Source organism: Dipodomys merriami, unplaced genomic scaffold, assembly GCF_024711535.1.
Source record: "Dipodomys merriami isolate MVZ:Mamm:240054 unplaced genomic scaffold, mDipMer1.0.p SCAF_97, whole genome shotgun sequence".
Classification (NCBI taxonomy): domain Eukaryota; kingdom Metazoa; phylum Chordata; class Mammalia; order Rodentia; family Heteromyidae; genus Dipodomys; species Dipodomys merriami.
In genome coordinates, this window is record NW_027206590.1 from 693,191 (window position 1) to 837,369 (window position 144,179).

The 144,179-nt window shown below is 41.0% G+C and overlaps 1 long non-coding RNA gene across 1 annotated transcript; it reads left to right on the plus strand.

Moving 5' to 3' along the window:
• Positions 1-2,406: 2,406 nt before the first annotated feature.
• On the plus strand, positions 2,407-89,568 carry LOC138821956 (uncharacterized). The gene is made up of 5 exons (XR_011370273.1): positions 2,407-2,500; positions 86,236-86,389; positions 87,817-87,900; positions 88,546-88,880; positions 89,444-89,568. It is a non-coding gene; the product is annotated as an uncharacterized lncRNA (long non-coding RNA).
• Positions 89,569-144,179: the final 54,611 nt, after the last annotated feature.

Sequence of the window (144,179 nt, forward strand, 5' to 3'; positions counted from 1 at the left end):
TTCACAAATGTACCTCAGGCCCAGATCATTTTTTTTGTGTGTGAATTGGATGCCAGTAAAGAGTCATTTCCAAGGGAAATTTATTCATGTGTATATGCATAAAATTGCATTTTAATTTAGGGGTGCATTACCTTTTCCCCTTATCCTAGTGAAGGCCCAGTGAAGACTCTTAGTCTTGTACTTTGTGTGCATTGTTTTACTATCATTCTTAAAGGCCAAAGGATTGTCTCATGTCTGCTCAAAGGGGATACAAGCAGATTTGATGTTTCTATTGGGGTTCTGATTAAAAGAAAAAAATAGCTGATCAACAATTTGAAGTTACTTGTAAAACTGAAATAAACTGGATCAGGCATAACTATTGTGGCCAAAACTCTATCATTAAGAATTTAAGGCTTGTACCCCATGCTCATTTGGCCATGTTCCTGGGTTCATGCATGCACCTGCATGCGCACATATGTGCATATGCGTGCATGGGCGTGCATGCGTGCACACACACACATGCACACAAGTACCTACCCCCTCTAAGTGCTAATTGGAGGCAGATCCCTAATTACCCTAAACACATAAGAAATTTAAAATGATTTTTTAAATGCAGTGGACAAAGGCAGGACAACTAAAACTGAAATAAGAATTTTGCAAGCCTGGAGACGTTTATTAGTCTGGGCAGAAAGTCAAAATCACTCCTTTTTCCTTTAGCTACATATCTGAGTCTCATTCTTGAAGTTTTGGGCTCTGGGGTCTGGTGGCCTGGAGTGGGTGAGAGAGAGTTGTTGATTTATTCTTACAGGATGGAGTTAAGTGCTTGCAATAGTTTTGGGGCTGTTGTTTTGGGGTTTTGTGTATTCAGCATGTTTTGGGGCTCTTCTTTCTTTGATGCCGGAAAATGTAGACACTGCCCTGCGCTTGCCCTCGGTCCACGCAAAAATGTGTGTGCAGGGATGGCTGACGAGGCCTGGCACCTGACAAATTATCCACTCAGACTGTCAAGCATCTTCTGTTTGCAAGGAAAGGAGACATGACACGTGTAAACACTGGGGAATAGGACCTGCTGCAGAGGAGGGATGCCATGTCAGTCCTGATAAAGGCTGACGGTGCATTCCTTTACCATTCGTCAGCCTGCTGCTCTCTTCCTCTCGGCCCCTTTCTCTGCTACGACCTTTTCTTTTACTCGGACGCCCCAGGCATGGTCTGGAACAAGGTTCTGATTAGTCTGAACTGACCATCTTGTGTTTTTATTCCCATTGATGTTCTAGTTTAGCACAGAGCCATAAGACACAGACTCAGAACACATTCCATGAGGCCTGCTTGTTTCTTAGGACATGTGGCAAAGAAGATTCCTTCTTGTCACTCCAAGCAGATGTTGAGATGGGCCATGCCTCTGATGATCAAGGTTCTGGTTTCATGAGATTTCCTGAGGCAGTGGTGGAGGTTTGCAGATCCAGGGAGTACTTAGATGAAAGGAATTACTAGCTCCTGGCAATCAAATTGGAGAATCAAACTGATGTCTTACTCCAGCCCTACCCCAAAGCCTTGCTGAATTAATTCCTAGTAAGCTTAAGGTTACACTAAAGCAACAAGTTGCCTGGCTGTGGACCATGCTCCTCAGGCTAGCGTTATGAGCTGGAAACCTGGAAGCAAGGATTGAAGAATAACCCTGCTAGCTGAGACTTCTCTGGCCTCATTAGAAGATCTCATTTTTCCTGCATTTTCACAGCCTCAGATAAGCCACAGTTTACAGCAACAGTGAGGTGTTGAAGACAGACAGGTTTGGGACCTAGCTCTCTCTTTCTACTCAACCATGGGTACATCTGGTCACCAGCAACAGAAAAGCTTACCAGTCACGGCTTAATCAAGGGATTATGTCTCTATCTCATACATCATGAATTCCAGAGGGAGGCAGGCCAGGGTAGGCATAGTGGTTAAGGATTCTATTGTGGATCAGCTCTTCCTAGCTTCCTGCCTTGAATCCTTAGAGGATTGGCGTGGGATAAAAATCTAATTCCAAAGATCTCAGCGGAATGTAGTTTATTTTCAGGAAAGTATACAGTCGATGGTGACATAAACAAGCCGAATCACTCAGTGTAGCTTAGAGTTCTGAGGAAACAGGCTGCTTGCAATTCCAGCTAGGAATGTCCCCAAGTTTCTACCACAGCTGAGGTTCAGTAGGTGCGAGATCTCTCTAGAGATCCTGTTCTCTCCTAGAATTTTGTCAACTAGGGAACACACAGGCACTATCATCAATGATGTCTCTTGCCTTTATGCTGTGATCATCTACTTAAGAGCATCTGATCTTTGAAGAGGCTCTCTAGATCATAATTTTTATTACTACACAGCCATGAACCTGAGCCAAAGTGGTGATGGATTGTGAGGTCAGCGGAGAGGCTGAGATTAGTTAAGGAAGTAAAGGAAGAACATGCATGCAGGTGCTAGTAGGACACTGAGACCATGAAGAAATAAAGCCTGAACTACATCTACTGGGAATGGAACATGGGAGACTCAGGTAGGACATACAGAATTGTTAGAGGGTAGAGATGCCCAGGCCTGGATCAAGAGGAAAGTCTGTAGAGCTAAAACACAGTGACTGCTCCATGACATTGAGGAGAGAAGACAGGTTTTCTTTGAAAATGTTTTTGCCTGAAATGATGTGGTACCTTCTCATTAGTTATGGGCATTCATCCTGTGACTGAATCCACAAGTTGAATAAAATGAAGCCTGCAATTATCCGGTGAATATGATCTTTGTGGTGAGTCTGTTGAAAAGGAAAACAGAAACCTCTGATTCTCCATAACTGCAGGGGAAGTGGAGAAGGTCGGTTATTTTTGAGTACACAGGAATGATCCCTTGGGTTATATAACTTGTCAAAGCTCTTTCACATCTCACCTCAACTGTTGTTGACTAAAACTCTGGGAAGAGAGCTTCCTTTTTGTGATGACAAATGAACCAACAGAGGGAGATGAGCCTATGAAGTGTCAGGCTTGATCAGATGACTGAGCTCACAATGGAGATGAGAGGAGGGCTCACGGCTCAGTGTTGTTTTTACTCTGATGGTTTGAGTGGCTTCAGGGCTTTTTAGCTCCTCCTTCACACTGCAGTACCACTTGCTCAAATATGACTACTTCAACATGAACCCTAATACCACCTCCACTCCTCATGGACTCCATAGGAATTAGACAAATGGTTCCTTTAGTAGGCATAGAAGGTACAGCCCTAACTTCCAGGGTTCTGCTGCAGGAAGTTAAGTTTGTGAGGAGCCAGGAACCTGCATTCCAAATGAGTTTGATAGGGATGATTCATCCAGTACACTAGAAGTATCACCAGAAGGAAATGGGATTGAGGGTGGGGAGGATTTCTAAGTCCCTTCGTTTCCTTTCCTGTTCCTTCCTCTTGCAAAAGAGGACTTCTTATCTGATCAACTAGATTCTGGGTTATGGACTAGGCCATATTGACTAATGGATATTGTCATTGTGTGTTTTAAAACATCAAATAGTTGCAAGACTATGTCTCCTTTTTCCTGTTTCTTGCTGTTGCTGCGAAGGGACATTGCTGTGATGTGACATGTGTCTTTCCCCTTTGTTCTTGTCATTTGTTTGCTTTCTCTGTTTTCCTAAAGGTGGTCATGTCAGCTGTGGTTCTCTTGATCATAGGAGTCAGCCAGAATCCATCTTGTGATGGGACTTGGGATGCTTAGTTGGGAGGGAAGAGTCCTGTGGACATAGATGAGGCTACCCTTAGCTTTGTCAGTGCTCCACCATGACTATACTGGGAAGTGGTCCTGATAGAAATGAAGTTGGACCTGATTTACAAATGATCTTGTTTCCTCTGTGTGTGTGTGTGTGTGTGTGTGTGTGTGTGTGTGTGTGTGTGTGTGTGTGTGTGTGTGTGTGTGTGTGTGTGTGTGTGTGTGTGTATGGGACCTTCAAAAACAGTGTCTAGCATTTCTTGAGTGCATGCTAGGCATCATTCAGTGTGTTTTTCATGAACTGACTTAATTATTACAACAACCCTATGAGAAAGAACTATGGCTACTACTTTTTTTAAATTTTTCTGATGATTAGTAAAATTCTTAGATGTTTTCTTACTATTGAGGGAATGATTAAAATGATTTAAAATTAGACTTTCGGACTCTAAAGCCCAACCTACTCCTACCCACAACATTTTAAGTCCTTTGGAACTCCATGTGGTAAGGGGACCATGGAATTGAGGAAGAATAGTGGCTTTTTTTCTTCCTTTCTTTTCTTTTTCTTTTTTTTGGTGCCAGTCCTGGGGCTTGAACTCTGGGCCTGGGTGCTGTCCCTGAGCTTCTCATGCTCAAGGCTAGTGCTTTGAGCCACAGAGTCACTTCTGGCCTTTTCTGAGTCATTTACTGGAGATAAGAATCTCACGGACTTGAGTAAGGCAATGAGTACATTTCTTGTCGAGCATTGTTACCCCTTCCCTTCTTGTTCTCCCACTATCCCTTCCTTCCCCATCTCCCTCACTCCTCCTCCCACCCCTGCCCGAAGTTGTAAAGTTCATTTCCAATATAGTGTCTTGTGGGTATCATCTTGTATCCTTGTTTCAGCTGGCTTTAAACTGTGATCCTTAGATCTCAGCCTCCTGAGTATCTAGGATCACAGATATGAGCCACTGGTGCCTGGCAATACTGGCATTTTCAAGTGCCTTGGACAGACACCATCTTAGCATCATCAAAACCTTGCCCAGACCCCCTCAAAGAGGCTAATTTTTAACAAAACAGACACAAAAGGGCAAAGCCATTGTTTTACTAATTAACTAGAACTGAAAATCTATTTTGAGTTATACTATGAGATAACTGATTTCATTAAGTTATCCTTACTTTCTCCTGAGAGAGAACTTAACTCATGCATCCCCGATGGCTTCTGCTACAATTCCTATAACCCCAGTGGTTCTGGAATCAACAGATATGAAAACATTTGAGTAATCCCAATTTCTCTGAGTCAGTTTGCAAGAATGGGCTATTATTCTCTACCTTAGAAAATAACTATTAATCAGACAGAAAGGTACCATAAATCACCATGAATTAGATATGACTGTCCCCAAACAGTTTTGCCTTGCCAAAAATGTTCTGAGCTTTATAACATTGGTCAATACTGGCCCCAACCCAGTGGTTTCCAGTTTTTCTTTATAGAGGTGAATAGACTAAACTCAGCACTTTCTCAGTCTCTCAAGAAAGTACAGTGACATCATTTAGAAGTTATAAGAATCCTCATATTAGGCCAAATTCCACTCTGGGTTTGACATCCGTTGCCCCTTCTCAAATCAACCCCCAGGAGTATGGTTAAGTGAAGGGAGAACTTGGCCGGAAGCTTGTTATTTTTTTGCAGTTTTAATTACACATACCTCATCCATTTGCCCAAATTAGGAGAAGAGGTTTGCTTGAGGAAAACTTCACTTGTTGGCTTGTTTCGATGTCTGGTTCTTCTAGTACTTGGGAATTTCAAGAAAATAATCAAGAATTGATATTCTTTGTTTTGGGGAATGGAAAGAACTAGGAACATAGACTATCTAGCTCCAACCCCATGATTTTATAGGTCAAGAAGCAGAAATACATTAAAAGACAAAAAAAAAAAAACCCTTCTATCCAGGTGCTTGTGGCCCATGCCTATAAATCTAGCTACTCAGGAGGCTGAGATCTGAAGTCAGCCCAGGCAAAAATGTCCATGAGACTTTTATCTCCAATTAATCACAGAAAAAGCCAGAAGTGACATTGTGGCTCAAAGTGGTAGAGTGCCAGCTTTGAGCAAAATCTTTTTTGCCTAGGGACAGAGACTAGGCCCAGAGTTCAAATCCCAGGACTGGCAAAACAAAACAGAACAAAACAACCTGGAGATTTTAAAAAGCAATGTGTTCAAGGTCAGATTGCAAGATGAACTCTGCAGCAGCAGCAACAACCAGGCCAGGAATCTGTCCCCTTGGTTCAGAATGTTTTCCAGCCCCAGCAAGAAGAGTGACTTATCATAGGGATTGGTTCCTGCTGTATTCCACTGCGGAAAGGACAGGAAGACCTAGGATCGAATCAGTTTGGCTATGACTTTCTTCTCTAAGGCTGAATCTCCCTACTGGCAAAGTGAGAAAGAATAATATATACCTTCTAGGAGTTTTGTGACAATTCAATGAGATGATCACAAGGCAAGAGGGGCATAGGTATTTGGTGAATCTTGGTCTTCTTCAGTTTAGGACTTTTGGGTCACCCAGTGAAAGAAATCTGAAGTGGTTTGTATATGCAATGAAATTCGTTAAGTCAGATAACATGATTTGGGGAGTAGATTTGGGTTCAAAAGAGTTTTGTTCCACAGGTCAAAGGCTATCATGAGAAATGATTTTTTTTCCCCTGCTATAACAGACATTCTGAGGGCAGTTTCCTTTTGGTGTGACAAGATGGCTGTCAGCAGCCATCAAGATTTCCCGCCTACAAGGTTCCCATCTAGAAAAATGTAAATTCTTCTTTTCCGGTATTTCTATTGAAGGTTTCACGATTGAGCCACTCTGGCTAGCTCTGAACAAGCACATGATAGGAAGAAAATAGAAAACCACGAAGCAACAATTCCAAACACAAAATGGGACAATTTAGGTACAAAGAAGATTATTGCCCATGGCTGAGACAAGATGAGAGGTCAGGTTAAGATTATTTCCTCTCTCCCAGAACTTGAAGGTGCTGATGAGAGAGGATGGAATGACTCCATATAAATTGAAGATAGGGACAGTTGGTTTTCTATGGGACAATCAGCATGTCCTGATGGGATACGGACATAAACAATTTCCATTTCCTTCTTCTTGACCTATATTTGTCAACACTTGGGATAATTTTATTCTCACAAATTAACTTTAGATTTAATCAGTACAAAGAGAAAAGAGATGGTGCCAAACTTATTGCCCCTTGGTCTAAGTAATTTGATTTTCCTGATTTAGGAGAAAGAAATGTTGAAAAGAACCATATTTCCCACTCAGCCATACTATATTTTCTTCTTGTAAAATAAAAACATCACACTGTGTAAAAACAGACCGAAAAATGCTTGCCAATAGGGCTACAGAAATGCCACCCATCATCAAACCTGGGTTGTCACACTCTGTAGCAGTATTTTTGGTTTATGAAGCTGTCATATTGCCTATTAAAATAAAAAATTATTAAATATTTGCTATGTGCACTTGAGTACAAAGAACATAAGGATGTTAAAATGTTTCAGACAGGAATCTATCTTGTGCATTCAGTAAATTCAAGAGTAGTTGTTGAGAAAGACCCATGTGTTTGCCATTTGCTATGGTTTGAACATGTCCTCCACAGCTCATGGGCTAGAAATTTGATTCCCAGAGCGACAATGTTGTGAGGTGGAGCCTATTAAGGGGTGCTTAGGTCACGGGGGTCCTAACCTCATGAATGGATTAATGTTGTTATCACAAGAGAGAGTTATTTATCTGGATAGAGGCTTCCTCTTTCTATCTTTTCCTGCCCACTTCCTTCCATGATGCCTTCTTCCATGGGGTAATGCAGCAAGAAGGCCCTTGCCAGAAGTAAGCCTCTTGGCTTTGTCAGCCATCAGAAGTAGAAGAAACAAACCTCTCTTTAAATTGTCCAGTCTCAAGTATTCTGTTTTAGTATCATAAAATGGGCTAACACACTATTCTTCTAAGAAGTATAGGAAGTAAAAAAAAACAAACAAGAACATAGTGATTAAGTGCATAAGGTTTTGAAGTGCAAAACTTGTCTTTCTCATGGATCCAGTTTGTGACCTTGAGAAACTTTCCTCAAACTCTGGTTCTTCATCTATTAAATAAGCATAAGAATTACACTTTTTTCAGGGTAATTGAAGCAATTAGGTGTCCTAATATATTTTAAGTTATTTGACACATGGTATATGTCATTAAGTAGGTTACAAAATGGTAGATGCTTGCTCTGGGAAATTTTACTTTTATTTCCTGCCAAAGATTCCCCAGGCCAAGAATTTACATGTACACATACTATACACACACACTCAGACTCACACACACACACACACACACACACACACACACACAGTACAACACAGCACAGCACATGCTTATGTAGAAGTCATAAGGAAGGTCTATTTTTAGCCTTCTGCAGAACCTCCATACTTGTTTCCATAGTGGATGGACTACTTTATATTCCCACCAACAGTGTATTAGGGTTCCATTTTCTCTACATCCTCACCAGCCATTTACTGTTGTTAGTTTTCTTGACAGATGCCATGGTGGCTAGGGTGAGATGGAATATTAGTGTGGTTTTGATTTGTATTTTCTTTATGGCTAAGAATGTCGAATGTTTCTTCATTTATCTATTATCCCTTTGTATTTCTTCTTCTGAGGACTATCTGTTCAGTTCACCTGTCCATTTGGTAACTGGATTACTTATTCTTTCGCTAAATGCCTTTTTTGGTTCCTTATATATTTTGGATATTAATTTTTTTATCGCTTGAATAAGTGGTGAATATTTTCTCCCATTTTGTGGATTTTCTCTTGGTTCTGTTGATTAGTTTATTATGGTTTTTTTTTGTTTGTTTGTTTGGTTTTGCTCTGAAGCAAGTCTTAAATTTAATATAGTCCTACTTTTCAATTCTTGTTCCCATCTCCTAAGCATCTGTAGTCCTATTCAGAAAAAATTTACCTGTGCCTGTATCTTCCAGAATTTATTTTGAACTTTTTATTCAACTACAGAATCTTCTCTATTGTTCAATTGGTATCCAGGTCTACTTCTGTGCCAGTACCATGTTGTTTTTGTCACTATGGCTCTGAGGAATAATTTGAAGTTTGGAATTGTGATGCCTGTAATGGTATTCATATTACTTACAATTACTTGTGCTGCTATTTGGGGTCTTCTGTGCTGCCATGTGAACTTTTGGATTGGTTTCTCAGATTTTTTTGGAAGAATATTGAGATTTTGATGGGCATTTCATTGCTTTTGGCGGTGTGGCCATTTTCATGATATTAATTCTGGCAAGCCATGAGCATGGTGGAGGATCTTTTCATTTTCTGATGTCTTTTTTCGTTTCTTTCTTGATGATTTTATAGTTTTCATTGCAAAGATTTTTTACCTCCTTGATTAAGTTTAGGTTATTTTATTATTTTTTACTTTTGGAATTTTCTATCTTTGTGTCCTTAGGGCCAGGGATTCATTCTTCCAGTCTTTCCATTCTACTAAGTTTATCAAAACCATGCCTCAGATTAAGTGGGGGGAAGGGGTAAGAATTCAGTCAAAAATTGATGATATATACCACAAAATTAAGAAAAAGTAAGAGAAGAGGTGGGTGGAAGAGGTGTGAGAATGTTGAAGGGTGTAACACTAATCACGATGCACTATGCATAAACTGCTTTGTTAAATAGCACCTCCTTTGTACAACTACTTAAAGATAATTAAAAATTAAAAACAAAATCCTCATTTCTGTTATACGTGATTGGGAGGTATAGTATATAGCATACTTTTGATTCGACCATTTCTTTTTGTTCATTTCTTCTATCTCTTGGTACTATTTATTCTTGTACAATAACTTTCTAAAAGGCTTTTAATAGCCTTTAGTATATGAATTGTGGTTGGATTTTTTTTTTGGTTGTTTAAATCCCAACCTTGTAGTTTCAACATTGCTGCCACACTTCCCTCTGGTTCTGATGTTAGTTCTCTCCTTTCCAGTTGTGTCTTGTGCCTTTTAATATCCCTTGCAATTGTTGTTGCAATGTGAACATGATGCACTGCATAAAGCATACACAGTAACAAGTCTTTGAGAATTCAATGGTAAGATGTAGGGAAGGTGAGGGTGTTTTTAGTGCCATGCGTGGGTCTCACTCTTTTGGTAGCTCTGTGCCCCTGGCCTGTCAGTTCTTATCTCCCATCTTCTTCTTTCATACTTGGGCAGAGCCAAGAAAGCTGGAGGAGGCTGAAGTTGGGGTTTTCTTTTTCCTCAGTTAGGTTAGACTCTGCTATAAACCCAGTGGGTTAAGAGCTCTCTGTTTCCAGAGAGGAAACATTATTAAAAACAGAATGCTCTGGTTTATTTCAAAGTGAAAAAAAAATGCCCTGAATAGTCATGTTGTGAGGACCTTGTACACTTTCTGAAGGTGAAAGTCACAGAAGTGGGATTATTTTCCTCTCTCTAGATTCCCTGAGATGTTTTTAAACTTTTAGACTTGTCCACACAGCACCTCCCACAATCCACTAATTACACATCAGTTTTTCTTACACCATTACTACCACAGTAAGTCATGATTCTCTGTAGGTACCTGTCTCTACAGTATTGTGGAGTGACCTCATTTCCCTGAATATCTAAGAAGAGTTGATTTTTCAGTTTATTCAGCTACTTACTTACTGCTCTGATGTAGTGATATCTACAACCCTTACTTGCTGGACTGGAAACTTAAGTTTGCCTGGATGTTTGTAATTTTATGTCATTATCAATATGTGTTCTGTCTGCTCCCCAGACATTGGCCACAAGCAGTCATACAGTTGCTCCATCACAAGCCGTTCATATGGCATCCTTCAGCCTTGCCCAGGAGCAGGGAAGAGAATATCACTGGCAAATGGCACTGACAGCTACCGTGGAAGTCAACATACATTTTCTTTTCTTTTCTTACAATTTTCAGAAAGATTGGAAGAGAGCCAATCAAAAAGGCCAAAAGGAACATGCCCAGTTTTTTTCTCCCAGTCTTACTATGGCCTCTTTTCTTGATGTAAAGTGAGAAAGGTAAGGGTGTATTCAGAGAACAGGGACATTTCTGTCTTGGGTGTCCTTTTGTGGAAATCAGGGGGCTTCTTAGGAATTTACACAAACTCTGCGTGGCAAGAAGGTCCATAAAATGTCCCATCTATAAAGTAGCAGGTGCCACCCAATGTTCACATTACCGAAAGGATCCACTACTGGACAAAATGCATTGAAGTTTCTAACTCTCTCAGAAGTAACCTTTAAGCAATACATTCTGGGTTCTTTGAAAGAGTAGACAGGGGATTAGAAGCAGTTTGGTTATATATACATACATACATATATACATACATACATACATACATACATACATATATACATACATACCATATATATATATATATATATAGAGAGAGAGAGAGAGAGAGAGAGAGAGAGAGAGAGAGGGAGATAGAGAGAGAGAGAGAGAGAGAGATCCTATGACAGCTCACATAGTACAAGTTCAATAGGGTGAAGGTGGAATTTCCTCAAACAATTGTTCCTTTACTTTTGTCCCATGGAGGCCTCCTTGCAGCTTGCCTTTCACTCATAATCATACAAACTGTGATGAAGAGTGAGGCTTCTAAGTAGGGACACTAAGTAAGTCATGGCTGGCTGGGTTAAAATTAGAGTTATTACCTGGTACAATTCTAAAGCTAGTTGGTGAAAAAATAATTTTTTGCTTTTCTTTTCTTTAAAAGCTAATTTTGTGTGTGTGTGTGTGTGTGTGTGTGTGTGTGTGTGTGTGTGTGTGTGTGTGTGTGTGTGAACAGCTTTTCAAACAGGAAAAGGAAACTAGATTCCAAGAAATGCAGGTCACTTGAGGAGAGACATGAAGAAAGCTCTGTGGGTGCCCAGGGCTACTTGTTCTGGTTATGGATGGCTTTAAATTCCTTGAATGTATCCAGGAGTTCAATAAACACTTCAGAATAAAGCCACAAGGAGCCTGCAGGCTTTTGAATCCCTAACATAGATGCTTTCTGGTGGGATATCCCATCATGCACAGGGCCAATACAGGTTTGTAATTCATGCCACCTGAGAAAAGTTTAAGTCTTTTTGAGGCAGGATAGACTAGGGAGAATGAGGCATGGAAACAACTGGCAGGAATTAAAAAACAAACAAAAAAATAAAAAAATTAAGCTTAAGGCAAATACAGGAGATATTTATTCATCTACTTCCCTTAAGATTGAGGGACCGAAGTCATTTAAGGGAAAATGAGGCAGGATAAATTGAGGACCATGAGGCCTCAGAAACATGGTATTTGGAAACACAGAAGCACTATCTTTATTCCAAAGAGAGACAACAAGATGAGTTCCTTCCTGAAACATGCATTCTTATCCCAAGAATTAACATTTGTCTGGCAAGATGTATACCTTACTGAGAAAAATGCTTCCGCCACACTTAAGCAACCTCCTACCCAAAAGGTAGACAACAGGATGCTTTCCTTATCTCAAGAATAAGCATCTATTTTATGGCAGGATACATTCTTACCTGGAAAGAATGCCCAAAATATCCAGGAACTCAGAAAGTATAACACCAGGACTGATTAGACTGAAGATAAAAACACGTATGTTTGCATGACTCTGAAGTCAGACCCCCTGCCTTTACCATATAAATACCCCTAACAGCCAAGTAGTTGTATGTCTCTCTATCTCTGTCTCTCTCCCTTTGAGAGCACCCACACTCTGTTAGAGTGTGCCCCTGCCTTTCTGTTTATTCAGTTTGTCTGCTTTTTGCTTGTCTGCTTGCCTTCTTGCTTACTTACTCAATAAAGCTCCATCAAGTTTTCTTACCATTATGACTTGTCCAGAAATTCTTATTCTGCGATAAAAGTCAAGGACCCTAAGTGAAGAGTCCCTACTTTTAGAGGGAAAATTCTCAAACCCTCACCTGCATACAGTGACATCTTGGTATCCAGTTTCTACTAAGTCTTCTGTGACGGCTCACTTCAGAGACTCAGAAGCATGGTAATAGAACTGAGTGCAAAAAAAACAAAATCCCATTTTTGCAGATGAGGAAACAGATGAGCCCCCAAAATGTCATAAGGTAAATCCAATCTTGTGAGATAAAGAGAAGCCACATTTTGAGAGGTCAAATTGGTAGTCTTTATTGGAGTGCTGGCATCTATAGGTGGATTATTGTCACAAAGACCTGTGAATACACATAACATGGTTAGAAAACTGAGCCATGAGAGCCAGAGAGAAAAGAAAGGGCAGAAAAACAATGCCAACAAACCAGATCAGTTCCAATGAAAAGCTGAAGCGGGATGCCATGTTGACCAGAGGATGGCCAGGATCCAGAGACACAGCTCCCAAGACATGGTGTAATGGCACCTGAGCTGGTCTGGCCTCAATAGATCAGGGGGAAGAGTCACAGGAAACTCTAGTCTCCCAAGTTCAAAGCACAGAACTGACAGGTCCTGTAACCTATAGTCCAAGTCCCCACCCCTACATCTGGGAATTCAGGCACACCCATCACCTGGAAGGTAGGACTTCCCTTTTCTCCACCATGAAGACAAGATGGCACCAGTTAACCCAATTTCCTACCTGCCACGTGTCCAAGGTGGTACTGGTTAGACTCAGCATCCTAACTTCACTAAAAAAAAAATGCATTTCCTGCCCCAGGTGGCAAAGCTGGCAAGTGATGGTGCTGAGGTTGCCCTCAGAGCTTCCTAAGAGGCCTTCTTTGTGGGGTAGGGGTGTATTTGTGAGTGTGAGCCAGTGCAGCTATGAGACTGAGGTCCAACGGGGGAGATCTGAAAGCAGAGGCTCATATTTTATGCACCTCGGAATCCCTGCTGTCTGGCCTCATGCCTGCCTATCATAGGGGGTCTCCAGTATGTGCTCAAATGTATTAAAAAGGAAACCACCAGAAATCAGGACTGTTTAGGGACCAGGGGAAAGTCGAGCCTTTTATGTCACAGGAACTGTAGTCCTGACAGGGGAGAGCCGGGAGTTACTAGGGGTGTGGGGGTGGGGGGCTGATGCATAACAAGTGGTTTAAATAAAAGACTGCTCAAGAATTGTGCTTTTCCACTAGACGGTGCAACAGCAGAAAGTGCTTTCTTTTGTGTCAGTGGGAAAGGAAGGGCCTGGGACAGGAACTAGAAAGGATGCTTTTCTTTGCATCAGGTTGCTCTGATGGGTTGCCACACTTCAGCTTCTCAAAGCCCAGACCCTCCCTGGGGGGTCTTTAAAATCCTCCCCACCTTCCTCCTTCCTGCCTGACACTCCAGCCTCAGATCCTCTGCCATCATCCTCCCACAAGATGGAGCAAGACAAATGGTGTCCCCTTCCCTCTCTTTGGTAGGAAGAATGCTAAAGACTTTGCAGGCATGCTGCGGTGTCCCAGTTGAGCTGAGAGTGCCTCCTCTTTCCCAGGTTTTCTAGTAGTGCTCCCTTTCTTCACGCTGGGCAAAGCCCCAGTCACAGGTCTGTGTGTGCAGAGGGTGAATCAGATTTGCCTCCTTGAGGACCAGATGAGGAAAGCAGTGTGTTTGTGGGATGGTGAGAGGCCCACAGGGAGCTTATTGGGTGTGGACCCCAAGCAGCACCCTAGAGCTGAGAAAGAGACTATTCCAGCCTCAGGTGGATGGGCACGGAGGTGGGAGGGGCAGTGGGGAGATGCTGACTTCTCAGTTGCTGTGGGCAGGTACCAGAGAGATTCACTAAGGCACTGTGTGGCTGTGTGGGTAACTGTAAATGGTGTGTGTGTGCGTGTGTGTGTGTGTGTGTGTGTGTGTGTGTGTGTGTTTGTGTGTTCTGGGAAGACTCCTTTTACTTTTGAATACTGAGCCTGGCTTGGTTGAGCATGACCTAGTGTGGGAGTCTTGTGCTGAGTCAATACCAGAAACAAATAGCAGTGACAATTATAATTTTAATAGCCATGGCAATAGCCATATTAACTGAATAATAACAACATGCCAGATACTGTTTTAATTACGGTGCCTGCATCACTTTGCCAAATCGTCCCAGGAGAATGAATGAGGTCAGTATAACAATTATATTTTAAGATGAAAAAAAAAAGGAACTCAGCACGGTTACATCATTTGGTCAGAAACAAAGTATATGATTAGTCTCTTCTCTGGTGCTATAACGGAATACCCCAGATAGGGAGATTTTTTTTTCAGTGAAGAGTTCAATGTATATCCTACAAAATTAAGAAAAGTGAGGGAAGGGCTGGTTTGGTAGGGATGGGTAAGAATGTTGATCAAGATGTAATATATTCATAAACTGCTTTGTTGAATGGCAACTCCTTGCACAATTACTTAAAGACAATAATAAAATAAAACTTAAAAAAGAATACACATATTTATTGTGTTAGTGCTAGAGACTGAGGAGCCCAAGGCCATGTATCAGTTATGGGTGTGAACTTTTCATGTTAGATACTCACATGGCCTTTGGTGGAAAGGTTGAAAGGGGCAAACACTATCTCCACTGGTAGAAGGGCAGAGAGAGACAATCCCTCTTGCAAGCCTCTCTTTGGGTATTTTATTTTAAACCTTTCAAATTTATGGGATACAATATCATAATTTAATATGTAGATAGTAGATAGCAACCAAATCAAGATAGTTAATATTTCCTTCCCTTAGACATTTAAAAAGAATTGGCCAATATTCAGTTATTGTACATATTCGCAGGATACAGTGTGATAGTTCACTGCATTTACATAACTAGTATTTCCTTATCATGACTTTGTGTTTGGAGCCTCAGAGTACCTTGCCTCTAGTTGTTGGCAAAACATAAAATAGGTTATTGTGAACTATACCTCCTCCACACCCTCTGCAGACCACAACAACTTATTAGCTCTGTTTGGGTGCTATTAATCCATTTGTAATGGTGGAAAGCTCTGGACTCAAATACCCTCCCATTAGGTTATTTAGGGGATTAGCTTTTGGACACATACATTTGTGGGGACACCTTCTGACTGTAGCAGTCTGTAATAGCAAATCTGTGAGAGGACCTGGATTCCACCTCAGGCCCTCTGACGCTGAGTCCAGCCTCACTACCAGTATGTCACATGACTTCTCTTGAGGCCAGGTCACCTTCATCTAACCATGTGTGAATGTTAGATGGCAGCCTTCGACGATGGGTTTCCTCTCCTCATGAAGTCAACAAGGCAGGCTAGACATGTATGTACCAGTCTTGCCATGCTTCTAGGACCTCTGACCTCCCAGACTCATCGGATCCTAATGCTCCTTCTGATTTGGTCTCACTGATTTGCTCCTCAGACACAATAAACCTTCCCTGGTCTCAGGGTTTTACTATTGTCTGTCCTCTCATTCCTCATTTACTCGCTTGCCCTCATGATCTGTGGGTCCACTCTCTTATTTTACAGAGAGCTATTAAATGTCAATTTACAGCTCTTGCTCTTGTTGCATGTATCTTCCTCTTCCCAACTCACTGCCACAGGACTCCAACCCTGTCCCCTTCTTCATTCTTCATGGCTGTCACACCTGGCCTGTGTAGAAGCAGATGTCTGGCTGGTGTTGTTTCCTGCTATGTTAGCTCAGGGCCCATGATCTACTCAGTAGATAGATAGTTGCTGGAAGTTGGTAAATGAATGGTCCAGGTGCATTGATTGCCCATGATCTACTCAGTAGATAGTTGCTGGAAGCTGGTAAATGAATGGTCCAGGTGCATTGATTGCCCATGATCTACTCAGTAGATAGTTGCTGGAAGTTGGTAAATGAATGGTCCAGGTGCATTGATCCAATGATGCAGACAAACTGCATTGTAATTTAAGTGTTCACATGGTAAAGTGAGGGCTGATTCACTCCAACTACTATGCAGAGCAGAGAACACTAGGGCCAAAAATTATGCTTATAATTAGTTACTGCCTGAAAAACTAAAATTTTGGATTTGATGTTGCTTAGAGAAAGCTATGATCTGTAGAAATGTGTGTCTTTAGAGCTCCATGTAGAAATTATGCATGCCTTCTCTATGATGTCTTTCCCAGTAAGAATTAATACCTATGTCTTCTCAAATTCCAGAACACTTTGTGACTGCCTTATAAATAAAACAGATGGGGAAAAATGATTTAAGTAAGCATTGGATTCAAAGTCTGGCCAATTCAAGTTCAAGTCTTCTTTGACACCTAAAAGCTGAACAGGAGTCTTGTAACTCTCAACTTCTGTTTCCACATTTGTAAAATTAGAGTGCCATAATGTGGCGAGCACTTTACTCATCAATCACTGCTTCTTGAGCACCATTAGGTGTTGGGCACTTCCTATATGACTGAGATATATCCTAGAACAAAACAAACAGTGACCTCTGAGTTCTTGGAGGATGTGATAATACGGATGCCATGAGCTGCCAATTAACTTTAAATATTGGAGTAGATACTGTTGACATCTCCTCCTGCCACTTATTTTCCTTTGTTCCTGACTTCCAAAGTCTCAATTATGTTTTAGTGTCTGTCTCTGTGCTCTGACTCTGGGAACACTAACCATATCCATAGCTGTAGGAATAAATCTTCACAATTGTGTGATTTTTTCATATTAATTTTGTTGATTTCTTCTGAGAAGTATGGCCTCAACCTCAGAATTTTGGGAGAGAGGGCATGCCAACTTGATTGTCTTAATTTAGAATAATGACTTAATTTCCATATTCCATAGACACTTCCTGAGGAAACAGTCAATTTTATCTGGAACTCAAAAGATACAGTGCCACAGCTCATTGTTTTCTACATCTTTCTGATAGGATGTCAGCAGTGCTTGTATTCTGCATTTATTGAAGCTGGCCTGGTACCAGGGAACATTATCTCTGCTCCCAGAATGCCCTTGGATGAGGCTAAGTTACTGTATATTTCACAGGAATGTTGGGACTCTGGCTGCTTACTGTGAATTTACAGTTCTTTATCCACTTCCAAACTCCTACTATGGTTTTTGATGTGAAAAAAAAAAGCAATTTAAAAATGTACCATATCTCATGGAACACATGGACATATTCACCACACACATTCTTTTAATTAAAGAATCAGTACACTGCCTTTGGCTGACAGTTAACACCCATTTTCTATTACTGATTTATGAGGTGCATACTCAAAGCAAATTAGGAAATAAATCATTGATGACATTGATTTGCTTACCAGCCCTCCAATAAATGTGCATAATGAATTGTGGGCATGCTACCTTTCTCTGCTAGTGTGAGGCCTTCTCTCCATTCCTAGCCTTTCCTCCTTGCTATGCTGGAATACTCCTGGGCTTTATGTGGAGGAATTGGTAACATAACTGAAGGGGGAATGTGGGAGAGACTGTAAGTCCTGAGTACACCGGATACTTTGAGGTGGAAGAGGAATTTTTCTTCACATTCCTTGGGAGAGGTGATGAGAAGGGTGGTAGAGAGGAAGTTTCTACTTCAACAAGGCAACTCACTATTTCAGGGTCTGCATGGTTTTCAGTAACACCTCTGGAACTGATTACGTTTACACCAGGGTAGTTGTAGAATCAAATGGATTTCACTTTCATGGGCACGCTGGGAAAGAGCCTTGGTCTACAGGTGTCAGGTGAGAGGAACAGGTGGCCCAAGCTCTTGCGAGATTGGTCAGAGTCTGCTCGTGAAAGAACTAGTCTGGCAGTGGTAGGTAGATGTACTTTCTCTAAAAGCCACCCGGATTCAAATGCCAGTAACTGCTTCCTACCCTCACATTTTTTGTGTGACCTTGGGCAAGTTACTAACTTCTCCATCTTACTTTTCTTGTATGTAAGAAAGAAAATAAAAGTAGTTGCCTCTTTGAGTCATTCCAAGTTTTAAGAGAGATCATTTGTATGAAGTGATTATAGAAGAGCTTGATACACAGCATAATGTCATCACCATTAGCATTGATTTGGAATCCATGGGCAGGCTTTTGCGTGTCTGTAAAGCTATAGATAGATATAAACTTGGTGCACATAGATGGAAAGTGATCCCTAGTATTCAGCAGGGTCTCTTAAAGGGTCTGAGATTACCAGAGACCTGAATGCTCTCTGCCAATGAGGTCTCTTTTCTTTTTAGGGATTACCTCTAACTTGATTATTATTATTATTATTAAATATATAATATATTTTTACTATGACTTGTCACCATCATCAATCATTATAATTACTTCTAACATGGATCTTACTTTCATGGGCATGCTGAGAAAGAACCTTGGTCTACAGCTGTCGGGTGAGAGGTGTCAGGTAGCCCATGCTCTTTCTGGATTGGTCAGATTATTATTTTTATTTTTTTATTTTCTGAGCCCCAGCTTCCCACCTTGTAGGGAGAGGTTATGAAAATTAAATGTGTATAGAACAGATTATACTTTTTTGAGTACATAAGATATAATTGGTACACTCTCTTGATTTTCGTGATTTTGTATAAATACTCTGTTTCCTCAAAGTAAGTCTCCAAAGTCTGCCAGGCCTGTTGTGAATCAGGAGAGTCTTTGTTATATTATCTATAATCTATAATATTACATATTGTAACACAGGGTATATATAACATAGACTATACTATGTAATAATCATATATTTATATATTATATGCTTATATGTTATATAACGCATTATATTATATATAATATATTACATATATAATATATAGCATATTGTAATATAGTATATATTATATCATCTATTAAATATATAGTAGGCACTTTGTCTAGGTCATGTGAAAATATGTGGTGTTAATAAGAATATAGTATTATATCAAGCTCTGTCTTATTGATTACTAATGCCACAAAATGCATGAATCATATTAATTTACCTCTTCATTTATTCAAAAACCTTCAAGTCAGAACCTGTCATTATCCAGCACTATGCTGGGATACCATCTCCACACTCTTAAGCGATTGCCTCATGGGAGAGAGGGATCTGCTAAGCAGGTCTAGAATTGGTAGTATCTGTAAGTGAACACATGTAATCAGAGCTGAGGTATTAGGGAAGATCCCTGAAGATACAAAAGAGCACCAAGAGAATAAATCATGTTGGTTTGAAAACATTAAGTGCTGGGGATTATCTGTTACTGCAGCATAGTTTAGCATATTCTGGCAACTGTCTTATTATATTCTCTAGGACCTCCCAGGATAATCATGGACATAGGCTAGTATTCAATAAATATATGTTGACAATGAGGGAAAGAAGGATGAGAAGAAGAGAGAGAGAAAAGAAAAGGAGTAAAGATGAGAGTAACTAAAATGACTCATCTACTCTAGGATAATGGCTTAAAAATAAAATAATTCTTCCATGTAGAAAAACATTGTTTTCGGATGTCTCTGAAAGATGATGACATGATTGTAAGTGGTGAGCACATTTTGAGTGTATCTGAGACAATCATCTCACTCTTTCTTGGTGGTCCCAGTAGACTCTTTGGTATTGTGTCCCCAGCCTGCCTAGTTGTCTCCTGAGTACAACTGACAGGGTGGGTGCCTTGCAGAAAGGCCCTTTGGCATCTAGGTCCTTCACCCAATATTTCATTCATGGTGTTTACACAGACAATTCAACTTGAATGTTGATTCTCATTGACCACATATTGGTTCTTATTAGAATGAGGCTTGCATCTCTGGGATCACATTTGGTGCCCCCCAAACTGTCAGTAGTGATGTACATTGGAACTCAGCATACTCCTTGGATGTTTGCCCCTGCCCTTCCCCAGTATAAAGAATGAGAACAATTAAAAACAGATGCCTCATACAGCCATCAAGAGTTCTCTCTATTTCTAATCTCCCAAGGCCACACTGCCTTGTTTCTCAGAGCGCAGGAAGGCTCTGGCTGGTGACGTAGCTGTGTGAAGGACCGCTGAATTGTTGGCATTCTTTTGTTCTGAGGAGAATAAACTAGTTTCAGTTAAAATAAGATCCAGATTGCCTGAAAATATCCAAGTCTAAGAACTCACTGGTTTTAAAAAAAAAACACAAAAAAAAACTAGAGTGTTTGAATGAGAACTTTTCCCAAGGATGGCTTTGCTGAAGGAGATGCCATCAGATACTTCATCATGAACGAAACACCAGCAAAAATGCCTCTCGATTTTATTGCTGTGTGTGTTGAACTAAGGGAGAACAAGAACTTGGAAAGATCAAAACCCAGCCATGTTCAAAGAACGAAAAACAAAATGCCCAGCTGTTCTGTTCAGGGAAGGGTAATTCAGAAACAAACAGGCAACGTATTTTTTTGGATGTGGCTCAGCCAGAGTTGGACACCATTTTGCTGGCTGCCAAACACCCCTCCCCACCTTCTCTCCTCAGATGTGCCTGAAGCCATGTCTCACTGCAATCCTGGAAGGAGTCATGTGGCATGCTTGGGACTGTTGGTCAAATTGCCCTGCTCTTTCAGGTGGCCATTTCTTCTTAATATGGGCCTTGCAGAGTGATCTACAACTTAAATCAGGGCAGCTGCTGTTGAGTTTGGATTTGAAAGAGAAAAAAGAAAGAAAGTAGCAATAATGAGCTGTCTCCTGTCAGAATCCTATTAGAGCCTCCATTCATGTCTGGAAAAATTCATCTGATGACATTTGCCTGACCTCCTGGGAAATGGAAGAGGGGTGGGACTTGTCAGTAAGACGACTTCCTCCTTCCTCCACTTCCTGCAGCCTCTTGCTTCAGCAGAGCCTATGGCTGCCTTCCAGCTGGGCCTGGATCTCTGCTATCATGGACTCCACCCTGCGCATTCGTGTCTGGGTCTGGAGGCCCTGCGGACTCTGGCTGTTGGCCTACTAGAGCAAGACAGATTTTTTCAGTCCAGCGAAAGTGTTGGCTCTGAAGACAAGAGCTTAGCGAGGACTCCAGAAGCCAATAGGTCTTTGTGGAGTTCACTGTGAAAAATATGGTTCCATACTGAGTTTTTCTAAGAGTTCTTCCTTCAGGAATGTTGGACTATACTATTCTCTTGAGAACAACTATGAAATAAGTCCATCCTATATTCAAATTTGTTTGTAGATTTACTACCCCTGCTCTTGAGTTGCAAACTGGCATTTGTATGTGGTTCATCTTACTAGTATTATCATTGTGATTACTACTACTATCATTATTATTATCCTCCTCTTAGCATCATTTTGTGGTACTACAGGGCTTTGCTTGTGCTAGACAAGTACTTCTCTACTTGAACCATTTCTCCAGTCCTTTTTGTTTGCATTTTGTTTTGAGAAAGAGTCTCACCACTAACTGTCTTCTCTTGGAACTCCAGAGCCTCCTGCCTCTGCCTTCTGAGTAGCTGGTATTATGGATGTGTACCGCCATACCCAGCTATATATTTGCAAATTCTTTTTTTTTCTCTCCAGTCCTAGGACTTGAACGGTGAGTCTGAGTGCTGTCCCTGAGTGTTTTTGTTCAAGACTAGCATTCTACCCACTTGAACCATAGCTCTACTTCTGGTTGTTTGGTGGATAATTGGAGATTAAGAGTCTCACTGACTTTCTTGCCTGGTCTGGGCAGGAAACTGATCCTCAGATCTCAACCTCCTGAGTAGCTAGGATTACAGATATGAGCTATCGACACCTGGGTTGTAAGTTCTCTAACACTCTTGCTATATAGAATGAGGTCTGTGTCACCTTGCCTTGAAGTCGGACAGGTTTTGGTGACTATTTTGGCTAATGGAGGGACAGCAGATGTGATGATAATGTGACTTGGAGTCAAGACCATAGATGGTAGCTTGGCTTCTGCCTTGCACATTGGCTTACCCTTGAAGCCTCTAGTCTTCATGTAAACTATCACCTAACTTGAGAGCACCATTGTAGAAGGAAGCTCAAACTACTCAAGCTAGCCTATGCATAGAGATCACATGTAGAGGCTTTAGGACTCCATGAAGACAGAGGATAGATTGTCAGCCTCAGACTTCCATTGGTCCTATCCCAGTGCTATTCTAGCTTCACCCACCATCAGTGTGAATCTGAGTGAGAGACCTTGAGTCACAGCTGCCCAGCTAACACCACTACTGAAGTCCCAGCTCATAGACAGTGGGAGAGGTCAAAAAATGATTGCCATTGTTTCAGACTACTACATTTTAGGAGTGTTGATAGGTAGCAGTAGAAAAATGGAATGTGATTGTTTTACCAGCAGGACTTCAACAGGCATGAAATTCATTTCTGTGGGATAACCTCTTAGCACTTCACAATTTCATTTCCCACATATTCCTTGAGCACCTCCTGTCTGCTGGGTTCTATATGCTAGACAATCTCCTAGTACCCCCAGAATGAGGATAATGAGGAAATGATAGTAATTCTTGACCTTGAAGGACTCATAATCAGGAAAAACAGACAAATGACCACAACATAGTATATTTAGTCAAAGTGTCATGCAACTAGAGAAAAGGAATGTGTTTCTTAGGGACATACATGAGTTAAGATTTGAAGGATAACGCAGGATTTTCCATTGGGAAGGGGTGTCTGGAGGGTTATTTGCATGAGTACACATTAGGACAGGAGAGACTCAGGCATGGGATAATAAATAAACATGAAGCCAGGCACTAGTAATTCACACTTGTAATCTTATCTACTCAGGAAGCTGAGATCTGGGGATCCCAAGTTTAAAGCTAGCCTGGGCAGGAAAGTCCATGAGGCTCTTAATCCCCAGCAATAAGCTGCAAGTGGAGCTGTGGTTCAAGTGGTAAAGCACTAGCCTTGAGCAAAAATGCTTAGGGACAATGGCTAGGTCCTGAGTTCAGGACCTGTTGTGCCCAGGACTGGTACAACAACAACAATAATAAGCACATATGAAAAAGGTTAGGAGATCAATGTCACATTTTCAGAGTCTATCTGGGTTATAAGTAGAGTGTCATACCTCCTGCCCTAGTTTGGATTGCTGAACTTCCAGAAACTTCCAAAGAAGTGATTTAAATTTGAGGCACTAAAAAGTACCGTTAGAAATTTAGACTCAAAAATCTATACCCGTTGTATGTAGCTCAATCTGCTGTGAAGAATCATTTTTGAAAATGGCCAAGGGTAGGATTGGAAACCTCTAAGCAAGTCTGTCAACGTCCTGGCTGCAGCGATTATGAGGTTTCTATTTCTACAGAACCAAGTTTATAGGGGTGGAGGTGGAATGGGGTGTAGAAGCAACATATGCATCTTCAGAAGAAAGCAGAGCTTAGGTTAAAGGAAATCCATTCAACTCTATGAAGGCAACAATGGAAGGCTGGAATGGAAAAAGGGGGATATGAAGTCAAGGTGGTGGACAGCAAACAGATCACAGAGGAGAGGAGGAGGCTCAATTTGGAAATTTAGCCTCTGTCTGACACTTGCTTGGGCCAACACTTCTTTTGTTTAACCTAGGTTGAGTTTGTTTCTGGTGAGCAGGCAGAATCCTGATTCATTCTCCTGGCTCATAGATCCTTCCCACATCTGATTCTTCCAGAGTGCCTATACTCACAAAGATTAAATAATTTTTCTGAGTCACACAGCTGGTGTAAATGGCAGAACTATTTGAAGTAGATATTCTGATTCCAAAGCCAGTGCTCTTTCCAGAAACAGAAGGGACAGCTTGATACCTACCACCCATGCCTTCCCATCTGTCTGACACTCTGACTCTCAGCCTCTGCCTGGGTTGATGTCTCCCGAGCTGTCCTGGACTCGGGCGAACACTATATAACAGGCATCACAGACAAGGTGTTGTTATAGGGAGAGAGAAATACCTCATAAGAGCCATGCAGGGCCAAGTAAGGAAGGTGACATAATCTCACACAGTGAGGATCTGAGGTTCAAACATGGTGTGTTTGAACTAAGCAGTCTCCCAGCCAGAAAGTTACTGAAGTAGGCTTGGAGATTAAATCTCTGACTCCAAAATCCATGATCTGCATCCCCAGAACTTTTGCTGCATAATCATGACTGATAATAAAACAACAGTTAGGACTGTATTGAGCCTCCACTTACATTTCAATAAATTCATGAACCTCCTTGGTAGACTAATATAGGTTAACATGTTGTGTAAGCAATGAAGTTTGGTTCAGGTGGTAAAACACCTGCTTAGCAAGCATGAGGCAAGAATTCAATCCCCAGTACTACAATAAACAAAAACCACTCTAACACCCCAAACCAGTTCAGTACATTTAGCTAATACTTATGCAGTATTTATGCAGGGGCAGATACTCTTGTGGCACTTACAATGATTAATCTTCACAGTAATCCTATACTTCAGTTTGGAGGTCGGAAATGTAAATGCAGAGTAATTTGAAGAATCTTCAGAGCATGTGACCTTTACTCTAGTTTTCCTCCTAACCTTTAGTTCCTACCCTTGTGCATTTTTCTTGGCCACACTCCTCTGGGTAAGAAGTAGGAGCCCGGGGAAGCTGAATCCCCAGATAAAGGCCTGTAATTGGCTGTTTTGCACCTCTCTGGTTCAGTTGCTTCCATTCATACCCTTCTCACGTTTTTGAGTTCCTGGCCAGGGATCTTTTCCATTTGGGTCTCATTTTCCTACTTCCTCCCTTCCCACCTCCTCCTAGGCAAGACTCATTCATCTCTGACATCTGGACACCTGTGACAAGAGAAATAACACCCATGTGCACAGGGTATCACTGAAGGGAACAGGGTTGGGAGGCAGAAGGGGAGGGCTTCCTTCCCAGTGGGCAAGAAAGAGGAGCAGGAAGGCTCCTGGCACCTAGAGGATCTTCCCAGGGGAGAGGTGAATCCCAGGGAAGCTGAGAAGTAACAAGGATGGGAGAATGTAGAGCAGGATTGGGCAGGGGGGGGAGTGGCAGGGAGATGGTAATTAGAGGGGAGAATGCATGCAAAGTGGCCAGGGATGGGGAATGCTAGTAACTTACATTTGTTCCCAAACTTCATTGCTCACACACCGTGTTAGCTTACATTATTCTACCAAGGAGGTTCATGAATGTACTGAAATGCAAGCAGAGGCTCAAGTCTTAAGTGGGTGAGTGAAAGCTTTTGGAGCACTTTTATAGGCCCTGTAAGGTCCCAGGTATATTTATGTCTGTTCATTGGAGCAAGCCTCAAGCACCAGTTGTAGAGAGGTAGAATTAGCTGCTTTTTCATAGCCGGGGAAACAGACTCTTGTTAGTTCTGAAATGTTAGGAATCTGAGCACATTCTGCTTTCCAAGTGCCATGGAAAGGCAAGGCTGGGACAGAAGGAGGTCCCCTTGGGAGCCTGGGGGCTGTTGTCACAAGGGTTTTGTGAACATGACTTCCTGATCTGAGAGAATCACACTGTGATCATCATCCACATTCCACAGAGGGCCAAGGCACACAGAAGGTACACTGTAAGTCAAATCGGAACCTAGACCATCTGTGTCTATCTACCCTAGTCTATAGAAGTAAAAGAGAGGAGGCTCCGTTCTTAATTTTGAATGGCTGACTCCAAATATTGTGTATTTTCCCAGGAAGCCTTTTAGGCTAAGTAGGGGGATAACTTTCCTGTCTTGAATCTAGCAAAAAGAAAAAGAAAATGAAAAGGGTGGGGGTGGGTGTCCGTGCAATCCGCAGTTTGTTGTTGCAATGAAGAGTTTCCTGTCTGTAAATGCCAGAGCTTGAGCAGACCACAGCACTCATACCAGGAGACTAACAAAACCGCCATGTCCAAGAAGATCTCATTGGCCCATCTGGTTTCTTGCAAATCACTCTGGTCTTAAGCCTGTGGGTGACATTCAGGCTCCAGGATCACCTGTACACTTGAGAAGGTAGGATAATGAAATGGCTGAAATGCCAGGCTCCTGTGACACACCTGGCTTGAAATCTCAGTTTTTTCATCGGCTGGCTTAGGTCCTCCAGCTAACAGTGTGACCTCGTCCAGTTCTAGGGTTCTATGCTAACATACTAAGGGTGTGTTTATGGTGGTTTTTAGGATGAAATGACGCCCCCCAGGTGAAGGAGCCTATCCTGTAATCAGGTGCATGATTAAGTGAGAAGTATGGGCTGATGCTGGGAAAAAAGTGTAAGCTCTCCCCCCCCCCCCCCCCCCGCACACACATAAGTGTTTAAGTCCAGGCTCTGATGCTTAACCTTGGAGTAACCCTAGTGAGGTAGTTAAGGGCTCAGGACCTTTGTTCCTCTGTGTGTAGCGACCACTGCAGCCACCACACAGGACTTTGGGGAGGGCTTGGTGGGCTGAGGCAGGAACAATCTCAAGGACAGTGAGAACTGCTGGGTAGCTTTGCTTTCCCATTGAGATCAATGGCTCAGCAGCCTTATTTCACCACCACTCAGAAGCCTTGTTCCTCGTGGATCTGGAGAACTTACAGTGGAAAACTTGGTTCTATAGAGCACTCCTGGAGAAGGGATTTCAGATAAGATACAGGCTTTGCTTTCAGGAAGAGCTAAGGTTTCAATTCTGGAAAGGCTACAATGTCTTTTTGATCTTCCAGTTAGTTCATTGACTATAAAATCAGGAAAATAGTTATTACCTGGCATGTACTACTGCATGAGCTAGTGCATGGCACAAGATTTCCCTGGGCATATTAGCAAATCTAAAATAACGGTTAATCATTGCTTTTGGGCTATAAAAGACTAATGATTCTTTTATCTTTTTTTAGAATAGATAATAACTAATGAAAAGGGCTCTCTTTTGATAAGAAATACCATACAATGATATCATTATATCTCTAGTGACTTGCAGAATAGATACTATATAATTGATTTATTTTTCAGGGAGGGAGTGAGAAAAGGAAGGAAGGAGAGAGGGAAGCAGAATGGAGAGTATAGAGAAGGAAGGGATGAAAGGGGAGAGAAGGAAAAAGGAAAGAAGGGAGAAATGAAAGAATGAAGAAAAGAAAGAAAAGAAGAGACAGTCACTGAAGGAATAAAGGAAAAAAAGAAGGGATGGAAAAGGGAAGAAAGGAAGGAAGAAAAGGAAAGAAAAGAAGGAATTGAGAGAGAGAGGGATGGAGAAGGAAAGGAAGGAAGAAAGGAAGAGAAGGAGGAAGAGGCTGATAATCTGGAATTAAGATAGTCCCTGCCTTTGGTCTTACCTCCCCCCATATACAGACATTGACCTTTTTTGTTGCTCCTTCACACCAATCCACTTAGACATTCTGGTGGACACTTGTTTGGGGGGGTGTATGTAGTTAGGCAGTCTCTATACAGTAAACTTAAGGCTGAAATGTAACAATAATAAATATATGAATATGGCAACTGATACTTACAGAGAAGATGGAGGGTCAGCGAAGACAGAAAAGTTAACCAAAGGACGCCCTGGTTCTCCTTCAACCTTCTGAACTTGAACAAAGCCAGCTTCTGAAGGGTTTCCATTTCAATGATTCATCGAAGTCATCCTCTGTGGGCCAGCTCCTCCCAGGAGCTTGCATTCCAGGCAGAAATTTGGGGGCAGCAGGAGCGATTATGCTTGTCAGAGCTTATGTTTCAGAAGGCGAATGGAATTTTGTGTCCTCTCTCTCTCTCTCTTTCCTCTGAAACCTTACACACACAAACTCTGGCTCGCTGAAATGAACATGATATTTGGTGGTGTCATTCTAAAGCAATCCCTCACCCACCCACCCACCATTTCTTTCTTCCTTTTGTTTCTTCATACTCATCTGTCTTAAGGAAATCAGTGGGTTTCTGGTCATGGGCAGCTAAGAAGGTATCACTTATGGACTTGACATGGGTCCTCTTCATCATTCTTCATGAACAGTATAGGCTTTTCATTGGATTAATTCAAATCTTCTAGTTAATCTTAGTTCAACACACATGACTAGTTCACTCCCCAGCACACACCATTTTGAGGAGTCTATATGTTATTCTCTGAAGGTCCTTTACAAGGGCAGAAGATTGTCATTTAGATGAAGGTGAAATGATAAGATTTTATTTTTTTTCTTTTGGGGACCATGCTTGGGTGCCCTATCTAAAAACGTTCACCAATTCCCAAATCCAGGGGAGTTTTCTCCTAAAAAATATAGAGTTATGCATTCTACATTCAAATGTATATCCAGGTTTGAATTAATTTAAATAAACAGTGTTAGGCTCAAGTCATAATTCATGTGTGTGTGTGTGTGTGTGTGTGTGTGTGTGTGTGTGTGTGTGTGTGTGTGTGTGTGTGTGTGTGTGTGTGTGTGTGCGTTAGTTTTAAAGGATGTATCCTTGCTCTACCACTGTTCGTTTACCTTTCTCCATTGAATGAATTTTACCTTTGTCAGAAATCAGTTGGATGGATGGACATCAGAACAGCCTTCTTGGTGAATCCACCCTTTTAATATCATGGCCCTCTCCATTTGCTATGAAGCAAAGGAATTTTATCTGGCAGGGAGATAGCCATCTTACTTTGCTTTGATTAGTGTTTACATGGTGTAACTTTCTCCCACTTTTTATTCTCATTTATATTTGAAGGAAGTCCATTTTTTTTTCTTTTTGGTTGGTCGTGGGGCTTGAACTCTGGGCTTGGACGCTGTCCCTGCGCTCTTCAGCTCAAGGTGAGTGCTCTACCACTTGAGCCATAGCGCCACTTCCGGTTTTCTAGTGGTTTATTGGAGATAAGAGTCTCATGGACTTTCCTGCCTGGGCTGGCTTTGAACCGAGATCCTCAGATCTCAGCCTCCTGAGTAGCTAGGATTATAGGCGTGAGCCACTGGCGCCTTGTGGAAGTTTCTTATAGATAAGTGTTTTTGAATTTGTTCTGCCAAATTCTTTTTTTTTTTGTTTGTTTGGCTTTGTTTGGAATACTGAGGATGGAACTTGGGATCTTGCACTTGCTAGGCAGGTGCTCTACCAGTTGAACCATGCCTCCAGCCTTTTTGTCGGATGTGGGGCCTGAACTCTGAGCCTGGGAACTGCCCCTCAGCTCTTCAGCTCAAGGCTAGCGCTCTACCACTTGAGCCACAGTGCCTCTTCTGGCTTTTTCTGCTTATGTGTGCTGAAGAATTGAACCCAGGGCTTCGTGCATGCAAGGCAAGCACTCTACCAGTGAGCCACCTTCCCAGCCCCACCTCCAGCCTTTTATGTATTGGTCATTTTTGAAATAAGGATACCCACTCAGCCTGGGTTAGGATTAGCATACTTGTGCCTCCTTTGGTCACTGTGAGTGTCATTGCCCACAGATGTTGACTGAAATAACAGGTATATGTTTCCATGCCCAGCTATTGGTTGAGAGGGAATGTGGCAGACTTTGTACTTGAGCTGCCTTGAATCACAATCTTCTGAACCTCCCAAGTAGCCAAGATTATATGCTTGGGTCACTATGACCTGTTCAATTCGTTTTGGTTTTGATGCCAGTGCTAGGGTTTGAACTCATAACCTTTGAACACTCATTGGCTTTTCCATGAAAGGATGGCACTCTACAGCTTGGGCCTTGCTTCCAGTTCTGTCTTTTCTGCCTGGGCTGGCTCCAAACTTTGATCTTCAGATCTCAGCCTCCTGGATAATTAAGGTGTGAGCCACCAGCACCTGGCATCAGTAATTTTTAAAATTGCCTATGTAGACCATTTCTATTTAAGGGAATTTTGATATGTTAATGCTTACACCTACAATTTCACTTCCTTTTTGCTTCTATTCAGTTTCTCCTTCTTCATTTTCTCTTCATTTTCTTCTTCTGTCATTCTGTAGGTAAGTTTAAAATATGATGCTTTTTAATATATATCTTTCCAGATATATGGATATTTTGTGCCTCCTATTACATTTTTCTGTCTTCCATAATTCATAAGACAATTGCTTTAAGTATTTTACTTACATTTAAAACCATATCAGTTATATGCAGTTATATATTTTGGTTCAGTTAACAAGCAGAACTTTAAAAACCTCAAGAGAAAATACATTTTATTTAGGTATATTTTTCCCTTTTTGAGTGTTCTGTATTCTTTCCTCATGTGTCCTAGATTTCTTCTTTTTTAATTTCCTTTCTTTTAGAGAACTGTGTTTAGGTATTTGGATAGGTTCTTTGATGATTATTCCTTTTTTCTTCCAATAGAAAATATGTTAATTACTGAAGAGTATTTTCTCAGTGTAAAAAATTCTATGGCTGACAATTATTTCATTCAGTACTTGGAAAATATAGTATCATTCTTTTCTGGTCTTGAAGCATGTTGTCACTTTGCATTCCTCGTATAGACAAAGTATTCTTCTCCAGCTGCTCTTGAGATTTTTTTCTTGACTCTTTCTGTCTTTGTTTTCATTTTGGGGGGTGGGTGTGGGGGAAAACATAGGAAATTTCCAGCCATGTTTTTCCTCAAATAATATTTTAGTAGGACTTCTCTCCTCTCCTTCTGTAAATCTAATGACATGAATTTTATACTCTTTACTTCATTGCATGTTTCTAGGCTCTGTCAATTTCTTTTTCAGTCTACTTCTCCTTCTGTTGCTCACATTGGGTGATTTTTGCTCTTCTGCTTTCAAGTGTACTAATTCTTCCCTCGATTGGCTCTATTCTGTGATTAAGGCCATGCCTTCAGTTTTTCCATCTCATTTATTGTATGTATTAGTTCTAGAATTTCCTTTCAGTTCTTCATAGACATTTTTTTCTTTTGGAGACTATTTTTCCCCCTGTTTAAGAATTTGTTTCAAGCATGTTCAGAATTGCTCCCTGACACATTTTTATAATGGTTGTTTAAAATCTTCAGATAATTCTAACATCTCTGTCATTTCGTATTGCAGCTATTGGTTATTGTTTCTTACTGTTGTTCTTGGTGTAATAAGCAATTTTTATTACCATTTTTGTAATAAATTACCAAAAATTGTAATACAAATAATAACAAAAATTGTAATTAAGTGACTAATTCTTTATTGGATACCAACAGCATTGTCCTAAGAATCTAGCTTACTGAATGAAGTCTTTAACGTTAGCAGGATTCTTCTGCTCCTATGATGCTGGCTATGGACGGATGTTGCTTTATCACATTAGCATGTGGATAAATGTTTAATTATCCACATGCCGAGGGAGGGGCTTCCTCACTATGGCTGGTGACAAGTTAAAGCTCACTAGAAGGCTTCTGCTGATTTTCCCAGAGAACATTTCCTCTTCACATGGCCACCATTGACCCTTTCTGTCTGTTCTGACTGTGAGGTCAGTATCTTAGAGCAGTGGTTTAAGTCCTGACTCTGCCAGACTTTTCCTCTGATTCTACCTTATGAAGAGGGATGAAATTTCTTTCTCTCCTGGTAAGGAAGGAAGTGTGGACTCTTTAAACAGTTTCTACCAACAAAGCAGGTAAAGAGAGGACTATTCACTAGCAGAATGAAACTCCTGACTTCTTCAGTCCTTCACACCACTTTGTCAGAGATGTTACGATCTATCACCGGCTGCTGTGGAAGCCCTCTGTGGATAGGGCTGTTTGTGATCATCTATTTTGTTGAAGGCAAGAACATTAGAGAGAGCTGGCTAGAAGTACTAGTTTGTGTGCACCAATGCCCAATGACGTCCTCGTGGGCTGAGACTACCTTTCCTTCCTCACCCTACCCAGGAGCAAACTGGCCTTGGGTTTCCCTTCTTACTGAGGAACTTCTTTGCCTAGACCATGCCAGGACTCTGAGCTTGTCTCTGCTGCCCACATCTAGAATCTGATGTGACATCTGTGGCTAATAAGAGACTGTTATGTATGGGAATGCATGCTTGAAGAGTCCACTTGAACCCTCTGTTTACCACTTGGCTTGTTACCAACATGCTAAGACTGAGTTTCTTCTTTCCCCTAGTTATCATGGTACCTTCTACATTTCTAGGTCTTACTCAGGGTATCTGAGGATACAATGAAGTGCCCGTTTATCAGTTACAGGTAGAACACCGGTAGAGATTTTCTCTCCAAGGAATTTGTTGGTCCAAGATTAGTGCCCAACAAGGTGAATAGCTATGAACCTACATAGCCAACAGAGCTAGTGGCAAACTCACAGACCTGGAGACACAGAAACAGATGTTCATGGCCCATTGAGGAGGAGAGTAACTGGTTTAAAAAAGTTTTTTGAATTAGGTCCTCTTAAATCATTACACAGTGAGAGAAAGTCCCAGCTGGAAAGAGATCAACTTATCCAAACTCCCAAACACTGCTCCAATTTAGTTCAGTCCTAAATTGGAGCAAAATGACCTACCTTTATCCTGACTGCCTTCCAGAAAAAAAGAATTATCTTTTGAGGAAGATTACATCATTCATAGTCTCAAATTACATCTAAAAACTTGCATGCACAGTGTCTGGCATTTGGTAAACGATTGCAATGTATATAAGTAAGCTAAGTAAATAGATTGAAAAACCAAAAGAAAAAGGAAGGACTGAAAAAAATACTTCAAGTGAAGCCTGAAGATTCTTTTATCAAATATAGACTTTACATGTATTTAATAAGGTCAAGAAAATAGAGGAAACTCAAGGGGAAAAGGGTAGAAAAGTGGATATTGATGAAGCTGAGCTATACAACTTGTGGGTAAAGGTGAGAGGGAAGGACTCGGATAGAATGAGGGAGCAGATGACACGGCACAAAAGGAAATGTACTTATTACCTGACTTGTGTAATTGTAATCCCTCTGTACACCACCTCAGTAACAACAATAAAGTGAGTTAATTTAAAAATAGAGGAAACAAGGACAATTTCAACAATGAATTGTCAAGAGTCAAATTTATGTAAAGTGTTGATTTTATATCTTAAAAATGAAAAAGGTAAAATTAAGAAATCAAGGAGCTATGCTTATGACTAGATTAGACTCCACAGAAGAGAGAATTAGCAAACTGAAGAATACATCAGTAGAAAAATGACCAAAGTAGAGAGTGGAATAATCAAGGCAGCAAAACACAAAAAAGAAGCATAAGAAGCCAGGGAAACACAGTACAGAGGCTTAATATAGTTATAATAAAGTTATATAATAAAGTTATATAGTTATAATAAAGAAAGGAAGAAAAAAAGTTTTTAAATGTCTCAGAATGTGTTTTTCCTACAAGAAGAAAACAGAAAGGTTGGATGTGAATAGCTGGTACATATTCAGGATGGATGCATTTGAAGAAAACCATATATAAACAAAGCACATTAGTCTGTCAAAATTAAAGACAAAAAATTAAAGACAAAAGATAAAATCTTAAGGCACATTACTGTCAAAGGAATATCAGTGAGCTTGACTCCTTAAGATACTGATAGCAATAAACTACATATTTATCTTTGAAAACTGAATAGATAAAAGCTACCTACTGATATTTCTAAATCCAGTAAAAGCAACCTGTGAAATCGGCTAACAAAGATATTTTCAGATAATTGAAAAAAAAATAGAGTGTTGTAACACTACACTAACAGAAATATCCTGGAATATTCTTAAAATGGAAAATAAGAAGAACCAATAGTTTCAAGCCCAATGAGCAATAGAAATGGTACCTACATGGCAATGTAGGAAAAGTTAAATAATTAATTATAGGAAATGGTTTGTGGAATTAAATATATTAAAAAATAAAACACATATCAGCCATAACACAAATAAAGGGGTATATAAAATGGCTACTCTTTGTCTTCTGCAAAGTGTGGGCAGCAGAAAAGCACCCAGTTTATATTTGATTTTGACAGGCTGAGGTGCAGGTTATGGTCATTAATCATGAAAAGAAGAGTGACAAATAAATTAGTAAAAGTTGATAATGATGCTGTCCACCTTATACGCCCTGCATTGACCTGCTACATCCCAAGCCAGGAAAAGATGAGGTCAGCTTGTTCTGGGAAACAGATTTACCTCTACTAAAATGTGGGCAGGGGGCAGAAGGGAGGTTAGATCTACAACAGGGGCTCTACAACTTTAGGCCCTTGAGAAGTGGAGCTCTTGGGACATTTCTACCATGGAAGGACTCCTCTGCACCTTTCTCTGTTTCTATCTCTCTGTCTCTGACTCTTTCCCTTCCTTTCTCCTCTTCCCCCACCTCTAAAGGCCCGGGGGTACACAAAATCAGAGAAGAGAGGAAAATTAAAGTCATAATATAAAGTCATAATGTTATAGAAAAATAGCTAGAAAGTAATGGTTAAATGCCTCTCCAAAAGTTTAGCAATCTTCTGGTATAAAATTGATGCATGAGGATGGACTCATTCCTGGAAGCTGTGTGACAGATATGAATGGTGAAGAGTCACCTCTCATTTTCAAGTCCTCAGTGAAAAGACAGAGATGACAGATGAATGGATGTAGGGTTGGTTCTGAACGGATTATGAGAAATGAGGTAATTATGTCAAACAATGACACTTGTTTCATTACACATTATGATGTGTCTTTTGCCATTCCTCCAATCTTATGTTTTTAAATTTTTTAATCAGAATTTCCTGGAAAATATATTCGATATTTTCTATTACATCTATTCATATAATATTATATAGTCATATATTATATATTTATTTAGATTTTATATTCATTTATATATCTGAATAAATACAAATATATATAAATGAATATATACCTAGACATATTCTGAAGGTCCAGCTAAGTTCTAATCTACTTCAAGAAAAAAGAATCCTAGAAGCATTAAATATGTAGTTAGCATTAAAGAGGATATTAGAACTCCAAACAGAGAACTTAAAGGCAAAGGAAACACCTTGGCTGTACGTGGAAGTTCCGTTAAATAAAATGCTTTTAGGTTAGAATAAAATGCTTTGTGTATGTACGCATCACCTTTAGACAACTCCTACTTTTAGTTGTGTTTTCCCAACAAGCCAACCAGCTAGTACCAGTTAGTGTCCGGTAAGAGGGAATCCTCTGTATACTTAGTGTATGGAAAGAATACAGAAAGAACATAACACCCATCTAATTACTGGTTTGGTCTCACCACCCAACAGCATCATTTGAAAAGACAGAATGAGTGAAGACTGTCCTGGACTTCTAGAGACCCTCTTGTAACATGGTGGTGAGGTGCTCACCTCCTGAAGCAGAGGGCCATGGAGTAATGCCCAAAGCACAAGGCACAATCATTTATTCTATGTGTAGTTTAATGTGCTCCTATGGCAGGGTGAGACCTACCACATACAGAGAAAACGTCTCTATAGCCACTGCATGATGTAGTTTCACAGTAATGAATTAATTGTTGATCGTGCTATATGTAGGAACATCTGGATAAAGGAAGAGGCTCCCAAGGCTGTGATTATTACTGAAGATAAATAACAAAATGGAGTTCTAATTGGGTGCTGGTGGCTCAAGCCTGTAATCCTAGCTATTCACAAAGCTGAGAGTTGAGAGTTGTGGTTCAAAGCTAACCTGAGCTGATAAATCTGTGAAAGCCCATCTCCAATGAACATACAAAAAGCCAGGATGGAGGGATGGCTCAAGAGGTAGAGCTCCAGTCACAAGCAAAATTTTAAAAAGCTGCGATCAGGAGGATCTGAGTTCAAGCTCTGGCACCTGCACAAAAGTAAAAAAAAAAAGAAGGTTGTTTCCTTGAAAATGCTATAGTGGGGAAATGGGTTAAACTCACCGAATGTGCTCAAAACAATCTTATTCTCACAAAATGGGTGGGGCCATCTCAAAGGAGGTCTAGGCACCAATATCGCCTGTTGCTGTTCAAGATGCAGATTCTGAGCCACGGTCATGCCAGTCAAATCAGGAGCTCTGGGGGATGGGGGCTGAAAAGCAGTATTTTAGTGAGCTGAAAGCCATTGAGCGTTGAGACCTTGACTTCTCTGTTCACTGCTGTATTCTTGGCAGAATGCCGGACACATAGAGGTGACTGAAAGGATGAATCTAAATGTTACTTCCTGACTTGCAACTTGAGGGGGAGCAGAGTAGGAGGTATAGTTTCTGCCCTTCCGTACATACCCCTTAGATGCAACTTCTCTTCTCTTCTTTCAGTGTAATCTTCAGGGTCATCATTGCCAGACTTTACCAGAGGGATTTGCTAAGGACTAACACAATGGGCCTTGGTCCTTTATTTGGCTGGATCAGTTCAGTCTATGAGCTAGATTTATCCCCAGCAGTGGTTCTTAGTCCTGGCTGCACTTTGGAATGACCCAGAGCTTGTACTCCACCCTAGATGGATTAAATCAGGATGACTAGAATTGAGATCTAGGTAGGAATAATCTTCAAATGTCCCCCAAGTGATTCTGTTGCTAGTGAAATTGAGAACCACTGGCACGCAGTAATGTGGATACTTCTGAAAACACCGGCGTGAAGTACAAAAGGTGGAAGACAATTTATAGCACAATATCAGTTGAGAATATTAAAATTTAACACACATGCACACACAAAACAAAATTATATGTTTTTCAGAGGTTCTAAAACTTCTAAGGACATAGGAAATCCCATGAAGGAAGAGAGGGGAGTGTAGGGGGAGTGAGAATGGAGAATAAATAGTGAACTATAAAATGTACTGAACAAGGTCTTACACAGACTTCCCAGCCATAAACTAAGGAGTATGGCTTCTAAACATAGTCACCCTCATTAGTATGAATAGAGCTCTTGTACATTCCAGACACACTGAAACTGAGTTCTATGCCTTATCTAATGTCTTAATCATGATTCATTAATACTAATGCCTTAATTAACTTGACTAATCCCCTTCATCATCATCATAATAACATACCTATTATTAATAGAGTCCTTTAGACAGTTTATAATCATTAGGTCAGGTTGTACAGCTAGAAAGTGACCGAGTTGTGTATTAAGCCCAGTCTGCTGGTAAGGGTCAAGGCTTTCTTCGGTCTACAGTTTGTTTCTCTTGGGTCTTGAGCATCTGCTGGAAGGAAAGGTGGCCTCCTGATTCCCACACCAGGCTGTCTGAATGAATCACATGCTTCACCCCACCCTTAGCCCAAGAATGGAAAGAAGTATGGCTACTCTGTGCCTTTTGTCCTGTGCAGAAGCTATACATGCAAAACCCCCATCGAAAGCATCGGAGACACTAGGATTACCTTATGAAACTTAAGAAATGAGTCACTCCCTGATGAGGACCAATTCACAATGTTTGCTTGTGTCCAGGAACAGAAAGGACCCTCTTATCACTGGAATAGAGAAAAAAGATGATGGAGGCCCAGATCGATTCACTTCCCACCAGATCACCAAATATTCTCTTTCCCTGGCTATAAACTCTGTGGACAACTGCTTCTGTAACTTTGTATCTGTTGTTCACAACACCTATCTCTGCAGCCAAGTTCAAGAACCTTTGAAATTCATTTATATTAATTATAACTCCTACTAGTATATTTGTTGAGATAGCCACACATATGTGTCTGCTAGAAGCACAATGGGTTGCCTGAGGTTCCAGCTATGGGCTACATAGCTACAATTTCCCTTTAGGAATTGATGGGAAATTCTTCCCATTAGGAAGTGATGGGGAACAAGAGACAGGAAGAGCACACTTCTCTTATCTGGGTTGGCCTAAGTGAAGTCTCTGTTTGCCCCTCTCCTTTCCAAATAAGAGATAGAAGTTTCCAGGCAGAATTCTTTACCTAGGAAGCTTTCTTCCTCTGCATCCCCAATACACGTGTACTGCAGCTCTGGGGGCGGGGCGGGGGGAGACCCTCACGGGTCAGAACAGAAAGGGTTAAGGTCAGCTGGCTGTTTTCTATCTGAATACGCAGCTGGGAAAATGTAGAATCACTGGAGTTCTCTCTCTTCTTATTTATAAATACCTTTCCTGCTCCCTTACCGTAATACCTGAGGTCATCTTATTAACTTTGGCTAACATAAATCTCTGATCTGAGAGGAGATGAAAGAATGGGGGCAATTGCTCAAAACTTGTTCATAAAACTCAACTTGAAAACCTCAAGAAGATACCAGCTCTTGGGTTCCAGTAGTAAAGGTTCAGATTCAATAGGTACAGAAGGAAGAACCAAGTGTCTGCAATCCTCACAAACACTTCAGGGAATTCTGATGCGAGTGTTCCCTGAATCCTACTTTGAGAAACACTGTGTTACCACAAACGTTTTAGATTTAATCCGTGTGTAGGCTCCTGGCTCTTGGCTCTCAGTTCAGTCTATGCTGACCATTTCTTTACTAGGAAGAGACGGGGAGTCTGTGACTAAGCCTCCTCTACTTGGTCTCTGTCTAGTTCAGAGCTGTATTTCCAGCTCAGGTCAGTGGAATCAGAGCATTTAGAACCCTAGTTTGGATCCATATGCAAAGACTTGCCCGGTTTTGCTGGACACACACTGAATGGTGCTCTCTCAAAACTTCACACATGAGAAATATTTCTTGTCTTTCCCGGCTTGCTGAAGAGACAGTATCTTGAATGATGATGACTTTGTATTTAAACATCCTTCCAAAGGTCTTGAATGGTATTACCATGGAGCGTCACATGAGGGCGCTTTAGTGAATCAATAAGCGCTTAATAGCCAAGGAGAAGAGGGTCTTGTTAATGAATACAGTTTGCTTTTTAGTTTCATTGAGCTTCTTTAGCCTAGAAGGATCACTAAGCTTCCAAATGTATATCTATGCCAGCTTCTGTGTGTGTGTGTGTGTGTGTGTGTGTGTGTGTGTGTGTGTGTGTGTGTGTGTGTGTTGCACAGATGGAGAGGGGACTGGCAAATAACAATGGAAGTTAATCAAGGACCTAAAATATGAGCCTTCAGAAGTCACCTTCTTTGTGACTTAAGTTTCTTGTACTGTCATTGAAATGTCACCTGCTTTTCCCTTTGAGGGAGAAGACTCCTAATTCTCCGGGACAGAGAATTGATGTAGAGAGAGCCGGAAGACCATGCAGCAGAGGGTGGCTCTTTGGTGCATGCGTCTCACCAGGTCTCCCTTTGGCAATGTCCATGTGTCCTCACCTCATGGACATCCCTCTTGCCAGCGGCCCTCACGGGCTTCCGAGCCCAGGCCTCCCTTGCAGCAGCTGCCCCTGTGAGGTGAGTCTCGGGCCCCAGAAAAAAAGCAGCTCCAGTTACACGTTACTCACAAGAATAACAAATGATCAAAGAAAGCAACCAGCACTGGAATGGCTTCATTTTTCCCCCATTTAATTATAGCACTCAAGGATGTGTTGGAGTCTGAAGGAGTTTGAGTTTAACATACTATAAAAATCGGTGACGAAAGCACTGCATATTGTTTGCTTTCCCCTTCCTCAGCCTTTTTTTTTTTTTCCCCAATGTAAGCTTTTAGTGGGCTTTTGGGCTCTTTTGAGTCCCTCCCTGTGGACCCATGATAGGAAGTATATGTTCACCCTGTTTTTTGCGGAGGCTGAAGGGCCCCGAATCTTCTTGAATTGTTCTGAGCATCTGAGAAGAACGGCAGAAGGGGCTTGATGAGGGTATCTCTCCTCGTAATAAGTGCGGTGGTGTCATCGGGAAGGTATGCTCCCATCTGAGCCTAGGGGCCCAGGGATACTGGGTCAGATGACCACAGTCCGAATACCTCTCTGGTTAAAGTGGGTTAGTGTGCAGATAGATGCTTTAGCAGCTCCAGGTTGCTTCATTGGACAGTGGAAGATGTGGATCAGAGCTGGGCTCCAAGAGCACACAATTGGCTTACACACACACACACACACACACACACACACACACACACACACACACACACACACACACACACACACACACACACACACACACACACACACACACGCAGGGATCCTCCTGCCCAAAGTAAGGCCATAAATTTCCAAAGGTTGATTGCAAGAAGGAGACCAGGCCTGGCCATGACTGTAATCGTAGTTATTCAAGAGGCTGAGATTTGAGAATTATGGTTCAAAGCAGGCAGGAAAGTCGGTGAAATTCTTAACTCCAGTTGACCGCCAAAAAGCCAGAAGCTGAGCCATGGATCAAGTAGTAGAGTGCAAATCTTGAGTGAAAAAGCTAAGAGGCAGTGTTCAGGCCCTGAATTCAAGCCCTAGTACTGCTCCCCCAATGCTACCACACTGACCCGCGACGAAAATGAGATTAGGGACACTGATTGGCATCTTTCCAGGTTAGCTGGTTTTTACATGAAGTGTGCTGAAGTTGTTCAAGGTCAGCTGATTTGGGGGAGAGAGCAACGATGAGGTGATCCTTTTGGGGGTGGTTACACATAGAACATGAAGGATTGGGTGAGGACCCTGTAGTGGACAGGGTTATTGAAAGCTGACACATGCAGTTCAGAAGTAGGTGAGGAGTTGGCAGTCCAGGGTGAAGTTTCTAGACTAGTGCTGTCACTTTACTTGCCCTGTAAGGAGTGAGGGGAAATTTCCTCCTCTGGGATTCATGTTCCTTCTCTGTGTCAGGCGATTTCTCTCTGTGTCAAGCTCCAAGAATCTGCAAATCCATCTTCTCTGAGGCTCATACCTCTCTGTGCAGTACTTTAAGGAGGTCTCTGCTCTTTCCATATGCATCGCTTTAGGGACTCATTTGTAATTCCACTTATTTTTCCCCAGATTTCACTTCAATGTAAGGTGAGCCTTTTCCTTTCCCCTCTCCCCAACCCAGGAATGTACCCATGTGTATGTTATGCAAAGTTTTGTCTTCCTTTTCTCTTCTTTCTTGGGACCTTTTCGCCTATCATATTAAAGCTCAACTCTGTCTTTTCTCCCTACACACCCATTTATGGGATAAACCAGTGAAGGGTTTGTCAACAAGATCACCCCAGGTGTTTTTGCATACAAAATGAGTGAGTTCTTCTGTATGGAGTGGATTTACCCTTTGTACTTTTTTCCTTAAAAGTTGTCTTTTAATGAGGTCAGAGTGAAGAACAGTAAGGAAAGAATCTGTACAGCAAGGAAAAATGACATTGCTATCTTCTCTTAACCCAAAGTGACAGATCCCTATAAATTCTGCATGGGCAGATGCCATTTAGAGGCAAACTCAATGCAGATTCCACATTAAGGTTGAAAATGTTCATACTCAAAGCTGACAAGCAGCCGCCCATAGAGTAATTTATACCTTCTATTTTATGTGATTTGCTTGACAACATAAATAATCACATACGAAGGTCTCTGTTTAGCATGAGCAAACAAGAACACAGATTATTTATGTATAAGCCAGGGAGGGTGGAAAGAATTTTAACCTTGGAATTCCCTGTCTATTAACTATTTAGGATCCAAATTTCAAAGCTGAATACACATTTCTTTCTTGTTTTATATGCTTTTCATGTGTAATATTGGTCTATTTCTCTCCAAAAGGACAAGAATGAATAGAAAATAAGAGAGAGTCTTAAGTTTCTAATATGCTAATTCACTTCTGGATGAATACAGTGGGAATTTATTGCATATTAGAATCTCTGGGGAACTTGATTCTCAGCTTTAGAGTGCTTGATTCCATAAACTGTGCCCAGTGTAAAATGATATCTTAACAATCAGTCCATAGTGAGTCATACGCTTTTAATCTATGGAGCTTGCACTTGTAGGAACATTGGTCTCATACAATTTTGTCCAGTTAGAATTTTTAAATTTCCAATTTGAGTTTTTGACACATCCCAAACATTATATATTAGAGTGCTTGCCTAGCAAAGACCCTGAGGGGGGAAAAAGAAAAGAAAGAAAAAGAACAGAAAACCGTGTGTGTGTGTGTGTGTGTGTGTGTGTGTGTGTGTGTGTGTGTGTGTGTGTGTGTGTGTGTGAATGTGTGTGTCCTAATTGAATTTCACTAAGTGCCAATTTTTATCCATTTCAAGGAGTCATGTCTTACTCAGCTTCAGAGTTTTTAGTGTTCCCAAAGCTCAGTCGACTCTGAAATGCTTAATCAGAGGTGCAGCTGGGATTGAAACTATTGAGGGCAGCCACATCAGAGCTTCAAATGCCTAAAGAAAAGACATAAGCACTCTGAGACTTGACAGGTCAAGGGTGCATCTTTGCACTAATGTGTGTCCTCAACCATCTTGTCTTTGTTATCACTTAAGAGAATCTGTTACAAGCCTTCTGAATTTTTTTTTCCAGCCTAAAGGAAATGAATTCCAACAGCTTTTCCTTCTTAACACGCAGGTCCCATTTCTTCTGCCAGGGGTCCTTCCTTTTTCCCTATCTGTGTCTCTGAAATCTACTTATTGCCTAGGTTTCAGCCAGAATCCCAATGGGAAGCCCATGCCTACTGCCCTCACCTGTTCTCATATTCTGGGAGCACTGGGGCCCCCAGCAGCTAGTCTGATCCAGTCCTCACCTAACCTATGAACTCTCACTCTATCACCTTTTCTGGTCTCCACTCCTTCTCTACTTGTGAGGTATTAGTGGGAGCTAGAATTCTGATTTCTCCTCACTATCCCTCCTTCCCACATGTCTAAGATCTGCACTAGAAAATATAAGTGGTTTCAAAGTCCAGTATAGTGTTGAATATCTTTACTTTGTACAACCCAAGTAGCACCTCAAGCATCTGCTGCCTTACAGTCTTATTTGTCATTATGCATATATAAAATATGTTTAGCATATATTATATATATGTAATTTATACATTATATTAATATTATATAATATTTAATATAAAATATTTACTTTAAATATAAGTATATATTACACATAAAATATAAATTTACATGTTGATATAAATATTGAGGTTTATAAATATATGTTTATATGTATTTATTTATATATTTATAAATATTTATTTTATTTATATAAAGTGAATTTTAAATATATTTATATTTACATATATAATATAGTTTATATATTAAATATAAACATATTTTCATATACCATATAATTTATATATTACCCATGTGTGTGTATATATATATATATATATATATATATATATATATATATAACATTTATTAAATCCATCCCAAATCTTGGTATATGCATACAACTTCCAAAAAATCTTGCAAATCCACCCACCTCTCTTTACCTCCATAACTTCTTTTCTTGCTAGTCCAAGTCACCATCTTCTCTCACTTAGAATTTGGTCCTAAATTCTAAATTCCGGCTTGTTTTTCCCTCTTCCCACTTGTTTCCCACCTTGTAGCCAAAGTGATCTTAACATACACAATGATTTATATGTTCAAACTTACATGCTTGCATCGTTGCCCACTAAGCTTCTGAGGTACACAAAGCTTCTCAGCTTGAAGTAGAAGATGCTACTTCATTACTGTCACCTCTATCAGGATCCCCTTATACTTTCTCCTCCAAACACACTTCATTTGGTGAACTTAATGCCACTTTTTTTTGGTGCTGATTCCAGGGCTTGCTCTCAGGGCCTAGCCTCTGTCCCTGAACCTCTCTGTGCTCAAGGCTGTGGTTCTACCACTTGAGCCATAGCACCACTGCTAGCTTTTTCTGAATAGTTTATTGGAGATAAGTCTCACTGACTTTCCTGGGCTGGGTGGCTTCACTGTGATTCTCAGATCTCAGCCTCCTAAGTAGCTAGGATTACAGGCCTGAGCCATTAGTGCCTGGACATTACCAGATCTTAAAACATAAACAGAATTTTCCAAATGGAGAGTCACTCTAACTATATTAAGAATATATGTAAATGCCTAAAGGTATGCAAGAACTGAATGGCAAGTCTGTGGCCTTCATAGAATGCTGTTGAGGTATGCTGATGAAACATGAGAAGAAATGTTGGCAGATTGAGGGGCTGAGAAGGTAGCTCAGTGGTAGAGTGCTTGCCTTGCACGCATGAGGCCCTGGATTCAATTCCTGAGCACCACATAAGCAGAAAAAACCAGAAGTGGCGCTGTGGCTCAAGTGGTAGAGCGCTAGCCTTGAGCTGAAGAGCTGAGCTGAGGGGCAGCGCCCAGGCCCAAATTTCAGGCCCCACAATTGACAAAAAAAAAAAAAAATGTTGGCAGATTGAGATGAAAGATCCCACTAAGGCCATTGGGCTGTAAGAAGCAGAATCAATAACAATGTAAATGCTTAAATTTAAGGATTTGATTGTGCCGGGTCCATTGGCTCACATCCTTAATCCTAGCTACTTAGGAGGCTGAGAGCTGAGGATTATAGTTTGAATCCAGCCCCAGCAGGAAAATCTGTGAGACTCTTATCTCCAACAAACTACTCAGAAAAATCAGGAAGTGGCACTATGGTTTAAGTGGTAGAGCGCTAGCATTGAGCACAAAGAGACTCAGGGACAGTGCCCAGGCCTTAGTTCATGCTCCAGGACCAGCAATAATAATAATAATAATAATAATAATAATAATAATAATAATAATAATAATAATAATAATAATAATAATAATAATAAACAAAAGGATTCTATTGTCTTAGGAAGATCATTAAGATCAGAGTGAGGAGTGATGGGGAAAAGGAGGAAGGAAGTGGAGGGAACTATAAAGGAGAAACATCAGCAGTGCAAAATCATGGGGCCCTGCACAAAGACAATGAGAGCAAAAAAGCAGGGAGTTAAAATTGAGAGATGATTTAGAGGAGGAATCCACAAGACTGGATAACCTATTGTATATGGACCTTGGGAGTCAGGGAGAAGGGTGGACTGACAAGATGGTGGTACAGTTGACCACCCTTAAAAATACTGCTTGGGGATGAAGGCAGAGATGCACAGTGCAGTTGGGACAATGTAGAATCTTGGGGGCTGCGATTTGCCAGACAGTTGCAGAATATCAAGGCTAAAACCAAGTGGGCTCCATAGATACCTGTTTAGTGACTTGTCCTTTGACAATATATCATTTCTGTGTCTTGGTCTATAAGCAGTATCCTGTGTGCCTGAACCCAGATTCATCATTACCTATCCTTCAGAGTAGAGCTTTATTGAGGGAGAGGCAACAGATGTCCTTTGGAAGATTACAAAGCCACGTCTAGGATTCCAACAGCACTTCAGCCCAGATATGTTCAATTCTTGTTCCTTCCCTTATGCCATCATTTTCACATAACCCAAGCTTCCCCTCACCCCACAGGAGCAGGGAACATGACAAAAGCAAAAGCATGAATGAAGTGAATGGCATTCACTGATAAAGCTAGTATCAAGCTGTGTTAAAGAACAAATTGAGTGGCTCCTGTTGCACAACTGTCTTCTTCACCGAGAGTGCAAGCAGGTTGTTCCCTGAAAAGCCACTCCACAGCTGTCACAGTTCATTCCAGCCCCTCTTGGAAAATTCCGAACAGAGGGCATCTGCCCCAGATATGGCCTAATCTTGCATGATCCTGATGTTACTCCCTGTGAGGGGTGGAAGCATGGATTATATTCAATGAGTATCAAGATGTGGTAAGAATTAAACTTTGTTAAGGGAAGGGGAATTACCTATTATTGCCCATGAATTTTGAGCTATGTCCATGGCCCATTCAAAAGCAGGCTCATTCGATTTTGCCATTTTTTAAATTTGCTTTTCTGTGTCCAAGGATAACCTGGAGCAAAACTGGGAAGTAGAGAAAAAGTGCTTTTATTACTCTTCCTCTTGGTACCTTTCTTCAGACTTTTGATGTTCTAATATCCAGTAGACCAACCCTTGGCTAATAACTGAGCTACTAGCCAACTGAGTTGGAGAACTTAAAGAAAGATGCTTTGGGAGCCAAAGCCATGCCAACAATGAAATGAAAGGGTTTAATCAGGTGATCTACCATCCATTAGTGGGCCATTAGTCTCTGAAAAATCTCTTACCCAATAACAAAGTTCTTGCATGGACCTTGATGCAACTATAGTACTTTCTATGACCATGGTAGACATCCATAATCAATCAGACCTTTCTTTCTGAGACTAAACTCAGTATCATCATTCTAATACCAATAAAATTGGAAGTGAATTATACTCAAGTGGAACCTCTTTTTTTGTAATTCGTGGGGCCTGAACGCTGTGCCTGGGTGCTGTTCCTCAGCTCTTCAGCTCAAAGCTACCACTCTACCACTTGAGCCACAGTGCCACTTCCAGCTTTTTCTGCTTATGTGGTGCTGAGGAATCAAACCCAGGACCTCATGCATGCAAGGCAAGTACTCTACCACTGAGCCACTTTCCCAGCCCATGGAACCTCATTTTACATTCCTACAATGTAATTCTTATGAACCCCTCTCCCATCTAATCATATTTGTTTGTGTTGAAGTAATCATTTCCTGCTTGGTCATTAAAATAGCAAGCTTATGACTTTTTCCTTTTTTGAGAAGAGGTCTGACTACGTAGCCTAGGCTAGCTTTGAACTTGTGATCCTTTTGCCTCAACTTCTTGAGTGCTGGGATTATAAGCATGAACCACCATGCCCACTGGACACATGAATATCTAATGGTTCTTTGTACACACACAACTTATGGACCTGTCATTCTAAATCTGAACTTATAAATTCTTATTTGGATAAAGATATTAAAACTGAAAAATGGTACATAATATTATGCCTTCCAAACACTACCCAGTTTTGTTAGCTCTTCAAAGTCCAAAATTAAAGGAATCCTGGGTGCACTTTATCCTGAGTCAGGTGAAACCTTATAGGTTATTAGAATCACAAATATCAGATAAGCTATCCCCTTTTTTATAAATACATGCATCTGCCTGGTTAAGGCTCAATTAACATCTCATGCTGGTACAGGCATATAATAAGGTAAATGGAAAATTCTCAATTATGAAAGAGATTTTAAGGAAGTAGGGTTAGGAGGGCACCTCTCCTGTAAGAATTACCAGGATGTTAGTTCACAATATAAACATAGTGCAGTTATAAAGAATATTTTAAGATGATGGCCTGACTTGTTGTCATCTAATTAAGTAGCAAGAGAGAAAAAGAAGAAAAGCAATGGGCCTTAGAAGTTTAGTCTCACCAAAATGTGCCTTTATGTATGGACTATAATTAGAGTAACAACGTAATTTAGTGCCCAAGCTTGCGAGTGAAAGGGGCACTATTAATGATTGCACTGGGACAGCAAGTGTGACTCAGCACAGATGATCACCATTGTCAGAGAAATATCCTAGTGTGTGTGTGTGAGTCATAAGACAGTACATGAATAATAAATGTTAGACAAAAGAGCAAAGTCTATGTATAAATATTCCATTCCTTCCCTTTGAGGACCCTAACATCTAAGGGCAAAGGTTAGATAAACTGACAGGAACTCATGAAAAATTTTAAAATGAAGCCATTGTTTGTAACTATCTTTGTTTCAAAGTACGCATGAACTGGAAAAAATAATCCACTTGAGAATATATTTCATATTTATAAAAGGGAATGCTTCTCCTCCTGCCCACCTGTATTTTCACAGCTTTTTTTAAAATGATCAATATGGCTTTCTTCCCTTAGATTTAATCTTCTTCCTTCTGAAGCTAGATGGTCTTTTCTGGGACACTCTTGGATTCCTGGTGCTTAGCTCTGCCATGTTGTGAGGATCTATGGGATGCTTCTACCACTTGATTATGACCTCTCAGAGAACTGGAATTGATGCTGTGTGTGTGTGTGTGTGTGCGTGTGTGTGTGTGCGTGTGTGTGTGTGTGTGTGTGTGTGTGTGTATGTGTGTGTATATGTGTGTGTGTGTGCCCCTGTCCTGGGGCTTGAACTCAGGACCTGGATGCTGTCCCTGAGCTTCTTTGGCTCAAGTCTAGTGCTCAATCCCCTAACCCACAGCTCTACTTCATTTTTTTTCTGAGTAAATTAGAGTCTCATGTACTTTCTTGCCCCAGCTGGCTTCAAACCCCATTCCTCAGATCTCAGCCTCTGGGAGTAGTTGGATTGCAGGCATGAACCATCAGCGCCTGGCTTACAACGGATGCTTTTGTAGCCTTGTTACTTAGCATAAGGTTGAGGTGCTAAATAAGTACTTGCTTAAAAATTGCAGCTCTAAAACCTCAATGTTCTGGTACTGCATTGGCTAGATGATACTCATTTGGAGATTCTCAGGAACTGTGACCTGTGAGTATCTGAAATTAATCCCATTATTTTATTGGTGGGGCATTCAGAAAAATAGAAGTACATGTTTTACCATATCTTATTTTTTGCAAAAATAATTTCAAATCCCAATAAATATCTTTTAGATTCATTCATAGGATATGAAACCCGATTGTGTCCTTGCTTTCCCTCTAATGAAGCTCAGTTCAACCGTTAAGAGGACGGTGCCATTCTGCACATTGGAGAATGAGCCCCGTCATCCCCATATCTGCTCTCAGCAAACACCCATGAGGTTAGTCCTTATGGTTTAACACAAAAGGTCCCAATGCCCTAGGATTCCACGGATGTCTCTGGAATGAACAGGATGCCCAGAGACTGAAAGCATGCAACAAAAGGAGCTTCTTCTCCCTGGAAGTCTTCACTCTCCCACTCTCACCCCTCCTGCCACTTCTGACAATGAACCTGACTATTAATCTCTTCTATGTCAGCTAATTGCTATTTGTGGTGGCATGAGGCAGAGGGACAGGAGAAGGGGGTGGAGATTCCTCCAACTAATAATGAACTATCAAACCACAAAATGATTTCATACGGTCTATTGTTCCATTGCAGACCAGCCAACATCTTACATTAATTTTCAGTTGCAGGAAATATAGCTCTCAAACAAAGAAATACATTCCTAACAAGACACAGGAATTCATTCTCCAAATGTCCTTAATGTAAAAGCAGGCAATAGAGTTTCAAGTTGTTTGAGAGTTTCAGGATGATTTTTATAGATGTCTAAAATTGACTCAACTTCTGGATTTTTAATTTTTTTTTTTTAGGAAAAAAAAGCACTCATGTTCTTAAAAGAGAAAACCTGCGGCTTTAATAATGATCAAAGTTCTCATTTGGCTTTCATGTTTGTGACTATGTGTTTAAAGTCTGTCTCATCAATTGGATTGTTAGAGTTATGTGGGAAGGGGATTTTTCTGTCTGATCACTGCTGTAGCCTCTGTATTGTTTAGTAGGCTGTCTGGCTCATCTCAGGTGTTCAATAAATCTTACCGATTGCACTTTTGCACAGACGAATGAAATCCCAAGGTTACAGACAAAATCTTTATATGTTTGCAAAATTATCTTGTTGGCAACCCACCAAAAGTGAAGAGAGAACAGAAAAGGCATTTAGAAAGCTTTATACGTTTCATTGTTTACCAAGAATACCTTATCTAAGCAGTGCTACTTTTACAGGTAGTAATGAGGATAATTTGGCACAGTTAGGACTTGTAGTCTAATAGTAGTGGGAGAACAGAGACATTTGAGGGATGACCATGAAATGTTTTGCAATTATCCGCTTGCCTTGATAATAGTTCATTATTTAGCTTCCCTGTGGGGGTACTGTGTATTAATTCTACTTCCCAGATGAGAAAGCTGAGGCAGAGACACATAAATAATTTCCCCAAAGTCACATATCTAGAAAATGGCAGATGTAGGACTAAATTTCAGGACACCTGTAGCCCATATTCTCCACTTCCCTTTTCCTTCTCTTCCTTCTTGTCCTTCCCCTCCCCTTCCTGTTTTTTCCTTTCCTCCCTCCCCTCCCCTCCCTTTCCCCTCCCTCCTCTCCTCGTTCTCTCCTTCTTTTCCTTTTCCATCCCTTCCCTTCCCTTCCCTTCTTTACCCTTTCTCTTCCCTTTTCCTCTTCCCCTTTCCCCCTACCTTTTTCCCCCTTCCCTTTCTCCTTCCCTTTTTCTTCCCTTCCCCACATCATATTGATTGTAAACATTGCAGTTTGACTCTCCAAATCTCTACCTTCATTTACCTTTTTCTTGACTTTTCTCTCCCATGAGATGATAGAGTGCAGAACTTGGTTTCTCACTATCCTTTGCATCAAGGCTGGATGCGATGCATTTATGGCAGATATTCTTGCTTGATCTGGCAACTCTCTACTGCCATGCATTCCTCCTCCCGCAGTTTGGAATGATGTTCTGTGTTTGAATACAAAATTCTTTCATTTCCTGAGAGAGATTTTGCTTATTCATCCGGTTTATAGCATGAATTAATCTGGAAATCTTTTCCTAAGTCCTCCAATGCAATTCATTCATTCATTCCTTCATTCATTTGTGTGGCATATGATAGACACTTCAGGAGTGTGCTCTGTAGTCGCTGTCATGTTGGCAGTCTGAAATGGACTGACAGTTCCCAGGGAGAAAATAAATACCAAACTGCACTAAATCAATTCAGATTCACTCACAAATTTGAAAGGTAACATAATGGGATTGTCACAGGGATGCCATTATAATTTCAAAGGGCGTTTTTGCAAATGTTCGCTTTATTCTACTTGTAGATTTTTACCTTGCTTGTGTATTGCTGTTTACATAGGCTAAAACCCCACTTCCCATCACAGTCATGTGATGTACCATCTACTAATCTCATAAATAGATTCGTGCTTCAGAAAATAGTTGTTGAGCTTAATGTTAGTGATGAACTTAACAACATAATGACTACACCTGTTATAGTGTAAAAGTGAAGGTGGAGATTCTGGGACCACTAGCTATTTATGCAAATGTGAGACATTTGCACTGATGTGTGCCAGGGAGAAATTGAGATGAAATTCTATCGGTGCATTTTGCCCTGAGTCCTTCTGGTTGGGAAAAATGCACAAGTAAAGAAATGAACGTCAGAAAGCGACATCATATTTCTTGCCAGCAAGTGTTTTGTATTTTTAACCTTGTGTAGACTAGAAACAAAAGACTAACATTTTCACTTTGTTTTTAAACACAACTCCATGATTGTTAAATACTTGAATTTCTCTGAGGCAAGGCCAAAATATTAATGTCTGAATCAATATTAGTTCATTACTTAAGTCACCAAAGAGACAAGAGCTCCTGCCATATCATACAAATTTATATTTCTTTTACCTAAGTGCATTGTGGCTTAGATGATCTTAAGACAAAACTCATGTTCCTTCAGAGAAAGCAGGAAGAGGCTTTGGTAAGCCTCCTTCGTTCCATTGGCACTTTTGGACTTTTCAATGGTGTTAGTACATAAAAGGGAGTGGTTGCTATGACTTTATTATCTTATAGAACTATTGATGTGCAGACTATAAATCAGCTCTTAACCTTCATGTGAGATATACATGAAAGGAAAATTCCATCCAACTGTTTAAAGTCTATGACACAAAAGAAGACATTTTCCATGTAGCAAACTATGCCATTTGTGTACAGGCTTCAAAAGGTGACAAGAATCAGGAGTGAAGCCATTACCATGAAAATAGAAGGGTTGGCATTCAGTGCCAGCTCACACACTGACTGACTGAAAGCGAGCTGGCAGAAACAACTCCAGGGAACACTGCAGACATTGTCCTGCAGAGAAATACAGGTCTGTATTACCCCCCCAAAGTTGTGTAACACAGTGTCTCTGACACATTGCCTCCTGCTCTTGTTTTAGGGTTGAAATGGTGCAAATTACAAGTCCAAGCAATGGCATCTAATGAGTCATTTCTTTTTGAGCCCTTTGTTGTTAACTAGAGCAATGAGCAATCAGGAACATTCTACTTTTTTGGCACGAATGTATGCTAGCTCTTGAAAAGGAACATTCTGTCATATACATATATACTTTTTCAAATGAAGGATGAGAAACTTCTTTTTCTACAAAAGTAAAATACCCTTTGAAATATCGTTTAAGTGCTTGCTCAAGTAGACTATCTCAACAATACGTACTTCACTTTCAAATTACCATGACTTTTCATGTTGAGAGGAGATTAGATATTAGGATCACTTAAGAAAGCCAAACTAGGGGCTGGGAAGATGGCTCAGTGGTAGAGCGCTTGCCTTGCATGCCTGAGGCCCTGGGTTCGATTCCTCAGCACCACATAAACATAAAGAAAAAAGCCGGAAGTGGTGCTGTGGCTCAAGTGGTAGAGTGCTAGCCTTGAGCTGAAGAGCTGAGGGACAGCACCCAGGCCCAGAGTTCAGGCCCCATGACTGGACCCAAAAAAAAAAAAAAAAAAAAAAAAAAAAAAGAAAGCCAAACTAGAACAGACACATCTGTGGCTAGGAACTGATTCATCTCAATGCTTGGAGATTTTATTTACTCATTGAAGATAGTCATTTATGCTATCAAATTTTAAAAACGCATGCCAATGCTCCATCCATTAAGAAATACTTTGGGGAAGAGGAAGCAACAAAAATGGGTACACTGAGAATTCACTGACCTTAATTGTTCTTCTAGTTTTTAGTTTTTTGAGAAACCGCCATACAGATTTCCATAGTAGCTGAACTAGGTTGCATTCCCATCATCCATATATAAGTGTTCTATTTCCTCAAGTGTACTACTCCCAACCCACATACATCCTCCCCAGCATTTGTTGCTGGTTTTCTTGATGTGGGCCATTCTGACTGGGATGAGGTGAGATGAATCTCAGTGTTGTTTTGCCTTAATTTACATTTCTTTTATGGCTAGGGATGTTGAAAAGGTATTCTATTCCTGAGCCATGCCTCCAACCCTTTCTTGCATTGATTATTTTAAGATAGGGTTTTATTTTTTTGCCAGGGAATGTGCTTGGATTGCAATCCTCCTATTGTACAGTTCTCATGATAACTGAGATGACAGGCACATGCTACCATGCTCTCTTCTGCTGAGATGGGATCTCACAAATGTTTTTCAGCTTGGGCCAGCCTAGAACCATAGTCTTCTATCTCAACATTCCACAAAGCTTGAGTGACAGGCCTATGCCACCATGGGGTGGAGAGTTCTCATGAGTTTTTTCTTACCTGGGCTGGCCTTGAACTACAGTTGTCCCAGTCTCAGCCTCCTGAGTAGTGTCTGGTACATACTTCATCTCTTGAGAGTTATCTATTCAATTTATTTGCTTATTTGCTAATTGGATTATTTGTTCTTTTGGTGTTTAAATTTGTTGAGCTTTTGTATAATCCTTTGTTTTGTGAATAGCCCACAAAGACTCTCACTTTGTATAGGTTTACATATGATTCTAGAAATTGTTTCCTTTGATGTTCAGAGCTTTTTAATTTGCTACTGTCCACTTTGTCAATTCTTACTCTTATCACCTGGGCAACTGGAATCCTATTTAGGAAGTAATTGCCTGACTATATATGTTTTCCTGTAGCATTTTCAGTTTCAAGTCTTATAATTAGATCTGTGATCCATTTTGGATTGGCTTTTGAACAAGGTGAGAGGTAAGGATCTAGTTTAAGTCTTCTACATGAGGATATCCAGTTTTTACCAGTACCATTTATTGAAAGCTGTCTTTTCCCCAGCCTATGCCTTTGGCTCCTTTGTCAAAGATCAGATGGCTATAGCTGTCAATCACCAAGGTAAGGAACATCCTAGTTGCCCAGCAACCAATGATTGGATAAAGTCAATGTGGTATATATATACAGTGGAATATTATTCAGTCAAAAGGAGCATGAAATTATGTCATTTTAAGAAAAAACATGATGGAAACCATCATGTTGCACAAGTTAAGTCAAGCTCAGAAAGACAGGGGTCATGCTCTTGCTCATATGCAGAATCTAGACCTAAATAATGTGACATGCTTGATCATATTATTGGTACCAGACCAAGAAGACATGGGGAACTTCTTGGAGGAGGACCCAGAAGTGGGAGGAAGGGGACATATAAGCATAAGCAGAAGTGAACATTTTAGAGGAAGAAGGGAGGGAGAAGATGACAGGGGACTGAATAATATATAAATCCAGTATTTCTATGTATGACCATATCATGATGCAACTCACTAAATATTTATTAAAGGGGGAAGGGAAAAGGAAGGTTACTAAGAAAAACTAATATAGATAGAATCAATTGGACCAAAGTGTATTATATGCAAGTTGCACACATCACAATGATACCCCTTTATACAGGTGATTTATGTTAATAAATTTATTTTTAAAAGAATTCATTGATCAACATCTCCTAAGCTGAAATATATAATTTGTAGCTTTTGGATGACATATGCTTATCACCTAGGCATCCCAAATTACTAACTATACTAACCACCTTCCTCTAACATGTAAATGTATGTGAATAAATAAACACATATAGGTTTTTTCCTTGTTCTGCTTATCAAAAAGATGACTCTAGGTCAAGTTGATTGTATAGTATGAAATTTGCTTTTTATGACTCCCAAATTATAGCATGAGTAACTTTCCAAGTCAGTAAATATTTTTTAAAACCCTATTTTTATTGTACTTTTTGTGTGAAATAAATAAGGAGAAAATCATCTAGGCAGAAATGTCAAAGACACAGAATGGCACCTTTCCAGAGATTGTATAGAAATGATGGAGGTAAGCAGTCAAATGACTTAGCACTCGGTGTCTCATTAGAAGATATTCCTTGGAGTAGCAATTTGATTCTTCCCATCTTCTAGCTGTAGCTTCCATTCTTTACCTAAAGCTTACATCTTTGCAGGTGTCTTTGTATTTCTCACTTATTCTTAGAAACTGAGATTTAGCTGGTCTTTCTGGCATCTATGCCCAAGGTTTATATCTCTACTAGATATTTAATGCTGCCATCACTATGTCATTATGTTGCAGTTGCCAGAATGTAGCTTCCAGAGAACAATAAATAATGGGTACTTTTTCCTTTGTTGTAAGCGTGATTGAGAGGTTTCTGTGACAGTGTCAACAGGTGAGAAGTGAAGAAGAGCAAAAAGGAAAAAAAAACTCCATCTTGGTTGTCTTTCAGATTTCATGTATGAAGGATTAGATGCCCCCCCCCCCACTAACAAACTTGCTTTTTACATTCTTCTCCAGTTATATCTGTAGCTTAACAACCATTACATTATTAGTGAATGAAGAGAGGAACAGACTATAAGGGGATGAAATATATAGAAAAAAACAAACATAGCTCTAGAGAAAGAGGTGAATTTGATGCTGAATTTGCAATACTTCTATTAGCTCCTTATTGAGATAGTCATTATATAATAGTCAGCTAGTGTCACATTGATAATGCTGCAGCACAAACAGTACTGGAGCAGCATGCCTTCAAACAGGAAGCATAGATTTCTCTCCAGTATGGATGTGTGGATTAATTGAGGATTGGAGGTTATCATCTAGCCATTGCGTTTAGGGGTTGATGAAGTTTGCAGGTACGCTTCCCATATGCTCCCAGTACATCATTCTGACACCAGCAGCCACACAGCGTATCCATTCTCCACTCAGTAGTGACAGAAGCCTAAGTATTCAAGTCCCATCTTTAGACTCATTTCACACCTTCTGTTTCATGACCATTTGTATTCTACTGGCTAAAATAAAATTGCACAGAAAAACCTGACAGTGAAGTGTCAGGAAGTCTCAGCATAATGACAGGTAAAGGACATCATTCTGTAATGGAGAGAAATGAAGTAGGAGGAATAACTCAGTGTTCCATGAACATGCACTTAGGAGCGTGGAACTAGAGGTCAAGTGGAAGTTCACACTACAATGGGAGCTGGAGGTGTCTGGATAACATGAAGAAGGAAATTATGAATGTTATGATGGACATTGGACCCTTAGACCATGCCACATTCAGAAACAAGATAGAAGATGAGGAGAATTTAAACACACACACACACACACACACACACACACACACACACACACACACACACACACACACACAAATGGGGTTAGAATCAAAAGTGCAGAAGCTCTCAAACAACTAAAGCTGTACAAAGATGTAAATGGCTTAATTAAAGTCATGTAGTAATTTCTCATTACAACTTCTGCTTTCCTTCTCAGTTTATGAGAAAACTGAACTATCTGCTGAAGACTCTGATCCTATTTCTTACCACTCGATTCTTATTATAACCAAACACATAAAATAAAGGGCAGCACGGAGTTAATTCCAGTTGTCTTTTGAGTCAACAAATCACACACAAAACCTTGTTCTGTATTCCACCAACTCTTCAATACACCAACAGACATGTGTATAAATTTAGTATATGTTTACCATGAGAGATCTTAAGGGTCTCATATTAAATACATTGGTCAGTCTTATAGAATGGTCGATCACTCATTTTCTGTGATTCATCACGTCATAAGCACTGGGAGGAGCCTGACCACAGCTCTGCAGAAACTTCCATAATAAAACCACAGTGGACACTGCATAAATTGCCTTTTTTAGGTCTGGAGTTTCATTGCAATTGGGAACATTGGATGACATTTCTTGAGGCTTGGCTGAAGAAGGTCTAGTTGCTCTCTGCCCAATCCTAAATCTGGTAAAATGGCTTTAGACAGAAAATATGTTCTAAGCTCCATACTAAATGGTGGCATTATGTGTAGCTGACCCTGTAGAAAATTACTTGTGGAAGGATTTTTTTTCTTTTTCGACTTATATTGAAAAAAGAAAGTGACAGCTCAGTTCATTCATTAAACCTTAATCCTATGATTAAAATCTGTATTTTTGGTATGGTTTGTCAGTTATCAATTTATCACCTCCATCTCTCAATCTTTAACATACCCTGTGAGTTCTGTCTCTTGATTGGACCAAGACTGCTATCTATAAAATTTAGTGATCTTTACAAAACCTATGTCCCCACTTTTCCCAGCTTCATCTCCTATTTTTCCTTTCTTGGGAACTGACTTTTCAGTTTTACATTATCTCTCATCTATCTATGGTCAGGGTTGCTCTTACACATTCCCTATTTTTCTGTCAGAGATCTTAAATGAATCTTCCAGCACTTTTTGTTATTAACTTCTAATCATTCCTCACATGTCAGAAGGGAATGATTCTGGAAGGTCTATACCTAGTCAGTCAGTAGTCAGTTGAGTGTCTTTCTCAAGTCTTCCCATTACCAACTTTCAGTACTTATCACCTTGTATTGTAGTTACCTGTTACTTCTCTTCCTCTTAGGAAATAAACTCCTGGAATGTATACATAATTTAGAGTTTACATCTTTCTCCATCCTAACCTTAGCTACTAGCAAGGTCCAGACACACACTCCCAATGATATTTCAGACTTGCTTATTGGATGAATGCCTGAACAGCAAGGAAAATGGTAATTTGCCACTGATTCAAGCACTGGACCTTCTTGCACTTAATTTTTTAATGCTGTATTAAGATATCAGCCAAAGCTTCTTCAAGACTCCCATGAGAGACATTGCATCATGCAATGGACCACATGAGTGTCCATTTCACAGATCCAGACGATGCTGTTCAAAGAGACTGTGATGCAAATGGCGCCTGTTGGATTTATGCAAATATAAAGGGCTCTCCCAGCTCCGGTGGCTCAGGAAGTTTTTCTGTGTGCAACCTATCATTTGTTTGGGGCAGAGATTTAAGTCTCACTCAGCATGTTTAATACTTGGTATAAGCCAGGTGCATAGCAATATTTGTTGGGTACATAAGTGAGCTCCTCAGTCATAAGGAGTCATTTGTCCTTGTCCTTGTTTCTCGTTGGGCAACTGTTTTGTATGGAATGATGTTGGTAAATCCAGTCATAATTATGCTGCAGTTTCCAGAGATTCAGAAACTTGATAGTTCTTTATTTTCTGAAATGTGAGAGCTTAAGAGAGGCTGTAATTACAAGACTGAGGCCTGAGGCCACTTCTAAACCCAGGTGGATCAACTCTCCATAGAAATATGTGGAAACTGTGCCCACCCATGCCTTAATGCAGCCTGAAAGTTTTACTTCAGGGTGTGGTCCATGGAGTGTAAGCCACAAACCATGGTTTCTGAGAAGTGCTGTGTTGAGAGGGAAAGTCTGGAAACTTGGATATAAAATGCAAATAAAGCTCTACTGGAGGACAGTAATGCCCCAGGGCTGCCAGCCCAGCCCCACACATTAGGCACAAGTGCCTGCCAGGCATTGCTGGCTTGGATCCTATGAAAGGTGGTTACCCATGTTCAGAGGAAATGGAGGAAAGGAGAGACTACCATAGCTTAGGTGACCGGATCTTACGTTTTCCATGGAACCATCTGGGATGATTTTTTGCTCTTTGTATTTGAGAGGAACATAGATCTTCGTCTTCTGCAAGAGCTGTGGAGCCAAAGCCCCACTCACTCTTTACTGGATACATCTCACTTGACATGCTTGATGACTGAGATGCACAGAGATTTCTATTTAATTTTAGAGATGTTTGCATAGGACATTTAAGGTTTGGTAACATATATACTATAATATATATAGTGTCTGAAATATTATTAATTTCTCTTATATTCCCATATATTAATATATGCAATATGTAATATAAAATATATACATATGTAAATATAATACATGTATGATATAATGTACATATCATATCATATTACATTATATTAAGTATTGTATATTATATGTTAATATACATTAACTTATTACATAATATATAATTAATATCTATTTAAATGTATAACATATACATTTATATGTTATATATTCTACAATATGTATCTCACAGGTAAGATGTAATGTATTATATATTATTATATATTATGTATAATATATGTTATATTATATATAATAAATATATTATGTAACAGATATATAACATAATAATATGTAATATGAAATACTCTGAATTTTCTCCCATATGTGTGTTTCACTTTATTTTTTTTAAATTTTTTTAATTTTTATTTATTTTTATTGTGAAAATACTGTACAGAGGGATGGTTACAATTACAAGGACAAGATAATGAGTACATTTCTTATAAAAATTGTAGCCTCCTCCTTTGTTTCCCCTTCCCATCCCTTCCCATCCTCTCCCAGCCCCTCCACCCAATCCTCCCCACCCAACCCCCACCAAAGTTGTAAAGTTCGTTTTTCAACATAATGACTTGTACTTCTTTTTTTTTTTTGATTTTTACACTTTTATTTTCCAGAAAAATATTATAGAAAAATAACAAATGTTTGATAAAACAAATATTTGCTATTGTTTTAGTAATGAACTAAAAATTTCATTTATGTACTATAATAATTATGGAAAAAAATTTTACCAGCTCATTAGGTTGATTATATATACTCAATTTTACCATTTTTATTGGAACAAATATGCAATGTCTCTCTGGTTCTTGAAGGTATCTTTTTTTTTAATTTAATTTAATTTTATTTGAGAACATACTGTACAGAGGGGCTACAATTACATGGGCAGGATAATGCATACATTTCTTACCAAGCATTGCAGCCTCCTCCTTTGTTTACCCTTCACCTCCCTTCCCACCCTCCCCCCTCCCCCCACCCAATTATACCCCCCTCTCCCCCCCCACACCGACATTGTAAAGCTGGTTTTGACATGACATTTTGTACTTCTCATTGTTGCAACAGGTCCACCTGAATCCTTAAACGACTTGTTTGTCCCCATCTCCTCCACATGTTATACTGACATCAAATATAGTGAAAGCGGGGGTTACACTGTGGGGGAGGGACATACAAAGCAACAAAGAAATAATCTTGTAAATGCGTTAGAAACACATGCATGAAAGAAACGAAAACATTAAAATACATATTTAAGGGTTCATTTTCCTAACATCACATTATCTGACCTTTTCCGCTTGACTCATACCTATACTAGATATTGAAAATAAGGGAAACCATGGAACCTATGCTTCTTTGGGCCTGGCTTACTTCACTTAATATAATTTTTTCCAAACCTTTCCATTTCCTAACAAATGGGGAAATGTCATTCTTTCTGATGGAGGCATAGAATTCCATTGTGTATATATACCACATTTTCTTGATCCATTCATCTACTGAGGGGCATCTGGGTTGGTTCCATATCTTAGCTATGGTAAATAATGCTAAAGCCATTTCCTCTTAACTCAGGAACAAGACAAGGATGCCCACTCTCTCCACTTCTCTTCAATCTAGTATTAGAATGCCTAGCTACAGCAATAAGACAAGATGCAGACATAAAAGGGATCCAAATAGGGAAAGAAGAAATAAAACTCTCCCTCTTTGCAGATGACATGATCTTGTATTTAAAGAATCCCATAGACTCCACTCCCAAATTATTTAAGCTGATTCAAAACTTTGGCAAAGTAGCAGGTTATAAAATTAACCCCCCAAAATCAATGGCTTTTCTATATGCCAACAATGAGAAAAGTGTGGCTGAAATTAGGAAAGCAACTCCATTTGTAATAGCCCCACAAAAAATAAAATACCTAGGAATTAACTTAACCAAAGAAGTGAAGGACCTCTATGATGAAAACTTTAAAATCTTGAAAAAGGAAATCAACACAGAACTTAAAAAATGGCAAAACCTCCCATGCTCCTGGATTGGCAAGATTAACATCGTGAAAATGGCAATACTTCCCAAGGCTATCTACAAATTCAACGCGATACCTATCAAAATTCCACCCTCATTCTTCAAGGACATAGAAGAGGCAATCCAAAAATTCATATGGAACAATAAAAGACCACGAATAGCAAAAACGCTCCTCAACGGAAAGAACACTGCTGGAGGAATATCAATACCAAATTTCAAACTCTACTATAAAGCCATAGTAATCAAAACAGCTTGGTATTGGCATAAGAACAGACCTCAGGACCAATGGAATAGAATTGAAAACCCAGAAATGAACCTACAGACCTATAGCCATCTAATCTTCGATAAGGAAGCTAAAACAATAGAATGGAAGAAAGACAGCCTCTTCAGTAAATGGTGCTGGCAAAATTGGTTAATGTAGAAAACTAAAGCTAGATCCTTATATATCACCCTGCACCAGAATCAACTCCAAATGGATCAAAGACCTTGAACTCAAAGCAGACACTCTGAAAACATTACAGGATGGAATAGGAGAAACCCTAGGTCTCCTTGGCTCAGGCCGAAATTTTCTGAATAGAGACCCAGAAGCAAATCAAAGAAAGGTTGGACAAATGGGATTGCATAAGGTTGCAGAGCTTCTGCAGGGCAAATGACATAGCTAGCAAGATCAATAGAAAGCCCACCAATTGGGAGAAGATCTTTACTAGCCATACAACAGACAAGGGTCTCATATCTAAAATATACTTGGAACTCAAAAAATTAAACCACCCAACAACAAATCCTCAAAGAAACAACTGCCCAATAAATAAGTGGGCGAAAGACTTAAAGAGAAGCTTCTCTGAAGAAGAAAGAAGGATGGCCAATAGACACATGAAGAAATGTTCAACATCCCTAGCCATAAAAGAAATGCAAATCAAAACAACATTGAGATATCACCTCACTCCAGTTAGAACAGCAAAAATCAAGAACTCTAACAACAACAGATGCTGGAAGGGATGTGGACAGAAAGGAACCTTACTTCATTGTTGGTGGGAATGTAAACTTGTTCAACCACATTGGAAAGCAGTATGGAGGTTCCTCAAAAGACTTCACATAGATCTCCCCTATGATCCAGCAATCCCACTTTTGGGCATTTACCCAAATGTGTGTTTCACTTTAGAAAGGAAAACTTGATAAATATTTTCGTGTGAAACTGTCTATGGAGCTCATTACCTTTGTCCTGGAAGCTCATTTTGATATGGGGTGCTTGGACAGCATTTTTGTCTGTGCATCCTTCCATCAACTGAAGAAGCCCCAGGCTGGAAGGCCCAAAGGGTGGCCAGTGCTCAGATGTTCTCAGACAATCAGAGCAGCCTGATTTACAGTGAGTGGTGAAGGTATTAAAGTCAGCTCCCAGGGGTGTCTCTTCGCTGTCCGAACGTGTCAGCTGAAAACTAATGATGACCTAATTGGCAACAGAGATTGGAACAGATGTCTCACCTGATAAAATCCCTGTGTCCAATGGCTGACCCCTTTGGGCCTTAGCTAGGCTTCAGTCTGTGTGCGACCCCTGGGGACAGTTGTGATTTATCAAGCATTGTTCCCGAGCGCATCCCCAAGTCCACTGGATAAACCTGGGTGGAAAGAGCATGCGCACACTGGCTTTTCCTGAACTTTGACCATGGCCTTGTCTTCCATTCCGTCACTGAACACATATAGCCTTTGGAATCAAGGGCTTTACTGGCACTGATGTCAAACAGGTCTTGCAGCTAGACTCCTCAGCCATCCAGCGGCCCTGAGATGTCCTTGCTGGGTTTACAACAGGTCCTGAATTGTCCACATACAATAAGAGATGTTTGGTATCACTTCTAATCTCCCTGTTCACAAAGGGACACTGTGTGTGGTGTGAGGTGGACCTGAGCTTCTGCTTCATGGTGCTAAGGAGACCATAGGATTCTTGTGAGAGAATGGCATGAGGCGGGAGTTTTGAGACAGAGATGACCCTTTTGCTCTCTGCTGAATGTGCTCCTTATGGACAAAGTCAAGGTTATGGTCATCAGCTTGCAAAGACAAAGGTATTCCATCAGCATGGGCTCTGGAGGGGTGGAGGAAAGAGCCTTTTTATGGGGGCCTAAGCAACCATTGATTAGGTTGAAGGTGACTCTATTCAGGCTAAATGCCTGAAAGGGAAAACAACATTCAGACTGCAAGTAGGGATTTCCCTAAGATGTAAAACCTTAAAAGGTGTTAGTACTCTGGGGCCTATACTCCCAACTTCCTAAGTAGGAAAAGCTGAAAAGAAACAAGTTCCAGGATCAAATGGGGTCCCACTAAGGCTAGACACATTTCCCCAGGTGACTTTTCTTTAGGACTGATCAAAGCCTTCAATGTAGATTACTAATGGAAGCTATTCCTTTTACTCAGCCCTTGTAACAAAACAATTATAGGGAGCAGAATATGGGTTAGTGTTTAAAGAGAAACCAACATGAGTATCTTTCTTCCTCACCCCCCCACCTTAATTTTACAAATTCCTCATCAAAGAAGAAAAGCTGAATTTTCTTTTTCTAGGCTCCCATTTGCTCCGTGGTTACAAATGGAGTTTTCTGTGTCAGTTCAATAAGCCTGTGGATGGACAGCCAGATGGATGAAGTAGAACGGGAAGTCAAGCAGCACAATGTTCTCAAGAGTTCTGTTGTTTCCCTCCTGTCTCTATTTTTATTATTGGGTGATTTGGGGCCATTTCCTGTTATTATTACACTTCTTGTTGTCAGAGGAAGCCAATTCCTTTTAATATTAGCCTGAGCAAAACATAATTAGGAAGAGAATCTGCTACCAAAAGGGAAGAAGCATAGTTGTACTGCTGCTTTGCATTCCTAAGTCCAGAGTCAGATAAACAAAAGGAAAAATAAAAAAGACAAAACACTCTCTTAAGGGCACATGGTACTCTGCATATGCAGGATTGCACATGTACACACACACACACACACACACACACACACTCCTCATAGTGTCATAGTATCTTGCCAGACCCATTAAAAAAAGTCAGTTACTCCAATACAAAATAGCTTGGAAACTAGATGATTTACCAAGCTTTTGCATTCTTTGTTTTGTTTTTTTGGAAGTAGAAAGAGAAGAGAAAAGAAGACAGTCAGGGAAACAGCTTGGAGTGCTGACAATATCCCCAGATGGCAGGCTGAAAGGTGAACTGCTGGCCTTCTTTCCTGAGATCTTTCAGAGTTCCAGAACTGCTATCCTTTTCTTCCTGTAAGCTGTAGCCCCAGAGAGGTACTGATCCCATCATACCCTTCCATGAGTCAAGATTTCTTCTTCTCTCCCTCCCTTTCATCCCTTCCTTTCTTCCTGATTAAAATGCTTCCTCTTGAAAGAGTGCCATGCCCACATCCTTTGGAAATGTCAGTACTTCCTTGCATGCACAGGAGATGGGCAGAGGTAGAAGAGAGGACAAAGGAAGATTCAGGTGGACAGTTCCAACCTTGTGCCATGCCATAATGTCTTCTCACAGATTTCACTGTATTGAATTCTCACCATAACCATTTGACAAGGTCTTGTTCAACACAGGAGGACATACCTTTTAGAAAAGCTAAGGAATATGTGCAGGACTGTAAATTTAGAAGGTTTTGAAGACAATGCAAGCTTGTTAGCATTGAGGCCAATATTTTCATACACGGTCCTAATGGGTTTCATTTTAAATTCTTCAAGTATCATGTTCTCATTCATGAATTATAGAAATTATCTCCATTTTTGCACTTTCTCCCTATACTTTGCTCTCTATATGGTAGCCAGAAAGTTTCTACTAATTAGAATTAGGCCTAGCTACCAGAAACACACACACAAAATAACTGACCAGAGGCAGTTTAATTATTTTTTTATTGTAAAGATGCTGTACAGAGGGTTTACAGTTAGATGAGCAAGATAATGAGCACATTTCTTATCAAACATTGTTACCCACTCTTTTTTTCTCCCACTATCCCTTCCCTCAGAAGCAGTTTTCATGAGGTGCTAGAGAACTGTTCCACAAAGTATCAGGAGCCTAAGCTTCTTCTGACTACTATCCCATTGGAGGGAGTGATCCTTGTCCTCAATGTTCACCATCATAGCTGCATTCCAGGCTGAGGATAAATGACAAAATGAAGAGAAATATCAAAAATCTCAAGATGCCTGTCTTTACATAATGATATTCTGAAGGGCCCCAGTATACTTCCATTCATTATCCACTAGCTAGGTCAGTGGTATGGCATATATATATATATATATATATATATATATATATATATATATATATATTCAGGACAGGCTGCTATATGCAGTCTTTATTCTGAGATAACATAGGCTCAGCTGGGATTGGGAAGGTGGCTCAGTGGTAGAGTGCTTGCCTTGCATGCATGAGGCCCTGGTTCTATTCCTCAGCTCCACATAAGCAGAAAAAGCCAGAAGTGGTGCTGTGCCTCAAGTGGAAGAGTGCTAGCCTTGGGCAAAAAACAAACAACAAACAAACAAACAAAATCCCCAAAACATAGCTCAGCTAAAAATGTGGTGTTTCTATTATCAGACAAGAAGGACGAAATGGGAATCGGGACAGTACATAGTCTCCGCCAGAGTAAAACCTTTCCATGATTTATCTCTCTTGGATAAAACCCAGTTTGGCCATCCCAATCCTATAGTCTGGAGGCCAAGGCCCCTGCAGTGTTCCACAAGGCCCTGTGTATCTTATCTGTATTCTCTCTCTGACCTCACTTCCTCTCTCTCTGACCTCACTTCCTCCGGTCCTATTTTGCTTATTCTGCTCAGCCTCACCTGCTCAGGTCCTATCCCCAGGCATCTGCTCATCCCAGCCCATAGCTCCATAGCTCTCTGCTCAAATATCACTTCACTATAGAAATAGCACCCTATAGAAATAGCAGAAATAGCAGCCCCCCCCCTTCTCTGGAATGCTAAGTAAAACATCTCTTGGCTTAACTTTTATCAGTAACTGTCATTCCCACCTTAGCCCACTAGTATGTCCTCTCTGCTTCCTATTTGCTTATTCCTACTATTAGCATGCACCTTCAACGAGAGCAGGGACTCCATCCACTCTAGTCACCATTTACATCTATCTCAACATCATGTGAGTACACTGAGCACCCAATAAGCGCTGGTTGATGGGATGAATGATGCATTGAATAATTTCCTGCTTTGTTCATCTTCCAAAATTCCAGAGGGAATGAATTGAGGTATCCATGGTAAAAGGACTTTAAAACAGGAAGAGTTGAGAATAAATTATCATCCTGATATTCTTTGATAGACCCTCTATTAACTGTGAAAGGATGATGCAAAGTGCTGTTGGCCATTATTGTTTTTGAGGTAAGGCACAATGTGGGTGGGTGGAATTTCCAGTCATCTCTTCCCAGAGTGCCAGGACTAGTTACTCTCAGTCCATTTCCTCCTTGTCTTGGGAATCAGCATGCTTTCTTTGCCCATAGTTCTCTAATACATCACTTTGATGGTTTATTGCACCTTAAGCAGCATGGAATTGAAGTCTGAGACTAGATCGGGCCAATTTTAGGTCCTCTTTTCTTCCCTTTGTGCCCGCACAGAGGGAGATACCTGTCACACTGAGCTTATCCAAGTTAAAATGAGGAGACCAGATGGTCAGAAAGAAAGGAATTTGGGTTTACATTTAGGGGAAAGGCTGGGACAAAAACTCTTGCATAGTTTTTGACCAAAGATTAGAACCTTTAGTACTGGGAGCGGGGGAGGGGTGCATTCCTGAATGTCAGACACTCCACGGAGGTAGGTATGTGCAAAGGGAAGGAACTCCTTTCTGTGTTCATCTCCCAGGACTTTGTGCCAACATTTCACAATCATTGGTGCTATCATGGAGTTTTAATTGTGCATGGTTTTTAGTTTCCAGAGACAGAGAACACTGGTTTATGTTCACACAAAAAGGGGGTATGGCGGGTGGGATCTGAGCTTTTGCTTTTAGAGTTCAATTTTAGAAAGAAAACATAATCTGCACTGAGGAAGAAAGGATGGAAGGAAACAAAGGAGCAGTATGGAAGGTGGTTTTTAAGAAGACCTCTACTGCCTCTGTCTACCACCTTGAGGAAGGAGGCTGCCAGGGCCCAGAGGCTGCTGCCTTCCGAGCTGAGAAGTGACAGCCTGGCCTATCTGGCACCGCAGAGCGCCGGCAGGCAGAGGACAGAAAGTCAGGCAGCAGAAGGTGGCAAAGATCCAGGCAGGAAGCAGGCTGAGTGTGAACAAATGTCTTTATGGTGCAGACAGATGGAAAAGGAGACTTGAGAGAAAGGCTGCTGAGAAAGGAGGAGCCCAACTCCCTCCTGTCTCTGATGAGTGCCAAGTCAATCTCAAGGTCGGCAGCACTCTCTTGTCTCTGATGAGCACTAAGTGGAACTCAGAGTCAGCGTCTGGGCTTATCACGTGCTTGTGGCCATGCTGAGTATAACGTGGCTTCTGCTCAGTGGCCTTACACTTCCAATGTGATCCCCAGGGCACAAACATCAGGCACCATCCAGGGAGAGGCAGAGTACCAGATGGCCAGGACTGGCCAAATGTTTCCAGTTCCATTCCAGTTGTCCCTGGCTTGTTGCACGACACAGTTTCTGGGTGACCTGCCCCTAGATGAAACCATCACTTCCTGAATTTAGCAACTCTTTAGTGTAGCTATGAATGAGTCCTTCCTTCCTTCTTTTCCTTCCTTCTTTCCTTCCTTCTTTCCTTCCTTCCTTGCTTCCTTTCTCTTTCTCTTTCTCTTTTTTTCTTTCTTTTTTTTTTCTTTCTTTCTTTCTTTTTTCTTTCTTTTTCTTTCTTTCTTTTTCTTTCTTTCTTTCTCTTTTCTTTCTTTCTTTTCTTTCTTTCTTTCTTTCTTTCTTTCTTTCTTTTCTTTCTTTCTTTCTTTCTTTCTTTCTTTCTTTCTTTCTTTCTTTCTTTCTTTCTTTCTTTCTTTCTTCCCTTCCTCCCTCCCTTCCTTCCCTCCCTCCCTCCCTTCCTTCCTTCCTTCTTTCCTTCCTTCCTTCCTTCCTTCCTTCCTTCCTTCCCCCCCCTCTCCTAAATAGCTAGGATTATAAACACAATCTGCCACTCCTAATCCTACCTGGGAGGAAGATAGGAAAAATGCAGAGCACTGAATCGATGTACCAATGTGCCATCAGAGAGCCTAGTTGATGTATGGATGTTCCATCTACACTTAACTGGATGCTCAGACACAGTCATACATTCTAAGGACATTGTTTGGAAGATTCTGGAAGGTCTCTAGGGAGTTGAAAAGACTCAGAAAAACTGACTGTGGGCTTGACTGAGGATGTTATTCCAAACAGGAGGGGTGGTATATAGATTTGGGCCAAGACTGGAGAGAAGGGACTTGGGGTAGAGATTTAAGAAGTTGTATCAACAAAGAAATTAAGCTGCCTGTGAAAACTCCCCTGAGGTGATTGTCTGCCTTGACAGTGAGGCTCCTCCTGTCAAGATGGCCTTTCTGCTTCCCTTTTATAATTTCTAGTGTGATGCGTCTACAGTTGTAAATGGCTGGGTCACTTGGGTCATCCCCCCAAATCAGGGATGCTAAGGAAGTACTGGTATATAAACATACAGTGGAGATGGCACATTCATCCTTGGATAGCCCAGGCTTTCCCCTGGGTGTGATCAAATTTCCTGTGTAGAAAGTGTGGGTGGGAAGGCATTGTAGAACTCATCCTCTTAGTTACTTGAGTGACTGGCTATAGGACTCCAAGATTTCTTTGAGGGAAGCCATCCATCTCCCAGTGTGAACAGTTTTCAAGGTATAGCAACCATGTTTCTCTCTTGCATTTGGCCCAGAGTAGCTTGAAATTCAAGCAGGCCCTTCATTTTCTCCTTCTTGGAGACCTCTTGTAGAGTAAGAAAAGCTAGGTAACAGAAGGATTGAAAGAAGAAGAATAGATGAAAGGAAGACTAACCATCAGCCCTCCCAGAGCACCGGAACGGGGGAGGAACCGGTGGGTGGAGGCTTTGGGGGAGCAGCTGCTTCTAGTCTTTGGTGTGGACAATAAAGGGGTACCTCTGTTGGGATAGGTGGGAAGAGGCTATCGATCTGGGCAGCTACTGATCTCTAGCTCCATAGCTCAGAATCCGGTAGACCATTAGGTTTATAAACAAGAGGAAGAGCTAGATTCAGAGCAAAAACAAGCTTCAATCCATCTGGAAGTTCTACGTGTGTCATGTCGGACCATGACAATGGCCATGAATTTCCTCTCATCTTTAAGATCTGAGGCAAGTTCCTTCGCTAGCCAACTCTAACCTGGAGCCGTTCAAAATAGAGAATGAGAGAGATAGAGAGAGAGAGGGAGGGAGGCAGGGAAGGAGAGGAGGGAGAGAGGGGGGAGGGAGAGAGAGGGGTAGAGAGAGATCCTGTAAAAGCTTCAAGCCTGACCAAGTTGAGAATGGAATGATCCAGACTTTAACCCTTATGTATGTGCTACATCTCTTTACTTTTCTGGGTTTAGCTTCCAAATAAAGACCATCAACAAATCATACTTTTGCCTGACAAGATGCCACGACCCTTTATACAAATGGAAACAGGTGAGCTCTCTCCAAGATAAGAGACCCTATGTCATTCCTTTTGTCTTTAGGTTGTCTTCATTATCACCATCAGTTGAATTACTTCATCCTCTTAATACCCTGTAACTTGAACGCCACATTTTATTACACTCACCATTTCTGCAACTGGTCATGTTATCGTGCCTAGTAATGTCACTTCTTCCTTCTATGTCCTTTTTCAATGCTCCCGTTGCCCACAAGAAGGCCTTTAGCTGGCCAAAGTTCTTTGTTTGGTGGGATGATCTAGATCTGAGTTCTACCAGCAGTCCTGTCTTCCCTGCCTCACAGCTTCCCTTTCTTATTTTTTTAATCATCAAATGTGGCATTACCAAAATATGGACCAAAGATTGCATGCTTTCCGGCCCTGTTCATCCCTGGCCTCAGTGTGAAGAAGAGGTGATTCAATTTCCCCTTGGGAGAGTCACTGCCTGGCCACTACAGTGACCTCTTTCTTACTTTGTTGTTTCCTTACCATGAGGACCTCAAAAGTGGCCAGGTGGCAGTGTTAGTTTATAATTAGTGGACCTATTGTTTGTCCTGGTAGAAAATTCCCTGTCAAGAGTGCTTCTAACCTGCTCATATTTCCTCCAAGCCACAGACACAGACATTCTTTTTGAGCAGTTTCTCAATTTCTCTCTGAGACATGACCTTGGAATTCAAGGTATATTAGATCTTTCATAGGCACACATACACACATAGACAGATACAAATATGTTCCATTTGGGAGTAAAAGAAAGAAGAGAATGAAGAGGAGAAGGAAGGAAGAGGAGGAGGACAAGGAGAAAGAGAGAGAGTAGGAGGGAGAGGAGAAGGATATCAAATTTTCGATTGATTATATTACAGTAAGTTCTTGTCCTTGACTTTAGAGATATCACTATAACTGGTTGCTTCTGGATCTGAGGCTCTGTTTTCTGGTTTGATATGAAAAACAGATATGAGGGCTTGGGAAGGTGGCTCCATGGTAAAATGCTTGCCTTGCATGCATGAGGCCCTGGGTTCGATTCCTCAGCACCACATAAGCAGAAAAAGTTGGAAGTGGCACTGTGGCTCAAATGGTAGAGGGCTAGCCTTGAGCTGAAGAGCTGAGAGACAGCACCCAGGCCCAGAGTTCAGGCTCCATGACTGACAAATAAAAACAGATGTGAGAAACCTATATTTAAGAGTTGTAAGATCATGTGATTCTCTGAAGCCAGGGCTATGTGAAATCAGAAAGGTGAAATACTTCTGGAAACAAAAACAGATGAAACTACTTACTCTCCAATTCTGTACAGGGCTTCTTTTAAAAAGAATACTTTAATGGGGCTAAAAATAACAAAAAAATATAGTTTGAAAAAATATTGAACACTTAGTTCAAGACAGAAATTGGTAGCATAGGGACAAGGTTTGCATTGGCTGAGTTTTAATCCATAAATCAAGAGAAATCAACAGAGGATTTAATCCAAACACACGTGTACATAGTTTCCATTGGGCTTGTGTTACTTTAGCATTTTGGTAGAGTTCACTAGTGAGAAAACACACACACAGACACACACACACACACACACACACACACACACACACACACACGACATATGTCCTCTTAGACTTTTTTTTGCCTTCCTGATGGCTACTGCAGAAGACTTGGCATTCTGTGAGAGAAGTTTCATAGGAATGTTGGGAAATGTAATCCCAGGGATTGAACAGTTCCAAACTCAGTTTGTGTTTCTGGAACATCTTCCCCTGGCTACTGATGATAGCATAGATACTCTTGATATTCTGTGGTAGATTTGTCCCACAGAATGAAGAAAACCTAAAATCACAGGAAAGCCTGATAGGGATCCCAAATCAATGGAGATTATACCGCCTCAGCCTCTTGTTATCAGCACTATCTCACTTATTCATTCAATGATATTTAGTAAAATACTTTAGCACCACCATCTTGGAGCTTGTGGAGGCCTGCTGGGAACAGGGCTTCTAAAAGGTAAAATACTCTGGCAGATGGGATGGGTAGCTGTCTTCATGCCTTGGGTGTTGTCTAATCCATTTCTGCCAAGTATCTACCTTTTTTCCCTGAAGGAATTTCAAAGCCACTTCACCCGAGGCATTGTCAGATGAGGTGCTGCAGACTTGGTTCTCCTGAACAAAGCCCTCCCGAATGATGTGCATTTTCTTTAGCCCTAGAGAGAAAACCCTAATAAAAGATGCTATGTAGTATCAGTGTGTGTTGTCCCTACAGAATTAAGCTCTAATGGCCTGCATTGTTAGCTGGCATGATGTCACTTCCTTCCCTTTCCTGTGTACCTCCCTATCCCAATCTGGATCCCCCCAGTGTTTCCTGTACCCCCAAACAAACTACTATCACTCCTATCCTCACTTCAGAGTCTGCTTCTGGGGAGCCCAACATACCTACTATGTGCCAGACATGATTCTAAGGGCTCATTGACTTAAGATCCGCACATTCATTGGCACATTTTGGAGATTTCAGACACCGACGGCAGACTGGTGGGGAGATAACTGGTAGAAGTTAGAAAGTCTAGTCTAACAACCTGCATCATAGAATTAGTATGAGGTTTAAGCTTGTAAAACTTAAAATAGTACCTTGAATATAGTAGCAGCTGAGTAATTATTAGTTATTATCTTTATTATAGGGATGACCTAAGGCCCTGAGTGTTCAATGGTTTCTTGTTAATATATCAATTCACACACAAAGGTAGTACCTCCAGCTCTTAGTGGTATCAGTACTGTAGGGGGACAGAGGTGTGGGAAAAGCTTCAGTCACCACAGGAAACCTTGAGAGAATGAGGTAAAAAAATAAGATAGAACTTATGGGTGGTCAGGGAGTAGCAAGAGCAGGTCTTCGAGATCTACAGGAGGGGAGGAGCTCCAGGGATGAACCAGTGGGGCCTTGGGTAGGTGAGGCCCACCCTGGGCCTCCCCCCTGCCTGCGTGGTGAGGAAGCCGGGCTTCTCTGACTCTTCAGCTCCCCCCAGGAGCATGGCAGTGCCAACGTCTGAGCAGAAGTCACACTCATTCAGTAATCATTTTCTGTCGCTACCGCCTCGACCAGCAAGGAAGACGCGACACCGAACTCTTCTCTCTGCAGTTTATTCAGGACCTTTGAGTAATCTTCTGACCCCCAACCCTGGGGAGAATTCCCCACAGCCTTAAGTACCCGCTGGGTAGCCAACCCTGATACGCCACGTGGGAACCACCAATAGGTTCAGGTGCGCGGAAGCAAGCCAGATTCTTTGCCTTAGCCATATAAGGAGTTGTTTACCACAGAGAGCACTCGCCTTCGGGAAGGCGGAGGGCGGAAGCCGGCGCCATCTTCCAGGTGCGGCCTCTCGCAGCTCTCTACAATTTTCACACTTTTATGGAGCATATTTTCATTTAAATTGACCATTCCAAGGTTGCTAAGGGATTCTTAGTGGGAGAACATGTATTTATAAATTAATGATATATGACCAAACTACCATAAATGCTTTGGTAGAAAGTGCGCAGATCAGAAACTAGAGGATGGGACAGGAGGAACAAGAAAAGGGGACTCTTGATCTGAGTTTTGACAGTCAACTGACCGCTACAGCTGACATTCCCTTCATTCCATTCCATTGGAACCCCTGATGACAGGTGGTGGGCAAGTCACTTCATTTCCCCACTTGGAACATGAGTTTCCTGATCTCAAACCCACAAGGATGTTCTGAACATGGCAGAAAGTGGACATGGGTGGGGGGGGGAGGGGCGTGGAGCCGATTTCCTTCTATCTTCCCTTTAAGAGGCCAGCCCCAAATGAATAACATGCCACGAGTCAACCCATTTCTCCACATAAAGACCATGGGGCTGCTGAACACACAGCTCTCACAGCAAATCAGCACCCTGCCAGAGGCATTGCAGAGCAGGCTGGGTAGGGACAGCTATCCAAAGCTACGGAGGGTAAAGGCGTGAGCTCTAGAGGCAGATGGCCTGGCTCTAAATTTTGGCTTCATTCCTTATACATATTGTGATCTGGGACATTTCCTGTACTCTATGAGCACCAGTTATTTCATCCATGAAACATGAATTATCATGTTAGTAGTCTCTCCTTCTAATGTTGTCATAGGGATGAAATGAGATCATGCATGTGCCTGGCATACAGTATGCACAGTGCTTCTTATTTACAAGAGACTCTGGCAAGGTTCCTAGTGTTTCCATCTTGATCAGACTATTAGGCAGTAATCTAGCATTGGGTTTGAATGATATTCACCCTTTAGACTTAGGGAGCTTTGTGTTTTGAGACACTAGTTTTCAGATTCAGGCAATGCCTGATCCATGTCCTTGAACTTTCACCTCTACATGCTGCATATGAGTATATCCTGGGCATACCTGCTCTTCTCTGCCTATGAGGATGGAAAGTTGGTTTGCACATCTGGCTATTGAAACCTGTCATTAACCAATAACAGAGGAGAGTTGATGGACAAATGCTCAGCTCCTATACCCATTGGTTATGGTATGACATGGGGACATTTGTACAATGAAATTCACAGTCACGTTGTAGGACTGGGCTCCAGTTGCCCATGGTAATAACTGGATGGACAACACGCCCTTTGTTTCCCTCCCGGTATCCTCTAGCATCAAATTCTAACTAAATTGAATGACACAGAATTCTTTCATCATGGACCTATTTCTGGGGAAATCCAAACCAAGATACACATTGACATGTGCCTCTCAACAGGGTCAACAGAGGCCAAATGAAGTGCAAGGTTGTGCAGCTACCTGTGTACAATCATTACCGTCTAGACAGCCAGCTCAGGCCCAAGCACATTTTTACTTGAATTATTTGGGTTGGCTTGCCCAGACAGTCCTGGACTCCCTCCAAAATTCTTCCAGCCCCCGCTTTCCTTTAGTCTTGGAGACAACCTCTGTAGCTGGCAGGTCTCAGATAGGAATAGCACAGAATATACTGCAAGGGGGCAAATGTGGGCCATTCTTTTGAAATAAGCCCAGAGTAGAGATGCAGCTTTTCACTTGGTCACCAGCTGAAATACTCACTGCCCTGAGCTCAACATGTTACTTCTTTGAAATCAACACCACTGTGATGGTGAGGGAAAAATCATTGGGTTGGTCCATTCATTTACTGAGGGGCATCTGGGTTGGTTTCATATCTTAGCTATGGTGAATAATACTGCAATAAATATAGTTGTGCTGGTAGCTTTAGTATGACCTTGTTTGTGATCATTTGGGTAAATGCCTAAAAGTGGGATTACTGGGTCACAGGGGAGTTCTATGTGGAGTCTTTTGAGGAACCTCCAAACTGCTTTCCAAAGTGGTTGAACAAGTTTACACTCCCACCAACAATGCAGTAAGGTTCCCTTTTGGTCACATCCCCTCCTGCATCACCCCATTTGTTAGGAAATGGAAAGACTTAGGAAAAATTATATTAAGTAAAGTAAGCCAGGCCCAAAGAAACCTAAGTCCCATGGCTTCCCTTATTTGCAACAACTAGTACATGTCTAGGACAAGCAGAAAAGGTCAAAAGCTATGTACATATGACCATATAATTTGATGGTAAGCAAAATGAACCCCAAGATAGGGAGAGACACAAGTGGGTTTTTCTTTCTTGCTATTTTTAATGTATTTATAATGTACTATGTGATTTTTTTGTTTCTTTTCTATGTTCTTCCCCCATGGTTTAACCCCTGTTTTCACTGTATTTGATTCCCCTGTCCTGCATTTTGTGTATACATTTTTATAATTTGGGGAGGGGAAGGGAAATAACAAAAATATCCTTATTTAAGGATACAGGTTGATTCATTGTAACAATGAGATGTACAAAACACTATGTTGAAAACGAACTTTACGATCTGGGGGGGAAAGAGTTGGGGAGATGGGGAGGTAAGGGATGGTAGGGGAAAAACAAAGGAAGAGGTAAAAATGCTCAATAGGAAATGTACTCATTACCCGACTCATGTAACTATAACTCCTCTGTTCAGTATTTTTTTTGTTTTGTTTTGTTTTTGGGTCCGGTTGTGGGGACTGAACTCTGGGCCTGGGCGCTGTCCCTCAGCTCTTCAGCTCAAGGCTAGCGCTCTACCACTTGAGCCACAGTGCCACTTCTGGCTTTTTTCTTTTTTTGCTTATGTGGTGCCGAGGAATTGAACCCAGGGGCTCATGCATGCAAAGCAAGCGCTCTACCACTGAGCCACCTTCCCAGCCCCTGTTCAGTATTTTTACAATAAAAAAATATATAAAAAGTCATTGGGTTGGGGGTAAACATGAACATAGGGCATGTTGTCACTACTTGGAAACATGATTAGCAGGTTCATGCTGAATCTGTAAAACTTGAAGGTGGGCTTCAAGTTACCATTGTGTGTCTGTTCAGCAAACCTGATGTGGTTCATAGATGCATCTTGATGCTGGAGTCCTCTTGAGAAATGTGCATGCTGAGTACTTTTGTGTACCCAAATTTAGAGGTAGGAAGGACATTCAATGATAAGAGATTGCTCCCTCCTCCTCCCTTGTCCTCCTCATAAAAGATGGAGGAGAGGAGACAAGATGAAGAAATAAGGACTAGGGTCCGAGAGAAGAGATCATAATTACACGTGAGCAAGCAGTGAGCTAAGAAAGCAATATATATATATATATATATATATATATATATATATATATATATATATATATATATAATTGTTTTTATTCTCTCTCATTCATTTTGTGCACTTGCTCTCTGTTCCTATTCAAGTTTGGACATAGGGAAATTTAAGTTTAAAGGGAACAAATTTGTCCAAGATTGCTGCTTTGATTTGACCCTGCTTTATCTGATCTCCAGTTTGTGTTCTTGACCATTTAGCCATAGACAGCCTGACAAGAGGGAATTGTAATCCTTCTGATTTTCCTCGTTGTTGATCAGCAATAAATATTTGTGGTGTGTCTACTACTGTGGGTTTTCCAGGGGCTCATGGGCCTTTGGTCTGGGACCAGGCGCTATGCCACTGGGCTCTCTGTTGATAGGTTTCCAGCTTCTTGAACTAAGTCTATATTCAGGCATTTCTGGCTCTACAGCTTTCAGACCAACTGCATAGAACCTTTTAGCCTATCTGATCACGTGAGCCAATCCTCTAACGAATCTAGAAGACAGGTCTTCTAGATAGACATTCTATTGGATCTGTTTCTCTGTTTCTCTGACTCTGCCAAGTCCCATGCAGAGCTGGTGATAACCTAAACTAGGGTGACCCATGACAGATAAGTGATCAGATGTGAGGTGACACTGACAAGATTTGGTGATAGATTGTGACCTTAGAAACTAGGGAAATAAGTTGCCCTTTACAAGTGTGTGGAATTCTGGGAGGAGGAGCAAGTTGAAGAGGGGAGATAAAGACTTTGGTTGTGGATATACTGAAGTCAATAGCCTGTGAAACTGGGGTGTAAGGCCTTCTGGTTTAGGAGTCCAGACCCAGGGAAGCATGAACAAATCATCCGTTTACAGAGGTAATTGAAGTCATGACAGTGCAGAAGATTCTGTGGAGAGTGAGTATCCCTGGAACAGGCCAGGCCAGGCCTATACGCCTTCATGATAGAAGAGGAGAGCCCAGTAGAGAAGTGAGAAGTGACTTGTCAGAAAGGAGGAAGACTGAGAAAGTAGCTTCTTCAAAACTAAGAAGAAAAGTTGCCAAGAAAATAAGTTGTGAGGGCTCAAGTGGTAGAGCACTAGCCTTGAGTACCAAAGCTCAGGCTCTGAATTCAAGCTCCAGGAATGGCAAAATAAATAAATAATAGATAAATAAGTAAATAATAAAGCATCTACTGTGGCAAACAATAAATGAAGCCCAACTTGTATCCAGATTAATATAAATTCATTCCCTAGAAGCCTATGTAGCCTTGGTGTCCTGTTCCCTGATGAAAACATGCTCAATTTCCTACAAAAGTTGACAAAGCACATCAGAAACAAAAAATAATACAAAGTCATACTGGACTCAGATGGGTTTGGGAATTATTGGCCAACCTCAAGGACACATCAAGTTCAGCATCATTCACAGTGGGAAGCGGGGACCATTGTATCATGCAACAAAAATGGTGCTTTACTTCTATAATCTTCCTCCCAAGAGAACATAGCTCAGCTCCAATTTGAGGAAGACATCATATCTTAACACATTGAGGGATAGCCTACCAAATTTGTGGCCACTTCCCTTCAAATGTGGCAACATCATCAAAAACAAGAGCACTCTGAGAAAGTCAGAGTCATCCAAGGAGACATGGCTATATGCAATTAATGTGAGATTCTGGATAGAATCCTGGAGCAGAAAATTTTCATTAGATGAAAATTAAGGTAAACCTAATACTAATGTCTAAATGTTAAAAATTGGACGCTACTAAATATAAGTATATAAGTATGCACAGTAATTGAACTTAGGAAGTGGAAAGCCTCCCATGCTCCTGGATTGGGAGGATTAACATCGTGAAAATGGCAATACTTCCCAAGGCTATCTACAAATTCAATGTAATACCTATCAATATCCCAACCTCTTTCTTAAATGAAATAGAAGAAGCAACCCAAAAAATCATATAGAACAATAAAAGAACCTGAATAGCAAAAACAATCCTTAGCAGAAAGAACAGTGCTGGAGGAATATCAATACCAAATTTCAAACTCTACTACAAAGCAATAGTAATCAAAAAAGCTTGGTACTGGCACAAGAACAGACCTGAGGACCAATGGAATAGAATTGAAAACCCAGAAATGAGCCTACAGACCTATAGCCACCTTATCTTCGATAAGGGAGCTAAAAAATAGAATTGAAGAAAGACAGCCTCTTCAGTAAATAGTGCTGGCAAAACTGGTTAACCGCCTGTAGAAAACTAAAACTAGATCCCCATATATCACCCTGCAGCAGAATCAACTCCAAATGTATCAAAGACCTTGATGTCAAAGCAGACACCCTGAGAACATTACAGGAAGGAATAGGAAAAATTCTAGGGCTCCTTGGCACAGGCTGAAATTTTCTTAATAAAGACTCAGAAACACAACAAATCGAAGAAAGGTTGGACAAATGGGATTGCATAAAATTACAGAGTTTCTGCATGGCAAAAGACATAGCTAGCAAGATCAATAGAAAACCCACGAATTGGGAGAAGATCTTCACTAGCCATACAATGGACAAGGGTCTCATATCTAAAATATACTTAGAATTTAAAAAACTAAATCCCCCAACAACAAATACTCCAAGAAACAAATGCCCGATAAATAAGTGGGCTAAAGACTTGCAGAGAAACTTCTCTGAAGAGGAAATAAAAATGGCCAATAGTCACATGGCTCAACTTCTCTAGCCATAAAAGAAATGCAAACAACATTGAAATTCCACCTCATCCCAGTTAGAATGGCTATAATCAAGAAATCTAATAACAACAGATGCTGGAGGGGATGTGGCCAGAAGGGAACCCTAATGCATTGTTGGTGGGAGTGTAAACTTGTTCAACCCCTTTGGAAAACAGTATGAAGGTTCCTCAAAAGACTACACAGAGTTCCCCTATGACCTAGCAATCCCACTTTTGGGCATTTACCCAAAGAATCACAAACAAGGCTATACTAAAGCTACCAGAACAACTATGTTTATTGCATTATTTACCATAGCTAAGATATGGAACCAACCCAGATGGATCAAGAAAATGTGACATATATCTATAGCTATATATACATATATATGGAGGCACAGAATTCTATTTTATATATGTATATATGCATATATGCTTATATGTTCATATATATGCATATATACATATATTGTATACACACACACAATAGAATTCTATGCCTCCATCAGAAAGAATGACATTGCCGCATTTGTTAGGAAGTGGAAAGACTTTTAAAAAATTATATTAAGTGAACTAACCCAGGCCCAAAGGAACATAAGTCCCATGGTTTCCCTTATTTGCAATAACTAGTATAAATCTAGGACAAGCAAAAAAGGTCAAAAGCTATGTACATATGACCATATAAGATGATATTAAGTGAAATGAACCCCAAGATAGGGATCAACTGGTTTTATCTTTCTTGCTATTGTTTTTAAGTATCTAAAATTACTATGTGATTTTTTTTGTTTCTTTTGTATGTTTTCCCCCAAGGTATAACCCCTATTTTCACTGTATTTGATGCTGGGGCCCTGCATTTTATATATACATTTTTTCAAATTTGGGGAGGGGTAAGGAAACAACAAAATGCTGAAACAATGATACAGGTTGACCCATTGTAACAATGAGATATACAAGACACTATGTTGAAATGAACTTTAGGACTTGAGGGGAGGGAGGAGTTGGGGAGGTGGGAAGGGAGGTAACAGCAAAGGAGGAGGTAGCAATGCTTGATAGGAAATGCACTTGTTACCTTATTCATGTAATTATAACCTATCTGTGCACTATTTTTACAATAAAAACATAAAAAGTTTAAAAAGTACACAATAATTATTTTTGCAGTTTTTGTGCAAGAACATTAAAAATTAAAAAATTTAAGACTACTTTGCAATACCTGGGATAATGATCACTAAGTTATCTTTTTTCTGTATCAGTAAACTATTTTTCATGCTGTGTTGTTTTGATGATTTTGCCTTGAAAAACTTGGTCCACTGTACAAACTTCTGGGTAAAGAAAGATCTTAGGGTATGTGTCATGGCACCAGGAATGCCAAAGCTGCCAAAAGTTGACTGCAAAATGTAAGCCATTGTTGTGATGAAGAGAACTTGGTCAGTCATTAGCTGAGTGACCATAGGCAAGTTAGGTTTCCGTCTGTAAAATGCAGTTGCAAATAAGAAAACATGCTTTATTATTAGATGCTGATCCGAATCAAGTAATTTATTGTTTGTGTAGTAGTTATACAATAGGATCTAGAACACACTTAAGTCCTGAATATGTGTATATGAAACGAATAAAAGGCAACCATCTGAGATCAGTGGTCTATGGGAAGCAGTCGGGTTTGTGATTAGCTTCTGGGGCTTTATGCTCCATCTGTTCTCCCATTAAAACACAGATCATAGGTGTTAGGTTTTTAAAAAGAGGTAGCCGAGTAAGAACAGCACCATGCACGTGGTATTCAGGTAGGGGTAGGTTTATTCATCGCTCTGCCTGGCACGAGGCCATGTTGGGTAGTGGGGAAAGGCCTGGGAAAGAGAGCTGGGAGAGCTGAGAAAGAGAGAGAGCTGGGAAAGAGCTAGAAAAGAGCTAGAAAGGAAGGCGTCTGGGCCTGGGCTAGGCCTTATCTAGGGTATGGGTGGAGAAAGGTGTGGCCACATCAAATTCAGATGTGACCTCAGCGGATGCAGATGTGACCTCTTCCAAGTGTCCCAGTTGCCTAGGTAACGCAGGTAACTGGGCAGAGGCGAGGAGGGTGGAGTCTGCTCGCCATCCAGGAGGGAACCTTACAATAGATTGCGTGGTTTCCTACCCCTTTATAACTAGAAGGTGCCTACAAATCTACAAGTAAACCCACTGGATGGGAAAAGACAAAAAAAAATATACTTGGACGTGATAAATTATACAGGACTCTAGACATTCACACACTGAGACCAAAGGAGGATAATTTTTTGGAGAGGATATCTTTGAGCATATGTTCATATAAAATGATATTTATTGAAATGAACTCCAAGAAATGGAAACAAGAGGTTTTATGTTTTTTTTGTTTCTTGAGGTTTTCCCCCTCCTTTGTTGCTGTTTTTGGTTTCTGTTCCTTTTGTCTTATATGTAAGTTTATCTGTTTTGTGGAGGGTAAGGACAGCACAGAAATGGTGAGACAAGGGTGAACAAATACAGCAGTGATACTCACTAGACACTTTGTTGAAAATGAACTATATACCTTGTAGGGGAGAAGGGTTGGGAGGGAAAAGCTGGGAGAAAACAAGGGAGGAGGTGACACTGTTAAAAAAAATACACACTCATTACCTGATTTATGTAGCTATAAGCCTCTGTATATCACTTTTGAAATAAAATAATAAATAAAACACAGAACCAAACAAATCAAGTCCCATGATTTTCTTCAACATGTATTTAAATGCTCGAGGAGAGAATTTTATTTGTCTGGCTTTGTGCTCATCACTTTACAAATAATTAATGCATAATAACTAAATGCATTCATTATTAATGGCTCACAGATTGAGGCACTTCCTTTCCTTTTCCTATTTCAATAACTAGGGAAGTCTGGTCAGCCATGCTGAATGTTCCTGGACTGTTCCAAAATAACAGTCTTTCATGGTACAAGCAGCTCTTGCAGCTGAGTAACGATGCTATGAATGGAGCAAAGTGTTCAGTCTTATTTTGCTGAGGACCAACAGTGGCACTTTGAGACTAGTTTGTTTCCAGCTCCCCATGTGCTTTTTTTATTCTCCTTGAGTGGCTTTTGCTTCTTGTATCCTAGCAATGAAGTGTTACATCTGGTGACATATCCTGGATCACATTCTGATGATGTGGGGTGCTCAGGAAGCTGGAAATAAAGAGCCAGGCAGGATCAACTTCATCTGACTCCTCTTTGTAACCCATCTCCACTCTTGGTGATGGTTCTTTTCTTTCACCAACCAGAAGCCTTAGGTGAGGAGCCTCCATCTTCACGTCCTAATTTGTGTTCCTAAGTTGAATCCTTGGTGTTAGTGTCTGGAAAGCCACCATGGAGGTTAAAGCTTTCCAGCAGAAAAAATTAAAAAGTCATCATCAAGTAGCGAGACCAGACGATTGGGTGTCTCATATCCTGACTCTGACTGTATAAGCCAAAAATTTAGGAAGGAGGACGATAAAACCAATGTTGTTAGGATAAGTGACAATTGCCCATGGTGGCTTAGAGTTTCTATGACCTGGGTATTCGTCCATTCCAAAACTCAGCTTCAAACTGTATCCCCTCCAAATGACCATCATACCTACCCTTTCCGCTTTTATCTGAGTCCCCATCTTAAGTTCTCCATCTATCTATCTATCTATCTATCTATCTATCTATCTATCTATCTATCTATCTATCTATCTATCTATCTATCTATATTTTACTATGCCATCTCTTGTGGTTCTCCCAGTGTTCAAGCTCCAGTACTGGCACACAAAAAAGTGACATTTAAAGGCTAGGTCATAAATACACACTGTCATTGTATTGATGGAGTTAGTCCCTAATGCTTTTCATGAAGTGTGAAGATGTCAATACTGGCGTCTTCTTTGCAGGATGGAAATGCTAAGACATTCTCCATGAGAAAGGAGAAGAGCTGCTGAGGCGGGAAGAAAGATGTGGACTCAACTAATAATCAAAATAGGAGCTGGGGGATGAAGAACTGGAGAAGCACGATTCTATGCAGCCCATAATGAGACTTCCTCTCTGGTCTCACACATGGAGGACTCATGTTCTGTAGCAATACAAGAATCTCCACATTGTGCAAGTATAGAGAAATTCTACATTTCTCACTCACATTTTGTGGAGAGGATTCATCTTTGGGGGATATTTGGAAACACTGAGTCATGCTTACAGCATGTTCTTATAGAACAGAGTGACACAATCCAAACCATCGAGAGTTTACCAATATAGACATAAATCAAGTCTTTATGCTACTTTAGTGCTGTCTTCTGTGGATCTCTATTTGCTATGGTAATGAGAGAGAGAGAGAGAGAGAGAGAGAGAGAGAGAGAGAGAGAGAGAGAGAGAGAGAGAGAGAGAGAGAGAGAGAGAGAGAGAGAGAGAGAGAGAGAGAGAGAGAGAGAGAGAGAGAGAGAGAGAGAGAGAGAGAGAGAGAGAGAGAGAGAGAGAGGAGAGAGGAGAGAGAGAGAGAGAGAGATTCTACCACCACAGAACACTAAACTGTAATTCTAGCAAAGTCTGCTATGATGGTACATGTTAGGTCAACCTAGAAAGACTATTCTTTTCTTTGCCTTGTTCTCTTGGAAAATGCTTCCTTCTTTCTCTGGTAGACTTAGGTACTTCCTCTTCTATTTTACCTTGATCCCCATTTTACTAGTGGTATTATATTATCACATTCTTTTCTAATCGTTTATTTTTGTACCCATCTCCTTGACATGAGGAGATGTAAGCTTCTTCACTACAGGCATAGTTTTATCTCTGTGAAATATTTGATGAACAAAATTTTCTTCTATGGCTTGTAAGTGATCTGCAGGTGATATGTAAGTGATCTGACCTACTAAGAAAGGAAGAATTCTTTTCATTGGCTTCCCAAGAACCTGCCCAATGTTTCATACTTTGTGATTCATAAAACCTGCTCATTTAGTGGTCTTCAATAAACCACCACTCTCAATAGTTAAGTCCTGTGTCGGCCTTTCTAACATGGAATCTGGGCTTAGCCATGGGACTTAGCTTTGGCCCCTGAGATATTAGCGAGCATGATATGAGTGGATGCTTGGTTAGTAACTCTCAAGTTGGAATATTCTTTCTTAAGACTAGATACCATGTAAGAGGAAGCTCCATGTCTTGTGGAGAACAACAGAAGTCCCTAGAGATAGCTCCAAGTATGATTCTGTCTACAACTGCTACTAATGGCTGCCCATGTGAATGGGAACATTTAGCCCTCCCAGTACCTTAGTATCATTATTTGTTGATCTAGAATGCACCTACTGCAGTCCAACCGTATGATTGTGAGAGGTGAATTGTTTTTGAAGATGCTATGTTTTTAAGTTGCTTGTTAGGCAGCATTAGAGAAAAATAAAGAAATCTCTCTCCAGTAAACACCAACTTGAAAATGTCCCTGGCATGTCAGCTGCTGAATTACTACCTAAAAATTTCAATGATAAATATCTGAATTTATAGATTTTTTTTTTGGAGTTAGGAATGTTCGCAGATTGGAGTCCTCGGGCAGTAAATTCTACAACTATGGTTAGCATCTAAAATGTCTATTAAGCAGTACTCTTGGAACCAACACTCGAGAAAAAGTTGAGCTGTGATGCTGGCCCATTAACAGCCTTCTCTGACCCCACTGGGAGCCTTCAAGTGAGAGTGGTCCGTCCAAGCTGTTTCCAGTTGGATCAAGAGAGGCCATGCCTTCACACTCCATGTACAGCATTCTTTGGATGTGGGCCATCCTGGGAGAGTGTGTGACCTTGAGGGCAGCTGCTCTCTGCAGTGGGGGCAATTTATAGCTAAAGGCTGCTAAAGCTGTCTAAAACAATGGGTCAACACGTTTTTCAACTGTAAGTGACTCAGGGCACTGAATTCCCATGCCCACTGTAGTTATCCAGACATTATTACTTGACAGATGAGAAAAATAGAAGTTCAAAAGGATAGGTAAATCATTGTCTCAAAATTATACAATTGGCCAGTGAAAGAGCAAAGAAGAAACTCCCAAGCAAACATGGATTATGTTCTATTACTTTAACTCTTCTGGACCAAAGGCTCCTTTCTCATAAGAATTTTCACATTCTTGGGGTTTAGTTTTTTTTTTTAACAACCACTCTTAAATAGATCCCTGAGTTCTTGACTTCATTTTTAGCTACCTATTAATATTGACTCCATCATCAAAAACACTTTAGCTGAAGCCATTCTGTGTCTCCTTTAAAATCCATGTTCAGGGCGTATCAGACAGTTTAAGTGTACTTGTAAAATATCATTTTCTATGATAGAGACTGAAACTTCTTTTAGAGTAAAACAAATACAACTACTGAAAAAGATTTTGAAATCCAGTTGTAACCTAGAGCTGTTAAGGTCCAAGTCTTTTAGTTGTACCCAATATTGAGACAACAAGCGCAGTACATGCAATCCCTGGGAAGAGGTGTTGTCTTGATGAGTCAGGCAGGAACGAACCAGTTTCATAGGAAAAAAAGAATATGTTGGTCAGACTTCTGTTGCAATGACAAAATACTTAAGATAAACCAACTTCACAAGGGAAAGGGTCTATTTTTGGCTCATTATTTCCAAGTTGTTGTTGTGATTTTTTTTAATCCATGGTTAATTGACCCTGTGGCATTAGACCTATGCTTGTATAGTGTATCATGGTGGGAGAGTATGAAAGAGGAACATGCATTTGAGATGCAAATAAGGAAGAAGAGATGTGAGAGTCCAAATATCCCTTCTAAGCCCTCCACCCCAGCACCTAACATTCTTCTACTAGACCACACCTCTTTTTTATATGTTTTTTATTGTAGAAATACTGTACAGAGGGGTTACAGTTACATGAGTAAGGTAGTGAGTACATTTCCTATTGAGCATTGTTACCTCCTCCTTAGTTTTTCCCCTACCATCCCTTCCTTCCCCACTTCCCCAACTCCTCCCTCCCTACCCCAAGTTGTAAAATTCATATTCAACATAGTGTCTTGTACATCTCATTGTTACAATGGGTCACCCTGTATCCTTATTTCAGCATTTTGTTATTTCCCTTCCCATACTTAAATTAGAAAAATGTATATACAAGATGTGGGGCACCGACATCAAATACAGTGAAAGCAGAGGTGATGCCCTGGGGGAAGAACATTCAAAGAAACAAAAAAATCACATAGTACATTTTAAATATATTAAAAACAATAGCAAGCAAGCAAAAAAACCCCAGTTGTGTCCTCATCGTGGGATTCATTTCATTTAACATCATCTTATATGGTCATATGTACATAGCTTTTGACCTTTTCTGCTTGTCTTAGACTTATACTAGTTATTGCAAATAAGGGAAACCATGGGGACCTATGTTTCTTTGGGCCTGGCTTACTTCACTTAATATATTTTTTCCCAGTAGCCCACAGCTCTTTACAGATTCTACCATCTCCCATAGTGCCATGGGCTGAAGACCAAGTCTTCAGCATGTGTGTGTGTTGGGGAACAAACATTCTAGATGCAAACAATAGCACAGAAGAAGATGCTGTTTTGTTGTAATATCTACATGACCATACTTCCCCTTTTGTCTTTGTTCTCATTTTCTAGTATGTCAACATAGATCCAAGTGGTTTGATGAGAAAGAGCATTATGGAAAGGGCAGACTTGAGAATGACCTCTCAGCCGGTGGCTCACACCTATAATCCTAGCTACTCAGGAGGCTGAAATCTGAGGATCGTGATTCAAAGCCAGCCTGGGCAGGAAAGCCCGTGAGACTCTTATCTCCAACTAATGACCAGAAAACTGGAAGTGGCACTGTGGCTCATGTGGTAGAGTTCTCACCTTGGGCTGAAGAGCTCAGCGACAGTGTCCAGGCCCAGAGTTCAAGCTCCACAACCAACAGCAAAAAAAAAAAAAAAAAAAAAAAAAAAAGAGAGAGAGAGAGAGAAAAGAAAAAGAATCACATCCCAAACGTGATCACAATTCCATAGAGCAGCTGCAAGGTGTTCTCCAGAACCAATAGGACACACAAATGCTCCTTGGATTGTGATGAGATTGGGTCTCAATAGCTGTCATTCATCAAACATACATTAGTAAAACCCCAGTCCTACAAAATAATTTACTGAATACACCCAACCTACTCTTCTTAGTTTAGCTACATAGTATATCATGGAGAATCTGTTGTTTGCTTTCCAGTTCTCATGGAGAATTGAATGCTTTGATTCTCTGCTACCGCCAGCATTACAAGAAAGCATTATGTCACATAGCACTATTCCTGGAAAAGATAAAAACGGACATCATAATTTCTATTGGGTGCACATCACCTACTCTATCATAAAGCTGAATCATTGTAAGTAGAATCATTCTAAATTGGGTACAGTCTTTGTGTGTGTATGTGTGTGTACATGTGTATGACTGACATGGCATTGGTTCACATGACCAATGATGGAGATTGAGTCCTGATATTGCCTTCTGTAAGGTAAAGAAACAGGAGAGCCAGTGACAGAGTTCATTATACCCAAAGTCTGAGAGCCAGAGGGGCTGATGGTGTAAGTCCAGCCCATTGATAAGGGAAAATGATTTTCCCCAGGTCACAGGAGGACAATTTTTCCTTCCTCTACCTTTTGTTCTCCCGTGGATTGAATGATAGCCTACATATATTGCTGGATGTAGTAGTTTAAATATTAATTTAACACTTGAATGTTAATCTCATTCATAAACACTCTCACAGCAACAGTGCTTAGGCAAATATCTGTATACATAAACACAAATCACACACACAAACTACACACACATATACACACACAAACACAAACATGCATATTTCTATGATTTAGTCAAGTGGACATATAAAATTTGCAATGACAGGTTTCATGTAGATGAACTTGTATCCCAGGTTGCAGATGCGTGTGTATGGATGTACACATGCTCTAGTTTTTCAAGCATTTTCTTGAACATATATCTTAATTTACATGTATGTGTTATTCAGTCATTCAAAAATACTTAACAAACGTCTTCCACAATCCATAGTCTCCTGGGTATGGGGACCATGAAGAAGAAAAATATGATTCCCATTCAAAGCTCATGTCTGGCACTTTGCAAAACGTGCAATCCTCTATAGACAAATACTTCAGCTGCAATGGAGAAAAGCTCTGAAAAGAGAGAGAGAGGGCACAGTAATCACATAACTTACTGATTAACTTATTCCTTAGTACCAAAACTTGCATTATTTGTACTTTTGTTTTTTCAGGCTCCATAGAGAATTAACTTACAGTATTTAAATATATGTTTACAAAGCACAATCATACCAACCAAATGACTGCTTCCCAGTTAATGATACCTAAAAGGAATTCACTATTCAAATTGTGAAACTCTCCCAGTGTCCAGGATGTCCCTAGTGGACATCCCAGAAATCTATTCCAAGACACTAGGCAGAGTATAAATCCTAGTCTCTCCCCCCAAAGGTCTAATTCCAAACCTTGTCTTCCTGGTACTTTCCCCAAACAAAACAGTAGAAATCTTCAGGTGTAAAAGGGCAGCTTTTGTTATCTAATTCCCTGCAGGAATAAACTAGTTGTTATGTCTACAGATATTTAATAAGAACAGAACTCAACTAGACCTACTGAGCCTTCTTTTCAAGTGTTCTTGTTATGAGGCAAACTGGAGGCATGGGAAGGAATGCATGGTACTTTCCTCCCAGCCCATGCTGCCCAGGAGTTCTCTGGATCCCACATGACTTTTCTATAAACTGAGGTCTCTTGTTTCTTGCCATGAAAGGAATGATGATCATAACTACAAAGGCATCACATGATCAATATCTGAAAGATGGAAAGCACTAATCTTCCCTAAACCTTTGATGAGGTAGGTATATCATCTAGAAATAGCTCTATTGATATATGTAATCCATATGCTTTCTAATTTACACAATTAAAGTGTACAATTAAATGTTTTCTAATGCATTCACAGAGTTCTGCCACTACTGCCATAACCAATTTTAGATTATTTTTATCTATCCCTGGAAGAAACTTCTTACCCTTTAGCTATGTCTAATATCTCAATCTCTCCACAAATGCCTACACAATCTCTGTCTGTAGATACATCTACTTAACTAACTTTGTATCTCTGTAGATATTTGCATTCTAGACATTTTATGTAACGAAATAACACCAAATACAGTCTTTAGTGACTCGTTTCATTCATGCTGTAGCAGGTTTTCAAGATTCATTCATGTTGCAGCAGGTGTCAGCACTTCATTTTATGAATGAATGACGTCACATTTCATTTATTCATTCTTCAGTTGATGGCCATTGTATTATTTCTACATTTTGGCTATTGTAAGTCACTCTGCTATGAATAATTGTATACATCTTCTTATGAACACATATTCTTTCTCCTGGGTAGACATGCTAAATGGTTACTCTATATTTAACTTCTTGAGGAATTGCCACTCTTTTCCAAAGTAGTTCTGCTATTCCCACCAGCAGTATCACTATTCTCTTATTGCAGGTGAAGAAATACATACTATGGAAAAATGTGCGTGGACTCCTACAAAGAGTCTGCATGCAACAGCCCATTAAATAAAAAGAATGAACTGTGGAAACCAAAATTTAAAGCAATTGAAAGCAGCATGAGAAGAAATAATATCAAAAGGAAAGGAAGGAAGGAAGGAAGGAAGGAAAGAAGGAAGGAAGGAAGGAAGGAAGGAAGGAAGGAAGGAAGGAAGGAAGGAAGGAAGGAAAAAAGGAAGAAGGAAAAAAGAGGGAGGAAGAAAAGGAAAGAAAAAGAAAGAGACAGGAAGGAAGGAATAATGTCATGTCAGAAACATCACTGTCAAAATAATTGTAAGCAGTTAAATTACAATCATTATAGGAAAGAGCTTGTTTTTCATTTTTTAAGAATATGACACATGGAGGTTCATGGAAGGTGCTTAGATGCAGTGTAGGAAGAAGGCAGTTGGAGGGATTGACAGAGCAAATAGAAGTGGGAGGGGGTGGGGAAGGGGGGAGTGGGGGGAGGCTGGGTGAGCAGCACACTTCTGTGAGACAGATGTGATGGAAAAGGCCAATCTTTCATCCTGGGATGGCAGGGGTTTGAGCTAGTCCATAGAGGATGGAAGACAGAGCCAGCGTGATGACGAAGCCTGAGACAATAGCGAAGCAAGGACCTTGAAAGGCTGAGGAAGGCAGGCTTCCTGAGAAAGAGGTGGATCAATGACTTTGGACAGCAGAGAAACCTGCTCATCTGTGGCAAGGAATGGAAAGAGAGAAGGAGATGGGTAGGTCAGACGAGAGTGATTGGAGGTGCCATTCTGGTCTGCTAGTCTGATTGTATCCTCTAGAAATGTTTGCACTAATCAGACCCCTAGTCTGAAGAAGACAGTAACTCTTTACCTCTCCTCTCCCAGGTGATCTCCAGGCAGAAGGTCCTTTGCTCTGACCTCATTCCTTACAATGACCTGTCAGCCGTTTTGAGTACTAAGGGAGCATTGCAGTCTTTAAACCTGCCCCTTCATTCAAGGAAGACCTCAATCTTGAACCACAGTTGAGTGTTTTGTGTTTTCTGTGCATTTGTGGTAGCCTTCATGGAAGCAGATTTCCTTGAGTAGTACACGCCGATTCCTGAGTTACAAACATCAGCTTAGAGACCCTTCCATTCATCCAGCTTGTTCTTTAGGATATTTGCTATATATAACTTTAAAAAAACACAAAACTTCATAGCCCCCCAAAGTCTTCCTAATTGAAATGCCAGGAAATAGTTCATTGTTTCTTAAAAGCGGAAGCTAATGTTTCCTTCCAGTAAGCCCCTGCCATTCCAGTTAAGTACTGATTTATAAAGTTTGCTGGGGTTTTCCTCAGAGGAGCAGACTAGCAGTGCACTTCCCACAGCCCCTGGCTGATAGCAGAGGCATTTTAATCAGATCCAGCATAGAGAGGCAGGTTTTGTTACACAGGCTCCAGCTGATAATTAGCTACAAAAGTTTGACAATCTCAGAAAAAAATGTTCGGCATGACTACATGTGGTTTAGAATCTAGATTACAAATTCTGGGGGTTGGTGAGGGGCGGAGGCAACCGTACTTTCAAGTGAAATGAGAACCTTTGCTGTGGAATGTTGGGACACCTCCCGAGCCCCACTGAGTACCACTTCTGAGCAGCTGCAACCACTTAGACCGGCCGGCATCTTCCCTCTGCAGAGAGAGTCAGCTGGTCCTGAGGTCCCTTGCTACACTGAATGCCATCTCCCAAATCCAGGTACAAGAAAATGTATCTTTGCATAAATAGATTCCTCCATGTCTATCCCCCCCCCCCCCCGCCACCGCCGGTTTTCTGTTTCTTTTTACCATTTCCCAAGGGTGCTTGCAACCCAGAAGCTCTGCTTAATGCCAGTTTGATCATAGCTGGTAGAAGGCAAGACAGTTTTTCCTTTTCTTTCTTTTTTTTTGGGTTGCTTGAGACCAGGACTCAGACTTTCTATCTGATGCTTGTTTTTGCTCATTGGCTGGTGCTCTACCTCCTGGGCCATGCCTCCAACCCTAGACAGTTATTTTTAACCCATGGTCCACAAAGGCCCCGGGCTAGCTTCTAAAGTGAATAACCATTTTCCACAGGACAAAAATCATTCCAAGTTTCTTGACAAATTATCCACAAGTTTACCCATCAGACCATATCTGGCAGGTGGTATTTAAAAACCAGTAGCTTCCTTTCCATGAATGCCTACAGGCAAGGAGTACTTGATGGTCAAGCAGAATGCCTTGAGTATCCATGGGGCAGGAGGGGCTTGTACTTGGAAGATGCACTGAACAGAGTCAGTACCTATAGCACACATGGTTTCCCAGCCTCTAGTCTGGTGATGTTTAAATAAAAACTGTTTGAGCCAGGTGTTGGTGGTTTAGGCCTATCCTAGATACTCAGGAAGGATCATGGTTCAAAGTCAGCCCAGGAAGGAAAGTCCATGAAACTCTTATCTCCAATTAATCACCAACAGGCCACAAGTAGAGTTGTAGCTCAAGTGGAAGAGTGCTAGCCTTGAACACAAAAGCTCAGGGATAGCATACTCAGGCCCTGAGTTCAAACCCCCAAGGCTGGTATGTGTGTGTGTATGTGTGTGTGTGTGTACATCCACACACACACACACACACACTCAGGCATGCACACTGAACACCAATCCTACAAATACTGAGAGCCACACTGGGCCTTCATCCTCTCAGATACTCAGGATTCTCGAGGTACTTGTGATTCCCCTGGTGGCTTCAGCCTTCTGATTCTTTCTTACTCTGCCATATCCACCAGGATTCCATCTTCCACATGTTCTCTGCACAAGGGCATTATGGATAGTAGGATTTAAGGGAAGGTTTGCAAGTGAGGAGCAATGGGCAGATGGGGCTAGATTGTTGTAAGCAGCACAAAAGTGAGCAGCTATTCTTAAAGTTCTGCTGGTTAATACAGTCCGCTAATCCAAAGAATGACTCTGTAATTTAGGGGAGAAAAAAGTTTATCTACCATGAAAATGTCCTTTATTATCTACTATCCACTGAGAAATTATTGCAGTACCTTAAGAATCAGGAGGCTGATACTTCTCATTGGAGTTGTGCAGTACACATTGTACACAATTGGAAACGCAGCCATTTCCACCACTGGACATTTCCTGTCGGCTACCTTTTTTTTCCCTTAACACTTAGTCTTCCTGCATCTTCACACCATTCTCTCTCTCTATCTCTCTCTCTCCCCTCCCCCTTCCCCCCCCCCCCCCCCCCCCCGCTCTTCATCCATTAGTATCCCTCACGCTCCTTCTAATTAGGCCTTTCTTTTTGGGTTACTCAGCACCATTTGTCATCTTACCCTGTTATGCAGAATGTTTAATTTTCTACCTCTCTCCTACCCCTACCCACCCCGACCCTATGAATATTCTTCCTCAATGGAAATGGAAATGGTCTAGGGTTCATTCTGCTCTTTTGCTATTTATCCCCTGTAGATTTTTACTTCCTGAAATCTCTGGAATATTGTAAGGGTTATGGATTACTTTACTTATGTAAGCCATTATGGTTGTTTAATTCACTGATAAAGATGAAATCATTGAGAATGTGGACACTCTAAAGCATGTTAGTCTCTTTTAGGGATGTATCATATGTTAACAAGAATTTCAGGGACATTATTTTCATATCTTCCACCCAACACTCCATGAAATAGATGCTTCTGAGCCTGGCCAGCCCACTCTACCCTTTAATGAGAAAAATTAAAGTCCGGAGAGATTTAGCAACTGTGTTTGACTCATACCTCCAGTAAATAATGGGATAAGACCTTAAATATAAATCTAATCACGCCAAATTTTCTACATTTTCAGACACATTACAATTCCTCTAGTTCAGAAAGAGTGCTCTAATCCCAAAGTTCTCTTTCCTGTGTAGATGCTTTTAAAATAAGTTCTTTTGATTAAAATAAAAACATAAAACACACGACTTCGTACCAATACAAATCTTCAGTCTAGAATCCCCAGACCATTAAGCATATAGCAGGGCAGACTTTGAAAGAAACCTCATAAAAACATGAAGTTGAAATTGTCTCTAAGGATTTTAGCTAACGTGAGTGAATTAAGTGGGGGAAAGCAAAACCTTTTCCCAGAGCTTCACGGAAGTGGGAACTGAAAGATTGAAAGCTTGTGAGAAATAACAGATACTTAAAAATGTTTTTATCAGAAATAAAAACATAGTAGAAGAAGAGGGTTTTTTGGATAGATAAATAAAACGTAACATTGATTTTTTTCTCTCTCTATGCTTATTCTAGGGCCAGAACTCAGGACCTGGGCACTATCCCTGAAGATTTTTGTTCAAGGCTAGCACTGTACCATTTGAACCATAGCTCCACTTCAGCTTTTTTGGGTGCTTAATTGGAGATACGAGTCTCACAGACTTTCCTACCCAGGCTGACTTTGAAAAACAATCCTCAGATCTGAGTCTCTAGGATTACAGGTATGAGCCACCAGCACCTGATGATAAAGAATATTTTCAAGAATCACATAATATTAGGATAAAAGAGATCAGTAAAAGTCCTAACTCCCCTTCTTTCTGTAAAAGGAAGTCATACTTTGAGTCACAACAAAGATTATCTACAGAATTCCTAAGGTCCAGTAAAACATAAAATTTAGAGCAATGTGTTCCAAAATTAAGAATTCAGAGATGGAGACAATAGATCACTTAAACCACGTGTGAGGTTTGTCTAAGCAGAGGGCCTAATGTGACCTCACTATACTGCTGCGAAGTCATCCCTGGTCACAATCAAGCTTTCATATTTATATGGCAAATCATACTTCATATTACCTTTTCACGGATAATTGAATTTGAGTTTCACAATAGCTCATTTCTACAAAGAGATGAATTTATTCTGACAGCAGTGATCTATGCCGCTGTACCATTTTTATATAACATTGTGGTGTTTGCAGTATCTCAATAGGACACTGTTAATGGGCCAACAGATTTCCACTCAACAAATGCATCATTAGCACTATAAGCCAAGCACTATGGTCAGCACTTCAGGCATCTAATTTAAGTTTTTTATAGTCATTCTGAGAAGGAAAGGAATTATCATACTCAATGTACCAGGGACCACACTGAGAATCTGATAAGTTAAGTAAGTCAGGCTCCTGGAGTAGTTAATTAAATAATTAGTAGTAGAAGACAGTATAACGGGGGGGAGGGGGGAGGCGGGGAAGGGAAGTGAAGGGTAAACAAAGGAGGAGGCTGCAATGCTTGGTAAGAAATGTATGCATTATCCTGCCCATGTAATTGTAGCCCCTCTGTACAGTATGTTCTCAAATAAAATAAAATACAATTTAAAAATAAAAAAAAAAAAAAAAAAAGAAGACAGTATAACGGACTTCTCTGTGATACTGTTTTAGAAACTATTACAATCACTACAGAGAGCTAGAAATGCAAATTTCATATTGTCTGCCAAGGAGATTAAAGCCAAATAAGCCAATGATTCCATATTCTCCCTTTCTTTCTCTCTTTTCTATTTCCTTCTGCTATAACTTGTTGTTATTATTAAATTTATTATGTCGTGCCACTAGGGTTTGAACTCGTGGTCTTGTGCTTCTTTGGCAGGCTCCCTTGAGCCTTACCTTTAGCCCCTTTGTTAGTTTCTATACTAGAGTGATTAGAAGTAAAAAGATGAAGGTTCCATACATTTTAGAGGGTTGACTAGTAGTTGAATGAAAAGTAATTGGATTGGTGGCTCATGCCTGTACTCATAGCTACTCAGGAGGTTGAGAGTAAAGGATAGCAGTTTGAACCTAGCCTGTGCAGGAAGGTCTGTGAGACTCTTTATCTCTAATTAACTACAAAAAGTTGGAAGTAGAACTGTGCCTCAAGCAGTAGAGAGACCACCTTGAGTGACAAAGCTAAGGGACAGCAGCCAGACATTTTGTTTAAGTCCTAGTACCAACACACACACACACACACACACACACACACACACACACACACACACACACACACACACACACACACACACACACGTTACTGGATTGATCTGAGCCCGGCCCTCAGAGAGGAGACAGACACTGGTAGCTCACCGTGTGTGTGTATTGGCTCTCACCACTTTGCTGACAGTTTGCAAGTTGGGCAAAACCACAGCACTATGTTGTGAATGGACTACAAACAAAAGTAGTGTGTAACATTTCAAGGCAGAGGTAGATAAAAGCTCTCTTAGGATTCTGTACCTCTCACTTTCACAAACTCAGTGACTCCAGAAGGCACATATTGAGATAGTAAAAGGACAAGATAGAAGCAGTTGGGCCCCCTAGTTACTACTTGGAAGAGACTTGGAGAGCCACAGTGGACTTGAACAGGAAATTTTGTTCCTGTAGCACAACTCAACTTCACCCTGACTAATAAGCTCCATCTGCAATATTCCTCTCATTCTGACTTAGTTTACCTCCCTGGTGTTTTCACCCTTGGGGACTATCATGAATAAGCATAAAAGCTTTCAAACTTTCTCCTTCGGCTGCTTTGTTTTTCTCCTGAAATCTGACAACTGTCCAGATTCTGCTCTTTTTCAAAGGCTAGCTGATGCCTTAAATTATTGGACTTTACTTTAAAGATAGACAAACCTGATTCAAAGGCTGAAGGATCAGAAATATCCAAGAGTCAGAAATTGCCATAGTTATTAAACCTTGCTAATGTAAGTAAATTTAGGAAACAATAGGCATATTGTCTCTCTTATTAACCCAGATCCTTGCTTACAGGGCAAACTTAAAAGGGAAAATGTTTTATCTAATTTTTAAAATGTTTTTAAATTTAAATTTAAATTTTTATTCTTGCTAGTACTGGGGCTTCAACTCAGGGCCTAGGCACTGTCCCTGAGCATCCTTTGCTTAAGTCTATCATTCTACCACTTGGTCTACCACGTCATTTTCTCTGAGTAGTTTGCTTGGAGATAAGAATCTCACAGACTAGACTATCCTGCCTGGGCTGGCTTTGAATCACGATCCTCAGATCTCAGCCTCCTGAGTAGCTAGGATTATAAGCATGAGCCACCAGCACCCTATTTCAAATGGTTTTTTGTTGTTTATTTTTTAAGCTAGGGATGCTAAAAGAAAAACTGAGAATCCTCAGGCATAACTAAAGTCAAACACTTATTTTTGTTTATTTTGTCAGTTGTAGAGCTTGAACTTTGGGCCTGGGTGCTGTACCTGAGCTCTTTTGATCAAGGCTAGCAATCTACCACTTTGTGTCATAGCACCACCTCCGTTTTCTGGTGGTTAATTAAGAGTCTCCTGGACTTTCCTGCCCAGGATGGCTTTGAACCACAATCCGCAGGTCTCAGGCCTCCTGAGTAGCGAGGATTACAGGTGTGAGCCACTGGCACCTGACTAGGTCATACATTTAAATAGCAAAATAAAATAGTTACTTTTGAAAACAAGAGAATAGGATGTGTGATCATCATGTAAGTATGAAACTGACTTACAGCAAGAACATTCAGAAGGCATAAATTTTTCTCAGAAAAGGGGTCTTCCTTTGAGGCTAAGGGCTTAGGACAAAAGTGTTCATCCCAACAGCACCTATGACAACTATCCTCATCTCTTTGTCTTTAAGTTGAGGCAATTTGGGGGTGGTATCTTACTTATGCTGCCAAAAAATATTATAGATTGGGTAGCTTAAAACCAGAGCTCTATTTTCTCACTGTTCCTGGAACTGCAAGTCCACCATCGAGAACCCTCAAATGCAGCTTCTGGTCAGGGCACTCTCTGATTTGCAGATGACAGTCTTCATGCTGTGCGCTCAAAGGAACTCTTCATTGTGTGTATTTGGAAGAAAGAAGAAGGACAGAGCCATGAGGCTCTCTGGTGCCTTGTCTTATAAGAGCACTAATCACATCCTGAGGGGCCCAGTCTCAGGACCTCAGCTCTAAGCACTTCTTCAAGGACTCATCTCAAAACATGGCTAGCATGGAGGTGGTAGTTAGGTCTGTAACTCATGATGTATTAAGCTAGAGTTGGAGAAAGGAGGCAAATCAGTCCAGAGCTGTAGGAAGCATGGAGTGTAGGCTCAAAATACCTCTTGACACCAATATTATCAACAACCAGTCAGCTAACCTTTGTAGGCAGATAGAAGGCCACTAAAATAGCACAGAAGAAAAATAGTGTACTGAAGAAAAATAGTGTCTAGGACTGAGATGGAATACTCATGGCTTGGGAACAAAGTGAATAAAAGTTTAACACATCACCTAGGTTGAAGGCCTAGATTCTGGGAAAATGTTGGTGCCACTAAGACAATTTGGAAAGTGAGCAAAAGGCACACAAGGAAATTTCTTGGCAGCTTCATCATGGGCAAGGTAACAGCAATGTCAAAAAATGTCTTTGCCTTATGAGGAAGATAGCAAGGCACAAACTCAGGGGCAGGGGAATAAATAGAGTATGCATAAGACAAATATCATGAGTCGTTGATTTAGTATCTACCTAAAATTCCTTTAGAATTAGACATGATTCCACAGCAGCAATTATTTCTAGGCATTAAATCTTTGCTGTATGTGTAGCCACTAGCCACGTATACTCAAGGTTAGCTAGCTGCTCCTTCTCTGATAAGGATGGCGGGAACTGACCTGCTTTATAGTACCCCATGGGCCCATAAGTACTATGAACTATAATTTTACACCTATTACTAGGACTTTTGCACCTATTCCTAATTTTTCTTGTCTGCAAGGAAACTTACCTGTAGGAGGGCTAGGATAAAGTCACAGAAAGTGGAACTTGGCCCAGAAACAGAAGTAAGATATACAAGCAGGAAGTTGTAATGAGATTCCAGAAAGAAAACTAAAACAACAACAACAAAACCCACAGTGGTTCGTGTCGTGGGAAACTATAGGATTTAGGGATTCAGTTGGCCTCTTTTCTGAATTGAAGTAGTTCATCGGTATCTATCTTAGATTGCTTTGTTCTGTGTTGCTTTACTTTCTGGAAGTGTCTCTTCTACTGGGAGGAGACAGTAGAAGCCACAGGCTACCATGAACTTCCCAGCATGTTATCCATAATGATCTCCAAAAAGACTCTGATTAGCTCTGCTCTGTGGCCATGGACCAATCAGAGCATCAAATTGGCTTATAAACTTGGATCACAAGTCCATCCCCAAGTGGAGGAGGTTAGAGGGTGGAGGGTCGGGAGAGGAAAGCAGAGCCAATGCATGGTTGACATCTCTACCAGAATCCTCTTTGCTAGGGTGGGATATTTCCACAACAAACTATAGGAATGCTATCCCTCAAAGAAGAGGAAAAGCACAAGCTATGTCCTTGACGTACACTTAGACAATTTTGCAGTGTTGAGCTGAAAGTCTAGGCTATTCTCAAGTCTGCGTGTCTCTACCACACAAAGTATTCCTCCCACACAGAAACAGAAAGGTTGGATAGGGATGCAAAGAAATGAAAAGGAAGACATTGTTCTGGGAGGTCAAAAACACCAAGGAAGGGATGAGAAAGGGCAGGATGGAGAGAGGCTGTGAGAACAATAAAGCAAGGATTGGGGAACCACGGAGGGACAATCCTGCAGCTTGAAGTCCCTCCGCGGGAATGGTTACCAGAGGCTGCTGCTATTTTTCAGACAGTGTTTTTTCTCCCCTTTGTTTTCCCCATTTGCTGAGAGGCAAATGCCCCATTCATCTTTCCAAAGGCGACTTCAGCTTCTAGGGGCAGAGCCTTATACAGTTGGCTGTGCTCACACACATCCTTTTTCCTTTCCAGAAGCAACATGATTTGGCAAACCAAACTAATAACCCATTAAGGCTGCAGAGACCAGTGGCTGTCACCACAGTGGCTCAGTTTTACTGGGGATGGGTTGGGGTAGTTGTTAGTCTTGTGCCTACAGGATCCTCTACCATGGGCTGAGCCGGACTTGGCTTTTCCATATTCTCACTTCTTGGGCCTCGTTGCAGTAGCAGAACTCAATTTGTCACCACACTATTCAGTAAATGCAGAGGTAGGGGTGGGAAGAGATCTTCCTTTCCAGAACATCTGATAGTTGAGGAGGAGTAGGCAGAGAACAGCCAAAAGTAACATGGCACCAAGGCAGTGGAATGAAGCCAGTCCAAACCATGTAAGGCAAGGGACCCATCTGTCTCACTGAGCATCTTCTATGATCTGCGTAAGGTGGGAATCAGGTTAGAACTGACAGCAAAGACACATCTTCCTCATTTCTGCTGATTCTTCTCTGTGGAAAGAGTTGAGCAAGCAAGGGACAACTGGGTTTCTTCACCCCTTTGCCCACTTCATTTTGGAGAGGCTGATGGGTAGGGGACAGTCAATTTGGAGGGAAACATGCAACTACTGTATTTGCAGACATCCTGGTCTCAGGTCTATTTTATGTGGCAGTTTGAAGTCATTGCTAATTAGTCCTTCCCATATTGCTATGTTAACATACTAATCTGTGGTACCTGGGGATATGGTTGTGTTTGTAGAAAGGTTTCTGCACAGGTAATAAGTTAAATGAGGTCTTTGAGGTGCCGCCCAGCCCAATGTGAGAAGACACAGACACAGAGGACAAGCCTGGAAGGATGCAGCTAGCAGATGACATTTACTACTGAAGGAGAGATGGGTTTCAGAAGAGAGCAGCCTTCCTACGTCGCCCATGTCTAGCCTCTAATTCTGCGAGGAAATAGGTTTGTTGAACCATGAAATCTTCAGTGTTTGTCATGAAAACTCCAGCAAATTGTCAAGATATCTGCTCTGGCTGGGCTATGAGACTACTTACTGCCAGATAAATCTCTAAGCCTTAACAAGGCAAAGGTCTCTCTATGACCCCCATACTCTTCATGGAAAAGATTGCTTTCATCCAGTGTCATCTGAATTAACTTGATAATAAGGTCAAGAGTTTTTCTTCCATCTGGCTTTCTCTTCATTTCTTTTCCCATTTTGTTCTGTTGTTTGGTGAAGAAGTAGGAGGACTGGAGACCTTCCGCTTGCTAGGCAAGCCCTCTGACACCTGAGCTGCAAACCCTTTTTGATTTATTTTCCAGATATCATCTCATGCTTTCGCCCATAGGTAGCCTCAGAGCACGGTTCTACCATTATATCACACATACCTAGTATTACAGGTAGGTACTACCATGAGATATGATCTTGAGATAGGGGCTTATTAGCACTTTTTTGTGGTTTTAATCATGATCCCCTCATGTCTGCCTCCTTCATAACTGAGAATATGAGAATGTGCCTTGGTCCTATAGGGCACTTTTCTATTGGCTTACCATGAACACTCCAGATTAGATGATAGCAGTTCAGATAAAGTTAGACTGCAGTGGCAATTAACCTCCAACTCTCAACAGAGAAATAGCTTGTTCTTTCCACACGTTCTGTTTTTTGTCTACTAGGCAGCCTTCAGATCTTATGCATGAACACAGCTCAGCAGGAGACTTCTCACAGTGACTGCTCCTTCCTAAGATCACCAGGGTTCACAATCACCACAGTAGTGGGACGGGAACACGGTGAGCACCTCACTGGTTCCTTAGCCCTACCTCCCTAGAAATGACACACATCACATGCAATCATATCTCATTGACCAATCAGGTCATTTGCCCATGGCTAACATCAAAAGATGGGCAGGTGGGGAGGGGCAGGGGTTGGGGGGTGGGAAGAGAGTGAAATACTATCCTGTGTCCAGAAGGAGGTCTGGAAATACTTGAGGCTGGTCATAATGACAACCATATGGAATGTAGTCCCTGGCCCTGAAGAGGTTACATGCAGAGAAGAGTGACTAATTGAGCCCAAATTGTCATTCTTTTGTGAGGAAATTGCCCTCCTCATGTGTGTGAGTGACCCAGACCAAAGGTTCTCAGATGAGCCATTCCTGTCCTCAAGAAGTGAGACTTTGAAGAAAGGCAAGCATTGGTGGCCAAGCTTCAGCACAGCCAAAAGCAGATATCTTCTAAGCAATAAAGAGATGCTAGGGATGGAGCTGTTCTGAGGTTTGTAGGATTTGGGGCATCCCTATAGCATCCTACCTCCTAGAGGCTATTAGATTTTCTGATCATTGTGACAAAAAAAATATCCCAAGGTTTCCACTTGAAGCAGAGTAGAATTATGGTAGAAATGTGTTGTTGTTGTGTTTTCATGTTAGAAAAAAAACATGCTCTCAGCCTATATGGTTAGAGAAAATATTTGGGAATAATGAAAAGCAGTATGTTTCTATCTTTATGATGGGGATATCAAAGTGAGTCACAGAATGACCAGCATCAGAGTTGGTAGGAACCTCAGAGCACCATGAGTTAAATTCTGTTATGTCTCAGGAAAACAACTGGGACCTGATTACTGCAAGGATTCTTTTTTATCAGGATCCCAGCTAGAGGCGGAAAGAGATATTTCCTCCTTACTTTCTTAAACTTGTGGCTCTCTCTCTCTTAACTCAGGCTACTGAAATAAAAATGCCACAGACTGTGGTAGAGGCGAGAAATCAAGATCAGAGCACCACAAGGCCTAGTTCAGGTGAAGGCTCCATTCAGGATTGCAGACAGCTGACTTCTTGTTGTGTTCTCGTGCAGTAGAAAAAAGGAGTGGAGACTCTCTGGAGTCCTATTTTATAAGGACACCATATTCTAATCATAACCCAATCACATCTCAAAATCTCTACTTTTTAATATCATCACCCTGGAAATATGAATGTTGGAGGAGCAGGAGATTATAAACCTTTAGTCCACTACATACCTCTCATCCATCCTCCAACATCGACCTACAACTCTTCTACCTCACACATACCAGTCTACTTTTGACTTCTTTGAGTGGAGGCAGAAGAGAGTGAGGGATAGCACATGGTTAGAAGGAGTAGAAAGAGGGTAAGTTAAACAACATTTGCAGAAGAGTGGTTCTTTCTTAGAGGAATTTAAGCCACTGAACCTTAGATATGGGAATTCAAGCCACTTGCAAAAGATATGTAATATGAGTAGATCTCCCAGGTGTCCAAATAAAACAACTTGGAGTCTCTGTTGAGGCGGATCTCTGGTGTAAATGACAAGCACTGTTATTACTATTCATATTTACCATGTAGTTTCTAAAACTAGCCGCCGGAGGGGTCAGCAGAACTACTTGACAATGAAGGCAGGAAATGGAATCGTAAGCATGGTGAAAACATTGTCCGTTTCCTCTTCCTCTTTTAGAATGACTGCATGGTTTGTAAAAGGATGAGAAAGCAATTATTTAGGGGGAGTGGTTAGGTACTCCAGATGTTAGATCACCTGCTCCAACTTTTCAGCTGTGGCTTGCAAATTTGTTTAATCTAATTCCTTAAACTAGTTTCAAGCCTTGGTCCCCAAGGCAGAACTGAAAGCTATATATATATATATATATATATATATATATATATATATATATATATATATATATATATATATACCCCACGGTACTACTCCCAGGCTGAAAGACAGATGCTTGAAGGCCTGAGTGATTTTTATACTTAGAACTGCTTTTACATTGGGCTACCCTAGATTGTTCCAAAATGGCTAGGGCTAATCTGAGGAACCATAAACATTCATCAGGAGCTCTCTCTTCATTTCTCGGAAGGTTTATAACATATGTGTGTCAGTGGCTGACAAGAAGGGTTTCTAGGAAGGTTGTCAGTGACACAGGAAAGACAGTACCAACACTTAAATCGGTGGCATCTCGCACAGCTGTTCCCTGGCTCCCCGCTGCATAGGAACTGAGTGGACAGGAGGTCTGGGAAACAGCCCTGCCCCCCCAGCCACCTTCAGCAAGCATGTGTGCAGCTTAGGAAGGAAGTCCAGTGGGAAGTCCATGTTCCATAATGACACGTTTTCATGTCCCATGTGCAGCTGTGACCAGCAAATATATCAAGAAGTATCTGTGTAATGGGAGAGGAAGTTCATTTTGCCTGAGGACATTTTATTCTAACTTTGTTCTTATGCCAGAATGGATCATCTAGGTCCCCCAAATCCCAGCTGGAAGAGATTCCTTTACTTCCTTTGGTGTAGAAAGCAGAGGATAAAGAATCAGGGCCCAAGATGTATTACAAATTTTCCCCCAAAGCCAGAAGAAAGAACCAGCTCTTCTCCCTGATCTTTATTCTTTAACAATTAGCAGAAGGAGAAAACCAATCTTTCTGATAGAGAAAAAGGTCTGTCTTCATCAGCAGCAGTTAATTTTACAGGTCAGCTTGACTGAGCGATGGGGTGCTCAGACATTTGGCTACACTTTATATCCTGTAAGGATGTTACAGGGTAAGGTTAACACTTGAAGAAGCAAATTGCCCTCCATGATGTAAGTGGGCCTTTCAATTCACCAAAGGCCCGAATAGAACAAAAAGACTGAACAAGGAACATTTTATCATCTTTGAGCTGAGATGTCAGTCTTCTCTAGACTTGGGTTCAAACAAGAGCTGTGCTATTTTTTTCCCTTGGTCTCAAGTTTACTGACTACAGATGTCAGGATATCTCTGTCTCCAAAATCACAGGAGCAAGTTCCTTAAAATAATTATCTTCACAGATAGATGGATCTGTCTATCCAATGTATCTGTATGATTCGCTTTGAAAAATATTCTCATTTGAAAATAAGAATAAAAACCTCTGATTACTTCAGAGAGTTCCATGGGGTAACATGGAATCACATGGTGGAACACTTGGCCTTGGGATCAACAAGTGACAATGTTACCTTTGCATAATGCCATTAAACAGACTCTCTTCTGATCCTGTTAGGCCTGGAGCCCGGCCTGGCTGTTTTGCGCACATGTAGACAAGTAGGTCCTCAAAGAGGTAGGCAGGGGCAACACTTGTAAGAGGCTCCATTGGTAGCCTCTACCTCTCCTCTTGCAGGGCTTGAGATAGAGTCAGATTTCCAGGACTAGAACTTGGGATGTGACTTTGACATCTCAGCTGCTACAGAGACCCCCATGACTCACCCAGTTGTCAAGTGTGTCCAAGACTTCTCTGCTTGAAGGAAGCTCTGATATCCATACCTAAGCTCTTCCCGTTCTCTGTCTTTAACCTTAACAGGCACTCTAATTCTGAACTTTTGTGCTGCTCAGTGTCCAGCTACTGTAGTCAGCCTCAGTAGGACTGTACTATCCAGCCTTGCCTTCCCCTTCTCTGAGCACTGGATTCTTCTTGGATGACTCTTCCTCTAGCTAAGTGTCTTTCTGTATAATTTTAGGTTGAGAGTCTTGGGCTCCATCTCTGACTTCTGAATAAAGAGTAGGGATTTACCTTACTTGTTCCTTATCCTTCTGTTGGACAATATCCACAGTGAAAGCTCTCAGGGTGGCTTAAAGTCATTATATAGTCATCTCAGAGGCCTAGGTATCCTCCAGAGGCTTTCTGAAGTAGAACTAGTATGCCAACTCCACACTAGAGTAACTAGATTTCCTTTCATTCTCCCCGATTCCCATATTGATAAAAATTTAGTCTCTTTCAGTTCTAAGTCCATCTACGTGAAAGTAATTTATAACCTCCTCCATCTTCTTTCTTTTAAATACAGGCTCCAAACTTCCTGAGAGTGTGGATTGCTTTAAACATGTCATAGAGAACAAAGTGATGAAAGTCTAGCTGCCTAACGGTTCTTCTCAGAAGGATCTGATTATCCTGAGTGTGGAGTGTGGAAAAGGTATTGACTTGCATTCGATTTTAAGCAATATCTACACTCTAACACCTGAAGAGGTTACCAGAAGCTACTTTTCCTCCTTAAAATATGTAGAAACTTTGGACTGTTTCTTATTTTACCTGTTCAACAAGTGCTTCCATAGGACTGAAGAATGGCGTCAATTGATAGGGTAGCATTTATCACCCAAATCCAAAGAGTCCTATGGGAATCTCAAACAAAGAGAAATAGGCATGCAGCTATCTTCCATTCTCTTAATTGGAAGAACAAAGTAGGTCCTGAGGTTACATTCCTGTAATAACCATCCCTTGACATGGTCTTACGTCTGCTAAGTTATCTGTTAGGGCAGTTTGATGGATTGAGAGGCTAGCTTTAGTTGGCCACTTATCTCTCCCCTTTCTCACTACATTGTGTAGAAATGGACTACAGAGCAATCTCAATTATTCAGAGCATGACTCTAAACCAGGACTACTGCAGACATTGATGTATAATCACTTTGTTTGTATATTTTTCATTTTCCCAATAAGATCGCTATTCTTTTTCCTTCCAGGATAGGTAAGACTCTCATTTGTATTTATTTCATCTAAAGATACATCTACTTTGCTGCCAATGCAAAAGTAGCAGGAAACAGAGATTTTCCTGGACAAAGAGAACAGAGTTTAAATAACAGTCTTTGGGTGATGTGCACTTACCAATATCATCAGTCCATTTACTAGAACCCTTCAGAAAAATGTTTTCTTCTTTTTTTTTTCTTTTTTTCCAGGGCTGAGGACCGAACCCAGGGCCTTGCGCGCGCCGGGTGGGTGCCCTTCCGCTGCGCTAAACCCCCAGCCCCCAGAAAAATGTTTTCTGACCTTCATGGAGCAGCATTTGGCTTTTAAAAAGTAATACTTTTGCAGGCTGGGAAGGTGGCTCAGTGGAAGAGTGCTTGCCTTGCATGTACAAGGCCCAGGGTTCAATTCTTCAGTACCACATAAGCAGAAAAGGCTGCAAGTGGTGCTGTGGCTCAAGTGGTAGAGCACTTGCCTTGAGCTGAAGAGCTGAGGGACAGTGCCCGGGCCCAGAGTTCAGGCCCCAAAATCGACATAAAAGAAAAAGTAATGCTTTTGGTTTCTTCTATTTACGGGCATCATAGCTTACTAACTTTTGAAATATTTGAATGCAATAATCACACAGACTTTAGAGTCAAGCAGGCCCAGGTTAGTCTCTATATTGAGTCCAAAGCTCCTAAAGCTTGCTTACTATCCTTTAAGTGTCTTTTAACTGGGCCACCAGAAGGCTATAGAGCTGTCCAGAGATGATATAGGTAATCTGTCCCTGAGGAAGACGTAGTGATCATTTGTTGAATTTAAACAAAAGATCTTAATCCTAACATATTTAACTTCAAGTTGGCTTGTTTTCACTCTCATGAGTTACCAACCAAGCCCCATCAGATTGACAGAAAATATTCTTTGGTTCTTTATTCTTCCAAATATCTTTTTCCCCTCTTTAAGCAAATATAATAACACATCTGGGATCTATTATATGGTGGTATATGTTTCAGTATATGTTTCTGCTAATGCTTCAGTAAACAGAAACCGCATGAATGTTGACTGCTCAGACAGTAGCTGCTGGTCTGCCCTGAGCGAGGCTCAACAGAGAGTTCAACATTGTAGAAATAAAACAACAGGCTCATCAAAAGTGCAAGTCTAGCCCTAGCTCTATTTGACTCACTTCTCAGCATTAAAATGATGCATTTAACTATTTCCTCCTTTTAGAATAAGGAAAGTTTTGAACATGTATGATTCTCTTTATTTGTGCCAAATGCAAGTATAGTCTGGTTTAGCATCATTAAACTTAGCTGCTGGATGGTTAAACAAGCAGGTAGATGTTTTGTTGTTGTTTTGATTTATACCTCTGGGTTAGCATTGCAGTGATTCGCTTGGTCTTTTCCTCATGACTGTACATAGCTGCCCTATGCACTAGACATCAAATCCACATTCAAAGAGTGACAAGGAAGAAGTAGCACATGCCATATGTGTGTTTTTCTCTTTTAAGTCATACATCAAGACAGTTTCCTTCACAGACAAAGCTGTATTCTGCAGCTACCTGTGCCTGGGGGCAGTCTGGGGAAGTGAGGCATCACCTCTTCCAGCCTCTGCAGTGGAGACAGAGAGAGAGGAATGGGTGCTGGGTGGGCCAGTCACTTGTGTTTACCATCATGAATCTTACAAAAGCTTTTTATTAGCCAAGGTGAACAGATCTCCTTGAACTAACAACAACAACAACAACAACCAAACAAACAAATAAGAGGGGCAGCAGGCTGTAGAAGAAAGAATTCTAGAGCCAGGCTCACCAAAATTTACTTCCTGAGTCTATCCTGTCTGAGTGGGATGGCTCTGGACAAGTCAATTCTCTTCTACCCTCTACATCTTTAATTACAGTAACGCATCACAGAGGCCGATTGCGAAAATTATACTACAGAACATGAAGACACTTCGGAGGCTGATTACCTCTCTGGCCACACCATTGTAGTATAGAATAATTCCTCAAAATACTAGGTGAGGGGAAAACAACTACTACAGACGCTGAATTAGCTCTGTGTGTGTGTGTGTGTGTGTGTGTGTGTGTGTGTGTGTGTGTGTGTGTGTGTGTGTGTGTGTGTGTGTGTGTGTGTGTGTGAGGAGCAAAGGAAGGAATGGATGCAGAAGGCTTGAGAGGAGAATCTTAATCACCAACAGAGGGGTAATCTGAGAAAAGCAGCTGAAACTGACACTGACAGAAGTAGGAGACTGTACGGGCCTGCAGTCAAGAGAGAAAATCCTGGACAATCTGGCCTCTAGGAAATCCTGAAATTGACTGCCATTTCTTCCTATCAGAGCAGGGTCCTACACTGGGGACAACTTGCTGAGAGTCGAACCAAACTAGCAGGCTAAGGGCAATAATAAAAAGGAAAGAAAACGTTAAGATAAAAGTAGTTGGAGAACCCTCATGTGATTTCAGAAAGGAAACTTTTAGGCATTTAACATCATGTGAAAATGATAGAAAGCTGAGCTCTGAGAAGTTGTGTTATCTGAAGGGAACTGCCTTCTAAAACGATCTACCTTCTAAAAAGAAATAGAAATCTGTTTTACAAAACTGAAAACAACAGAAATCAATTCCCACAAAAAGTTATTTTAGGAGCCGGGCACCGGTGGCTCACACTTGTAATCTTAGCTACTCAAGAGGCTGAGATCTTAGGATCACGGTTCAAAGCCAGCTGGGGCAGGAAAGTTCCTGAGACTCTTATCTACAATAAACCACTCAGCAAACCGGAAGTGGCGCTTTGTCTCAAGCAGTAGAGCGTTCACCTTGAGCTGAAGAGCACGGGGACAGTGCCCATGGCCAGAGTTCAAGCCCCACGACTGACAAAAAAAAAGTTATTTCAGGGGGAAAAAAAAATAAGATGTAGATAACATCCCTACCGAAGCAAAAACATGCCAGAAAAACACGCCTTGTAAACAGATTATTGAAAATGAGGAAGAGATATTTAAAGATATAAGAGATATATGTTTAAAATAAAATCAGAATTACAAAAAGTTCACCAATAGAAATCAAAAAACAATTTAAAATCAAAGAACAAAGTATTTTAGAAATGAAAACTAAACTATAAGGAACAGACGGAAAATAAACACAACAGATGATATCTTACAGGAAATAGCAAAAAGAAACCCAAATTTTTTTTTTGTTAAAGATTTTTTTCAAAAGTTTTTTTTAATTTAATTTTATTTTATTTGTGAACATACTGTACAGAGGAGTTACAATTACATGGGCAGGATAATGCATACATTTCTTACCAAGCATTGCAGCCTCCTCCTTTGTTTACCCTTCACATCCCTTCCCAACCTCCCCCCTCCCCCCCAATCCCAATCCCAATCCTTCTCCTTCCCCCCCCTTCCCCCCCCCCCCCCCCGGCACCGACGTTGTAAAGCTCGTTTTGGACATGACAACTTGTACTTCTCATTGTTGCAACAGGTCCACCTGTATCCTTAAACAACTGGTTTTTCCCCATCTCCTCCACAAGTTATACTGACATCAAATATAGTGAAAGCAGGGGTTATACTGTGGGGGAGGGACATACAAAGCAACAAAGAGATAATCTTATAAATGCGTTAGAAACACATGCATAAAAGAAAAAAACATTAAAATACATATCTAAGGGTTCATTTTCCTGACATCACATTATCTGACCTTTTCCACTTGACTCATACATCTACTAGATATTACAAATAAGGGAAACCATGGGACCTATGTTTCTTTGGGCCTGGCTTACTTCACTTAATATAATTTTTTCCAAGTTTTTCCATTTCCTAACAAATGGGGCAATGTCATTCTTTCTGATGGAGGCATAGAATTCCATTGTGTATATATACCACATTTTCTTGATCCATTCATCTACTGAGGGGCATCTCGGTTGGTTCCATATCTTAGCTATGGTAAATAATGCTGCAATAAACATAGTTGTGCTGGTAGCTTTAGTGTGGTCTTGTTTGTAAACATTTGGGTAAATGCCCAAAAGTGGGATTGCTGGGTCATAGGGGAGTTCTATGTGAAGTCTTTTGAGGAACCTCCATACTGCTTTCCAAAGTGGTTGAACAAGTTTACATTCCCACCAACAATGAAGTAAGGAAGAAACCCAATTTTTTGAAATAAGAAATAAATAAAGAGTGGAAAGTATTCAGGAGAACATGTTAAGTATTGAAGATTGGTAAAGAAGACCCAATATATGAACCACTGGAGTCCTGTAAGGGGGAAAGTAAAATAAGGGAACAGAAGATTCTAAAAACTGTAACTTAAGAAAACCTTCCTGAACTCAAATTAACAGTTGAAAGAACACAACTGTGAACCTGAGAATACCAATGCAGACTGAGCAGCAGTTAGAAAGTTTCTAGAAAGATTGCTTCTAGCAGCATGTATCTTTGCCTCACCGTCCCAAAGTGCTCATGTATCTCCACTGTACACTCATGCAGGGCCAACTGTGTAGAGGGACTCCTTCAAGTAGCCCTTTAATAACTGCAAACACTGATCTGCCCTGTGGAGGACGGGGTTCTTAGGGGTCCTCTCCTATACTTTAATCTTTCTCATGAGTACTCAGTGCTCATGGAAAGAGCTGTTGCGTAAATAAGATTCCTTTTATTTCTGGGGCTCCTAGAAATTCTAAACTGTTGTGATACTCTATTCTAACACTTCGGGAGCTGTTAAGATTTTGAATTTTTTTTTTTACTGACATTTGAATCTATTTTTGTCAATTAGCTCACCATGCTCGTGTGTGTGTGTGTGTGTGTGTGTGTGTGTGTGAGAGAGAGAGAGAGAGAGAGAGAGAGAGAGAGAGAGAGAGAGAGAGAGAGAGAGAGAGAGAGAAGAGAGAGAGAGAGAGAAGAGAGAGAGAGAGAGAGGGGAGGGGGGGAGAGAGAGAGTTGTGTGTGTATGTATATGTGGATGCCAGGTTATACGGTTTGAATTCAGGACCATACTCTCACCTGGCGTTTTTGCTCAAAGTTCACCCTCTGCCATTTGAACTTCCTCTTACTTTGCTAGCAGCTCTTTTTTCCTCCCATGCTCTACAAAAGATAAACTCTTTTATCCATCCCATCCCTACTCAGAGAGATTTGGCAACATTTGAAATTCAGTTTTCCTGGTTGTGTTGAGACCTCTGATCTCTGATGGATTAAAAACAGTATGACTTTCTAAATCATATGTGGCTGGTTGCTGAATAGTGATATTCTCTTCTATTTTTTTCTCTTTTACATCTTAAGTGAAAAGGAAACTCCAATTTTTAGAAACTATTTTCAAGGCTCATAGTCCATGGCTCCAGTATTAGTATTGTTACCCAATTATTTGTGTAGTATGGGTTGAAACATAGGAAATAATGGGGTCGTCTAATTTTCTGTGTTCTTAGAAACAAGATATTTGATTCAGAAAAAAGTGATACTTATATGGTATGAAAGGGATAAATTAAAAATCCTATAACTCTGAATCTGAATTGGAAACAGTCATTGTGGAATATTAAATTCTATTTAATAAAAATGTCTAGATCTAATGACTAATCCAGTCAAAGTAAGCACCTATACAGTTCCTGAACTGTCTAATATCATGATCTCCTATTATTAGAGACCAGAGTTTCTTGGAGAAATGGCCAAGTTGCTGTCTGAAGCAGGAAATACAAGAAGGACTTGACTTCTAAACAACAAATCACATATTTTTATGCATAAAATAAAATACAATGTATTTTTCCAAAAGAAATAGGCAAGAAGAAAGAATATGTTTTAGATTGAATTATATTTCCCTAAGTGCTTCTACTAAAACTCATTTCACAAAACCTTTTTCTTCCTTGAAAACACTTTTCAGAAGATTCTGTGTACCTTTATTCTAGATTTGCCAAGACAAATAGCTAGAAAATATTTCTTCTTCACAGTCCAAGGAACATGCCATCCACTATGTAATAAAAAAGATGTATTGAGGGATTCAGCCCTTCACTCTTCCTCCCATTTTAGAGGGGAAAATGTGTTCATAAATGCACACATACACTTATGAAAGCAATGCAAGTGTCTGAGCATAAATGTAGAAGCCACAGTCAGAATGGAAATCTCTATGGAAAACATACCATCTTTCTCAGCAAGAGTTAGAGGGAGAACAATTTAACCCAATATTTTAAATACATGAAAGGAGGTCATTTGTTCTCTGAGTTGAGATTTCAAAGCCAAAACATGAATCCAATATAGATTTTTTTTTATCAGCGATTGAGTATGTTGGCTTCTGAAAGGGGATCCCAGACCTTCCAAAAGTCTTTTGAAGTTCTAGTTTTCTTTGTCTTCAGATGTCTTGACATAATCAGCTCATTGATGCCTTGTGCTGTCTTGTAAACGTCAGCATTTGCTCACCACCCTACGTTAGGGCTGGAGACTGGAGAGGTTCTGCTCCCTGTGACATGGGGGCAGCTGGCCAGGAAGTTCTCAAATGTGCAGCCATGTGAAGTATGGGGCCGAACCATTGCCCAGTGGGATGTCAAGGCTTTCAATCCTCTTCAGCTCCAGGCTTCAAAGGCTGAGGCCATCTGTACTCAGTGACCTGCTTGTCTGGCCTGACAAACCCCTTTCCCATGGGATGGTAGGGGAAAGGGATCAGATTGACATGCCTCACATACCTCTATTTTTCAAAGTTGAGAGGCAGCACATGAGACCCACCAATAATAAGACTCAGCAAGATCAAGAAGTTTTCCTCTAGGTTACATTGATGACTGCCAGACGATTGGTTTCAAAAACTTAACTTTCTCTGTTTATGATAAGGCCCTTGTCGGTTATAGCAGAAACTTATGCATGTGTCCATTATTCAAATCATTACAGCAATCATCCCAGTAGATGTTATTATCTCCACTTTAAAGATGAGGGCAGCTCATCCAACTAGTGCAGTACTAGGATTTGAACTCAGGAGCTTAGGCAATAGTGACCTGCTTATCAAAACCCTCACCTCACTGATCATTAGACACTTGGGCACTGGTCCTTCTGTGAATAAATTTATTTTTATTTTTGTGGGTCTTCACAGAATCCAGTGTCCACATTCCAGCTAGCATTGACACAATACACTTCCAGGCAAAATACATATGACAGAATGATAACATAAGCAGAAGTAGAATAAACCAAGTTGGTGTTTTAGGCCTGGTGCCCTGTTAGATATGGAGCAAACACAGACTCTCTTGATGCTCCTAGCTCCATATGATCAGTCTCCTTCTCGCTCCATATAATCAAGCTTATGTCTAATGTTGCCTGAATGACAGAGGAATCTTCAAGCCCAGAATGATCCCCCCACCAAGATCCACACTGTAACTCTCTGTGCATTTCTAAACATGTGCATTAAATCTTTTCCTTCACTGCCATTCATTCCCTGCTTAAGGAAAGTTATCCAGTTATCAGTATCAGGAAATACCTTCTATGAGGATTAATTTCCTCTTCTATAACACTTCTAGTTCCTTGTACATAGCTTCAAAATAGCAGGTAGCAACAGTATGGAGGTTCTTCAAAAGACTAACTATAGAGCTTCCCTATGACCCAGCAATTCCACTCCTGGGCATTTATATAATAAACCACAAACAAGGCCACACTAAAGCCAGTAGCATCATGTTCATTGTTTACTATAACCAAGATCTAGAATCAACCCAGATGCCCCTCAAATGATGAGTGGGTCAAGAAATTGTGGTGTATATGCACAATGGAATTATACTTTTCCATCAAAAAATAGTATTGTACCATTCATCAGGAAATGGAAAGATTTGGCAAAAATTATATCAAAGTCAACCAGACCCAAAGAAATATAGATTTCATGGTTTCCCTCATTTTATAACTAGAATGTGCCTATAAAACTACAAATAAACACAATGGATGGCAAAAGACAAAAAATACACTTGCACATGATAAATTATATAAGACTCTAGACTTTCACACAGTGAGACCAAAGGAGGACATTCTCAGGAGAGGATCACAAAGGTTCAATAGATATGTGCTTATGATCATATAAAATGATGTTTATTGAAATGAACTCCAAGAAATAGAAACAAGGGTTTTTTTTGTTATTTTTGTTTTTGTTTTCTCCTCTGTCACTGCTTTTGTTTTCTGTACCTTTGTCTTGTCTGTAAGTTCATCTGTTTTGTAGAGGGGAAGAGGGAGCATATAAATGGTGGGACAAAGAGTGAACAAATGCAGCAGTGATACTCACAAGACACTATGTTGAAAATGAACTATACAATTTGGGGAGCAGGTAGAACAGGAGGGATAAAGCAAGGGGAAAGGTGACACTGTTCAAAAAGAAATGCACTCATTACCTGGCTTATACTGTAACCCCTCTGCATATCACTTTTACAATAACAATAAAAAGCAGGTAGCTGAACATGGTCTCTCAATCACTAGGCAGTAACATTTTGAAGGTAAGAACCTTACATTTCTAACCTTTCCATCTAACACAGTACCTATACATAGCAGACTCTTATTTTCTTACTATAACTCTTCCTTTTTATTTTTGTTTCTTCTCCCTTCTCTCCCTTTCCCTCTCCTCTCTCTCTTTCTCTCTCATTGAAGTAAGGAGGTCAGTTCTGGCTGGTGCCACATTGGCCACATGGTGGATGGTAGGGTCTGGCATCTTGTTTTCATGCTGGAGGAAGGCCCCCACCCTATCACCTGTCTCCCAAGTAATGGGCGTGCCCGGACCCCTGGAGGCAGGGGCAGGTACTTGGCTGATAGGTTACTGAATCTGTCAGTCCAGTGTCTGGGACTGGTAATTTCCTGAGGAACTTTCCCCTGCACTGACCTATTTAGGCCTGGACCAACCTAGCCACCAGAAGACCAAGCCCTGTGTGTCTCTGTGATTGTATCCTATGTCCTGTCTCCTGGCTGTCTCCAGTCATCATGGCGTCCCAATTCAGCTCTCCATTGGAGCTGAATTGGCTTGTTGGTATTGTTTTTATTATCTCTTTCCTCCTTAGCATGTTTCCTAGCTGTGTTATGTGTATTGGCATGTTGCAGGCTTTTGTAACAACTGGAGGCCTGCAGCCTGTTAACTGTATAATAAAGATCCAATATTCTATATTTTAAAATGTGGCTTCTGGGATCATTTACCTTACAACACCATCGGTCACAGTGATTCTACCAACATGTCTTGTTCTGGCTAGAGTTCACTGTGGGACCCACCTGGGGCCCCAAGGCCACTTTAAGCATCACTTGGGAATTTGTTAGAAATAGTCTTTAGGTATCATCCCAGACCATCTGAAATTCTGGAGCTAATGTCCACTCGTCTGTATTTTGTCAGCCTTCCAAAAAAAATTTCTGATGTATACTCAAGTTTGAGAAATCACTGAATTAAAGCATCTAGTTTCAATTGATGTAAAATTTTACCTTTGAACAGACCTTGCCTGAAGTAATTGAGGTATAATGCCTATGTAAGGCAGGATTTGAACAAATAGGGGGCTATTACTGAAGTTGGATGGAGGCTCACTCTTTTCCTTTTTTTTTTTTTAACCTCTGTCTTAGTCTCTCACATAAATCTGCATCCAAAAAGGAAATAGTGCCCCCACCATTATTACCGGACTGTTGTTTTGTGGTGAAAGGAATGTTCTGGTGATTTTAGGAAGATGGCTTTGCTTATGAACAGGAAGTCTTGAGGGGAAAAACTTCTACTCGAATTTTTTTTTAATGGTGTTCCTTTATTTTTGTTCCTTAACAACAACAACAAAAGCACTATTCACAAGCATTAGCTGACTGTAGAAGTAAACCCTCCTCCCGAGGGAGAAGCAGAGCCCCATGGGAGCCATTTGTAATGTCCCCGCAGGTACAATTAAATAAACTCAGAGGGCAATGGCTCTCAAGATTCCGCTTTGAACAGAGAATCTGTGCAGTGTACATTGGCCTGAGGATGAGGCAGAGACTGGGGATTCTTGCAAGACTGCCCCTGCAGAACACATTGAGCCACTGCTTACTGCTGTGCCTTAGATTGGCCCCCTCCAGTATCATCCTACAGTCACTAAGTGTTTGGGAATGTAAAGGGTTATGCAGTCTACAAAAGGCATTCTTGAGCTCCATCCAGTGAACTCCAACAATGAGCAGTGCAGATCCTATTATTTACACCGCATGAGTGAGAAACCTGGGAGGTATGAGGAATAGGAGCTTCTCATATGAGCATAAGTTGAATAAAATTTAATCAAGTGATACATAAAACTAAATGAACCACAGGAGGTTTGGATAGTTTGTCTCATTATGTCTTTGAAGGCAAATGTAGTCTTAATTTTATTTCACAGTTGAAGAAACTGAAGTCTTGAATGTTGAGGTAAATTACCCCACGTCGCTAAGTTAAAAGATAAGGCAAACACCAACCAAACCCTGGTTTCTGAGGCCAACCCTTGTCCATGGGTCAGATTTGGGTACTTTATGTTTCATATATTTTAGTGGCAGGACTGGGGTTTGAACTCAGGGCATTACACTTGAGAGGCAGGAACTCTTATCACTTGAACCATGGCCCAGCCAGAGATAAGTACTTGAAAGCAGCATGCCCAGAAAAGGAGTCATTGTGGACGCCATGTTTATTCCCAGAAAACACTTAAGAAGAACTGCTTAGTGACCATTCAGTTTATCTTAGTGCATTACCCAGGGTTCTCCAGAGAAACAGAACCCATAGGATACTACAGAAATTATCACAGGGAGTTGTTTACTATGGGAATTATCTCAGGCAATTAAACCAAGGATATGTAGAATATACCACGTGTAAGTGGTATATAAAAAGTCAAGTGATTCATTCATTCTTTCCTTCATGACTAGCACAAAATAGCTACTTTCCTGATGATGAGGATGAGGATGGTAGTGGTGATGATAATGGAGGGAGTAATGAGGAAAATCAATTCAGTACAGTCATCATTTCCTGGCATGAAAATAGCTTCTACTAGAAATTTCTGGCGTTTTTTAGGTTACAAGGGTGTGTGTGTGTGTGTGTGTGTGTGTGTGTGTGTGTGTGTGTGTGTGTGTGTGTGTGTGTGTGTGTGTGTGTGTGTGTGTGTGTGTGTGTGTGTGTGTGTGTGTGTGTGTGTGTAAAGAAGCAAGTCTGAGTTAACCATATTCACCACCTCTGTGCCCTGGAGTTGTCTCAGAAATGGTTGGTCAGATCTGAGAGGATCTGTTGTTGAGACTTCTGAATGCTCTACTCTTTGAGGAATCTTCTGGAAGAGATACTCTCTGGTCCTGAAGCCTGGTAGTCATTTTCCTCCTCATGGGCCCAAAGAGAAAAGACAAAGTCCAGTGAATGGCAAAGAAATGACCCAAGACCACAGTGGATCTTGTGACGTGACCTCTTTCTCCACTCAAAAGCAAGGGCTTGAAGGGCAAAAGTGAGTGTTTGCCACATCTGTCTGGCACCATGTGCCTGGCCCAGAGCCTGGCCCAGGAAGCTGAAAGTGAGCCAACAGCTGGCAATGGAACCTGGGGCTTCTCCATGCTTTTAGCTGAGCTGCAAATGTAAAGTTTAACCTGGAGTAGGTAATCCACTCCCCAGGAAGAAATTCACGGACATGGAAAACAAGGTTTTGACAGAGATTTGGGCAGCGTGTTGGGGAGAAAAAGGTGGTGCGAAGGACGGGTGACTATAGCAGGTCTTAGCTCTGTGAGGGCCCAGCAGGCTGTCCAAGCCACGGATAGAGTCTTCTCCTGTGGCTTTGCACACACCCAGCCACTGAGGCGCTAGGAGCGAGTCTGCAGGAAGCGTTAGGCCTTTATTAGCTTAAGTACTTTACCAGAGTCTAGATTACATCCAAACCTGGAAGTTTTCAACAGCATGCTCACAGTGGTTTTCCAAAAGTTTCAGGCTTGCCTTTGCTTCAATTGAAAGGCAGGCGGTGCCAGTTAAAGCTGAGAAGCAGAAAACAACCGTGTAGATTTAAAAACTTGTGTTGGATGAGATTTCCCATGCTTTTCTCCTCTGCAGACAATCCAGCAAAGCAGTAGAGATAGATCAGATTTGACCCTGTGGAAGATTGGCTCTTTCTGAATTAGTGACTTTCTTATCTTGGAGAAACTTCAAGGTACACATTTAAAAACAACACAAAAACACACGGGGCCATATTTAATTTGAGCAACTCATTTAAATTGGCTGGGTACTAAGTCTCTTGGCTTCTCTGGGCCTTCAGTCCTTCATCTATAAAGTAGGGCTTGAGCTAAATCAACATTGGGATCTTTTGTACTGAGAAATTCCACTGCATGGAATGAAAAATTCTAAACACACTGAGGAAAAAAAAAAATTACCACGGGATAAAAGAACAACTTTAGGTTTGAATCCCAGCTGTATGAGTCATTACAGGTACAGCTTCAGTGTCCACCTCTGAATCTCAGGTTCATTATCTATAAAATCTAATTAATTAAAAAAAGATGTTCAGGGAAATTGGAAAGTCTCCAAGAGTTAATATTGGCAAAGCAATGGGTACAAAGAAATCATTCGATAAAATTCAACAAGTACATAGTGAGCATATATTATGTATCATGTACTAAGCTAGCCTCCAGAAATAGAATGGTAAGTAACTAAGGGACTATCCCCACCCCCATGGAGTAGACAGTCTGAAAATCACAGTCATGGATATGTAATTGTTGCACCGATGGAGATCAATGGAGCACAGAAATGAAAGGCTACAACACAGACATCCTAAACACTGGCTCCTTTCCAAACTCTTTCTTGTACTCGTGTCACTAATGCCACCATTCACCAAATGCTTTTTGTTTAGCCCTTCGTGTGGCTCACTGGAGAGAATTAATCACCTCAATGATTTTTCTCACTAGTTGATTTTTTTCATCTCAGAGGTCTCAGGGAGATGAGCTTATTTCACTTGTAAACCATGCATGAAATAATTCACGGCGGTTCCTGGGAGTGGGAGGCAAGTCTTTGAACTGATACTGCAACCAAATGATTGCTCATCTCTGCTGAAGGTAGAGTTGATTCATCAACACATCCTGCTACTGTAGTTACCCCAAAGCCGATAAACTACAAAGAATGATGGCTTGCTGCCCAGTCTGACACCCACCTGGCGCCAGGTAGATGCGGGGGCTTTGGGAGAGAAAGCCAACTGGTGTTGAATGTGTCAAAGAGCCAAAGACTGGGAGAAAACTCGCTCCAGCAGCCTGCGAGCTTAGCATCATTAAGGCTGGTAAGGTTTAGTGATGGAGAGAAAGTTGATGAGCCCCTTCCCTGTTGCCTGAGTCATCCTTTTCACATTCACCAATAGGACTAGTCACAGTTTTACCAATACACAATATACGATTCTTGTTCGGGTCATGTGATTAAAAATGTCCTATTACTCTTTCAGATCCATTATTTCATGTATATGTCTATAGTCACGGTTTCAGTTCAAGTCTTATCACCTCATGTCTGAATGAATGCAGCGTTCACTAAGAATCTCTTTTTTCAGTCTTATTCCTAATATTTCCTCTAAGGTAGTTAGCATATTGCTTCTAGGTTTAAAATGCCAGAGTTTATTGTCTTCTGCTTCAAGAGTCTGATGATATTCGTTGCCTTTAGAATGAAGTCTAAAGTTGCCAGCCTGGTGTCTGGCGCTTGTACCATGAGCTTCCCACCCTCAGGCTTCCTTCTCATTACATCCTCCGATATGCCCGGCTAAAGGGATAAATGATGATTGTGTTAAGCAAACCATAATGAGCTCATTCCCCTTTAAAAAATTACCTGTAAGTAGTTATACAAAGGAGTTACCATTTAACAAAGCAGTTTATAAACATACCTTGATCTGTGTCAACCCTTCTGACATTCTCGCTCATCCCTCTCCTACCCATCCCATCCTTTCCCTCACTCTTTTAAATTATTTAGGATATACAGGATGCATGACTGCATTCTTCCCAACTTTCCTCTTTGTTTGTTTACCCCTTTTCCCCTTGACCTCACCCCCACCCATTTAGAGTATCTATTTCCTGGTGTGTTAACTTGCTGAGTTCATTTCCTTTGGATTGAGGGCAACCATGTACCCAATTCTGGCCAATAGATAAAATGGACATCTACTGAGGATTCAAGGGTAGACATCTTTCTTCTTTACAAGTGTGAAAAGAAGGCCTGTTTCCAGTGTGATGTTTAGGGTTCTGGCAGCCACTTTGTGATGGTGAGGGAGAGATTGATTAAGGTAGTTAACTCATTCAGTTTATTTAAGACTTTTTCTACCCCCTCCACCTGCGCCCCCCACCCCCACCCCTCAGTCCTGGGGCTTGAAATCAAGATTGGGGCACTGCATCTGAGCATCTTTTTCTTGAGGCTAGCATTCTACCACTTGAGCCACAGCACCACTTCTTGCTTTTTCTGAGTAGTTTATTGGAGATAAAAGTCTCACAGACTTTCCTGCCCAGACTGGCTTTGAACTGTGACCCTCAGATCTCAGCCTACCAGGCTTAGACTTTTTCACGTTTAATAAGAAAAATTCCACAGTATGGAAACCCTCTCAATTCCAGGAGGCAGATACAGTTTAGGATCTGGTTGTCCCCAAAGGCCCACATGTTAGAGGTTTGTTCCTCAGCTTGGCACTAGTGGTGGAAGCAGGAAATATTTAAAAAGTGTTGCCCAAGGGGATGTTTTAGGTCATGGTGGTGGAAGGGATGGAAGGGGGTTCTCTGAGGGAGGTTCTGGAACACCTGTCTGTTTCTCCTTTCTTCTCTTTTGACTTTCTAGCCAGGTAGGGAGCAGCTTTGCTCCATCTTGTGTTTCCACCACAATCCACTCCCACCATCTCAAAGGCATAGAGCCAACCAATCATTACAGAAGCCTCCCTAGTCATGAACCCAAATAAGCGTTTTCTCTTATTAAACTGATTATCTCAGACATTCGTTACCGTACTAACTAGCTGACTAAACCAGAGGTATCACTGACTCACTAAGACAAAGCGAAATGTTATGAAAACTTTTTTTGTTGTTGGTTATGAACATCTTGGTGACTGCCAACGAACCTCTGCACCGACCTGAGGTCACTTTTCTCAAGGTTACTTGTTGCACTGGTTAACTCAATGGCTTCATCACGTGTTTTCTAATTTGCCTTGGCAGTATTCCTAGTTGATAACAGCTTTCAAGGTCTAATGTCACATGCCCACCTTCCCGATTTGATCTCTACCACTCCTGCCTTTTACCCACTCATGCCCAGTGTGAATGACTAACCAGTCCCTGAGTTTACCAAGAATCTAAACAGCTCTGTGCCTTCCTTCATATGATTTCCTTTCTCCCAACATTCCTTCTCTTTTCTATATTTTTACAGAATTCCTAGCTCCCACTCTCATTCTTCTATACTTCTGTGGTTCTGGGGCAGGGGGCGGGGCAGAGAAAGAGCAACTCTTGGTGTATGTGTTTTGCAACTTATATTCGAAGTATATCAGGGGCAAGGAATTATATCCTACTCATTTTGTGTCTTCACTCCTTACCTTTACCACACTCTGTGAATGTTTATAGGATGAATAAAATTATCTAAGGGTGAATGTGGCACAAACACCTTTGTTTTGAAAACAAAACAAAACAGAATCTCTTGAGAAGTGCAAGGAATTGTTCTTTTCTCTTTGGTTTCTGCCTGACAAGTTTTTCTTGATTGTCTTAGTCACATTGAGATTTTCCTTGATTTGATTTCATTCAAGACTTGGATTGTTATTGAGTTCATACTAAAGGCTTGGAACTGCTCAAAACACTGTTGGCAATGACAGATGGCTTGTTTTTGTGTGCCTCCTATCTCCCTAACACAATAGTAAGCAAAGTGGCTTCCATGTATGATGAAGACCATCTGACTCCACATCAGGTATTCAGAATGAAGTTTGGTTACCTCAAAAGCGTTGCCTAAGTATATTTAATAAGTGCTGTGTTCTGCTTTTATATCGCTTATCCCTTCAACTCCAAGTAATAGAAAATCTACTCTGAGTGGCTTTGGCAGAGGGAGCTAGTTGACCACAAGAGATTTGGGTTCCCCTTCCATAGAACAGAGTTGAGAGATTCTTTAGGCAGAGACTTCATTTCTCATCTGCCTTGCATTAAAGTGGAGCCATGTGTCTACTTACAAGCCACGGGGATCTGAGCTGAAATCACTGTCACTTCCCCAACCCAGAAGGTTAAAGGGTCTTCTCTCTACCTTCATCCCCTTCAGGGATGATCTTGGAGGCCACAAACTGAAGATGGATGACAGCCCCCCAAGTTGGAAGGAGCCTGTGACCCTGGGGTGAGAGTAGAAGAAGAGTCCCCTAGGAGAGCATTCAACAAAAAGGACTCTCACTGGATTTTAAATGGGATATCAATAACCACTGTGTTAAGTGTTTGGTACAGGGGGTGTTATTTTGATAGCACTTAGTCTATCCTGATCAATACAGTGACCTAAACAAATTAAATATTATTTTCTCATGTAAGAGAATGTTTGCAGATGGGTAATTGCTGGCATTGCTGTTTAATGAAGACTTAAGTCTCAAATACTTCTTGTTTATTCTCTTTAGTTGTTTGTGGTTCATCTTGTGGTTGCTTTGCTTTTGTAACTGCTGCTGCAAATTTTATACCATTATAGGCAGTCAACAGGTCAAAGAGTGCTTTATCACTTTAACAAGTGGAAAATCATGACCAATTTCCCTTCTTGTATCATTTGCCAGGGTTAGGTTTCATTGCCCACATTAACTATAACAGATGCTAGCAAAGAGACAATCTAACTTCTGTAGCTTCTCAAATGAATACTGGAGGGCAGATAGTTTTAAGGATGAGCTCTTTAGGCCAGCCAATCAACACTGTCTGCCACAGATTGTATTTGAGTTTTAAACCACTTTATACCTATCACAGAAACATAACCTAAAGTATGATGGCTAGTCTTGATTTACAACTTGATTCGATTTTGAGACAGTGAGGAGACTAACAAATCACACCTCTGGTTGTGTCAGTGAGACAATGTCCAAAAAAAATGAGCAGATCATGGGGCTTTGGTATAATCAGGAGTTTAACTCTTCAATTGATTCAAAGTTTGAATAGACTATTGGGAGATGATGGAACTGTGGAAGGTGGGGTCCAGTTGAAGGAAGGAGAAAAATCTGGGCATGAGTCTTTGAAGGATATTTGTTGGCCACAAGACCTTCCTTTTACTTGTCTCTGCTTTCTTGCCACTATGAGGTGGGCAGCCTCCACCACCCACTCCTGTTCTCATAGTATTCCCTCCCTTACTTCAGACTCAATGAATCCAGCTGGCGTTGGACTGAAACCTCCAAAAATCATGATCAAAAGAAATCTTTCCTTCTTTACAACTGCTTCTCTCAGATATTTGCCAAAGTGATGAGAAGATCAACTAATACAAGAGGTAACACTATGCTTCTGTTTCCCTCTTGCTTTTAGCCAGCCTACTTTCTATAGGATTTTTCAGAATCTTTCTCAATACATGGCTCCCAAGAATTCTCTAGCTATCCATTGGAGCTGGTGTTCCATGTGAAGATGATGGGACACGTTGGGACTAATGACACAGGGGTGACATTTGCTTTCCATCCTAATGTTCTCTTATTCTCATTTTTACAAAATCAATTGCCATACTGAGATTTCCAAAAGGCTCAGTTAGCAGTGTGTACAGAATAATCACAATATCAACATCCAACAGAGTTCCCTTAAGGCTAAGAAAAGAATGGAATCTTGCCATTTGAATCTGGACTTTAGTAAGGGTCTTCTTTCATGAATGCAATGGCTACATTATGCAAATATGGGCTTGAGACAATGACTGCTATTATTTTAATAGTCTAGTGTGCAATGTCATGGGTCTAAGATGATGATGACATGGCTGGAGGTCTTAACAAAGGGAGAGGTCAAAATCAGCAAATGACTTCTACCCTCATGATCTAAATACACAGAGAGGATAGAGAGATGTTTCAAAGTTCATGAGGACCCATCCAACAGAAGGAGAATGAGGTTCTTCCTCTTGCCCTTCCAGCCACAACATCAAGGCCAAGGATAGGTGCTCAGGGGAAGAGAATTAGTAAATTGTGGGCCTAAGGACCACAGTCACTTCCCAGAGAACATTTTGTTGGCTTGTGCAGGCTTAAGAAATGGTTTAACGTAAAGCTGACGTCAAAATCTTGAAATGTTACAGAAGAATAAAGCTATTCATTGTCTCTTCTCTTTAACATATATTAACTATATAAAGGAGCTTTATTGTGATATGTATACCGTATAATTTAATCAAATAATTTTAATGGATTTATTATTCCTGTTGATATTATCTCCACTATGTGTGTGTGAGAGAGAGAGAGAGAAAGGGAGAGAGAGGGAGAGAGAAAGAGAACATGCACCAGACATGGGGCTTGTACTCAGGGCCTGGGCGCTGTCCCTGAGCTCTTTTATTTAAAACTAGTGTTCTATCACTTGAGGCCAGTGTTCCATCACTTGAACCACAGCACACTTCTGGCTTTTGGGTGGTTAATTGGAGATAAGAGTCTCACAAACTTTTCTGCTGGGGCTGGCTTTGAACTGCGATCGTCAGATCTCAGCCTCCTGAGTATCTAGAGTTCCAGACATGAGCCACTAGTGCCACTAGTATTTTCTAAGTGTTTGCTACAATTCAATTTCTAATTTTGTATTAAGCAATTTCCCAAAGTATAGCCTCCTTTCAAGTGTAAATTTGTTGTGAGAATTGCACAAACTCAGCTACCACCCCCCACCCCGCTCCCTGTCCAAACAAATTCTTGAGACTGGCTCCCCATATTTACACAGCGCTTTAACTGGTGCTAATAAGGGCATCTATTCTGCCCTCTCTGACCCCTTGTCTTTTCTAACCTGGTGTTTTCTGTGTGGGTTGCCTGCTTCTGTATATCTCAGCTTTTGAGCTTGGCCACCAGGAAACAGATTTGAGCTTTATATAAGAAAACAAAAAGAGGTGGTTAACTATCTGAAATTTTGAAAAAGTAGACTAGTGAGTTCCTCCGATCGCAGAGGCATTGAAAGAATGAGACCACCACCTGTAAAAGGGAAAGAAGATGGGTAGATCATTGCTTAGAAGATGCCCTTTGAGGCCTCCTCCCTCCCCTCCCATTCTGAGAACAACTGGCAGACAAGGGTAAAACAGCGCTTGTTCAAGGAGGGGTGGGCAGGAAGAGACCCAGGAGCAAAAAGCAAACAACTGGCATGTGATTTCCAGGTTGGATCCAAAGGAATCTGGCAAGTTCATTCAAAGCAGAAAGGAAAAAATTTGAGTGCACTTATTCCAGGAAAAATAACGTCTTTCATTTGCTCAGTGCCATGTGGTTTGAAGTGTGCCTTCGCAGCACTTCTTTGGTCCTTCTTCATGACTCTGGAATGGGAGGATGCCATATGGGCATCAGTCGCTTAGCAGAGCAGATGAGGAAACTGAGGCCCAGGGACCTTGATCACTTACACTTAGCAAGGGAGCAGCAATCAGGAAGTCTCTAAGTCTCTCAATTCTTCAGCTTTTCCCTTCCTCTTTATCTCGAGAGCAAATGACAGTCATAAAGCCAAGAAGCTCTCCAGAGGATCAGCCATAAGGCCCTGCCCTGCCATGGAAGAGGTCTCCCTCAGCACCTGCTTTGCAACAGCAGGCAGATAATCCCACACTCTTTCCATCTTTCCACGTAAGTCCTTCCTCAACAAAAGGCTGATTCTCTTTCTGCTTTAGAGAGAGGAGACAAAGATGGGTGGCTGCCATCTTCCTCAGAAGGGTCCCTCATGGACTTGAAGCCCGTAATTAAGTTGACTCTTCATCTTTTTCATCTCCAGACAAAATAATTGACTTAACCTTTCCCCCAAATGACAAGTACCCTCTTGAGTATCAAACACCTTTTACGTAAATGAAGAATTCCAGAGTGGCCCTCTTAACAATCCTCTTTTCTTTAAAAAGCTCCCCTTTCTAAAAGCAGCGAGGCTTTTAGCAAGAGAGCTCTTCAAGTAACCCATTAGTGCTCAGAAAGGATCTGTAGGAAATACAATTAGATCTTTGACCTCTGATCTGAGTAGCGGCTTTGAAGTGAAGGTAACAGCCAGGTCTTGAACCATCCTTTTGCTCTTACGGTGAGACCTAGTGGCTCCCTTGGGGAGTCCCACGGTTCTCTTGTGACTTCTTTCCACTCTCTGACCTCATCCCATTTCACAACCCCAGAATCCATCACCGGCAATACCTTGAGGAAGTTCCATTTGGTTGATTGCACTCTGGAACACAAACACGTCTCTTCTTTTTCTCCACAGAAGGATCATGGGAAGAATTTCAGCTATTGGGACCTATTTTTTTCAAACTGGCCCGTCTTTGTCTCACAATTTCCCCTTTCACAGCTTCCTTTTCCTTCCACAAAAGAGGAAGTGAACATTATTATATACTGGAATGGTTATCGTGAGACACATAAGTAAAGTCTAGGAGTGGCTTCTGTATTGGTGAGGGGCTGTGTGACTGAACAGGAAGATGAACACTTCCATCTTAACTACTCTTGGTATGTGTCTTCTAGCCTAGCAGGTGCCCAGGAGGAAGAAGACAAAAGACAGTGTCAGTTAAACTGGCTGGCATTAGGCTGCTGGTGGCAGGACCAGGCTGAAAAGCCCAGCCACAAGCTTCCTGCATAGTGCCTTTTGTTCTGTCACACCTGGCATCCCAGGCTTCAGACATCAGTATAGGGAAACCTCTCAGGGGAATTGCTTTTATCCCCAGAGCTGCCTGTTCCAAGCCACTTGCTGTGATCAGAGCCCCAGCTCTTGGAGGCAGTGTAGAGACGGCATAAAGACACAAAGGAAAACCTGTCCCTGGGGCCCATTTGTCTCTGCACTGAGGTACCCGAGAGTTTCTTATCTACAAATGGGACATTTCAGCATCCTCAGCTTATCCTTCGATCTCACACCCCCTCCAGGTTGCTTGGAATCCCATGTCTGAACCAGAGGCTACTTCATTATGATGATTTTCTTTTATTCTTAAGCTTGGAGTTGGGTGTGTCCCTCTGTGAGTCTGTTAGGCAGGGTTCTCATTCAACCCGTAACAGAACAATCAGGATAAAATGACCATTTTTTAAGTGGACAGACTAAATTAGGCATCAGTAGACCTTCCCACAAGGACAAAGCTAAGTATCCCTTATGCAAAATAGTTGAGACTAAAAGATTTTCCAAGTCTGGATTTGGGAACTTTAGAACATTCGCAGATACATAAGGAGGCATCTTATGAATGGGATGCAAGTATATTCATGTTTCACATCTAGCCCAAAGATAATTTTACACAAAATTTTAGTGCCTCTATGTTTTTGGCTGTTGCATGAGACCAGGTATGGAATTTTTCATGGTGGTATCCCACTGATGCTCCAAAAAGTCTCAGATTTTGGTTCTTCTCAGCTTCTAGAATACAGATAGGCACAGCTGCTAGGTGAGGAGCCTCTATGATGGAGAAGGCCTTAATCAACACTACTCTGAAAAGCCTCCAACCACCTGCAGGAACCCAAAGAAGCCCATCCAGTCCCTCCATGATCTCAGATACATTAGCTGCAAGAATAAATGACGCTTGGTCTAAGCCATTGGGTTTTGGAGAGATTTGCCACATAGCAATAGCTAATCAAGACACTGCAGAAGGCAAGCACCTGAAAAATCAAAGGATTCATCCCACTCAGTTATAAATTTGAGGTTAACAACAGAAATTTTGAGAAACATTATTTCTCACCACAGAACACAAATTGATTACAGACTCTCAGAAAACATAGCTAAGAAAAAAGAGGATAAGAAAAGCAAGTCATCTCTTTGCTGCAAAAAAAAAAAAAATAATGCCTGCCAATATTTTGGATTCCTAAGGTTTTTTTTGGATGTACTGGGATTTTGTACTCAAGGGTCTAATGCTTGCTGAATATGACCTCTATTGTGTGAGCCATGCCCCACCCCCTTTTTGCTTTTCTTATTTCAATTCTTGCCCACTCTGTGCTGGACTGTGATTTTCCTATGTATACCTCCTGTATAATTAAGAAGACAGTTGTGAGCCATTGTATCCAGCAAGGGGCACACATTTTGCCCAGATTGGCTTCAAATGATGATCCTCTCACTCTTAACCTTTTGAGTAGCTAGGAATAGAGGTGTGAGCCATTGTGCCTAGCTTAGATTCATAATTGCTAAGTTAAAAGTAATGGTAATTGATGCGGGGAAGGGGGAGAGAATGAATAGATCTTGACACAAAAAGGTATAATCTATATTGAAGGGAATACTAGAAAACAAAGAGACAGCAAGAAAAATGGAAGAAAATGCCAATGTGTTCAAGAAGTTTATTCTTCATGACAGACCAATGAACTGCTTTATAAAATCTTTTCATCATTTCATTCAGTCTTAATAATATTAGGGGGGGAAATCCACTTAAAGGCTAGCATATTGGCTCATACCTTTCATCCTCGAAACTGGGGAAGCAGAGATCAGGTAGATCACGATTCCCAGCTAGCCCTGGCAAAAGACTAGTAAGACCTCATCTCAACCAATCTGCTGGGTGTGGTAACAAATATCTGTCAGCACAGTTACATGGATGGCAGAAATGGGAGTACTACAATTAAAGAAAGCTGGAGAAGCAATAGAAAATATTTCTATCTAAAAAAACTAAAACCAAAAAGGCTACAGGTGTGATTCAAGTGGTAGAGTACCTGCCTAGCAAAGGAAGGTCTCTATAAAAGAGAGAAATTATGACTCAAACTTAACTAAAATATAAGTGGATATGAACTTTCTCAGCAAAGAGATGATGAATGATTTTGCTTTTCATTTAAGACTTTCTTTCTTGGCTCTTCATTATTCTTTTTCACTCAAGTGTGATACTGGAGGCAACATGCAAGGTTTCCGTGATGGAGCATCTCAGGGTTTCATCACTGAGTAGTGGGGCACACACACTCAGTTCCACACACTCAGTGACCCCAGAGAGCCCCTGACCAGAAAGATGTGGGGCATGAAGACCTCTGCCCCATCTCGGTGTCCTCATTAACACGAGCTGAGGGTGAGACCGTCCCAGCAGACACATAGATGACAACCCCATTGATTGGCTAAATGGAGAGGATGAGGAAATGTGGTTTTCAAACATTTTGGGGGAAAGGTAGGGAAAAAAAAACACCTAAGGAGTCAGATCTGAATTTTCCAGCCATCTATTATCTCTTGCCTCAGCCACCATCTAATGATCTGTAAACATTTACTAAGGGCAGAAAGGAGAGGGGAGAGGAGCATACTCTAGGTTGATCAGTCATGAATGAAAAGGAAGTAACTGGGGGCTGGGAAGGTGGCTCAGTGGTAGAGTGCTTGTCTTGCATGCCTGAGGCCCTGGGTTCGATTCCTCAGCACCACATAAGCAAAAAGAAAAAAGCCGGAAGTGGCGTTGTGGCTCAAGTGGTAGAGCGCCAGCCTTGAGCTGAAGAGCTGAGGGACAGCGCCCAGGCCCAGAGTTCAGGCCCCACAACCTGACCCCCATACACACAAAAAAATAAAAAAGAAAAAGAAAAAGAAGTAACCAGTGCACACAGTGTCCAGCAGACTGAGAGAGACTCAGCTGCCAGCGTGGAGGAACCAGAAAAATAGACCAGCCCTTCTTAATTCCAGTCAATGTCTCTAGTCCAGTGATGAATTCCTCAGGGTAAGGATTATGCCTTTTATTGCCTTGGTATAGTCATTCATTCCTCCAGTCATTCATTCATCATATATACTTACCCACAGTGGCTATTCTGGATTTGAGCACTGGGCATAAAGAATGAATACTAAATGGTTCCTTTTCTTTTGAAAGACCCCATGTAGGCAGTCTGTGTGCAAGATTATCAATCTCAGTTCGTGTATCAGTGACGTGTGGCCTGGGAAAGGCTACAGAGTATGTACCGGTACAGCCCACTGAACAGTTCAAAGCAATCATTCCCAGAAGGCTTTTCACTTCCTTCCCTCAGTTATTAAAACACACAGCCTCACCTTCCCCTCTGGAATCCATCATCTTTACCTTTTACATTTTTGTGGAACAAATGGTTCCATTTCATATACCAGCCTATTGAATTTAACACTTTAAAACAATATGTTCTAATTATGCCAACAAATAATACACATTTACAAAAAGTACTTTAATAAAACTATGAATAAAAGAAGTATATCGCCATGCACGGGTAGTGCATGCCTGTAATCCTAACTGCTCAGGAGGCTGCCATCTGAGGATTGCCATTTGAAGTCAGCACAGTCAGAAAGTCCATGAGATTATTATCTACAATTAGACACCAAGAAACTAGAAGTAGACAGTGGCTCAAGTGGTAAAGCACTAGCTTAGAGCACAAAAGCTCAAAGATAGCACCGAGACCCACATTCAAGCCCCAGGATTGAACCCCCCCCCCTAAAAAATGAAAAAGAAAGAAGAGATTACATTCAAAACCTTTCTATCATGTAGAGTACTCATTGTTAATACTTTGAAATAAACCCTTCTTGATTTTATATAATCCATGAAAGGGGTACCACTAGTGCTTAAAATGGGATTCTTTTATGTAATATCTTTTTAAAATCATTTTTATTTCTAGGTTGGATGCCATTCATTTCTGCTTGTATATCCAAAGCAGGAGAATTTGTGTAGGAAAGAGAAGCCAACGGTGGCAAAGTTTATCTGACTGGAATTTTTAACTATGAGTTGTGTTGCAAGTACTAATTGTCTCAGGCCTTGTGACAGAGCAGGAGACGGGGGTGAGCTAGCATAGACTACAGATGGTCCAGGCTGTGGCGGACAGCATACTGTACAAAAAGAGGACCCAAGCCAAGGACATTGTGTTCTGCCTATAATCAGATCCCACTAAATGGTGAATTCTTTAATTCAAAAGTTTGAATAGGTTGGTACTTTAAAAAGAACTCCAGCTGGTTAAATTTAAGGCCTGACACAACTCCAGTCTAATAATACCTTTTGGCCCTGGGCCTGCCACATCTTCCCGTTGGAGGAACTGAATGAGATTTCATTCACAAGGGGCTGAGACCAGCGCAGAAGCAGGCAACAAGATGTGTTGCTCACATTGGCTATGATAGGACTGGGTCACTTAATGAGGAGAGCAGTCTCTGGTGCTTGCTGATGCACTTTCAAAGGTTGATTGCATAAGAAATCTTGCTATTTTTGCAAGTGGTCTTGGCTTCTGCTGTCGTTCACCTCGCTTTTCTCCCCATGGCTCCACCGTATCCCTCTACCCCCTCTTTTATTGGTAAAATCTTTGCAAGAGGAAAGGCCCACCTTTTGTCTGCTTATGCTGGTCAAGTCTTCTAAGAGATCTTTTCAGGACATTGAGTCATACTTTCCCAGCTCTCCTAGCTCTTTCCTTCTCAGAGCACATAGCTGGCTTCAGATCCTTTTATTCTTAGTTTCATTCATAAGTACAAGTCAGCAAATGTTTCAGGAATGGCCTCAATGGGCCAGGCACCCTGCCAGGCACCTGGTTGGGGAGTGGGGGGCAGGGTAGAAATTCCCTGTTCCCTACAGTAGAAAGTTGACCCTACCAAATACTTCCTAAGCCCCTCAGGCTGAATTCTCCGCCCCACCCAAGTTTACACCTGATTATAATCCTTTCTGATTGCCTGACTGCTTTGAATCCTTCCACTGTAGTCTTTGCACTTAGAAATCACAACCCATCAGCATCTTTGAGTTGAGACCAGCACCAACCCCATTTTACCAGTGATCAAATGGGCACCTAGGGTCAGAAATATGACCCAGATTATAGTCACCCAATGGTACAGCCAGATTCAATTGCAAGTGAAAGCCTAATGCCTTCTACTATTGTATTTTATCATGGCTTAGCCAGTAAAGAACAGGGAAAAAGGAATCAGTTTCAAATTCTATGTACACGCATGTGCACAATGAGTCAAAGTGGAATCTGAGTGTCCTGGATACCTAAAAGAGGTAGAATATGTGGTTTGCTTTTTGTGTGTGTGTGTGTGTGCTAGAATTAGGTTTGAACTCAGGGCCTGGGTGCTGTCCCTCCCTTAGGTTTTTTTCTCTGAAACCTGGTACTTTTTACCATTGGAGCGTTAGCTTCACTTCCAGTTTTTTTGGTGGTTAGAGTCTCACAGACTTTCCTGTCTGAACTGGCTTTGAATTACAATTCTCAGACCTCAGCTTCCTGAATAGCTAGGATTCAGGCATGAGCTACTAGATGACCTGCGAAGGCGGTAGAATAATCTAAGGTTCTACTTCTCGATTTGCTCCCCTGAAGCTACACTCAGCCTCAGAGTTCAGCTATGGGGTGGGGTGGGGGAGACCCCAAATGCACAAATTTAAATCCAAATTGGACAACTCATTCTAGCTAGTTAAACCTGCTGTGCCTTCATTGTCCTGTGTCTTGCACTGGGGCAACACCTTCACAGAGGTCTCAGAGCCCATTTTTACTATTGATGTGTGTTGGTGTTTGTGGCATATTAAGGCACTAAGATGTAATGAGTACTGGGGAGCTCAGAGAAGAGGAATAACTGGTTGTTCTCCCAGCCCCAGAAGCCCTAGGAAGTTTCTGGATTTAGAACACAGCTGAAATGAAAACCAATATTCACGTTTTGTGCCTCCTGCACCATTCAGATTTCTCTCAGTTTATTCTTACTTGCCTGAAACCTTGACAGTCAGGCAAAGGGGTAGTGAAGGAGACCGAGGTGGGGATTGGGGAAGGGGTGGGAAGCAGAGGAGGGAGGTCACAGGGACCCCGGGTTGAAAGGAGGAATGTTAATGGAAAATGGGACTGTAGAGCAAGTGTTTTTATTAACTCCATGAAAGCTTTGAGGCAGCTTGTCATAAAATCACCTGGTGGTTCTAGTAGAAGGGGACTTTCCTGCTGCTGTTTTGGGTTCTCCAGATCACAGAAACTTGGGGAAAACCAACAACAGAAACTGGACAATCATTCTTCCCCATGGCCAAGCCATTAGGCCTTTCTCAAGCCATTAGGCCTCTTCCACAGAGAACCATAGGAGAAAGAAAAAAAAAGTCTAATCAGATCGCTGCATTTTCAAATTTGCTGAGCAGTGATAAAAAATAAACTCCAAGTGTCCACATATTTGATCAATTTATTTTATCCTTTAATCGAATCCGCCCCGGCTCTGCAAATCAGAAAGAAAAACATTTTGCTAAGTGTTCCATTCCTCCCATGATTCATCTAGCAGCAGCCTCAAAGTTGACAGGATGGGAATAAGGTATTTAATGTTGAAATAATTTTTATGACCACATCACAGGAATCTGGAATGGCTTTTAAGGTACATCATATTTTAATCACAAGCACACATAAAGCATACATTGCTCAAAAAACTTTAGAGAAACTTGAATTGGGATGCCAGAATTTTAATGGATTTTTCAAGAAAGGAGGATTGGTGTGCTTTTTTAAAAAATTCTTTTTCTTTTCCAGCTCATAACTCCTTCTTAGGCACTTGGTCAGTCTGAGAAACTTGGAAGAAAAGTATTTTAAAAAGTAAAACACCTAAAACACCTAAACATCTAAAACACTTAAAATCTGCAACTTTGCTATCCTGTCTTGCTGCTAGGATGAAAAGTCTCCTGAAAAGAGTCAAGGGGGTGAAAATGTTGAAAGGGGTGACATTGATCAAGATGTATTGGCTGGACCTGTGGCTCAAGTGATAGAGTACCTTCCCAGCAAGCACAAGGCCTTGAGTTCAAATCCCAGTACTGACAAGAAAAGAAAAAAAAACAACTCTTTTGTTGACAAAAGAGTTACTTGTTACTCCTGGGGCATTTATCTGAAGAAATGAAAATCAGCATATAATAAATACACCTGCTTCTCTATACCCATATTATGTTCATCTGTTATGTGGAGATAATGATAGGACACTGATGATCAAATTGTATATATAGTTCATACACAAAAAGAACTAGTAACAGTGACTAATAGATGGTCTATAATCAACAAATGTTATTTGTTACTATGATGTAATATTTGGCATTTTTAATGAAATACTGTATGTATTGTACTAAACTGTTAAGTTGGGTGTATTTTCTAGGTCAGAAAAAAAGTATATACTGTTTTATGGTCATTGCTTGAGAAGACAAAGAAGTAATAATTTGATGGTGGATAGAACTTGGAGTAGAAAACCTGGTTTCTAGTTCCTACCTCATCATGTACTGGCTGTAGTCTGCTAGCATGTTCTTACCCATGCTGGCCATCCCTTTCTTCACCCCATAAATTAAGATGAAGCTGGGTACCAGTGGCTCATGCCTGTAACCCTAGCTACCCAGGAGGCTGAGATCTGAGTGTCACAAGTCGAAGAGTCCATGAGACTCTTATTTCCAGTGGACCACCAGAAAACCAGAAGTGGCACTGTGGCTCAAAGTGGTAGAGCACTAGCCTTGAACAAAAGAGCTTGGGGACAGCACCCAGACCCTGCATCCAAGCCCCACGACAGACAAGAAAAGAAAAAAGAAGTTGAGATGAAAGGAATGTCCCTTCCAGCAAAGATAAAAATGACAACTTTGGAAAAAATATCTCAGTTTACCATGTTGAGTTGGCATTGTACAGAAATTAATAGCCATATTGGTCTAGAAATGTTAAACTCTATTTTTCCATTTGTACAAGGGTAAACATACTGTATTAAATATGTAAGGTCTTATCTAGATTGGTTTGATTATAGAACCTAATAAAGTATTCTCTAAATAATGAAAACAAATGAACAGAGATTGCACCTGTGGAAGGCCTCCCCACCACACCTGTGACACCGAAGCCTCTGGGAACTATGATAGTATTTACTACACCTTCATTGTGCTGTTCACATTTTTTCTATTCACTCCATAAACTTGGGAAAGTGTTGAAAAATAAGCTGCTATTATTTGGTTGGCAACAGCTCCCTATAAAACAAGCTGATTGACTTGTAAGGATGATGGGAAGGGACTGGGCACAGACAGGAAACTTCAGTCCCCAACAATAGTTTCTTGGTTAAGAGAATAGAGGAGCTCACCCTCTCAGCCTCCAGCAATCTCATTCAGTTAGCCCTACAGAAATGAGAAGGGATCTCTGTGAACAAGAGTTTCCAACTAATTTGAAAGAGGAGGTATGCTGTTGGATGAAGCCAAGAAAGAACTAGCCACTTTCCAGAATATACCACTGGGGTGGAGTGCAGTAGTGTGAGCCCAGTAGAAATTTACAATAGATCCTAGGCTTGGAGTCAACAGGTATATGGATATATGGTATAAGGAGAGGGGTTCGCAGGTACCCCAAATATCTCTATGTTACACAGTTGTACAGTTGGTTCCATTATCTTCCATTTATGTTACCAGCTTACAGAAAAATCAGTAGTCTGGATTTCACCACAGGCTAATATGAACTGTGTGGGAATTAGCCTAGACCCAGAGTTCCATTTCATATGGGAGAAGCTTCTCCCATAGCAGCGGGAGGAGAATCAGGACCACTCTGGCAATCGATACCTCACACCATCTGTCCACTTTGGCATCTTGACACTTCTTTCTTAGCAGGAGTCTCTCTCTGTCCTGAGAAAAATATGTTCAATATGAGTCTAGTCCTATTATGCCTCTACCCCACTTCTCCATAAAATCATCCTGAGTGAAGATGTGTCCCATGACTCCTAGTCTTGAGAATGTTCATTTTCTTTACAGTGAAATAAAGAAGTGTTTCCATATTGGCAAAGTAAAGTATTTCCCTTCATGTGGATCCTCCAACCAGTATGTGAGCATCAGTAGTCCATGGTGGTCTCAAGAAAACAGTTTTTGGTGGCATGGTCCTATGTCCAATGGGCACAGAAAACAGAGTAAAGGAAAGATGATCTGTTATACACTGTTGTCCCACACCCCAACCCTACTGCGCTCTGAGGTCTGCTTCCCCATTGATTTTTCTTCTCTTGTCAGCAGTAGATATGTTGTTTAATGTTATATACCAAGGTAAGTTCCTTGTTATACCAAGGAAAGCACCTTCTACAGAATGGAAACTCATGCCATTGGATGTCACTGGATAGATGGATGGATGAATGGATGGATGAATGGACAGATGGATGGAAGGATGGATAGATGATTGGATGACAGTGATCAGTCAGATCTGGAAGAATGGCAAGGCGTTGGCTGGGGGAATGGGAAAAGCATCTCAAGCTGTAGGAACAGCCCATAGAAAGCCATAATTATAGAAGCACATGATTCATTAAGAGGGTGTCAAATTATTGTGTGTTCCAGCACACACATTACACAGAGAACAGAGAAGCTGGATGAAAAGATGAGTCATGTCAGGAATTGGGTGTTTATATTGTGGAAATGGCAAATTAACAAAGATTTTATATAAAGAAAGAAAATACTAAACAGAATTTTTTTCCTTCTGAAAAATAGCTTTCGCCACACCCTTGGACAGAGTAAATTAATTTCTGAACCCCACTTTTCTCACATACACAGCAAGGATAATAATAGTTACCATGTATTTGGCCAGTACAATCTTCTGGGCTCTAGATTGGCTATTTTAACCCACTCCCAGCCCCCTGTGAGGTAGAAAATGCCATGATCATCACCACCATGAACATGGTATAGCTGAGAAAGCTCATGCTCAGAATCTGCCCAAGGCCAGACAACAACTTGGGTTAGAACTCAGATGTGTCAGTGCCAGGTTGTGTTCTCAATTATGAGGTTATTTTACCACTATTATGTAGTGGAACCTACTTCAAAGGAGTATTGTAAAAAGTCAGGCAAAGAATTTAAAGCTCACTGGTCTACAATGAGAATGTAAGAACATGTTTGCTCTTCTTATGACTTGTTGGCTATAAGATTTAGTAAAAATATATATAGAAATTATATGTTTTCCTGCATATTAATGTAACCACTAATGGTTATTTAATATATTCATATAGGGTCTGGGAAAGTGGCTCAGTGGTAGAGCTCTTGCCTTGCATGCCTGAGGCCCTGGGTTCGATTCCTCAGCACCACATAAGCAAAAAGAAAAAAGCCGGAAGTGGCGTTGTGGCTCAAGTGGTAGAGCGTGGTAGCCTTGAGCTGAAGAGCTGAGGGACAGCGCCCAGGCCCAGAGTTCAGGCCCCACGACCGGACCCAAAAATATAATATATTCATATATTATGCATATAATTAATTTTCTGGATTATTATGAAGCACACATAAGTTCACATAATAGCATCATACATTCTAACGCTTACAACTTTAGAATTATTCCAATCAGAAGTCAGGTTGAAATGGAGGAGGATGGGCAAGGCTGTACAACATATACCCTAAAGCAGATCTCTCCCTACGCCTGTCTAGGATGGCTATTTCCCCTTATGGGTGAGGTCCAGACTTCACTTGCATGAGGGCTGCCTAAAGCCAGGGATGGAGGACTAGAATTTAGGAAGAAGGTGATGAGTTGAATTGTGACGTCTTGGCCACCACTGCAGGAGAATCTCCAGTTGCTTTGCAGACATTCTGCCATTGCTGGGAAAACACTGGAGATAGAGGATTGAATGACTTTGTCAGAACTCTTGAATCCCCCCTCTAGTCTTTTCGTGATATTAATTCTTGCATATCAATGTACTCATTTAGGAAGTGAGAACCACTGACTGTATACCCTCCGGACTATGCAGGATAATAGAATGAAACTGAAAGATGGATATGAGAACATTTTACTAGTTTCTGGAAAGATGAAGGGAAAATCACTTGAACCTTGGATCAGGCAAACGAGTCAAATGTGGTTTCAGACACACTCAAACTGAGTTATCCATGTTCTGGGGATGTGGTTCAGTGGGTGGCAGAGTACTCATTTGGCATGTGTGAAGCAGAGGTTCAACCCTGATATTGCTAAAAAGTCAATCTGGATGACAAAGAGCTGAATGACAGACCTGTCAGCTTCCCTGTTGTTTTCAATGGCCAAGTGACCAAAGTGTACTGTTCTTGATTGACTCATTTCTCAACATTTGGACATTTCGATTAGTTAGCTTCTATTTTATTTTTGCTCTTAAAGATAACAAAGTGTGCTGGAAATATTTCATTTGTCTCTCTAGAGCTATGGTCCATCCTGGCTCCATCTCCCTTGTCTATGGTTCTGGTTGGGCTCCATGAGTGGAAGGGATAGGAAAAGACCTAAGCTTGGGGTAGGGAAGGGGTATTTCTTCCCATGGGCTAGCCACATGGAAATGAGGGAGGCAGAGCTGCATGGGAATTCTCTCCCCTAGTTCCAGGAACCAGTCGTGTTCTCTGTCCTCTTAGAACTTGAGATGGAACTCATCCCTTCCTGTTGCTGGCTCCACAGTCCTGTTATTTCTGTGTTCTCTTTACCCCCCGTCCACACTTGGTAAGTCACCATTGTCAAATGACCGAGTGTGCAGTGTGTAACAGGGTCCTGAGAGAGGCACATATGGCTGACATTTGGTACCTAAAGCTCTAAAGTTTTCTCTACATTCTTCAAAAATTAATCAATAAGTAGTACTTACTTTATATTGTCATGTTGCTTTCCAAAGTTCAATGATACAAAATTCTGCTTCCTCCCAGAAGTGCTTAAGAACATAAAATTTGACATTTTGAAACTTTGAAATGTTCGTCAGAAGTATATCATGTTTCATATTCATTCTCCATTATTAGTATGAATATCTTTACATAAATAAATATATATACACTTTTTAAAATTTAGTTGCAAGGCTTGAACTTAGAGCCTGGCACTGTCCCTGAGCATCTTTGCTCAAGACTAGCACTCCACCACTTGAGCCACACCACCTTTTGGTTTTTGAGTGGTTAATTGGAGATACGAGTCTCATGGGTTTCCTGCCCAGGCTGGCTTTGAATTGCAATCCTGGGATCTCAGCCTCCTGAGTAGCTATGATTACAGTCATAAGCCACTGGCGCCTAGCTCCATACTCTATCTTCATCTTTTATATGTCACGATGCCTACTTTCATCCCCTATCCCTCATAATGTCTACTTACTTATACTATCATCCTAAAAATGCTTTATTTCTAATGTGATCAATTAGTTGGGTGGCTGAACCACTAGACAACCCAAGACTAAATAGGAAACACTACATGTCTGTCCAGTGAGAATGATTAGGGACCCACAGTCAATGCAGTAAAAGTGGTTGAGTGTCTTTTATCAGAAATGCTTGGGACCAGACCTGAAGGCTTTGATAATTTTTGCTTCAGACTCTTAACGTTTGTAGATACATAATTAGACTTCTTGGGGATGGAACCCTAGTCTAAATATGAAATTTGTGTTTCATCTCTACCGTATACACATGGTCTGAGGATAATTGTATACAATATTTTTAGTACACCTGCATGCATATGAGATCAGGAGTGGAATTTTCCACTTTCAATCTCATGTTGGTGCACTTATGAAACATTTCAGATCTTAGATTTTCAACTAAGGATGCTCACCTTACAATTGTATTATAAAAGTAGTGTTTGAGTGTTTGTCAGTGGCCCCTGCCTATAATACTCGTGACCCAAGAGGATGAGATCTGAGGATTATGGTAAAGCTAGCCCAGGCAGGAAAGTCCAAGACTTTGATCTCCAATTAACCTTCAAAAAAGCTGGAAGTGGAGATGTGGCTTGAATGGTAGAAAGTGAATGAAAAGGGACAGGGACAACTCCAGACCCTGAGTTCTAGCCTCAGTACCAACTACTGAATCATTTCTGAATATCATTCCTGGCGCTTCCAACCCCACCCCAAATTTGCTAAGTACAAGAAAACTCAATCTTTTCCTCCAAAATAACCTGCTATCTAATGCAACATGAACTTTGACATGATCTTGCTATAATGCTGTAACAGATCTGACATTTTGTTCTAATACCACTAAAATTGGAAAAGTTGAAATGCTACTAGATGGACAAACTGTTCTCCAATATTCCCAATTCACTTTTATAAACATTTGGGGTCTTGGAAGGTTATTGGATGCTATAAACAACCCAATAACATTTGAGCCTTTTGTTGTTTAAAATGTTTGAGATTCATCTGCTGGAGGGAAAAATCACATAAAAGTCTCTTTATAGTTTCTATTTCAGAATAAAATGAAGAATTTCTGGGTTTGGAATCAAGTGCTTCCAGAGATAAACCATATTGCCTGACAAACCTGAGACCAGGGTCATTTTGATGCTTTTCTCTCCTAAATGCATCCCTTCAAAGCAGAACATTCCGCACCCTCAACTTCAAACCTTTGTATTTTCCATCTTTAGAACATCAGTCTCACTTTCCTTGTTGTATCGCTCCTGTCTTTCTCACTTAGAGGGACCGTAGGAAGCACACAGCCTGTTCCCTCTGGGGTTTGATCTGTCAGGTTGTGTGTGTGTTGGGGGAAGGAATGGTATTATTTTTGCAGAAGAACCAAATGCTATTTCTGAGCTCTGTGGCTTTGCAGAGATTTTTATTTTTATAAGAGGTTGTGTTTTATGTATTATAGTCTTAGGTTTCTGCTTGTTGCTGCGGATAGCCAAGCCTCTGTTTTAATTTCATAGTGCTTTGGCTGGTAATGATGAGTCTCGAAGATGAAACCAGACTCGGGAACAATTCTCTCTTCTAAAAATGGTCCCCTTTTCATGTCCAGAAAGAGGTAAAATTTAAAAAGTCAAATGATTTTAAAAAGAAAAAAAAGTTGAAGGAAAGTAATGACCCAATGCCCTAGTCCCAGCTGACGGACAGTGTCATCCACGGGTGTGGTCACCCAGATGTTCTCTTGTCCAGATGTGCAGCCTTCTCCACCTCAACACAAACCCACCTGTTCTGTGGGACACTGATGCAGGAGAGATCAAGCTGCTCACCTTCAAGTCACATTGTACAATAAGAGACATTCTTTCCACAGCAGCTGGGTGTTCTAAGCACAGCCCCCACCAGGTCTACAGAGCATTCAAGTTTTGAGTTCCCAAAGGAAGAAGCATCCACTTGTCCAAGAAAGCATCTGTAATACATGTTAAGCAGCCTGCAAGAGATCCTTCTCATTTATTGGCTGAAACATGAAACGGAAAACATGTGCCGTGAGCACAGGGCCCCCACAGGCTCTGCTCCTTCCCAGGAAATGGAGTGATGAGGGATGGAGCAAACACGTGAATCTAGGCAGGCCGCATGCCTGAGTGTTTCACAATGCAAAAAGCATCTGTTGGGTGGAAATCCTGGGCATGAGGATTGGAATTTATAGAGACAGATTGACTTCCAGCTCCTAGCAGGGATTCCATTCCCGCTGCTCTGGGAGTAGACTTTTTCCAGTAAGCAAAGAGGAAGCCATCCACAACTCCAAGATGTGTTTCTTTATGCATTTGATACACATGTATGCCGAGCCAATGTCTTGTCTGTGTTAAGTGCTAAGACCTCAAGCAGAATAAGGCACAGGCTTTGCCTTCAAGAACTCACTCACCAATGGGGAGAGAAACAACTATTTATTACACTGTGGGGCCATGTGGCTTGAGAACTGTACAAAAGGAATTGGGGAGAAAGGAAGAGATGTGCAGATTTTACAAAGCTTCTTTTCCTCTGACACTATTACTCCAAGTTTTATGTGGGTGTTCATCTCATTGACATCCAACTTACTGTATCTGCAGCTCAGGGATGGGCTTTGATGGACAGAAGCCCATCATGCTGCTCTCTGCCACTCTTATGATAATCATCAGCCAAGACACATCCTTGATTGTTAGTATGTGATTCAGAAAAGTGTGGGGGAAGGAATATAGGGCAGAAGCTCAATCGCTTCCTACAGGACATTTCTGAGCAAGTCAGCTCTTCTCACTGGGTGACAATGTTCGCCAAGGAACCCCTGTTTCATGATATGTGTGTGGGGCAAGGGGAAGCATTATAATGGAGAAAATGCCACAAAATATCAAGAATGATCATCAAAGATAACAGATTTTGTGCTTTTGCTGAGCCACTATAAGCATTGCCTAGGTCCATAGTACCATCTAGGAGCTCTTAGCTACATGGACATAGACATGCCCTATACATGGAACTTGCTAATATCTGTACCCAAAGGCAGAAGAATTTATGCTAAAAATAGCTAACAGTTGTTTAGCACTTACTATGTATCAGGCAGTCTTCTGAACACTTCATATATCTGAATTTTTCTAGCCTTTACAACAATCCTGGAGAGTAGAGGATTCTCATCTTATTTCACATATTAGTGAATCAAGGTTAAGAAGATTAAGGTTAAGAAGATTGCCTGGATTATGCTGAAAAGGATCTGTACTATGGTTTATCCCTTTGGAAACTCCTGTTGAAACTTAATACCCATTATGAAATATTAAGAGGGTGAACCAGGTGGGACCATTAAGAGGTGATAGAGCTCTGCTCTGTGGATGGATTAATCCATTCATGCATACAGTCAATGGAATAATTGGTTGATTGGCTGATGGGTTATCTGTGAGAGTAGATCTGGTAGAAAACCAGTTTGGCCTCGTCTCTGGCATTTCCTGTCTGGTGTCATGAGATGTTGTATACCACTTGGGGCTCTGTTAACAAAAAGGTTAGTGCCAGAAGATATTGGAGCAGAAGGGCCAAAATAAACCACTTTTCTTTCCCAACTTCCTAGTCTATGGTATTGCATTGTAAGCAATTGAAAACTGAACCAATATAGGCTGCTTGGATTGATCTGGGCTATGAGATCCAACTCTTTCAGACATACATCAAATAGATTGTGTTTTCTCCTACCTGGAAACAGTCATAGTGGCAGCAGGAAGCTGGCCTGGTACCATACACTGAGTGGCATCCCTTAGTGAGTTGTACCCTGGAGCAGTAGAAAGCAGCAGGTCAATGCTAAGCACCTTTCATGTGCCAGACAGTCTGCAGTATACCAACATGAAATAGTCATCATCTCTTCCCATAATCTCTGCATTCAAGGAGAGGAGAAAGGAGTGAAGAGGTAAGAGAAACGGGGAGAGAGGAGTGGAGAACAGAGAGGAGAAGGAAAAGAAAGGGAAGGGAGAGATATTCTCTGTAAGTACTGTTTTGACCAGAGTAAATGCCGCTGGAATGCCAAGAGAAGAAGGGAATCATGATACAGTATATGCAATTGAACAACAGAATATTGGACAGATTTATAGACAAGTTGAGATTTGGGGTGTGGCAAGGTATTGAAACACTTCTTCAAGGAACACGAGATGATACTGTGAAAGCCATTCTAGCTACTAATCATGACTGGAGACATAGTATATCTGGAGAATCTAGTGGGATTGCTAGAGATGACAGCTTGGATTATGGTGGTGGTGATAATATAGAGCACACAAAGTTAGCAGGTAAACTGGACATGGGATTATGGAGAAGAATGTGGCATCTTTCAGACAACCAATGAATGCTTGGTATATGAATGAGGGAGGCCTGGGATACTTCTGTCCATTCTCTGAGGTAGAAAACAATGGGAAAAGCTGGCTAGGATACTACACATCTGGAATCCCAGCATTTGGGAGGCCAAAGGAGAAAGATTGTGTTTGAGGTCAACACAGGATACATAATAAGTTCTAAGCCAGTCAGAGCTACATAGTGAGATCTTGTCTATAAAATTTAGGGCTCAAGATTCAGCTCCCCAAGAGAGCACTTGCCTAGCATGGCCAAGAGACTGGTCCTACACTCAACTGAGACTAATAAAAGATAAGGATATAAAACAGTGGCAAAAAGAGAGATTTAAAGGAGAAAATTGTAAGTTATATTCTTGGACAGCTGGATAATAAAAATGCATAATGAGTAGTGACATTAACACTCTCCAACAAATCTATACTTCTGAAAGTATCCTAAGGAACATGGTTCAGACAAGAATGACCACAAGGAAAATTAAAAATGCAGGAATATGAAAAGCCAACAAAGTGGTAAAGCTGTGATTAGACCTAAGTAAACATTTATATTCATGAATAAATGAGTATAAATTATAAATGACATCTTTTGGCGTAGATATATTTTTTGAAATAAAATGAACAAAAGCAGCAGTATTTTGTAGATAAGAGGTAGACGTAAAAGCTTCCACGTCTTTTGCATTGTTCAAGAGAAATGAAGCATATAGATTAATATTAGTTTTTAACCACTAAGAATACAAAATTCTCATTTTTAAAGTGACCCCTCAAAAGTCATATTTGTAAAGTCAGTATGAGCAGTTGACTCTGGACAGATTGATAGGAAAGCCTTTGCTGTTTTTTTTTTAATGTTTACACCTTTCTAACTTGATATAAACATATAATGCTTTTGTAATTAGAGATGAATAAGACATTGAAAACACAAATGTCATCTATGGCATAAGAAAATACTATTATTCTTTTAGCTGTTAAGGATATAGTAAACGACTTTTCTACAATGGGGGGGGGATGTCAGACACAATGACCTTAGGACCTCCCACACTAAAATTCTGTACCTTTGGTGTATTTTCTCTCTGGCCATTCAAATTTCACTCTTCTGAGAGGCAAAATTGTTAATAATCAGACAACCATTTCAACATCCCATCCATCCAACCACCACACAGGTCCCAGAGCTTTCTGCACCATATTTTTTCCTAAGTTGGCACAGCCCGAGGTCGGGGGGGGGTCAGAAACTTCAATTCTGCTATAGCACCAGGTAACTTAATTTTGATCTGCCCCTCTGTATCCACTGGGGAATATGTGGGGTACTGTAGTCAGTCTACTGGGATATCTTGAGCTTCAACCACGGATCATGCTCAGTGTGACCTGAGGGAAATTTCACAGGGATTGATTCCTTAATTTTCAGCTACCTAGGGGAACACAAAGTAGGGCAGGACTGGAAGTGATAACTTCCCTGAAGAATGTTGGGAAACTCCCTAACACTTTGCACAGCTGTGAGCAGGGACCAGACTCCACCAAAGATCAGATGGACATCTGCCCAGTGACCTAGAGGCACAAGGGATAGGGAGGAGAGGAGTGGCCCTAAACTTACTGTGCTTTTCACAGTAGGAGAGCTGGGGATCTGGTTCCTAGGAAAAGAAGGCTAGTCTAATATACTTGTATCTTACAGATTTGCCCAGCCTCTCAGCAGAGGACCCTGGAGCTTTGAGATGCCATCAAGAGCCAAATTCTAAACACACTGAGCCCTCTCCAATTCTACAGTAGTGAGGGGAAAATGTCATGTGCTTGTTGTCTTTGATGTTTTTAGCTTCTTTCCTATAACATGGGTTGGATGCCATGTCTAATGGTCCCTGGAAATTTGGGGATACTTAAAAGGGACCTCCATTCTCATCTTCTAGATGCTTGTCTTTCTCTCCAGCATCCTCAACTAACAACCATTTGCCTTCTGTTTTAACACCCTTTGCAACAGGAAAGATGCTACCTAGCTTGGTTGCCTGATTGCATTTTTCCTTTAAGTCTCTAGGAAAATTGCTTCCTTATCTTTAGGAGAAACGTATTCCATTATAGCTCTTTTCCTTCTGGACTTAGGCAGAATGGTCGTATTACTTGTTGTCCACACTCACATTTATGTCTGAGACTAAAGGAGAGCATTATAAATAATAACACCGGGACGGTAGCAGTATCCTGGACTCCCTTTGACAAATAAGACATAGACTTAGGCTTACACCAGGGATAGCTAGGAAAATTCTAGTCTCCCTTTCTTTACAATAGCCAATGGTTAAAGATATTTAGATTAGATTCTAGAATAAGCAAAGGTGCTGCTTTCTGTAGTAGAATGAGATTAGGACTGAGAGTAAAGGAATAAGTATGTGATTTTGAGGGCAATGTCAAAGAGTGCCCTAAG